Source organism: Lygodium microphyllum, chromosome 26, assembly GCF_053477565.2.
Source record: "Lygodium microphyllum isolate KBCC chromosome 26, Lygodium_microphyllum_v1.1.10, whole genome shotgun sequence".
Classification (NCBI taxonomy): Eukaryota; Viridiplantae; Streptophyta; class Polypodiopsida; order Schizaeales; family Lygodiaceae; genus Lygodium; species Lygodium microphyllum.
In genome coordinates, this window is record NC_141160.1 from 95,099,127 (window position 1) to 95,243,305 (window position 144,179).

Genomic DNA, 144,179 nt, shown 5'->3' on the forward strand with positions numbered 1-144,179 from the left:
TCATTCGTGGGTGGACTCGATGCTTTATTCCTCAGCTCTTCAACACTCTTGGTCTCAATCTTCTTGGCATCTACAACCACTTGCAACTGACGTTGTTGTTTTCATTGTTTTCTCCTCTTTTTCTTAGGCAATTGAGGTGTATCCCTTGAAGACTCAGAAACTTGAACTAGGTCAACCGCCGTTGATGTGCTTGGTTGGGCCTTAGCATTCTCTTTCTCTAGTGTGTCCTCATGGGTCATAGATGCTGCCTGTTGAATAGCCTCGCTAGGTTGTGAGGGTACAACTGCCTCTCTTTTTGGAGAGTCTAGGTCTTCAGCTAATTCCCCTCCATTTAGCTCCTCATCCGATTGCATTGGCAGTTGCTCCTGGTCAGGCATTTGCTCTAGACTCATGTCCTTACCCATTGGAACATGCCTCCATTGCTTCTTATCAGAGCAGGTATTGTGCTTAGAGTTGTTTTTCTCTTGCTTTGGAGGTTCAGGTAGCTCTAGTGTAGAGCCAAGAGATGGTTTAGGGTTCTTGTCATGTAGGCTTGGACAAAACCAGCTGAAGAAGTCAGGGGTGTATTGATGGGAAGCATAGAGATCTAGGATTTCAAGGACTTGAGTGAGACAAAAGACATATTGATGGGTTGTATTGATGGGAAGCATAGAGATCTAGGATTGTAGGGTCTTGAGTGAGGCAAAAGACATATGCACTAACATCAAGAACCATGCTTCCTTCTCCTAGCCTCCTAGCCACGTGTAGATCTTCTTCTAGAAGTAGTTTATCGTACAAGGGATGTTTTTGGATAGTGGCAGAAAGCTGAACCTCATGGACCGCTATCAACACTCGTAATGAGGTTGGAGCAACATAAGTGGGATCATGTATTGATGTCCAAAGGACTTTCCTTTACTCAGTGAGAGTGTCATTAGTCGATGGCCAATTTTGGCTACCAAACTATTATTGGAGTACCATTTCTGCACAAAGTTGCCTTGTCCTTTCCCTTTTCATTTGATTGCTTCGAACTTTTCCTTGTTTGTCTCACATTGAGCAGTATAGAGTGAGGGTATCAAGCACAATTCTCTAGCTATGGCCTTTGGGATGTCCTTTATGACTTCTTTAGCGACAGCTACATAGCAAGAGTAAACATGTTGTTGCTTGTCCCAAGTCAGGGGTTCGACTATGAGCTTTGTGTGCTCTAGTGTTGGGCTTCCGATGTCCACATGGATATATGCATGTGTGATGGTTGTCAACTTGTGATCAAGCTTCATCATGCACTTCATCTTTGGCTCATTGGTCACATGCACCTTCTCCTTGGCCAAATCTTCAAGAGATTTCTCCTCAAGCCTAGGCTTTAGGTGCTTCAGAAGTGTTAGAGGTGTTGTGCTTGGAATACTAGATTCCATGCAACTACCAATGCACTTTAACTATCAATAAAGATAGTGGTGGTAAATTGCTATCCACACCCAAATCCATCAAGAGGCATTCGAGTTAAACACGCTTAACTACAAGTGTGAAAGTTGCCTTGTACTTAGCTTTGCAACTAGAAGTGGCCAAGATGGATTACTTCTTACTCAATCATAATATGCATGAGCTACCAAGCATGAAGCAAAAACCACTTGTGCATACACGAGTATAATCACAACCAACCCAGCGAAAATTAGAAAAAACATGTAAATTTGGTGGTCATGATCCCCCCTTGGAATAAAACACCCAACATGCCAAGTATCATTCAAGTATGAAAGATTCACTTCTTTGGCTACCAATGCTTTTAGTCCTTATGCTATGCATCTGTGAAATTGCAATCTAATTGTCAAGCCTCGTAATGCATATATAAATCAAGCAGCCATGATAGCTTGCTAATAGAGAGAGATATCAAAGTGATATTTGACATAATGAAGGCTTGACTTCAAACCTATTTCCATAGGAGTAGCAATAGACTTGCAATCTTCAAGACCAAATATCTGCAATAATGTCTCAACATGCTTTATTGGACACAAAGCAATACCTTCATCAGATTACTTGAGCTAAATGCCCAAATAATGATGTAATAGCCCCAAATTTTACATGTCAACTGTTGGATTCAAGTCAGCCTTAAAATCAATAATATGTCTCATTAGGATTAGTGAGTACCATGTCATTGATGTAAATGACAATGATCAAAGGCACATCACCCTCATGTCTCACCTAAAAGGTGCTTTTAGCTAGACTATTCTGAAAACCACATCCAATCAAGTATTGCATGTATCTTCTCATGCTAAGTTCCAAGATGCTTACTTCTTCCGACCATTCAAATCCTTTTTCAATCTATACACTTTGTTTTCTTGCCCTTTCTACACAAAACCACAACAAAGCTGAAAAACATACACTTTCTCATGTAAATCACCATTCAAAAATGTAGTTTGGATGTCTAATTGATGTCAATTCCAACCATTGTGAGGTGCTAATGCATGAATGCTATGAATATTTATCATATGGCAAGAGGGACCAATGATCTCATCAAAATCAATGCCATTCTATTGAGATAACCCTTTGCCACAAGTCTAGCTTCATAGTGATCAACATTGCCATTTGGCTTATGCTTTAACTTGTAAACCCACTTGGTACCAATGGCCTTCTTGCTAGGAGGAAAATCACATAAGAACCAAGTAGCATTTTTTGACAAAAGCATCATACTCAAATTGCATACCAACCATCCAATTTTTTGAATGCTTGTGCCCTTTAGAAGACACAAGTTCATCCTCATCACATAGACTAGAAACTATTGATGCATAACAATTATGCATACGGGACACTATGAGAGCCTAAACCAATACGACTAGCCAACAATGCATCTAACTTACTATCTTGTAATGTTTGCACCACCCCTTCTGGCATAGTTCTAAACTAAATCTCTAATCTATCATCAAGAAGTGCATCATTCACATCTACATTAGAAATAGGTTAATCTGCATTCTCATCATAAGAAACCTCCATAGCTCAAAAATTGCCTCTCTTAATACTATGTGTCACTCCACACCACTGCAAAAAGGCAATTGTAGATATCTTGTGAGCATACATATATCTCTTTTATACATGAAAGTAAAGGGTGAATAACATATTTTATAAGGGCAGCATCATGTCATTGCACTTCATCTTGTCAATATTTTTTTTTCAAAAATTGCTTACAATATTTCCCTTTTTATTGCAAAAAGAGCATTTAGTGGAAACAATATGAACCAAGAGTTGATCATGGGCTATTGAAGTCAATGCCTGACTAGTATTCCCTTCCTTTTGATTTCTGTTCTCCTCATCCAAACAAGATTGGATGGTTCTTCCTAAGGTTGGCTCAAGGATATTTGTGAGAGTAGTTACAAGGGTTAGGAATACCTTTTTTACAACTTTGAAAAGAATAGCAAGGGAATCTTCATCATGAATTTGTTGAAAAACACGGATATAGAGCATGGCAAGAGCTATGGAGGATGGAAGATGAATACATGATTCATGATGACATAGACTTAGATAGACTAATTGTTACACAAGTGAATTAGGTTCCAAGATAGAAGCTTGGACTCAAAAACACATTCTTGTGTAAGATGGACAATGACACTAACAATGACTCGAACTGATAGTACTATCACCTTGTAATGAGTGTTAACCAAGTACATGCCTTTATGGTTTTTTTCTGGATAGTACCACTCTCCTCACTGTGCATATGGGATTCTGAACATCTCTTCCTAGAGCATACATTATTTGTTTATCTTCTACCCTCTTTTGGGCATACATCTAGCCTCTATGGGCAAGCATCATTTGCAATTCTCAATAATTGGAGCTTGAACTAAGGATAGTTGTGCCATGAGCCCCTTCATATGAGAGATGAACTTACCCAAGTCTTCTCCTTGCTTATAATCTTGGCTTAAAAAATCGATCTTGCGAAAAATTTTAGAGTTCTTTCCTCTAGCCCCGTAAAGCTTTTCAAGCTCATCCCATTTCTCCTTGGCAATGGAGAGTTGGTCAATGTGATCCAAATGAAGCACAATTATGGCTTGGGCTCTTTCGTCATCTTCTATATTAGTAGGGTTGGATGGGTCAATGACTTTGGTCCCTTTGATAAAGGGCTAGTAACCTTGCTCCATCATTTTGTACTTCACTAACACTTGCCATGGATGAAAGTTTTTTCCATCAAACTTACAGACTTGAGGTTTGACATCGGCATAGAGGCCATGGCCATGGTAGGAAGGTCTTACCGATTACACTAGGCAATGGCACTATGTAATCCTTTACACAAAGGCTAATAAGTGCATAAGCAAATGAAATTATGCTTATATCAATAAGTAGCAAGCTCAAATGTGATGTTCTACAAGATTAGATGTAAGATTATGACAATGGTCTAAGTATTCATAAACTAATACATAGCCTTGCAATGGTCAATGATACTTAAGCACTTACTTAATCATACTCAAGGTTTGAAACTTTTCAAATTTCTAAAAAGTAATTAGCATGCAACAATGATGAAAAAAAATTTATTAGTGCTAAGAAGCACTCATTGCTAAGCATCTCTTAGCACTCATTGCTAAGCATAGGTGAAGCACTTGAAATTAACCTAATTGTACCCAGCTTGAGGAGTCACCTTTAGTTAAAGACGCTCTGGGTTTAGAGCTGTCAAGCCTGCAATAAACTCCACAAAATCTTAATCAATGATTAAAATCACTATTGATGACTTCAATGAATAGAAAACTCAAAAAACCAAGCTTTGGAGCTTTGGCTATGGTTGCCATTAAAAAACATAGTTAGGGTTTTGCTTGGTACAAGCAACAAAGAAGGAATTTCTTTAAACCCTTTCAATTATAGATAGCCCTCTTGGGGGGCTATGAAAGCCCCATAGTAACTACCTCCACTGCGCCATGTACAACAATCCCAATGTTGATATGTGAGGTGACAAGATGCTACGCTTGGACTTGATGAAGAAGTGTCTACGAGAAATCAGGAGCAGATATGGCCTCCTTTGCTCACACTAGCTCGTCCAATGGAGGTAGGTCAAAATTGGCTCAGGTGGAAATGAGGATACGTTGAAGAAATGAATGTCACTTGTGCACTTAAGCCAAGATGTGATTGTGGGAATCTCAATGCATCAGAGATGGCTCTAATACCATGTTAGAATATTGGAGTTGTAGCATGGGGAAGTGTGCACAAGAGGGAGAAGAGAGCTCAAAGTACAAGAACAAAATCTTACTTAGTAAGTTGCTCACAGGTACAACTGGGGTACTCTGGGTACTCTCTCACACATTAAGAGTGACCCTTAGGGCTATTTAAATAGCCATTAGATGGCTAGGGTTAGGGTATCCTCTACCCTCTAGTCCATTCACATTCATCTACCATTATCCACCCTCGAATATAGTGGGTTCACATGCATATCTCAACAAAAAATGTATATTAATCAACAATATCATGCACATGATAGTCTTACATAATATAACATTATCCATTAGTAGATAAAGAGAATGAGGTTCATTTCTCAAGGACTTCAAAAGCACTATTAGGCCTAACAGTGGATAGACTACTACAAATCATACACAAATCTAGTATAACTTTGATGGAATTTTTTTTTCCCATAAAACAAACACATGAACTGACTTAATACAAAAGGCCATTTCACACTATAAACAATGTTTCAATAATGCATTAACACCACAGTTCAATGTGTTTCTAATTAGAGGCAAGCAACATGTTGGAGGTAGGGGGAGAAGAAGAAAACCTTGCATGCCAATACACCCTATCTCAATAAGAAGGTTCCACCTAAAATGGTGGTATATCCTTCCATCAACCACTATCAAACCTAAGCACAAACTTACCACTTCCAATATGATAGAAAGTAACAAAAAGGACGCTACATCATAGTGAGACTCTGACAAGTGTGAGTTTATCTCTTTATACTTATCACTTCCCACTTAAAGTTCATTCATGTAGTAAATACATCTATGCAATACCTTTTGTGGGGTTTGTAGCAAAACAACATCACACCTAGTGATGTGCTTGGAGTATCTAAGGAACTAGCTATAAATCAATGTTTGTAGGTCAACATGCTATTTAACTCTTCCTTGAGTAAGCCAATAATTTCCATGTTGACTTTGACAACACAACAAAATTAGTTGTTTGTTAGAAATGCTTCTTCAAAAATAAGACACGACAACACTTCCTCTATGTCTCCTATTCCTTGATATATGATGTTGCCTTTGGAATTGGATACATAAGACATGAAAGAAGGAAAATTTATTTGAAATTGTGAATATGATTACTATCTCCATCTGCATGAGCTTCATTTGTACACCATCACTCATTGAAAACAAACAAGCAACATGTGAAAAGACAACTCGTCGTTTTGTGATAATCATAACATCATGCATGACTGATTACATACTTACATCTAGGTGATCATTCAATTTGGAGCCTAATATACAAATATATCACAAATCTTAAGTAATAAAGCATGTACTAATATAATCGTTAAGATATACCAGAGATGAAAACATAAAGCTAGTTGATGAGGAATTGAAATATGAAAATACTATGCATTTTGCTAATAAATCTATATTTGTTTAGTTCCAAGTCATAACAACCTTACCTATTACAAATTGAATTTAATGGGCATTATTAAGAGTCCCATCTTCTCAAATTTCCACTTGATATATTCCTAGGTTATCTTCTCAAAGGCCCTTCTCTATGTCGAGTTGCACACATTTCTATCCCATGCTTCTAGCCCATTGCATTCCCATCATGATGTTCAAAACATTTCCATAATGAATATATTTAATTAAACCATATTGCATCCCATTGATGCATATAGGACACTTGATAGCCAAGTTGTCAAATCTTTTGCAAGTTGTTTGTATACAATCCCCAACAATGAAATTTCTCTCTAATATTGTAACATTTTTCATTGATTTTTCTCAAGAATTGGGCTCAAAATCATTTATTCCATAGATTTGACATTTTATGGCTTTGTTCATACATGTTAATCATACGTCTCACACAACCTTGCAAATTTTGCCAAAATTCTTGCACCATCTCAATAGTGATTCCATGAAAGACCAAGAATTTATTATTCTCTAAACTCTTGAGTGCTTGTTTGGTAAGACAACACCTTAACCAACTAGGCATTGTTGTTATTAGTTCTCACTTTTCTTGATGCTTTTAAAAGTATATCTAAATCATGTTTATTCAACTATCCTTCTTGCTTATATATTTGTATATGGTAGCCATTGAAAGTAAAGAGTTATTTTTGAGTTTAAAAGCATTTCCTCTCACAATTGTATCTATCTCCAAAGCAAAAAAGGTAGTTGGCCACATTACAAAATTATGATTTTGAAATCTCACATATGGTGGGAAATGACAATATTATGGCTAATGCATTATCATGCATGTGGGCATGTTCCATCTCTACCATTTCTATCATACATAAGGATTGAATTCATGATATTCAAGAGGAGTATTTGTTAGATAATCAAGTTTCCAACATGAGGAAGAAATTACAATGAGGTGAAGAATTAGAGTATCCAAACTTTAGATGGCACAATGGACTTCTTTGCTTTTTAAAAAGAGTATATTTGACACCTCAAACAACTTTCAAGTATCTGGTCTTACAAGAGATGCATTCTTTGCTATTGGTGGATCATCAAGGGATGTTTAAGACCTTTGAAAAAATTCATAAAGTCTTTATTGGAAGGGGATTTGGAAGGATGTTAAGGAGTATGTTTTCCAATAGTTACCTTATCAACAAAATAAGGATTCCACTCTTTTTCTCAATGGCTTACTTCATGATTTACCTATGCAAAGTTATCTCTATTTTACCACCATCAACCCTATTTTCCACATTTTGCAAGAAATTTATTAATGATATTTGATTTGTACTCCTTCAATGAGTGGTCTTCATCACATTCATTTAGATACTTCTTCACTAGGATCTACTTGTTGTGGAGCTTTTTCTTTGGAGCTTCCATTGTATTTTCTCCAAAATTCAAATTTGAGGACAAAACCATTTCAAGTCAATATGGCTTGTCATGAAGCACATTTACCTTAGCCTTAGTCCTAGGACAATTAACATAGGTCATGAGACTTAGGTGTAAAAGGTAGATATGAGCATTTTACATACCTTTTGTCATTATCAATGTGAAGACCATCTTCTTCAAGATCTACTTGGGACTTGGGCCACCATACGTGAGGTGGGTATTCATGTCTACTAGCATGAGATGTGTTTGATGCTCCTTTCATTATAAAGCTTCATCTTCGTTTGCAAGCATGGCTTCCTTGTGTCATGGTTTATGGTAATAAGTATTATCTGTGTCATGGCTATGATTTGTTGCCTACTTGTGTCTATGAAATTCTAGTTTCTTTGTTGTAGAATTATGTTTCTCTACAAGAACTGATTTAAATGTTGGTTTTTTTGGCATATAAATTAGCATGGGAGGAAATATTAAGCTTGCCAAGGGCTTTCTATGGAAATGTAAAGAGAAAGAACAATTGCACACATTTAGTTGGGAATCGGTTACTATGAGTAAAGAAGATGGAGGATTGAGAGTTTTGAATTTGTTTGCTCATGCTATGTCTTTGCATTAAAAGTGGTATATTACTAATTCTCCACCACAAGCATGGATAATTCTTATTAGATACTACCTACTATTTCTCTTATGGCCATTTAAAGGTGGAGAGAGATTAAATTCTGGGATAGTTAAATGGTCAAGTATGCATTATTACACTCATCCAAGTGACAGACATTTTGTGCATTAGACATGCTAATTCCCACATCTTATTTCTCATGATTCATGGCATCATTAGAAGGATTTTGTTTATTTTGATATACCCACATATAGTCATTAATTGCATCCATCATTTGGTCCCTTTTCTTGTTCTTAGCCATAGGTGTTAAAGTGATATCTATGTGACCCACAATGAGTGTTTCAACTATAAAATTTGATCTCAGTGTCTAAATAACAAGATTTTTTATTTTAAATAAAGGGTGCAATGTCCCCTTCCAATTGATTACTTTCCTTATCCATTAGACTCAACCTGCAAATTTCTATAGCCACATTTGTAGGCTTGTCTTGAATAAGATAACAACCTATTCAATACCTATAATGACCTCTAATCCATGTTTTGCATTTGGAAAATAGTGTAGGCTACCTTGATACCTACTTGAATTGATAGAAACATGTGGGCATCAAAATAATTTTAAAATGCCATACATTAATCCCTATAGTACCTGTAAGCATTTGTAAACACCTATAGGGCTGAAGTACGCTATTTAGAACCTTGTAACTTCATTGTTTAAACCTGTGAAAAACTTATGACTGCTTCAAAATTGCCTTCAACTACTACAGAACTTCAAAAGGTCTTCATTCTCCACCCTACTACCTATGATGAGGGACACATCACCTTATTTGCAATGTTCTAACACTTTGTTAATCTCTATATCCTTATGTTTATTTGGCAAGTCACCTTTCTTGGTACATTTTTTTCATGTAGAAGCATTCTCATGCTCTCGTCTAAAGGTGGTTCCAAAGCTTCATTTGAATGCCAATGTGATCATTAATTCTCAAAAGATGGATATTTTGTACTTTCATGCTATCTCATATACCTCAATACATTGTCTTGTTGGAAAGGATGTGTTGTTTGCAATTTTTGCAAAACCCTCCACTATCCTTTATGGATGAGAATTGTCCTATGGAGAGTTTAAGAAATCTTCATACCTCTAAATGAAATCATAGCTTACTTGCTTGGGTCTTTTTGCCATTATGAATATATATGCTTTTTTAACCCATTTCTAGGATACCATTTAGATTTATGTGTTTATTTTATGTTTTGTGGATAAATTTTATGTGATCTATGTTGTGCGGTATAAGTTTATCTTCTTCAAATGTAGAAATTCTAGAGGATCGATGGTTGAACCCAATTTGTTGCAAGATCACGTCAAGTATTTGTGATTAGCTAGAGTAGTTTATCTCCAAAGATTTGGAGCTAGAAGTGCTTGAGCAAGCTCTCATATCCTTTACTAATTTTCCCATTTCATTCTATTGTTGCATTTATGGCTAAAGATTCACCCCTTGTTTTCCTTTCATATTTGTTTTAGACCAAAATAGTTCCTGCAAATTTGGTAGCATCTATTCAGATTCTATTTGAGTTCAAGTTTGTTTGTGACGATATAGTGAAGATGGGTTACTAGCTAGCTAGAAAGGGTTCTTTATTCCACCTTTTCAAGGGTTGCCAGGACACTTGAAATGACTAATTTTTACCTAATGTTTTGATGTTTTTCTAAGCAAAAAATGTGTTTTTAATATATTTTTTAAATTTGAGTTTATTGGTTGTGGTTGTATAATTTTGACATTGGATTGTGGTTTATTTTATGCTTTTTGATTTGTTTGATATGAGTTTTCTATGAAGGTTTTATTTCTAATGGTTCTATTTGCTTTTGTTAGCTTCTAATACGTATGAGGGTTGGGAAGCTTAGGAGTGTTTTGACCTATTGAAAAGTGGTGGATAAATTATGTCTAGCTAGTTTTAGTTGAAGATGAAGCAATTCAGAATTATAGTACAAGACTCATGTGATAATGACACTAGAGCTTTGAAGGAACATTGTGTTTGAGTGCCTCTTCATGTCTTGCATACCCTCTCCATTGTGCTCGAAACCGCTTTCCCAAGTTACTTAGAGTGCATGAACTCTCATGCTCTCACTCGAGTCCACGACCAACTCGAGTGCAAACCCTCATGTACAATATCCAACACTCGATATCAATCGACCATCGTCAACACATGACAACATCAAACCTTGACTCACCATTAGAATGTTGATACTCAAGTGTGTTACATCGATGACATCAACTTGAGCAACACCACTAGCACTACATGGCCACATGTGTTACCTCGACCTTTGTCAACACATGACAGCACCAAACCTTGACTCACCATTAGAATATTGATAGTCAAGTGTGTTACCTCGATGACATCAACTCGGGCAACACCACTTGATCATCACCACTAATACTACATGGCCACATGTGTTACCTCCATGATATCAACTCAAGTGTGTTACTGCAATCGACCATTGTCAACACATGATAGCACCAAACCTTGACTCACCATTAGAATGTTGATACTCAAGTGTGTTACCTCGATGACATCAACTCGAGCAGCACCACTTGATCATCAGCACTAACACTACATGGCCATGTGTGTTACCTCAATCGACCGTTGTCAACACATGATAGCACCAAACCTTGACTCGCCATTAGAATGTTGATACTCAAGTGTGTTACCTCGATGACATCAACTCGAGCGGCCCCACTTGATCATCACCACTAACACTACATGGCCACATAGCCACTCCCTTCAACTAACCAAGAGTTGGTTAACTCTCGAGTTGTGAATCGGGTCGACTCTCGAGTCATTGGTCTCGAAAGTCAATTAACTCGAATAATCTTAGTGTAGATAATCTTTTTTTTTTTTTTCCTTTTAAAAGCTCAGAACATCAATATTTCAAAAATAATTTGCAGACAATCAAATGTCGACATGGTCAGCAGCTTGCTAATATCGGGTATAAAATTGCGTACCACTGCCGATTGAAGCAGATTACGAAGCGCTACACTAAGCAAGCCGTGGATGAGGCCCTTTGTTAAAGATAGGGTGAAGGGTTGCACGTTGGCACTTCGATGGCATGGGTCGCACCAATTCGGCCTGTTTGAGCATTCAAACTGCGCGGCAAAAGAGAGCGCATGGGTCGAATCCCAGAACTAGAACAAAAACTAGAAGGGTGAAGCTTGTTTTAAAAAACATTGGTGCATTGATCAAGCTTCAAAGTTGAAAATGGAATTCACCTAATGATAGCTTCAACGTAAAGATGAGCTATATGGAGTTCCAAGAATAACTTGAAACATGTAATTCAGACTTCCCTTCGAGTACTTGCCACTATAATGAGGTGTGGAGTCAACTAAGTCTATCCTATACCAACCTCCAGTCGACAAAATCCTCGCAAAAAACGAGTTACATGTTGCTAGTAGGGTGGGCAAGGATAATGTGTTACAACATGTCATTGGATATCTATCATTACTAGCCACCATGCCACAAATTCTTGATACATGTGTTGCATTTCAATACATCCTAAGCTTCTACGAATGGTTTATTTCCATTAAGTGACATTGTACTATAAAGCTTGCTTAACTTGTATACTAACAAACAATGCACTATATTTTTTTGTGTATACATAATCATCTAAACATTTATTTAAAACCCACAACACTGGCCCACTTAACTTGTATACTAACAAACAATGCACTATATTTTCTTGTGTATAAATAATCATCTAAACAATTGTTTAAACCCACAACACGACATGAAACTATGCATGCAACACTCATAAGCATTGCAACATTTGGCATGCAAGAGGAAGCCATCTAAAAACTATCATACAAAAAAGAAATGAAAATCTTAATTTAAAATTTTTCAACTTTTTAAGCTAGTGTTAACCCTAGTGCAAAGAAAGAAAAAAGAAAATTAAAAAGACGTAGGGCGAAGTGAAAAAAGGGGAACCGACTTACTAAAGAAATAGGAGGAAAAAAGGCCAAAAGCACAAGGGTAATTTTAAAAGTTTAGGGCAAACATCAAAGAAAAAGGTGCATTTTAAATATAAAAGCATACTCTAAATCTATGTAAAAGAGCGCCAGGCTCCCTCCTGTATGCAATTTATAAATGTAGACGAGTATGGGTGAAAGAACAATGTAAATAAGAAGGGAATAGAAAAAAACCTAGGCTAAAATGGCCGATCATGCAAAAAAGAGATGAGCACCCAAGGGGATTAGGGCATATAAAAAAGTGTAAAAGTAAATGAAATAGCTCATTCTAGTGTGTCGCCAAAACTAGCTCTCCTCTTCTTCTCCTTGTTATTGTTTTTACTTGCTTAAGCTTGTGCTTGAGAGAGGAAATGTGAGGGAGTGAGGGAGTGAGTGTGTGAGGATGAGGGACCGTGGTGGAGAAGCTCTCCATATTCTTCTCTTCTCTTGCACGCGGCAATGGAGCATGAAGCTTGAAGCTTGAGGATTGAGCTTGCTTGAGCTTACACCTTGGATCGTGGAGCTATCGGAGTGCTTGAGGGAGGTAACTTGATCGAGCATGAAGATAAGCTCACTACACTCGTAGGTGTGGGAGAGTGCATGCCTATGTGAGAGGTAGCGATTGCACTTAGCTTGAAATGCTTAAAACAATAAACGGTCCGTGGGTCTTGGTGATCGAGCAAGAGCTCCCACATTTTGGTTTCGTTTGCTGAGACCAATGAATTCAAGCTTTGAGTACTTACATGCTCTGAATCAAGCGCATTGAAAGAGAGTTTGCCCTGAACCGGTACTTGAGATAGGTAGAAAGGAAGGGAGTTAAAGAGGTATTCGATCTCCTTTGCAAGTAAGTTTTTTGGCCTTTTGGATTTAGGTAAGTAGGTTGGATTAGTGTAAGTGGTTACTTGTGATTTTGATGCATTTAGGTAAGGAGAAAATGGAAATACATTGTAGGGTTTCTACTGTAATAGCAAGCCCAAAACAAGGAAAAAAGAGGAAAAAGAAAGCTTCAAGGCATTAAGTTGGCAAAGAGAGAGAAAGAGGAGGTAAAAGACTAAGCAAAGAGGGGTTTAAGAAGCCAAGAGGACAAGGAGGGAGCTCATCTATCATTTTTGAGTTAAGGAAGAGAACTTGAGAGAGAGAGCTACAAGAAAGCATTTCTTACTTTGCAATCTTCATCACGACGCCTTCGAGCCCTACACGTAAGCTCTAAGTATTTTGTCATTTTGGAACTTTTGGCACCGCACTCAAAAGGACTCCACAGTTGTCTGAGTCCCGCTACCACTCGGACAATCCGAGTCCTCAATCCATTCAGACGAACCATACTGGACTGAGGCCACTCAGACTCCAATGACCACTCGGACTTGGACAAGCCACTCAGACTCGAACAAGCCACTCAAACTTGAACAAGCCACTCAAACAAGACACTCAGACTCGAATAGGCCACTCGAACTCAAACAAGCCACTCAGACACGGACAAGCCACTCGAACTCAGACACTGTCACTCGAACATTATCACTCAGATAGGCTATACAGAATCGAGATTCTGCCAAATTGGACCCACCCCAAGGCAGGTCCAAGCTAATCAAAACCCTAGTAGACCACCAAATACATAGAGCAGCTCATAGAGCCGACTGACTCAAGAACCATGACCTAACGATTCAGGAATGACTTTGGTCACTCACTATTAGTCACTTATCCCTCTAGATACCTAGACTAATTGACCGGACCTGCTACCCCTCAAACCACACGTCTAGAATGTCATAGAGACCAAAACAAACCATCGAGAGTGGTTGTCACCCACACGAAGAAGCTGTAGAGAGTGGCCTCTAGAACCTCAGAAAGAGCTACAACCATTAGTGAAAGATCTAGCTAGAGCACCCAAGACAAGGGAAAGAGTGTCGATCAGATCTAGGAATTAGCGAACGTGAAGCTAGAGTTGGCTAGGCTTCAAAAGATGATGAGAAGGCCCGCATGACCTTACCTGCAAGGCATGCATTGCATAGAAAACCACCTTCCACTCCAGACCCTGTGCCAATTGCAGTAGGTTTGGCCATAATACACTGCATTGCCGACTACTGAGGCAATTCCCATACTCACAGCCATACAATCAATCTCACTACCTAGGGAATAGACTGCAACCTTTCGAAAGGGGAACTCCACTAGCTCTTCCAGCACCCAATGATTCAAAGCTAGCCATTTCTAGGATGGACATCAACCCCACAGGGATACCTAGACCACCTTGACCCATCGTGACCCATCCACTGAGCAATGCTCCAATACAATACGTAGAGGAGCTAAATGAGGACTTATCATATGTAAACCCTTATGTCTCACATGACGAAGAGGACAATCCCATCTTGATGGATTTCAAACCAGTGTTGGTGATGGCATTGGGTAGGGGAAGAGGTAGAGGTCTAGGAGGCAAGAACCAAGAACCCATCGCATACTGGACATGTAGTCACCCAAGACACATCTCATCTTGATGCCCCAAAAAAAAGCAAGCCAATGGAAACAAGGCCAACTTGAGATGCCCTGAGTGTAGGCTCGAGGGGTCCACTAGGGTTTACCGTATAGTACCATGTGAGTGTAAGGGAGGGGGGTTATTTAAGGGAACGAATGTACATTTTGTAAGGTAAGGTCCCATAAATAGGGGGTAGATAAGGGGTATTTTCATATATTTCTTGCACGCATGTGATGTCTCCTTATTACTACTAGTGAATCCCCCATGAGTGTAGGATCACACACTTATATACCGAGTGCCCTATGCGAAAACCTTCCACTAGTTTGGCTATCATGCCATCCATACCCTTGGGACTGAAGAGAAGGATTATAAACACGCTGCGAGGGTAGCGAGTGAGTCCCAAAAAGTCACACCATCTAAGTTGTCAAAGAGTAGGGTTCCACAATCAGTACCACTTTGCATAATGGCCATGAGCTCTAGCAATTGACCAACACCAGTGCACCCACCGCACGAACCTTCAATGTTGAACCTGCCTATAAAAATAAGAGTAGCCACTATCACCGAGATTGAGAGAGAGGATGAGGAAGACATGGCACCTACATATCTGCACATATTGATCACTAGTTATACGACATATGCCTTTGATACACTCATTGACGAGGGAGTTGATTGTAATATCCTTACACACGATCATTGGACCCTCATTGGTCAAACCCACTTGCAACCTACTAATGCAAAACTCGGCTCGTTTGGAAGGCAATCCTACTCACTGTTGGAAAGTACAAAATAGCGGTCCCTTTCAAGATTGAAAGTCTTCCTATGATCTTCCATGTGATGCCTAATACCAAGGCCACCGGTAAGGGATTGCTGCTAGGACACGCATTCAAAAAACAAGCATACTACAATGTCAACTATGACTCGCAGCGCATTCACCTTACCATTGGCAATATTCAAACAATGATGGCTTTCAGCAAGGGTGCAACGTAGCTCTATCTAAGATCGTAGTGTCACTGATAGAGGAACCTAGTACAAGGTCTAAGGAGGGGGGTCATGACTTGTCCCACCCTACCAAGACAAATTGCCCGCAACCCAAAGGAGACACATCCAAGACCACTAAGCAGCAACTCAAATGGGTGGCCAAATGATAACTACAACCACCTAGAAACCAAAACCACATGAACCACAAAACCTCATGTCATAGGCCTAGGAGGCAAAGTTAGTGCTACCGAAGCAAATGAATGGTCAAGCTGCGATGTGTGTCAAAATACCTATTACGCACTCAAGGCTACTATGAAGACAACAACTGGATTTGGTTGCCCAAGACTATAAGTGGCATGGTACTCCTCAATCTAGTCCATCTCCAAAAAAGGGGAAGCCAACTAAGAATGAGAAACATATTGACTTAAAAACCACCAAATCCATAGACCCTCAATGAGTCTATTAACCAAAACCAAAACCGATTGCCCCTAGACCAACTTAACCTAACACTTCTAGTGTCCCAACATCTCCACGAGCAGAAGGCAGCGCATCATTTGAGCCCTAAGACCAACCCATTGATAAAGTGGCCACAAAACACCCTACTAACCAATTCATGACGTAGGCATTAGTTCCTAACTTATCTAGTCCAACCAAACCCCAACCTTCCGCAGGCCTTAAACACTCCTATGAGTGTAGATCTATCCTTGCCTTGGCCTCAAACCTCACCACAAACACGAGGAATGACCTGGTCAGCTACATCAGATGTTTGGACGCCACCTTCACCATACTAACTAGGAGCTATGAACGGTTGGATTTAGGTCTCCTCGATGACACATTAGCGACAGAAGTGTACTCCTTGCCATGCACTTGGAAGGAATATAAGTTCGTATCCATCAAGTTTCCCGAGGTGACCAAAGCCTTGATTGACAACAAGATTTCTAGGGAGCAAGCTCTCACACAGAGGTTGGTCACATCCTATAGCAAGAGCAAAGTCTCTACAACAAGCCAAGAGCTAGAAAAGCTAGAGTGGTTAGCTAGCCGACTCTTCCTTTCTACAAAAATGGTATACTCTACATCTCCAATGGGAACAAGAGGGCTGCCAAATTATAACCAACACCGAGCAGAGATGCGCAATCAAAATCACTAAGTATGACCTTACCTATGTGGCCTCTACCTCGTTCAGAGCCTTGGCCATCACGCGTAAACGACCTTTAGAGGAACATGTCATGGTCCATCCCTATTTGGATTGACTCATGATTGAGGAAGAACTACATGTTGCCAGTAGCAGAATGAACTCCCGAGACTTCCTAGCCAATATCCTGACCTACATTATATAAATAGACATTAGACCTCAAAATATGTATAGTCACTCCCATTTAGACTATAGCCCACAGCTTTATGCCTGGATCATGAAGAAATAAAGTACAACAAGTACTTCACGCCCTTAACCCTTCATCATTCAATCCTAAGAAGGATTCTCATCATTCCCAGGGGGGAAGGGGTAAGGTGAAAAAGAAAACATGATTTGAACTTCAAAACTTCAAACCGAATTTCAAAAGTAAAAAATGTTCAAAAGCAAAAAATGACAAATAAAGGAAACTTCTACTTGAAGAAAATATTTTATGGAATTCCTGCTTGGAATGTGAAAAGTTTTCATTCCTTATTTATTGAAACATCGCACCATCCATAATGTTTAATCTTATAATTTTTTCTTTTTTGCAAAACGTACTCTCAAAGGAGCTAATTGTAAGCTATTGTGCCATAACAGAAACTCAAATGGCAGACCAACTCCCGTTCTCAAAGGAAGAGCACAACAAGTACCAATTGGCCACTAAAACGCAAGTCTACAACCAACTAAAGTACCCAGCATCGGCAATTTGGGAGAGCTAGTGAATAAGGAATGGGCGATAAGACATAGTCAACCAATGCAATCTCCATAGATACATAGAGAAGGTTGGCCAAAAGATGGCCACAACACATGCATGGAATTCCTAAGCACTTTCAACGTCCAAATGAATAGTGGCATGGTGGCCATCAACCAAGGTGAAACCTCTAGAAGAGTGGAAGTTGCCCTTAATCCAAAAATTGTGGAGAAGGCACTAGTATTATCAAAGAAGCCACAAACCAGGCCAAAGAGGGATATGTATGGGATGCTAGGGATGGACAAAAAGAAGGTTTACACTAATGATAGAATTAGCCTAGCCGATATTCCGGACCCCACCATTTGCTGACAAGATAAAATGGTCTGCACCCTTTTCTCAAGCCAGAGATATAATGCTCTCATGACCAGATAGGTGTACCTTTGCTCGAGAGTCTTACAGCCAACACCTTGAACGAGGTAAATTGGAATGCCTATGTTCAGAAGACAATATAGGCATCGACAAAGATACTAGCCACATCACCAAGGGTGGCAAAAGGGGAGTCTCCGGCTACCATAGCAAAGTTCAAGAGGGAACAACCTACCTCCAAGGCTTCAACTGTAGGCTTTGGAGGAGTATTAATTGCCATCATTCAAGAAGCTCTAGAAGAGATGGAAAGAGTAGTAGAGCAAACCCCGGAGCCATCATCAATCTGAGAGGAGTGTCACTCTCCCACCCCCAACAAGCCCAACCATCTCACTTTTAGCACGAGAACAAGGGGAAGACAAAGTCCACAAGAAATAGCAGGACAATATGGAGAGTTGTTAATGAAAAGGAAAATGACAACCATCTCAACAGTAAGAAGCCTCAAGCGAGAGGACAATCAATGAGCAACAAGGCTCAGAATTGTCGAGCCAAGGGGAGAGGAAAAAGATCACTCTCAAAATCCCCATAAGAAAAACTCAATCCATCTCTAAGGAAAATTGAGAACTAGAAATGGTGCAGGAGGAATCGAACAGACTAGAAGAAGAGCGAAGAAAAAGGCAAGAAGAGGAGGAAGAACGACTAAGGCAACAGGAGTAGAATATTGCCCTGGCCATTCGGAGATCCGTAGAACAGCCCTCTCAATCTCAGGAATTCGCAATGATAAGCCCAGCATAAGAGGATGTGCCAAGCATGAGCACAGCATCTGAAGAAGTGCGACCAAGACCGATGCAGGAAGGCAAGTCTAAAGCCCTACTACACCCCATCTCACCTGTCATGGTTGCACCAACAATCACCCCAACACATGAAACTATGAAAGGAGCAGTGAACGAAAGCAACATCATGGCCTGGGAGCAGTACTTAGTTAGCAAAGGCAAGGAGATTGCACCTACATCCAATGAAGGAGTCCCCCCTCATAGGAACAAAGAGGCCAGCAATAGCCGATGCAGAATCACACCAAGGGCCAAAGATACCCCGCTTAGAAGTGTCAACCACTTCGGTGCCTTCAACCATATGCACCAATGAAGATCAAGATGAATTAGTAAAGAAGTTGCAAACCCAACTCAACAAGGTGACAAAGGAGAAAAAGACCGCTTGCGGAGCTCGAGAAAGAAAAGATTGCATTCGCAACCTTCAGGGTGGAGCAAGCAAGAGTGATGACCATCATAAACAGGAAACGCTAAAAGAGGCCTTAAAAGCAAGGGAGGGAGAAGAGGTCTAAAGGGGTTGTACGATGAAGAAAGAGAGAACCGCATCTCCTTAGAAAATATGTGCGCCTTCAACTCTCAAGAAAACAAATGTCTAGAGGTAAAAATAAAGGAGTTGAAGAGGCAAAGAGAAGAGGCAAGGACACGGCTGTAGGTAGTAAGGAACCGAAGAGATGAGGAGGCCATGAAGAAGCTGATGGAATTGCACAACTAGCTACAGTTAGCCCTCCACAAGCAAGCCATATTGAAAGACCTGGTGGAACGTAAAAACCAAGACCAAGAACAAATATACACACTGTGGCAAGAGCAGGAGCAAGTGATTGCCACACTAGGCCGATATTGAAATCAAGGGCTAAAGAAGATGAAGGAGAAAGCAGAGGAATGGGTAACTAGGAGCAAAAACAAAATCAAAGACTTAGTCTACAAGCTAACCCGTTCCGAGAGCGAATGCCTCCTGGCAGAAAGCAAAGTTGCGACTCTTGAGACAGGAAAGCTGGAGCAACAATGCACATTCTTGAGCACAGTATTGAATGTTACGTAGCCGAGAAAAGAAGAGACGTTGGAACAACTTAGAAGAAAGCTAGAGCTAACAAGGAGGGCGCTACAACATGGACTCCATGCCATGGCACCCAAGCCTAGCTCCAGCTTGGGAGTAGAGGAGAACGTGCTCACCTAATCTCAATTGGCTTAACCACATTAAAATTGTCCTTGCTAGAGCTTGGGAAGCGAAAACAGCAAATGCAGGCACCTCAACAAGAGCCATTGGAGCTGATCGAGGAAGAAGGGCCTTATTTTGAATAAGATCAACAAGAGAAAAAGCGAGTGTAGAAACCAAGCTCCCCTCGATAGCCACAAGTACAATCGAAAGAGTAAAGGGCTACATATAAAGCCATGCATTCCTTAGCAAATCCCTTAGGCCCCCTTGAAATATAACTACTGAAGAGTATCAGGATGAGGTATGTGTACTCCCTTCCACTGTATCTCAAAAAAAAAAAAAAAAAGAATAGAGAAAACGAAGAAACGACCCACGCGAAGAAAAATGAAAGAAATAACGGGCTTTCCCATGTAATATTAGTCTGGCATAAACACTACATCTAGGGGTTCTCAAGTTGGATGCGTTTGGTGGCCTCGTTCAATGTCTACTCCGTACCTAACCCCCTAGCCCTCCCTATCCCCCTACTTCACACTTAGTGCACATCAAGGGTAAGACACACCTAGGGAGTTTGCACTCGTTAGACCTGTCTCCCTTAGTCACACCCACAACAGCTCCCTTGTACACAAACTAGGTTCTCAAGTGTGGGACAACACCACAAGCTTCTCTAACTTTTGACCTAACTCCTAGTTTCACCAGCACAAATATCCCACACTGCACGGTGAGGTAGGCATACCCCCCAAGTAGTACACTTCCTTTTCCTTTTTAGATATATTCGACAATCCGCAACCGACTACCGATTTCAGAGGCCCCCATCACCCATTCAATCTACTCTCGCCTCCACAACCTCACATTCATTTTGTGCTACTTCTTCTCCACGGCCAATCTCCACAAAGCCCCATCATCGATCCACATGGCAACCCTTCAATCACCCTGGCCCTCATCACAAATGCCAACAAGTACCATGAGACTGGCACTCAACTAAAAGGGGGGTAATATTAACCCCAGTGCAAAGAAAGCAAAAAGAACATTAAAAAGGCGTAAGGCAAAGCAGAAAAAGGTAACTCGACCAACTGAATAAATAAGAGGGAAAAATGCCAAAAGCACAAGGGCAACCTTAAAATTTAAAGGCAAGCGCAAAAGAGGAAATGCGCATTTTAAATATCAAAGCGCACTCTAAATCTTTGTAAAAGAGTGCCAAGCTCTCTCCCATGCAATTTGTAAATGTAGACAAGCATGGGTAAAGGAACAATGTAAATAGGAAGGGGATGGGAAAAGAGGACCTAGGCTAAACTGATCGATCATGCAAAAAAGTGATGGGCACGCCCAAGGACAGTAGGACATGTATAAAAAGGTAAAAGTGAATGAAAAATCTCATTTTTGTGTGTGGCCAAAACTAGCTCTCCTCTTCTTCTCCTTGTTCTTGCTTGATTGAGCTTGTGCTTGAGAGAGGGAGTGAGGGTGAGGGACCATGGTGGAGAAGCTCTCCATCTTCTCCTCTCTTCTTCCACTGCACACTGCAGGTGGCGAGCGCCCATCACTGTCACTTTATTCTTTATTCTTTTAGTAACAGTTTGAATAAAGGAAGGCCAGATCACACATTGTGTTGTTGGAGTTCCTATTTTGTGTCTCTCTCTTTCTTGCTCTTGCTCTCCTGCCGTAGCTTTTCCAAGCAAGCTTTGATCCTTCTCACCTTTCAATTGGTATCAGAGCATGGTTACTTGAGCATTCCTACTTGGTTGGTGACTCCTTTAGCTTCCTATTGATTACCTACACTCATTGGGTCTCCTTTCCGGCAACCATAACCGACTCTCTCGAACTCCCATCGCTCCCCGATTTCCCAAGCACCTACCCAGCCCCCTTTGGGCACCCTCAGGGCATTCCAACAAAGGTATTTATTCATCTTCTTCAAGATTTCATGCTGGTTACAGGTCTACAAGTTTGAGAAGAAGAAGGGGACAGCACCATTATATCTTGTTGGCTCCATATCTTGACATAGGTCTTTGTGGGGTACCTTAGGCTTGTTTTGTGCCTTCTTTGGCACCCCCTTGAGCTTCCTACCACCTAACCAGCACAAAAACGTAAGCAACAACCCCATACATTCAACGTGAATGTGCGGACTGACGTGGAATTTTCATGCTAAATCATCATGATTTGATGTATTACTGATGGTACTTGGTGGGCAACATCATTAGCTATCAATTCGTGGTCATTTTGCCTTGTTTTTTGTGGTATTTTTGGCTATTCACAAGAGTTTACATCAAGTAGTTTTGAACTGTCTACATTGTTTCAGCTTGCAGTATGGCATCTTCTTCCACTGACAGTGCTATCTTCAGCATCACCAAGCTTGGTGGTATGAATTAGCCTACTGAAACATCTAAGTTTGGCAAGTATTGGTGCAAAAATCGCAGATAAAACCACTAAGGTTGCATGGAGAGCAGCCTGAAACTATGATTGATGACGAATGGATGGAGCTTGAAGAGTTATGCAAGTCCACCCTCATCTTGTCTCTCATTGAACAGGTTCATTACAATGTGGTTGAGGAAGCACATAGTGCTTGGCAACTTTGGGATAAAATCAAAAACCTCTATGACAAGAAAAGTCCAGCAAGTCAAATGTATTGGCTAAAGCAACTTATGGACATGCGCATGAATGAGAACATGACGATGTTTGCTCATTTGAGCCAAATCCATGCTATTCTCAAGAACTTGACTTCGTAGGGTATTATCTTCAATGATAAGGTTACTCCATTGTTTTTGCTTGGGACTCTAAGTGAGTCATGGGATGTATTCCGCACTGCCTTATGTGCTCCTACTACTACTTTGAACTTGCCTAATATAGAGAGTGCTCTTCTGTAGGAAGAGATTAATCGTAAGAACTTGGATGCCTCTCGTGTGTCACATGCTTTGACTGTTAGAGACAGAGATGGTAATGGAAAGAATGACTGTGGGAGTGGCCATGGCAGAGACTCACAGAAGTCTAGGTCTAAGTCGCATGGTAAGTCGCGCAGCAAGTCTCGCGGAAGAAATGCTAATGTGATATGTCATCATTGCGGCAAGAAGGGTCATATACGCCCACAATGTCATGAGTTGCACGATGAGAAGCGCAAAGAGAAAGGGAAAGATAGTACAGGAAAAGTCCTCTGATTGCACCATTCTGCCTACAAAATCCAATGTGAAAATCTAGGAGATAAATGTTATGCAGATTGATGGCTCCGATGGGGAGTACATACTTGAAGCTACTTCTTGTGATGCTACACCGTTGAATGAGGTTTACTCTATGTATGCACAGTGCTAGCTTTTGGATTCCAATGCTTCATTTCATGTTACACCATGCCGTGAGTGGTTCCACTCCAACCGCACTGCCTCTAGTACAATTCGCTTAGGTGATGACAGGTCACTTGCTATTGTTGGCATTAGGGATGTACGGCTATAATTCTCTACTGGCAATACTTTTCTGTTATAGGATGTATGTCATGTACATGCGCTTACACGCAATCTTATGTCTACAAGGCAGCTTGATGATGCTAGGTTTCATGTCTCTTTTGGGGATTCTACTTGGAAGATCACACGTGGCAGCCTTGTGCTTGCTAAAGGTGCCAAGGCTGGCAGCCTCTATCCTCTTATAGTTGATGGACCCTCTATTGATCATGTTTTGTCAGTGGGTCCCATCCCACATGTATCTCTTTGGCATACCCGTTTCGACCATATGTCCTTGAAAGGAATGAAAATGCTTTCTCGTTTGCAGTACTTATCGCCCCTTGGCTATGCATGTTTTGATTCATGTGAGCATTTTCTTTATGGTAGATAGACTAGGAATACACATAAGAAATCTGGTAGGACACGCATGAGTGAGCCCTTGGTATTGGCACATTCACATGTCTGTGGGCCCATGCCCTGTCAATGTATGGGTGGTGCAAAGTATTTTGTGACGTTTATTGATGATTTTTCGCGTAAAGTCTGGGCTTATCTAATTAAGCTTAATTCAAATGTCTTACTTGTGTTTCAAGGATGGCTTACATTGATTGAGAACCAAATTGGGCATAGGCTGAAATGCCTTAGGATTGACAATGAGGAAGAATATGTGTCACGTGCCTTTGAGCAACTATGTGACAAGAGGGATATTAAGCATCAGTTGACTGCCCCCTATATCCCACCCTAGAATGGTTTGGCTTAGCAAATGAATAGAACCATCCAAGATCGTATGCACAGTATGCTTAGCCATGCAGACCTACCACAGAGCTTTTGGACTGAGGTAGTCAGTACAGTTGTGCATATTATAAATAGATCATCTTCTAGTGGTTTGGATTTCCAAGTTGCAAAGGAGGTATGGACTAGGAAACCTTCGTCTTATACGCATCTACATGTCTTTGGAAATGAGACATATTGCCATGTGCCAAAGGACAAGTGTAGTAAGTTGGATCCTTAAAGTATCGAATGCATGTTCCTTGGCAATGGAGATGCAAGCGAGATAGGTTACTGCCTCTGAGATCCATAGGCGCGGAAATTCATCCGCAGCCATGATGTAGTTTTCCATGAAGACAAGATGTACATGCAGCTTAAGAAGGTAGTAGAGATACACGGTTATATTCCACGAGGAGCCCCGTGCTCCTATAAAGCTAGTTGAATAGCCTACATCAACAGTTGGTACACATGGCCAGGGTGTTGGACAAGACGTTGGACATGCAATAGAGCCTACAATGAGACGGTCTACTAGAGATAGTTATCCCCTTGATAGATTTGAGCCCTCAATGCATTATGTCTTAGTTACAAATGCAAGAGAGCCTCTCACCTATGATGAGGCTATGCGTAGGGGTCATAGTCACTTCTGGAAGAGGGCCATGAAATCTGAGATAGACTCCCTACATAAGAATATGACTTGGGATTTAGTTGCATTACCTAAGGGCAAGAAGGCTTTACTGTGCAAATGGGTGTACAAACTGAAAACTATCCCTCGAAATCCCAAGCCGGCTTATAAGGCAAGATTTGTTGCTAAGGGTTTTAAATAGGAGCATAGAGTTGACTTTGATGAAGTCTTTTCTCATGTGTTTAAGATAACCACCCTACACTTGGTTTTGGCTTTAGTCGTGCAGCTTGACTTGGACATATATCAGATGGATGTCAAGATTGCATTCTTGCATGGAGATTTGCATTATGAGATATACATGGAACAGTCTAAGGGCTTTGCAGAACCTAACATGGAGCACCTAGTGTGCAAGTTAAAGAAAAGACTTTATGGCTTAAAGCAAGCACATAGAGAATGGTATCATAAGTTCGATGCCTTTATGCAATCGCAAGGCTACAACAAGAGTGTTATGGATCCATGTCTTTACACAAACAAAGCCCGTGATGGCTCATTGCTTATTTCAATACTTTATGTGGATGATATGTTGATAGTAGGGAAAGCTCATGATGAGCCGAATGCTCTTAAATCTCAACTTAAGAAGAGCTTTCAGATCAAGGATTTGGGACAAGTCTCTCACATTCTTGGTATGTGCATTAAGCGCGACAAACATCGGGGACTACTCTACCTCTCACAGAGAGAGTACATTCATAAAGTCCTTGAGTGTTTCCGCATGCAAGATCTAAAGCCTATTGGTTATCCATTTCCTTCTTATGTGAAGGTATCACAAGTTGATTGTTTGCAGACAGATAAGTAGAGGGTCGAGATGGCCAAGATCCCTTATGCATCAGCTGTGGGCAGTTTGATGTATGCCATGATAGCCGCTCGTCTAGATATTGCCTTTGCAGTTGGTGTTTTGGCATGCTATATGGCTATACCTGGCAAGAAGCATTGGGATGTCGTGAAGGGTATCATGAGATATCTGAAGGGCACAGCAAATATGTGTATTTGATATGGCAACTAAGATACAAGAATTGGGTATACATACTCCGATTATACAAGACATGCAGATAGTAAAAAGTTCACTTTTGGCTATGTATCCACCTATGCTAGAGGTAATGACTCTTGGATGTCCAAGGTTCAGAAGTCTACAGCTCTCTCTACCACACTGAGGCTTGCAAGGATGCCATATGGTTGGGCCGTTTGGTTCATGACCTTGGGATTAATTCTATACCTACACTGCATTCAGATTCTATGAGTGCTATTTAGCTAGCCAAGAATATGGTCTTCCATGCGAAGACGAAATACATTGAGGTGAAGTATCACTTCATATGTGGGGTCGTGGAGGACAAGTATGTTGACCTTGTCAAGATCTCCATTGACAAAAATCCTGCAGATTTGCTTCACTACTAAGCGCTTTGCCTTCCTCAAGAGATTGATGGGCGTTGGATAAGATGATGTTTTTCCTCATTATATTGTACATGTGTACATTGTGCTGTATTTTCTTTTTCTTTTCACTCCTCAATGGAACAAATTCACCTTTAAGTGGGAGGCTATTGGGGATAAAGGTGCCTCCGCCTAGCCGCCCCTGTATTACTACATTAACAGTACCAACCATTGCCCATTGCAAGTGACGAGCGCCCATCACCGTCACTTTATTATTTATTCTTTTAGTGATAGTTTGAATAAAGAAAGGCCCGATCACACATTGTAACTGTTGGAGTTTCCATTTTGTGTCTCTCTCTTTCTTGCTCTTACTCTCCCGTCATAGCTCTTCCAAGCAAGCTTTGATCATTCTCACCTTTCACAATGGAGCATAGAGCTTGAAGCTTGGAGCTTGAGGATCGAGCTTGCTTGAGCTTGCACCTTGGATCGTGGAGCTACTGGAGTCCTTCAAGGAGACAACTTGATCCAGCATGGAAGTAAACTCACTACATTCGTAGGTGTTGAAGAGTGCACAGCTATGTGAGAGGTAGCCATTGCACTTGGCTTCAAACACTTGAAACAATAAGTGGCCTGTGAGTCCTGACAATCGAGCAAGAGCTCTCACAACAAGAACCAATTGCATGTTGTTCTCATGTTTTATTTGCTCTCATGTTTCATCAAGTGAATGCAAAACAAAAACAAGTGAAAGGTATTGAAAACCCAAGAAGCTTAAGAAAACTTTAGCAAGCAAACAAATCCCTTAGAAGAGCTTAAAAGTGTAGAAGCATTGAAGGCACAAGAGACTTAAGAGCCTCAGCTATCCTCATAGACAAGCAAGTATCAACATTGAGACCTAACTTATTCATGTAAGATATACCTTGACTACTACATTATCAACTTCCTTAGAAGAATGTACGAATTGCTACTCCAAAAAAACTATAATCCTCGTTAAGAATCCTCTTCAAGCACCTTTCCTCAAGCAACAACATTTCTTCCCTTTCTCAATCAACAAGTTTCCTTGCTTCATCAAATTTATCAATAAAAACTAGTCAAGTTGTCTTCTAAGTAAGGATACATGTGTACTCACATTGTGTTTGTACACTCGCTTGTACACACTTTGGGTCCTCAAGTGTAGGACAACGCTCTTACAATTCAACCCATCTCCCAAACCGACAATGTGTGTCCTTGCACAAAAAAGAAAATTGGCACTCCCTTAGGAAGTATAAGTATGTGAGGTTTCCATTGCAACTACAAAAGTTTAGAAAAATTATTGCACCATCACCTACCCTTCAACCTCAACTCTTCCATCTTCTTCAACCTACAATCCCATCCCACTACACATTAAAGATAATCCACCAACGTGAACTCTCACTCAATTGTACCATCATAATCTTCAACCACCAATACCAAGCAATATTCTTTGTCAATAAATATCATTACTTTTTCAAGAACATCCTAACGTCCTAAGCATCCCACATCTTTGATGCAAGTTGAAGCATACTACCTACAACAATGAGTACCAAATGACTAGCACTCATCCAGGAAGGGAATAATGTTAACCTCACAAGTGAAGAAAGATGCAAATTCAAGTTGAAGCATGCATATACAAAGTGTTAAAATCGTTTTAGAAGGGATTATTTTTTAGATTGAATTATATTAATTTAGACACAATCATCAACAATCTACAACTATAATGACTCCAATTATTTATGGTGGTGGTATTAATTTTTTTGTAATATCACATGAGAACTAAACTCACTCCTATACAAGTTATAAAATATAAAAAATATCTAGAAAGACTCGCAACTATGTGGGATCATGGACATGAACTTTCTATTCATTTTTTTAGTTAAGTGGTCCAATTGACATAAGATGTATACATACATTAAAACGGACCAATCAAGAGCCTAAAAAGTGGATAGAATGCTCAACTTACTCGAGCAAACTCTAACCCCAATTCTATATATAAGCCAAAAAGTGAATAAGAAAGCCCATTCTTTTGCATGCAACTTTGAGAGCACCCTTCACACTTTCATCTTATATAATTGTACACCTTGTTGAGAGAGTAAGAATGTGACTATGAGTGAAGAACTTAAAAAGTGAAGGCGAACTTCTTGTCTTTCCCCTCTTTATCCCCTCCTTCTCTCATAGCTTGGAGGATGAGTGTGTGTGAAGATGAGGTTGGTACTTCTCTTTCAACTCTACACTTCCTCTTTTTGGAGCACTTGTGAATCGCATCAATTGCAATATACTAGTAGAAACGGATCAAAGGGCAACACTTGAAGGTAATAAGGTGAGCCTACTATGAACTCTTAGTTGTTAGTTCTCTTGCTTGCTTGAAAAGTGAGAGAGCAAATAGCTTTGAGATCAAAATGTGAGCTAACTATGTGACAGATGGCCATATCAATGAGCACATGAAATTTTTGATAGAATAAGAGTCTATTCAATGTTCCGTTGTTGAGTATCAACATCAATAAATTTGCATACAAAGCTTCAAGAGTCTTGATTTGTGGCATTTATGTTTTAGATATGTAAAAGCTTTGGCATGTTCATAGATAAGAATCTACCTCAATGAGCCCTGTAAGCTTTATCATAAACATGCAATGCTTTGATCAAAGCATAGTGAGTACCAAGGATAGGGAGTGCTTTAAGGCCATTTGGCCTTTCTATATCTCCCTAAATAAGACCATACATGCAAGCTTGCTACGCAAGCACTTGTACCACCCAAGGTAGCTCACTTGAATCACATGATGTTAATTATTGATCAATGCAATCACACAAATGCAAGCAAAGTATTAAGCCTTTGTTAAAGCTATGGAGTTTCAAATGCCAGAGTGGAGTGGTGAATACAATATAACAAAGGAAAAGCCAAATAGATAGGTCGTAAGGAAGAAAAATGTATAATCTAATGTAAAATGAGTCCAAAAATACCAAAACATCCTAGTACCTACTCACTAGGAGAAGTTCAAGCATGAGCTTCTCTAGCAACGAACATAGATACTCCACAAACCATGAAAATAGTAAATTTGGCCAACAACAAGAGAAAGCAAGCTCCACTTGCTCAAAGGACTCAAAGACCATCATTGGGACACAAAGATAGGTCTAACAAGAATCCTTAAGTTGTTTGCATCTTTGGAGATGCACATGAGCGGATCTAAGTAAAAAGCATGGTTCAACTACCCCCATGACTGTCTTTAAGACCTTCCTCGCAACTGAAGAAAGCAATATAATGATAGAATCAAATGAAATTCTAAAGCAACTACTACTCTAAAACATAAGGTCAACTGCCCGATAACTAAGCTCAAATATTTCAATCAGCAAGGTAGAATGAGTAAAGACTTCCTCTGTGCTCAACTCTAAAAGCAAGTGAAAGCACACAAGCACCTTATGAACATTCAAGTTAGGTTAAAAGAAACTCTTAAGGTCATTTGAGCAAAACCCAATACAAGCTCTTGGCTGAACATTGAGGCTAGCTTGAAAGACCTTTAAGATCATTTAAGCAGAATCAAGCGTGTAGCTAGACTCACGTGCCAATAACCTCATCCCTACCATGCTGATGAACTGTTTGGCCTGGCCATGTGCCAGATGCAAGTTTCAAGCAGTGGTTATGTGCGAGATTTGCGACATTTACCGGCCCGCCACCTTGATTTGACTCTAGATATGGTGGATGACTGCCGCTTGTGGATACATGCTCGCGAGCTTCCTTGTGCACTTGTAAAAGAAGGATGATCTCAGTCACATTTCGACCTTGCGATGTCTGGCGAATGGATTTTCTCTGTTGCGCCTGCAAATTTATAATAGCGAAGAGCCTTTGAGAAAACTTGGAGGGGGCGCCTGAACGTGCTTTGCTATCTTCTTAAATTGTGGAAGTCATGTAACAAGCAAATGTCCGCTTACCCTATGGGTCTCAAGCAGAACAACTTGCAGAGTTAAACGTTACATCCACGCATTCATATGACTGAGATTCCATTTCGGGGTCCAGTTATCCTCTACGGGCATGCAGCAGGCAGGCTAGCTATCCTGACAGGCACATGCGAACAATTCTCAACCGACCAATCAATCAAAATTGTAGAAACTTGCCCGTGCAAACTGAGCTTAATATCGGCACAAAACCAAGCCGTCTTGACACTGACGACAGCTCGTTTCCATCGTCAAGCTATCGGTATGGCCTTCATGGTCATGCTCTTGCCAAACATCTTCCAGTACATCTCACACCAGCCACCAGCAGGAATGTTCAGGGCCCAGTTAGTAGGTTGTTTTTGAACTGGAAAGGGCAGTAGTAGGAGAAATGGATCTACAAGACAATTGTGCAGTTGAAGCGCTGCACGATGGCATATGTACAACCTGCTAGATTTATCTGGTGATGACTTGAGAAATCGACATCATTCGCAGTGTACACCCTGATTTAAGACCCCTGCATCTGGCGGTGCAATAGATTTTCTCATCTGAGGACCCTTACGTACTCAAATATTACCGATATGCTGAACTAATACTTAGCAGACATAGCCCATCTAGGATGGTTGAAGAAAATGCTAGGCACATGTATCCCCATGAGAATTGCAATGGTACCATAAGCTTGCTCCTTAGCCTCCGCCTTGATTCTCAGCATAATACCAGCATGCCAAACTATCATTCAGTAACCTTTCAACATTAAAGATTGCCCCATCAGACAGAATCCTAGAGTGCTGAAGGAGCATCCCAGTTTCACTTCTTCCCCTCGTTCTCTGATTCCGCATTCATCCATTTCCTCCAATGTTGCAAGGATTCAAGCACGACTCCTTTCGCAAATCCCTTTGTTGCTTACAACTACTTTCACAAGAAGTTTATGACATTTTCCCATGCAAGGAAAAGGGGCTCTTTATCCTTATTTTAACATCATGAGCTCCTTTGTTTTCCCCATAGTATTTAACATCATGAACTCCTTTTATTTTTCCCATAGTGTTTAACCTCATGAGCTTCTGCTCAGAAGGCACCAACACCTAGCCAGGTGTGGCTGTGGGAAGAGGACTGCTTGCCAGTCCCCCTGCCCCCAACCACACCTAGCTATTTATGCAGTCCCTCCCTCATAGAAGCCCATAATCTTGTCATAATCCACAATATGGGAACTATAGTGGGAGTTTTGTCTAAAATTTCTTGTGTATCATTTGACAAAGCAAGGTGTCCCTTAAATTTACGTGGTTAGAGATACTATAATGGCTTTCTAGCCTCACTCTGAGGTTCGCTCTCTTTGTTCACATGGTTTCGCATGCAGGCTAGAAAGTGTACATCACATTTGAGTAATGTCTAATACTCCAAACATTTCAAGAATCATTAAATTTTGATAGAGCTTAGATGAACGCTATAGAACTTGTTCAATCCATTGTTGCATTTACAATTGGATATTGCCTGCACACAGATTCTAATAAAAGGCATGCTACAGATGATCTTATTGTATATAAATATTGTTATCATGCTACATTGGCAGCCTTGTTATGTGGTACCTAAACTCACATCAACAGGCCATGTATTGAAATGAATGTATAAAAATGACAACCGAATGAGGTGGATTTCTTGCTTACAAATTTATCTGGCTTTGCCAGATGACCGCAAAACGATATCATTTGTGGTAAATGCTCTCTCAAGGAGCACAGAGACGGGCATTTTAAGATCAAACGTGAGCCTCTGTAACACACCAGCTAACATGTGCACATCTGCCATTGCCCTATGTGCCCGTCCTGCAAAGGGAAGTGCATAATACTCATGGAGCGCTGAGAGCCTCAAAGCTGAAGCCTTTAGTCCTGCGATTAAACCAGTTAATGGTTGTAACCAATTCATCTCTCTTTTCTAACGGCCCAATAATCACTACGTCACGAACAAACAGTGTCACACTGTCAAAGAATCTTAAACAAGAAATAACTGTAAAGACACTCCTAGTTCTAACATCAAGGAGTTTGGCTACTGTTATTAGCTGATAGACATTGAATCTCCCACAAACAGTTTCTTTGGAAGCAGTTTTTAGAGCCTCAAAGTTTCTTGCATAAACAGAGATATTAGAGCCTCAAGGTTTCATGCATAAACAGAAGATAATTATCCACTCTTCTGTAAGAAAATTCCAAAGTTCTCCTCTGTAACTCATTGGGAACAGAAATGAGAATCGCCCATTGACAACCGAATCAATGTGGATTCTCAGCACCTATAGAAACCAGTATCCTAATATGACAATTGGCACAAATGTGACTACAATATTTTCTCTGTGGTGTGTGAGTTTGATAGAATATTATAAAAATCCAGAATGAGTGGATACTTTGAGATTATCTTCATTACAACTCTGCTTTGCTTTTCATAAGAGGTCATTGGTTGCATAACATTCAACAAGATTTCTCACTTCAATTGCAAAATATGGGGAGCTCTAGAGCTCCTCATATGTCTGTAAGCTTCTCCTACTATTGACTCTTTGATCGATCATGATACATTCGCACATTGGAATGAAAATGAATCAATTCTTACTACAGATCAGTCCATATACATCAGGAGTCCATTGATGAAAAGGGACCAGTGATAAGTTGAAACCAATTCTCATTATGGAAAACATAGAGGCATATATCACTGCAAAAATAGTGATATATGGAGAATAAGCTAACTTATTATCTTGTCAGTAAATCCCTCCACCAGATAACCCATATTCAAGGCTCAACGGATAGCCTAAAGTGGATGGCAGTAAGTGTCATTCTATTGGGCCCCTTTACCCTAACACGTGACAAATCCCTGATCGGAAGAATTTTGGAGGGAATGGGTCATCCAAGTTCTTTCTACAGTTGAGAAAACAGGGCTTCAATTTTTAATTATCTCCTCCAATAGGAATGCAAATTTGCTACTTGTTATCGAGATTTCTTTACAGGAATGTTAAAGGCTGTCTAAATCACACAATCAATCAGGATCTAGATTCCGAACCTTTCTTTATGTTCCGGTTCCAAACCTTTCTCTATGTTCCAATGTCACGCAATCTTTCAGGATCTAGATTCCAAACCTTTCTCTATGTTCCGATCCCAATCTTTGCAATTGGGATACTACTCATTCGCGTGATTACTGATTGTGATCTCTACATATCGCAATTGATTATAAAACCTTTTAAATTGCAATTTGATCGTAATGAGCAAAACACTTAGTCCACTGCCCATGCAGTTCTTAAAGATAGAATTAATTAAGTTTTTGCATTCACACAAAGGGGTAGTTATAATGAACAGCAAACTGCAGACTTGCTCCATTTGCATTGCACAGTTTGTAAACTTTTGCCCCAAAGAGGTAGTTATCATGCATGGTGAACTGCAGGCTTGCTAGTGGTCAAATGTCTTTCTTGAACCTTTTTTAAGGGTCGGACAAGCCTTCTGAATGCCCTCGTTAAGGTACCCCCTCCTGATTTATTGAAAAACAATATCTGCAAAGCCCATGTTACTTACACAGTGACCTAATGCCTAACATTCCCTTGTCTAAATTTTGCTTTCAAAACTTTTTTCAAGCTAATTAGAGAGAGAGCGAGAGAGAGTATTAAAGCATAAATTACCCTTGGATTTCATTGCTTCCCGTGCTAATGGTACTGTATCAAGAAACTGCCACCATGGTGGTACCTGCATTGAGCATCTTTGAAATTCCTTGATGAGAAAAGGAACATCAAACCTTTTCCCATTATGTGCCACAAGAATAACAGGTCCATCTTCCTGTCGTCGACTCGCAACAAATTGCACCAGAACTGGTGCTACATCTTTCCACCTATTCAACCAGGCAGACATCTAAAGAGACTGAGTCCTTTAACTTGGCACCAGCACTTTCAACAACAGTGAAATAAGACACTGCAGACAAAACAAACCACAAATCTTGCATCAATCAAAACCACCTCCAACTATATTAATGGCTTTAAATGGCTGAAGATCATTACTCATAGGGGTAGAACTGACAGGCAGGACACCTTAGTGGAGATATGGAAGACTGCTCCTTACAAGGACTAGGAACTGGGCAGCAGTAAACATGAGTAAACACAGTAGAGAGAGTAGCCCTAGAAACCAATTTTGAGTGTCCAGTACAGAAATACAAGGCGGTGGCCCACAAGCGAAGAGAAGAATAGGCTGAGATAGGAGGATAAGTACAATATGTATGAAAATCAGGTAGGTTATTAAGTCCCCATGCTTCCTATGGGACACCTTTAAAACAAGGGAAGGTGGATGCTTTTGAGGCCAGGGCTGGTGGACCAGCAGCCCCAACATGTCAGCTTGCAGCCTCGTAGCTCATCGGCTTGCCGCATAAACTCGAGCCCACCCATCAGCTTGTCTGCCCATGCCATCATCATGCCGTTTGACTCCATCCAGCTCTGTCCACCCTGTCCAGCTTTGTACATGTCCTCATAGACAGGTGATGACACACATGGTTTGTCATCCTTCACTTCAGCACACAGCTTCCATTAAATCATGGACATGTGTCATGCCCACTTTGGTCACATTGTCCCATCAGAATCGCAGCTGTCCTAAGTATTGGCATGTACTTTGAAAGCACCAACTGAACTTCACAGCCACAAGGCAGCATGATGAACATTCACTGAACCACACACCATTATCTTCGGTCAGAATTGCAGTCCCAGGTAACTGTCACTGTCATGAAGCTACTGATAGCCACTGTCATGAAGCTACTGATAGCTGTTCTACCATCCATTCCTGGCACTAAAGAGGTCACCAAAACACCCATCTCATCTGCAAATCACTCCCACCTCCGATCCCTGTGCAAGCAAAATTTACTATAGAAAAATCCAACATGGCACCATGCAGGGTGCCCTATGACAGCACTCTAAAAGCAAGTGAAATGGGTAAGAAACGGCACACAAGACACCATCACTATGATGTGCCAATGAGCCTCACGAAGACCAATAGCTCTTAAAGCACACACAACCACCAAGCCATCAACAAGTGATGCACCTCCACATCCTGATAGTGCCTAGTCTGGACACAACCACTAAGCCATCAACAAGAGATGCACCTTCATATCCTGATAGAGTCTACTCTGGATAGAGGCCTGTGCCTCATGATACTTGACACCAGTTCATAGCAACATCAATTGACTACTAAACTCCCCCATTACGGCTAGGCTCACTGTCTCAATCCCCATCCCCTGCCCCCCAGGCCCCGGGCCCCCGGGCCCCCGGGCCCCCGGACCAGTCCTATAACCTTTGACTTTCACATATGTTTGCTTAAAGGTGTACTTCAATCACAATGATCATTCCTCCGCCCCTCCTCCTTGCACTGCTTGCTCCTGCCATCCTTCAGCTTCTTTCTCACGCCTTCCCCCTTCTCTCCTCTCATTGCTGCTCCCATGGCTCATAGTAGCTCTCTTCGTGTTTGAACTTTGGGCGCACAGTTTCTTGGGTGCAATGTCTCGTTTACCATGGTTCGTGCCTGCAATGGAAACACATGGTTGGTATAGTGGCTGAAATTCAGAGCAATTCAACCTGCACCACAGTATTCCCCTTTTTCCAGCCACTCGTCTTCCCAAGCTTAATGGTGGAGTACCCATCTAGTGGTGGACTTTGAGTGCCTCTTCAGCATCGTCCTTCCCACATCATTTGCAGATGTCGTAACAAAGTTCAAGGGCCATGGAGTTGAAGGTTCAAATAGCAACAACGGACCTTTGCAAGATTCCCCCTGCCCACAAGATTGTCACAACTCATAGGTGACACCTCGGTTGTCAACAGGTCATAGTGACACCTCGGTTGTCAACAGGTCATAGTCACTTGGCAACATAATGAATGCCTCCTAAGTCACAAGTTTGGCAATCATGCAGCTTATCAAAGCTTGGGTAGAAGGCGTCACGATATGAGACCACACCTGTAGCACAGCCTACCCCCATGATTAATGCTGAGAAATTTTGCATAGTCTGATGGTGTCATGTCCAGGCAAGGCAAAAGAAAAACTTCACTAGGTAAACAGCAACCTATGCCCTTGAGCAACCCCTCACCATGCACCTTGTTCTAGCAAACTATCTCTTTGTCATAGTTGGTGGATTCAGATGCATGGGTATATAGGAAAAAGAGTTTCAGAGGTTTATACTATAAAATTTTCGACAAACTTCACCAACCCCATGCTTACTACCTAATACTACCTTGAGGTGTTGTTTCAACGGACTACTCATTACTTCACATGTTGAAGCTTGATGTTTTATGAAAGTGCATGGTGGAAAGGAAAGTGAACATAGAGTGAATAAAGAAGAGAGAGACAAAAGGAAAGTGGAGAACTGAAGGAACAAACTGACTGTAAACTGAATGATACAAGGCTGCAATAGTCAGCCCCAATACACAGCTCGACCATCAATGTGGGCACTAGACGGAGGCAAGAGAATGCGACAAAATAATGTGGAAGGCTGGCTATATGATGGATTCGATGCAGTGGAGTGGAGCAGAGCAGCCATAAATAAGGCAAGATCATGAAACTGGCTGCAGTTTGGACCTGCATAAAGTGCAATAAATGCTAGATGAAATGCACTAAATGCTGCCCAGCTGCCCGAAAATGTCCGCCCTACATGCAGCAGTGGATGCCTGCTCAGAAATGAAAAAGATAGGCTGCTTGATGACAAATGCAGAAGCGGACCTCGAACTAAAATGTCTCGAAAAATGAAATGACAAACAAAGACTCTGTCAAGGCTCCTGGTATCCTCATCTGGCTCAAAATGAGGCTCACAAGCAGAAGACAACCATACATGACACACATGAGTGCTACCACACCTCTCAAATCAAGACCACATATCTTGTTTCAATGAGGAAGCCACCAAAGCATCCTAAGCCTGGTGCTTGGGACCATCCATCACAAAATGAGGAAAAGTTTCCTGCACTAAATGCTCGCAGGTAATGAAGTCACCCATCACAAACTTGGACAGGCTATAGAAAAACAGTACAGGTCTGCCGAAAGTCGATCATCCTGAGGTAATTGGGTGCATACACTACCACCAACCATGAAGTCTCGCCCTCGTAATCTTCAATGTTCATATCAAAAATTTGCCTTGAACATCCTAACATAGTAATGATGGCTGCAATGAAGAGCAAACTGCCAACATAACACCAGATCTATGAGAACCATGAACACTGAAGAAAATAGTATTACTCTTATATACATAGACAGCACCAGCCATGGAATTTGGCTTGTATTCCACTGTAGGGAATTCAACCCAAAATACCAGCAAAAACAGTCCTCCACGTCTTATATTGTTTTAGTACTAAATGAAACCCCCTTAACATTCTATAATGCTAGCTTCATAATATGTAAGCGAGTGAAAACTATTCACAATGATTCATTAAAAGAAGGTTGTTAATAATTCGTAGGAATTTGCAAGACATGGAAATGGTTCTTGAGCTGCATGAAGTAGATCAAACTCTAGTCAATTGGCTTAAATCTCAATCAACTACGTAAATAGTTACGAAAGATTGTGTAATGCTCATTCAGCGTACGAATATCTCATTTAGAAAAGAAATTAGAAAACGGCTGCATGGTTCACATAAAACCCTAAAGCTTAGTAGCATGAATCTTGATTGCATGTTATAAAAGGATCAATAGGAATTATGCCATAACCTAACATACGCTTTGATCTTAACCAGAAAAGTTAGGGATTGTAAATCTAATCATACGTAGGCAAATGAATCATGTGATTACGAGAAAGGTATCGTAAATATCTTCAAGAATAGACAAGTAAATTGGTTAACCTAAACACCTAAAACGCAAGGGACTCACTTAGGCATGGTTAAATCGATGCAAAACATCCCAAAGTGCTAACTAGGGTAGCACGTTGAGGACGTGGCCTAGTCGCACTTATTGCCAAGTTGAAACTTTCATACCCTAAAAGACCTGCCCACATTCACGGAATGTAGAGACAATAGGACATACTTGCGAGAAACGATCTAGGGTTTTTTTCCCTACGGATCGCTCGCTAAAAAGAGGAAACTCGGTTTGAATTGGAACCCTAGGACCGATAATGTCGGCCTAGTGTAATTAGGAACGGATTGGTTATGACGACACCCTAACCTTGTTTCCTATCTAATCATGATTCCGTGATTAGAAGACACCATTCGATGGGTAAAATAGTCCCATAATTTTTTATGCAACACTTGTTCAACAAGTTGCAGAGCTGCATGATCTTGTGATTTGATCACAAAGGAATGGCCAATTCCTCTAAATGAGATTGGCAGATTCTTACGCAAGTTTATCTTGCAAGAGGATGAGTAGTCGTCCTGATATAGCACCTTTCTTGGGGAAAGTGACCAAGATAAGGGAATTAGATATTTGCTTGGAAGCAAAGGACAAATCAATAATTTGGAGCAACATACTTACTGTTAATAGAACTTAAGATATTGGTTAAGTTGGGTTAACAGGGTACGGCCCTAACCCAAGGGCGTAAGGGTTAACAAACAAACCCTTGGGGATCTTGCCAAGTCGAAACTGATCCCGGATCGAGTGCTGGATGCATTCGGAAAGAAGGATTCGCTCCTTAGCAGTTGGCCAAAAATAACGACCAATGGAAATGATTGTGCTTGTAACAGTTTAAAGAGCACTGTTTTGCTTTGTTTGCTCAAGGAATTAAAGGATGAAAAGATATCTAATGCTTTAGGTTGAAGGCCTGAAGGGAGAGGCAGCCTCAGTTACCCCCGACTGCTTGTCTGACCCTAACCAAGGGGGTTGTTAACTGAGCCAGGAAGGTGGACCAAACCACCGCGAGAGGTCTCTCCATTGAACGCTACTTGAAGCAGGAGGACGCTTGGGTGCCAAGGGGAGCTCTTGCTGTAAATCCCTCGCTTTCCGAGCCCTGCACAAGAGGCTAACGTGACTCGGGATTGAATCTCGAGGCCTGCATACTAGTCTACGAGCGGAATCTTGGATTAGTAATCCCTATGGATTGCTGGATAGCCTTCGGGCGGATTATGGATAAGCCTACAAGCTAGACTTTATGAATGTATTCCAAAGATAAATATGATAACCTGTTACGAAGAAACTTGTTTGACACTTTTTTTATGTCAAGTGCTAAGATTACGTCAAGGAATCGATGCCTAACGAGCTAATTAAGGAAGCTGCTTGATGCATGTCCAACTAAATGTGGTAGGTAATTAGATAACTAAAACAATCTGAGGAAAGTGCGGTGGATGTGACCATGGGTCCGTTCTACGGATGGGTGGTTCCGGTTGGCCGAGAACTTTTCTCAATCATGATGGACAGCAAGAAGATCATTTCAAAGGACACGAACAGCAAGGGCGCTGACCTAGAGTCTAAGTTATAATAATCCCGATTTACGTCATTTTAGGGGAACGGAATGGGGCTATGCTTTATGGCAGAGAGGTTGAGCTTTGCATCCCTCTCGTTTTCCATTCTCCTTGAGCCAAGTGCAGCGAGAATCCGCCTCGGCCCTAGCATTTCTGCGTAAAATAGTTCGCTTGGGGTTCGACACTAGTTGCCGTTTAGGAAATGGCCATTAGGGAAAACCCTGATTCAGGTCGGTCCTAAGTGGGAACGGCCAGAATACTTCCGCTACGTGGCAGACACAGAAAGTCCTAGATCGCAAACCCCGTGACATTCCATGGGAGTGCCGGGCGGAGCTTTCTAGATATCCTTTCCGATGGACTGCTAAGACGTGTCCTAAAGATAACAGGTGGACACGTTACACTTGGTATCAGAGCGAACCAACGAAGGATTTGTTTTAAAAAATCTTAGTAAAAGGAAGTAAAGCAAATGTTGTTGTTCCAAACATTTCCTTACTTTCGATGTTGTCTTGCAGAATTATGAAGCATGGAACAGGTTCTTAGTATTCCGAGTCATGTTTATGACCGTGATGGATTCCCCTGATTATCAACAAAGGGTTGAGATGATGAACATCCTAGATCGTATCTATAATCCATTGCCTTTGTACGTGGAACGAATATGGACGGGTCCCTCAGGAACCTACTATATAGCTGCCCATCGGTTTGCATACCTTCAAACCAACCTAAAGAGGATCAAGTGGTTGAAAGACCTGAAAATCGTGAAGCTATTCATTTTCGTGGAGGCTCACGTAAACTCAACTTTACATATTCGAGGTCGGAGGATTGAGCTGAATTCATATGTATATGAGGAAGTGACCCGTGTAATCCCCGCCAACAGGATCAAGGTGTTGGGGCGCTATGAGAAGAATGGGTTCCAAAGGAAAGGATACCCTGATCTTCCGATGACTTACCGATTCCTGAAGATCCATGACCCAAAACCATACTATTATCCAATTTCCGTAGATAAATGTAATACAACATTATTCTCCTCAAACTAAATGTAAACAGTTGCCCTATCATCCCAAGAAATGTTGTATTCCGAAAAAACAGTTGCCCTATCATCCCAAGAAATGTTGTATTCCGAAAAGGCTATGCCCATATAAATGAAATAAGACTTCTTTTTATCAATGTCTGTTTTTGTCTATAAGAATTGATAAAAAGTTAAATGGCTAGATTGCTTTGTTGATAGCTGAAATAGAGATGAAATATAAATCATAACGATTGACGAATAATAACGTTAAGAAACCTTTATCCAAGCACAGCCCCAGATACAAATTCCCAGTTCGCCTCCTACATCAAGTACTGCTGTAATCCAAGAGAAGAAGTTTCTTCTCAAGCAGATTAAGCCACCTGAATTTGACGGAAAAGGTAGGATTGTCCAAGAGGATGCTGAAATTTGGATAGAGTCTATGGAGGATTACTTTGAAGCAGTCGGTACTGCACCCACCAACCAGGCTATGCTCCCCAAGCTAAAGCTCACCGGCGAAGCCAGGCTTTGGTGGAAACAATGGTGCAGAGATCAAGGGATCGCGGAAGGATCTGTTACCTGGGAAAAGCTGAAGAAAGCCGTACAGGGAAGATACTTACCACCTGCGTATCGCACGCAGAAAATGAATGAGTTCTACGAGCTGAAACAGCTGGGACTCACTCTTGACGCATACTACTCTAAATTCGTCTCACTTCTTAAGTATGCGCCACAGATGGACATGACACAGCAGGTTGCAAAATTTTGTGCTGGTTTAAATCCACCAGTGAATATATGTCTCGAGTCTATGAGCCCATCAGATCTTCAGGATGCACTCATTCGAGCTGCGCCTATAATTCAAGAGGTGCAGGCTAGGCCAAGAGGTAACAAAACTTGGTCTTATAATGACCCGAACAAAAGAGCATATAAGCCTCAAATGAAGAGAATTCAAGGTCAGAATCAAGGACAAAGAAAGAAGGCAAGGACTAATAATGTCAACAACTTTGTCCCTACCCCAAGCAATGGCCAGAACTTCCGTTGTTTCCACTGCAACGAGCCCGGTCATTTCAAGAGGCAATGTCCCAAGCTTGGAGGAGGACATCGCCAGGCGCCTTTCCAAGGAACGGGACGTGGACAAGGAGCCACTACCCGAGGCAGAGGAAGAACCGCCTACGTTGCCAACAGGGAAATGTACGAAGAAGAAGACCCACCATGGAAGCAAAGTTTGAAAGGGCGACAGTCCATGCCGCTCTACACAAGAAAGGCCCGAATCGCCAGTTCTCGATGATTCAGACACCATCGGACTATCAAGATAAAGGTTTCAAGACCTTGATTGATTGTGGCAATACACATTCCTTTATCTCACCAGCTTGTGTAAGAAGATTAGGAATAGCCACAGTAGAAGCACCTACCTTGCTTGTGGAATTAGCAAATGGTCGTGAAGTCACTTGTACTAGGCAAACTGCTAAGGTGGAATTCTTTTTGGGAGGAAAGACGACTTTGGTCAAATTTAGAGTCATGAACCTAGGCATCCATGAGTGTCTACTCGGAATGGATTGGCTTAAACCTAATGACGCCCACATTCATTGTGGAAAGGGCCAAGTTTCCTTTCGAAACCCATAAGGGAAATTGGTCACAACTCAAGGTGAGGTTGGAAATCCAAAAATTCAATTGGCCAAAGCATCTCGGATTATAAAGGGAGTCAAAAAGAGACTACATGTTTACTTAATTAAGCTCAATAAGTTAGATCAGAAACAGGAGTCTAGTGAAGAACCTTCATGGCTAAAGGAATACGCGGACGTATTTCCTAAAGAGTTGACTGAACTCCCGCCTCAAAGAGAAGTGGATCATGAGATCAAGCTAGTGCCAAGAGCTGCGCCAATTGCAAAGAGACCTTATAGAATGTCCATCCCGAAAGCAATTGAACTAAAGAAACAACTCAAGCAACTGCTAGATCAGGGCTACATCCATCCAAGCAGTTCACCATGGGAAGCTCCAGTACTGTTCCAGAAAAAGAAAGATGAAACGCTTCGACTGTGTATTGATTACAAAGGGTTGAATCAATCAACTCTCAAGAACAAGTACCCTATTTCTAGAATAGATGAGCTTCTTGATCGTCTTCAGGGTGCGAAGATATTCTCCAAGATTGATCTCAAGTCTGGTTACTATCAGATAAGAATCAAGGAAGAAGATATCCCAAAGACGGCCTTCAACACAAGATATGGACACTTTGAATTTCTAGTTATGTCATTCGGGCTTACAAATGCGCCTGCCACCTTCAACAGGTTAATGCAGTATATTTTTAGGCCATATCTTGATGACTTCGTATCGTCTTCTTCGACGATACCTTAGTCTATTCCAAATAGGAAGAAGATCATGAACCCCAACTTCGAATTGTCCTTGAGACAATGAGAGCACATAAGCTCTATGCAAAGATGAAGAAATGTGCATTCTTCAAACGTCTGATTGAATATCCGGGATTCATTGTATCAGTGGAAGGAATCTCAGTGGATCCGGCCAAAGTCAGAGACGTGCTAGAATGGCCAATACCAACAACTGTCAAAGAAATACGCAGTTTTCTTGGATTGACAGGATGGTATAGGGTCTTCATCAAAAACTATGCTTTGATAGCAGCACCTTTGACGGATTTACTAAAGAAGCAAATATCTATTGCATGGTCAACTGCCAAACAAACTAGCTTTGATAAATTGAAGCAAAGTTTGGTATCAGTACCTATCCTAAAACTTCCAGACCTCAAGTAAGGAGTTTGAGGTAGTAACTGATGCTAGCACACTTGCCTTAGGATGTGTACTCATGCAGGAAGGTCATCCCGAAGCATACTCTTCAAGGAAACTGAAGAGCCATGAGAAGAATTATGCTACCCATGATCTAGAACTGTTAGCTGTCATCCATGCTCTAAAGCTTTGGAGACACTACCTATTGGGTAACAAGTTTACACTAGTGACTGATCATAAAAGTCTCAAGTGGATCTTTACCCAGAACGAGCTCAACATGAGGCAATGTCGGTGGATTGAAGTGCTAGAGGAGTATGACTTTGAAATCAAGTATTGACCAAGAAAGAAGAATGTAGTTGCCGATGCACTCAGTCGCAAGGCATTCCTTAATTCTCTAATCTTGCAAAACCCATCAACAGCTAGATCCCTAGCCACTAAGGTGTCCATGCCAAACAACCCAATACTTGAGCTAGCTAGAGAAGAAGCATATCATGATCCATCCTATCAAAAGATACTAAGGGAGATCTCTATCAAGGACCAAGACCAAAAGCTACAGGCTAAGTATCATGAATTCTCTATCAATAGTGGACTTATCTACTATAGAACGAGGCTATGTATACCGGCAAGCCAGTCACTTAAGCAGAAGATATTGTAGGAAGCTCATGATTCCCCTTTCTCAGGACATCCTGGCTATGCCAAGACTCTCGAATACAGTTAGGAAGAGCTACTATTGGGAGAGGCTTAAAGGTGACGTTCTCAAATATGTCACTGAGCATTTGTCTTGTCAACGTATCAAAGCCGAACATGTCAAAATGCCAAGAAAGTTACAACCACTTGACATCCCTCAAATGAAATGAGAATTCATCAGTATGGACTTTGTTGTTGGCCTACCCCAAGTTCAGGGAGAATACAACTCCATCATGGTTGTGGTTGACATACTTACTAAGGTTGCACACCTTATTCCAGTAAAGACAAACTATAAAGCCTCTAATATTGCAAGGTTGTTTATCAAGAAGATATTCAAGCTACATGGGCTACCCAGAAGAATCATTAGTGATCATGATTCTCTCTTCACATCATACTTCTGAAGAGCCATCTTTGAAGCCATTGGAACTAAACTCTGTTTTAGCATAGCTTACCATCCCCAAACTGATGGTCAAATGGAGCAAGTCAATCAAGTCATCGAGGATATGCTTAGGGCACACTGCTGTCATGAGCCAAAAAGGTGGATTCAATACTTGCCTTTGGTTGAGTCCGCCTACAATGCTTCTTACCAACAAAGCATTCAGATGACCCCTTTTCAAGCATTGTATGGTCATGACTGTCGAAGTCCCCTAAACTTCTCAGATCCAACCTTGAGGGTTGAAGCTTCAAGGCAAATGTTGGAAGAGATGGATGACCAAATAAAGTCAATAAGACAGGACATCCAAGCCGCCAAGGATAGATAGAAGGCATACGCAGATTTGAAGCGTCAAGATAAAACCTTCGAGGAAGGAGACATGGTCTTCATTCGTGTACACCCAAAGAAGAGTTCCCTATAGGCATTGGATACAGAGAAGCTTCAAAAGTTTCGAAGCTTACTTGGAGTCGCAGAGATGCAGTTGAGCTTGAGGGGGAGTGTTGAGATGACAAGCTCAACACTTGCGGACATAAAATCTTAGTTTTTTTGAATTTTGAAGTTGTACGTGGAATATTTTTATAGATTCTAAAACTTAATGAAATTTTCAATATTCTCTTAATTATTAGTATTTTTGGATGTTTTTCTTATTTTTATTTTTTCCATTTATTTTATAGAAACCGCACAACGATTTTGTGGTTTTCATTAGATAACCATGATTTAGGGATGTTTAAGATGCTAATCAGCATGGAATGCATTTCTTAGCTCAACACCTAGTTCCATCTCTCTCTTTTTTTTTTCCGTAAAAGTTCCATCTCTCTCTCTCTCTCTCTCTCTCTCTCTCTCTCTCTCTCTCTCTCTCTCTCTCTCTCATGATAGGTATTGTATTAATTACGAAAAAGTACATGTTTACTACCAAACAAGTGTCAATGTTGACACTAGGAACTAGGCATTAATTAGTTAAGTAATGCTAGTTCAAGGGCTAATTAATACTCGGGATCACTTAGGAGTTAAAATGGCCAGGCCAATTTAATTGTGGATGGGCATGCTAATTTCCTAAGGAAAGGCAAAGGGCTAAATTAATTTTCAGCATTACTTGATTTTGAAAATTAATATAAATAACTGAAATTTCCATTAAGAAGGTTGCCATTCAACAAAAACTTGACCATCAAGTGAGGGAAAGGTTGTTAGAGGCTAGCTAAGCCTCATTCCAGTATTGTGGAGGTGTAGAGAGGATGAGAGAGTTGCTGCTGCAATTTCCTAGGCATTACTTATTGATCAGCCTAGACATTGGAGACTGTCAAAGAGCTACCGCCACATGATTAGGAGTCCCTTTGAGGCAGGTAACAACCCTTGTAGGTTGTCTACAGGCAGGCAACAGCAATTTTGGGATCCACAAGGGTAGACGACTGCATGTAGGGTTCATGTTGAGGATGGACTGCAGTCATTAAGACATTTTCAGCAAGGCAACAACAAATTTGAGCAATTCTCACAATAGAAATCAGAGATTTGTCTCTCCTTCGCTTTCTCTAATTTACCATAGTAATTAGGGTTAAGAAACCACATTGGGTCCCATGCTCAAAAAATAAAAGGCCTAGCACTTGAAATCAGCAACTGGAATTTGGGGAATTTCAAAGAATGCAAGAGGCCATCTAGGCACAATTGAATTTGGGGCTAGATTAGACTAACGAAAGGTCAATTCGAGGCGAATCCCTTATTAGATCAAGGGGCAAATTGATAAAAAGGCTTGCTGGTCATTTATCACAGCAAGAAGCATTGGATTTTGAAGAAGATTGGAGTGAATCTCAGTCCACTTCTTCCAATTTCAATAAAGAGGAATTTGATGACTAATTTAAGGATCAGCTAAGGAAAACATCTGAAATGTTTGTGCAAAAGCAAATGACCCTAGTGGGGCAAGCTATGCATATGCAAGGCCAACTTGGAAGTGCCAATCCAATGCTTTTTGGACAGCAAGGTATGCATGCTAATGTAGGTCACCCGGCCTACTTTGGGGGTGGTCCAGTTTTCCAAGCAATGGCCATGGAGGAGGCTGCCCTAGCAGATCATTCTCGATGATGCACTTTACCTTGGTATGTTTCAATTAGAACCAATTTTGAATCAGATTCAACAAAGCAAGAGGGTCTAGAGCATTGTCTGATGCTCAGGGGGGAGGTTGCATCTCCACTCCCTTAGTGATGGACAACTGTCTTGTAGTGGATCTCGAATGTAACACTACAAGTTGGTATGCAAATCTGTATGGTTTGCATCCAATCTCTGCAACTATACATTTGCAAGGCTACTGGCATGTATTGAGTACATAGAATACATGGAATGTACATTTCAATGTGATATACATTTGCACGTATAGGCTCTTTATAAGCAAGTGACACCAATTTTGGGGTCCATAAGGGCATGCAGCTGCATGTGGGGCTCTCATTTGTCAAGAAACAACACAGTCCGTGGGAAGAAACATAGAGTGTACAGTGAGCACTAAGACAAAGAAACTCAGAAACACTAAAGAAGATGATGAATGAAGAATGTTGAACAATGAATCATGCTGAATGAATTGTGTTGATACAATGGGGCAAAGCTCAAAGATGATTGCACTATCTTGCCTAATCAAGCAGCAGAATTTGGAAGGAATTTGCGCCGTGAAGGGAGCAAATCACAATCCTTTGGGCAGAGGTGTCGATAACAAGGAAAGGAACTACTCTATAGAGGGAGCAAACCACAATTCTCCATGCTGTTGGGAATAAAGGGCCATCGTGCCTTTTATATGTGCACGGGTGTGAACACACCCTTAGCACATTGTACTTTCATACATATATCTATCTAAAAAACCTAAAGTGGTACACTCGTCATTGTACCCACAAGTCGTGCTCACTCTTCTCACTACTTACACTCTCTCTGTCTCTGTTGTTGTATGTAAACACTCCGTGTCTTGATTCTCGCGCCACCGAGCGCAACAAACTAGTATCAAAGCGTAAGGTGCTGCAGACGGTCATCAGGCTCAGGCAAAAGACCAGCGTGGTGATGAGAGCTCAAAGGCCAGCAGGAGAGTCATAGGTGTAAGCTGCATGTAGTGACAGTCGACAGCAACAGACGACTGCAACAGGCGTGGACCAAGCGTGCGACAGGCAACAACTGCACGGCGACACGCTGTGTCTAGCGGGGCAACCAACACGTAATGGCGAACAGGTGGTGTCAGCGTCACAATGCATGACTGACAGGTCAACGGACCCATCAGAATTTTTCCAAAAATTCAATCTTTTTTGAAATTTCTTTTACCCACTGATAGGGTTTCGCACGCGTAAGCACAAAATCTCAGATCTGTGCAAAATCGGCTCAGAAATTTGGAGCTTTTCTCGAATCTGGGGATCTCAACACAGAATTGGACAATCTGACTCAGAAATTGCAAAGTCGATGCACATTTGCCCAGGAATTTTGGGGCTTTTCACATTTTAGTGAAATTCTTTCGATTTCACTGAAATTAGTGCACGCAGGACTTGGAAAATTTGGGGATTTTTCCAGATTTGGTGCGAGCAAGATGCAACAGTGATATTTATCTCAGAAATTGCAGAAATTTGTGACATTTTGTCCCCAACATTTGGGGCTTTTCATGTACATGCACAAATTGGGCTGAAATTAACCCAATTTCTCGACATTGAGGCACATTGGACCCCATGCAATTTGGGGCTTTTGCAATTCGGGCAAAATGTGTGCAGCATTTGGTCATTTTATGTACATGCAGGTTGAATTCCGCACAATTTGGACATCAACACTTGGTAAAATTTGGGGGTTTTGCTGAAATTGCTTTATTTTGGCAAAATTGGACAGTCCTATGCATGACAGAGGAATTGCATATGTGTGTTTGACGCTTTGAGCACAAAATTTTGGGGCTTTTTGTTAGAGATCATAGCCTGCTTTGGAGGGCAGCTGCACAGTCAGTCGGACTGTGCAGTCGGACTGCCTGCAGCCCAGTCGGCTGCATTTAATGCAGCCGATTTATTCCAGGCTGCGCCCTATTTTCTGGCGCCCCAGTTCATGGCAGTTTTCGACTATTTATAGTCGACATTTCCAGCAGTCTGGACACTCTTCTCTGTCGCAGATTACAGACCGGTGCCGTGCAGTTTTCTGTCTCTGTTCACAGATTTCAGACAGCAGACAGTGCAGACTGCAGCAGACTTCAAGGTGGACAGCAGGTCGCATCGTCGAGGTGGACAGCAGGTCGCATCGTCGAGGTGGAGACACGCAGTCCAGCGCACTGCGCCCGTGTATATCTTTGTATTCAGCATTCTTTATACAGCAGATCTTCATTGTCCACTGTCTCTTTCTCTCCCTTCTCTCTCTGCGTTCTCTCTCTCTCAGTCCTACGCTTCCGCACACTGCACTCTGACATGGTATCAGAGCAGTGTTTGAGGGCTGCTTGAGCGCAGAATCAACCTGAAGAGGAGTTTCCATCGCGACACAAATTTGCGTTTTTTGCGTTTAAGGGCAGACAGGAGGGCTGCGCCTTGGAACAAGGCTAAAATGAGTGTGGGCGCACAGGAGAGGAGTACAGGTGGTGGATTTGCTGCTGTTTACTGCTGTTTGACGCGGAGGAAGTTTGAGTTTTCAGCCTACAAGTGCAGGTTTTGCTTTTTCATCGCCTCCGGCGGGTGAAGAAGCTCCAGGACGCGGAAGAGCCTTAGCAGGCTGAGTTTTCCCAGTCAGAGGGGGCTGCTTTTGCGTTTGAGAAGGCATTGCAATTAAAGATGTCTACAGAGATGGACTTGGAGTTCCAGGCGATTATGGACCGGAAGGTGCCTGTCTTACCGGCTCTTCCTACAGATCAGAAGCTCGATGGCCACAACTACCGCATTTGGCGCGTTATGATGTTGGCCATCCTTGAGTCCTATGATTTGGCGGAATTGGTACAGGAGGATATTGACCGGCCTTCGGTAAGAGATGAGTCCAAACTCTCTTCCGATGCTCGTACGGAGTTGGCCAGGGCCCAGTCTCATTGGGACAAACTGAATGCCAGGATTCGATCCTTTCTCTTTCTATCATGCACTACAGCCGTGATCGCTCACATCGAGCACTTAACGGTGGCTCGTGAGATATGGCTGGAGCTTGATCAAATGTACAATCGGATGACCCTGATGAAGAGGGTTTCTTTGGAGGTACAGATGCGGACCTTGTCCGTCAATAAGTCTTCTTCACTAAGGGAACACATTAACAAGCTAAGGCAGCTACAGATGCAGGTTCAGAATGCGAGGAAGCCGATTTCCTCCGAAGACATGGAGATCACACTATTGTCCCAGTTGCCGCCACGATTCGGTACATTTTACTCTGCCCTTATTGCTTCGGGGCGAGAGTCTACTCTTCACTGGGAAGAGTTAGTTCCTATGGTCTTGGACCAAGAGGAACAGTTAAAGGGACAGAATGCTTCCAAGTCGGAAGCGTTGACAGGTCAAGCCTCTCGCAAGAAGGGGAAGGACCAAAAGCAGAAGAAGGGGGATAACAAGTCCAAGAAGAACAAGGACAAGGACAAGGACAAAGACTCCACATGTCATATTTGTGGAAAGACTGGCCATTGAAAGAAGGATTGCCCTGACAAAGACACGAAGGACACCAAGAAGAAGGATACCAAGGATTCTGGAGCGGTGGCTGCACCCTCATCAGCTGCATTTCTACATCTAGTTGTCATTGAGGACGCTTCACCGAATGCTTCTGATGCTGCGATGACGGCTCCCCAAGCTCGAGAGTGGATTGTTAATAGTGGTGCCTCACGGCACATGACTCCTTCATCAGATGGTGTTGCCCAGCTGCGACCTTCGCGTGGGCAGGTTCTCATTGGCGACAGCTCTTCAGTTTCTGTTGTAGGTCAGGGTAAGATGTAGCTTATTCCGGATGGACGAGGTGGCATCCATACCTCAGAGGTTTTGCATGTACTAGGATTAGGGTACCATCTCCTTTCAGTTCATAAGATTTGCTCCCTTGGTCTTTTGGTGGAGTTTGACAGTTCTACTGTGCGAGTCCTTGATCGTGGATATAGTGGTGAGCCAGCAGCCATGTGTCTCCTGCATACGGGGGAAGCAGCATAGAGATGCCATTCCCCACACCGCTTCGCGGCGGTCTACTTCACCGATGGAGCTAGTATCTACGGATCTATGTGGCCCTATGAGGAATGAGTCCCTGCGTGGGAGCTCGTACTTCATGTTGATTGTGGATGACTACAGCAGGATGACATGGGCCTACTTTTTGGCACTAAAGTCAGAAGCTTTCTCGCACTTCAAGGATTGGCTTCTCTTTGAGGAGAACCGATCAGGCCGGAAGTTGAAGACCTTGCGATCCGACAAGGGAGGTGAATTTGTGTCTAATGAATTTGCTCGGTTTTGTGCAGATAGAGGAATTCACCAGGAGTTTGCCAATACCAATACTCCTCAAGAAAATGGTATTCTAGAACGGAAGAACCGCAGTGTGATTGAGATGGCGCGCACCATGATGGAGCACCGACAGACCCCTCAGGTTCTGTGGGCCAAGGTTGTGGCTACTGCAGTCCACATTCTTAATCGATCCCCTACTTCGGCCGTGGAAGGGATGACTCCATTTGAGGCTTATTTTGGGACGAAGCCAAATGTTTCTTACTTTCGAGTCTTTGGGTGTGATGCCTATGTTCACATTCCCAAGGCTCACCGTGATAAATTTGACGCGGCTTCCCGAAAACAGGTATTTGTTGGCTACAGCTCCCAGTCCCAAGGCTACCGACTGTATGATCCCGTCAAGCGGGATGTGTACACTAGCCGTGATATGCGGTTTGTCGAGGTTCCGGCTTCTTCAACGGGTGAGGAGCACCCCGTTCTTGGAGATCCAGGGGAGAGTTGGGCTCCTTCTACAGTTCCACTGGAGCCCGTGCCTTTTGATTATGATTCTGTTTCTGACACAGAGTCTACTGTTCCACCGGACACCTCTGAGGAGTTACCACCGGTGGATATTCCAGAGTCTTCTGCTGATGGAGAACGACGAGGGGAGGTTCGGCCTCCTCCTCGCTGGGCCCGTGACACACTCCGTGATTCAGGGATCGAAGGGGTTCCTGAGGAGTGGGGACCACAGGATGGTCTGCGGCGGTCACGGAGGCACCAGGCGCATTCTTCGGAGCTTGTTTGCTCCAATTATTGTTTGATGTCCCGTGTTATGCAGGATCGAGAGCCCACCTCCGTGAAGGAGGCTTTACAGTCCGCCCTATGGAAGAAAGCTATGGAAGCTGAGTTGGAGGCTATTGAGAGGAATGGCACTTGGTCACTTGTGCCACGCCCCCCGAAGAAGAAGGTGATTGGGGTCAAGTGGGTCTTCAAGACCAAATATCTCAGTGATGGTACTTTGGATAAGCACAAGGCTCGCCTTGTTGCTAAGGGTTTTGCTCAGCGCCCAGGGATTGACTGTCATGACACCTTTGCCCCCACAGCTCGTATGGCAACCATTAGAGCTGTTCTTCCTTTGGCTGGCCATAGGAGATGGCCTGTTTATCAGCTGGATGTGAAGTCAGCCTTCCTGAATGGTGATTTGAAGGAGGAGATCTACGTTGAGCAGCCTCCTGGCTTTGGTTCTTCAGATGGGAAAGTCTACAGGTTGAAGAAGGCCCTGTATGGCCTCAAGCAGGCCCCGCGTGCTTGGAACGAGAAGATTAATTCGTTCCTCCAGTCTCAGTTGGGATATCAGCGGTCCAAGGCCGATCCGCAGCTGTATGTTCACACTTCCGAGGATGGTTGTGTGTTGTTTGTATTATATGTTGATGATTTGATTGTCACAGGTGATGATGCACAGCAGGTCCAGGAGACAAAGTCAGCTTTACATCGAACGTTCGAGATGACGGATTTGGGGCTACTCCATTTCTTTTTAGGCCATGAGATTTATCAGTCTTAGAGGGGGATTTTTCTCTCCCAACAGAGATATGTACAGGAGCTCTTGGTGTCTTTTGAGATGGAAGATTGTCGGGCCCTCTCTACTCCTATGGATCCGAACTGGAAGGCCACTTCCCATTCAGCTTCTCCTTTGGTTGATGCGTCCCGCTATCGACAGTTGATAGGATCCTTGATTTGGCTTCTCAACACCAGGGTTGATCTATGTTTTGCTGTTGGGCTCTTGGCAGGGTTCATGAGTGAACCTAAGACGGTGCATTGGCAGGCTGCTCAAAGGATACTTCAGTATCTGAGGGGGACGTCTGATTTGGGAATTCATTACCCCGCAGGGACAGATGGGTCAGATCTTGTACTTGCCGGTTGGAGCGACTCGGATTGGGCCGGTGACGTGGACCACAGGCGGTCTACTACAGGTTACTGCTTTACTTTGGGTGCAGGTGTTATTTCATGGAGTAGCAAGAAGCAGCCCACGGTAGCCCTTTCGTCTACTGAGGCGGAGTATCGGGCCGCGTCTTCCACCACATGCGAGGTTGTGTGGCTTCGGAGATTGTTGGAGGAGCTTGGGTGCCCCCAGACTCGTCCTACATTGCTGCGATGTGTGACAATGAGAGTTGCATTGCCTTGGCAAGGAACCCTGTTTTTCATGCCCGGACGAAGCACATTGAGATTCAGTACCACTTCATCCGAGAAAAGCTTCTGGATGAGACCATCACTGTGGAGTATTGCAAGACGGAGGACAATCTTGCGGATTTGTTTACAAAGGCGCTTCCTCAGGCTCTACTTCGGCAACATTCCAGATCCCTCAGGCTTCTGCCCTATCCAGGCTCTGAGAGGGGGTGTTAGAGATCATAGCCTGCTTTGGAGGGCAACTGCACAGTCAGTCGGACTGTGCAGTCGGACTGCCACGTGGCAGTCCAACTGCCTGCAGCCCAGTCGGCTGCATTTAATGCAGCCGACTTATTCCAGGCTGCGCCCTATTTTCTGGCGCCCCAGTTCATGGCAGTTTTCGACTATTTATAGTCGACATTTCCAGCAGTCTGGACACTCTTCTCTGTCGCAGATTACAGACCGGCGCCGTGCAGTTTTCTGTCTCTGTTCACAGATTTCAGACAGCAGACAGTGCAGACTGCAGCAGACTTCGAGGTGGACAGCAGGTCGCATCGTCGAGGTGGAGACACGCAGTCCAGCGCACTGCGCCCGTGTATATCTTTGTATTCAGCATTCTTTATACAGCAGATCTTCATTGACCACTGTCTCTTTCTCTCCCTTCTCTCTCTGCGTTCTCTCTCTCTCAGTCCTACACTTCCGCACCGCTGCACTCTGACACTTTTGGCCGTTCGTGTCAAATTTTATGCCTGTGGGTACATGTACAACAGAAATTGCAGCTGAAATTTTGGGATTTCTCATGTAATGTGATGCACATGACCTTTGGAACATCTGTATCAGTTGGATAATGCTGTAGCACTTGGTTTGGTGCTTCTGAAAACTTAATTACAGATCTGAAATCTGTACTTCTGCGTGGTCTTTTATTGCTGATTGGTACTTGTTTGTACCTTGGTCACTTGGGTGACAGTTTGGGCCTGCATTTGCTGGTTTTTTTGTCACATTTGGGCTGAAAACCATAGCTGGCAGCAATGACAGCAGTAATTTGATGCATATAAAGAAGCTTGAAGGCGCACATAATTTTGCAGTGTGGCAAAAACAGTGCTACAATATCCTGTTACAAAAGAAGCAGGCAAAGCCGATCAAAACCAAAGGGGCAAAGCCCGCGGACATGGATCAGGATGATTGGGATGAGTTGAATGAGCTTGCAAGCTCAACCATAGAGCTATCAATTTCTGATGCCTTGCTGTTCAACATTGAAGGTTTGGATTCTGCATATGCTATATGGACTAGACTGGAAGAACTGTATGCACAAAAGAGTGCTGCAAGCAAGGTGTATTGGCTGAAAAAGCTTATGGATTTGCGTATGAAAGAAGGTATAGCAATGTCTACTCACTTCAGTGAGTTTAACTCCATTTTCAGCCAGCTAGTTGCCTTGAAGTTCATGATTGATGAGGAATTTATGGCTACTTTCTTGCTTTGCACTCTACCAGAGAGTTGGGATACATTCAAGACTGCTATGAGCAATTCTAATGTGATCCTTTTGTATGCTAATGTAGAGAGTGCTCTACTTATAAAAGAGATGAATCGGCAGAACAATGCATCCAGTAAGCCTTCCAATGCTTTGCATATTAGGGGCAAATCACAGCAAAAGGGCAAATATGATGGCAAGGGATGCAGTAAATCATGTGGCAAAGATGTCGAATGCCATCATTGTGGCAAGAAGGGTCACTTTAAATGTGACTACTACAAATGGAAGAAAGAGAAAGGAAAAGGCAAGAAGACAAATGATTGCAAGAAAGAGAAGAAGAACAATCAACCTAAGAAGAGCAATGTAAAAATTGAAGAGGTGAATGTAGTCACTCATGACAGTGACAGTGGGAGTGATGTACTCTGTCTCTTCACATTTTGGTACACATGCTCTACTTGCAAATACAGATGATGACATACATACCTCGATTCTTGATTCAGGTGCTTCCTTTCATGTCACCCCTCATCGTGAGTGGTTTTCCACCTATACAGGAGGTCGACACGGTGTTGTCCATCTTGGGGACAACTATGCATGTGAGATTGCAGGTATTGGCAGTGTGCAGTTACAGTTTCAGCATGGCTCTGTCTTTACACTTCAGCATGTATGGCATGTATCTCAGCTCAAGAAGAGCTTGATTAGCACAGGGCAGCTAGTTGATGATGGTTTTCATACCACCTTTGGTGATGGAAAATAGAAGATCTGTAAGGGATCTAGGGTTATTGCCAGAGGTTGCAAGAGTGATACTTTGTATCCACTTCATGTATCTAGCGTGTGTGACCATGTTGTTGCCGTGACCGAGCAGCCAAGAGTTTCTTTGTGGCATGGCCGGTTGGGACACATGAGTCAAACAAGAATGAAAGTGCTTTCTTGTTTGGGTTACTTGCCTTGTCTTCGTTGTGCTGATTTTGAGCACTGTGATTATTGTATTTATGGCAAACATACACAAACTTCTCACAAAAAGTCTCTTTCTTTGAAATCTTCTCCTCTAGAGTTAGTACATTCGAATGTATATCAAATGCCAGGATTATCTTTAGGGGGAAAGAAATATTTTCTTACATTTGTCGATGATGCTACATGGAAGGTATGGGTTTACCCCATTCGTAGCAAGGATGAAGTGCTTGATAAGTTTAAAAAATTATTGGCATTGACTGAAAATCAAACAGATAAGACACGTAAGTGTCTTCGCTCTGACAATGGTGGAAAATATGTGCCCAAAGCCTTTCAAGCATTTTGTGACAGCAAAGGGATAAAGAGGGAGCTCACTGCCCCTCATAACCCACCCCAAAATGGAGTTGTAGAGCATATGAATCGAACCATACAGGATAAGGTCCGTATGATGTTGTCTCATGCTGCATTATCCCATGGTTTTTGGGCAAAGGCTGTTATGACAATCGTTCACTTGATTAATCGGTCACCAAACAGGTCTTGGGGGGGGAGCGTGGTCGGGCAAGCCACCTTCATATGCTCATCTGAAAGTGTTTGGCTATGAGGTTTTTGTGCACATTCATAAAGAAAAACGCAGCAAACTTGAGCCAAAGTCTTATAAATGCATTTTCTTAGGATATGGTGACGGGGGTGAAATGGGGTATAAATTATGGGATCCCGAGAAAAGGAAAATAGTACGCAGCAATGACGTTATCTTCCGGGAAGATTGCATGCACAAACAGCCTGAAAAGACTGAGGAGGTCCATAGGGTTGTATTCCGGAAAGAAATACCTTTTGGACAGCAAAATATGCCCGTTGTACAGCAGCAAATACCTGCTGTTAATGAACCTGTAAATGCAGGAAATGATGCTGGAAATGATCAGCTAGCTATTGCCCATGAAAATGAGCCATTACATGTGCAAGAACAGCCAGGACAGCAAGCTTTTAATGCTGATTTGCAGACTGAAATGCTAGGAATGCATGCTGAAAATGGAAATTTGCAAGAACAGCCAGCAAACAATGACCATTGGGTTAGGAGATCGTCTAGGGCTACTAGACAACCTGACAGATTTGTTCCTGGTGCAATTAATGTGGCTGAGTATGTCATGTTGACAGACTGTGGTGAACCGTCTTGCTTCAAGGAAGCAATGGACAGACAAGACAGCAAGAAATGGTATAAAGCCATGCTGTCAGAGATGGAATCTCTTGAAAAAAATGGCACTTGGGACTTGGTGCAGTTGCCTAAAGGGCAGAAAATCCTTCCATGCAAATGGGTTTACAAAATGAAGGTCACTTCTGGTTCCTCACCAAAGTACAAAGCAAGATTGGTTGCAAAAGGATACAAGCAGGAGCATGGAATTGATTTTGATGAGATTTTCTCTCCTATAGTCAAGATGACTACATGGAGAACCATTTTGGGCTTGGTTGCAGTTGAAGATATGGAACTCATACAAATGGATGTAAAGACTGTGTTTTTACATGGTGATTTGCATGAAGACATTTATATGCAGTAGCCTGAAGGGTTGTTGAACAAGGGAAAGAAAAAATTGTATGTAAACTCAAAAGGAGTTTGTATGGGCTGAAACAAGCACCAAGAGAATGGTATCATAAGTTTGATACATTCATGCAGTTCCAAGGCTTTCATAGAAGTCAAGTGAATCACTGCTTGTACACCAAGAAAGCAGCAGATGGCAACCTGATTATCTTGGTTTTGTATGTAGATGGCATGCTGATTGCTAGCAAGGATACTCATGCCTTGGATTCACTGAAGCAAAGTCTTCATGGCAGCTTTGACATGAAGGATCTTGGTGATGCAAATCACATTCTTGGCATGCGAATACTCAAAGATAGATCGAAAGGCTTACTCTATCTATCTCAGCAGGAGTATATCTCCAAAGTTTTGCAACGTTTCAATATGGAAGGGGGAAAAACAATTGGGGTTCCATTGCCTCCATATATGAAACTTGGTGTAGAGGATAGCCCTACATCTGATAATGAGAAGGCTGAAATGGCCAAGATACCATATGCTTCAGCTGTTGGTAGTTTGATGTATGCTATGGTTGCTACTGACATTGCTTTTGCAGTGGGAGTGGTTAGCAGATACATGGCAACCCTTAGCAAGAAGCATTGGGATGTAGTGAAAGGTATTATGAGATACCTCAAAGGCACAAAGGAGTTATGCATCTGCTTTGGAAAGCAGAAGGCATCTGTTGTTGACTTTACGGATGCAGACTATACTAGTCGTGCGGACTACAGGAAGTCCACTTCTGGGTATGTGTTTACTTTCACAGGAGGAGCAATCTCTTGGATCTCCAGGCTACAAAAGTGTGTTTCATTGTCTACTACAGAGGCAGAGTATGTAGCTGCCATTGAGGCATGCAAGGAAGCTTTATGGCTTTCACATCTGGTGGGAGGGCTTGGCATCACAAAGTTACCTATTCTCCATTGTGATAGTCAGAGTACTATCATGCTAGCACGGAATCCTGTCTTTCATGCAAAGACAAAGCACATACAGGTCAAGTACCACTTCATTAGAGATGTACTTGACAGCAAGAGCATTGAGCTTCTCAAAGTGCATACAGATGATAACCCTGTAGACCTTCTCACGAAGGGTCTTCCAGCAGAGCGGTTTACTCATTGCTGACAGATGATGGCAGTTGGATAGATATTTATTTCAGATTTGTACATACTTAGACTTAGCTGATTCTTTTCTCCTCTTAAGGCACATTGCCTTTAGGTGGGAGGTTGTTAGGAATAAAGGGCCATCATGCCTTTTATATGTGCACGGGTGTGAACACACCCTTAGCACATTGTACTTTCATACATATATCTATCTAAAAAACCTAAAGTGGTACACTCGTCATTATACCCACAAGTCGTGCTCACTCTTCTCACTACTCTGCACTCTCTCTCTGTCTCTGTTGTTGTATGTAAACATTGTGTGTCTTGATCCTCGCGCCACCAGGCGCAACACAGGCAACGGGATGTCAGAGTAGTCATTGCAAGATGAAGGACAGTAATAGAGGGAGCGAAACGCGGTCCTCAAAAGCTCTCGAAGATTAAGAATATGATGAAATCTCTCCAAGATGATGGTTGGTGTCAAGATAACTACTAAGCAGCCCATTCGAGAAGAAAATGCAAGAATATCGATAAAGATCTCCCCATCTAAGTGCCTGTAAACAAGTGACTATTGGGCACCTCTTCAAGAGTGAACAAAACCCAACAACAAAGGTATCTGATATAGGATTAATTAAGAGGATATAACTTGCTATAGACAACCTAAGTCTGCCTCAAAAGCATCCTCCATAAAGTGGAGGATAGCTAGGACATGGCACACATGACGATATGCTAGGGTTTGCACTGAGAAAACACATCATGTACAACCAAGACTAAAACACAAAGACTCAAACACAGACAAGAAAAACTCAAACCCTAAACGAAAAATGCGAAAGGCAAAAACTCAAAACTCAAACACAGAGATAAACACAGAGAGAAGAAACTTTGAAGTGAATGAAGGCTGTAAATAAATGTAAGAGTGTACAAAATGCCCAAGAGCAAAGAAATGCAATGTCGAAGAATGACACCCACCGAAGATGGATCCCAAGTGCAATAACCACCAGTCGGAGATAAGAGAGTGCTGAATAATGAATGGCAACAGGCTGGTCACTAGAACACACCCAATGGAGGCTGAAATCTAGTAAATGCAGCAGTGTACCACCAAAAGAAGGCTGAAAACTGATCACCCAAGGCACAAAACTATCAGGCAACAACAAGAGAGGTCTTTGTTGATGTAGATAGCCTGCTGGACATCAACAACGTAGATACTGCAGCAGTTGCTTGGTGGGAGAGATGGCAATAGCTTGTTGCCTGGATGATTTAGACGGCCTGTTGGATAGCAACAACACAAGTACTGCAACAGTCGCCTGGTGGGAGAGATGGCAACAGCCTCTCGCCTGGCACTAGATGCTGAAAACGTAAGCTGATCAGGTGCTATGATGACGCAGCAGATGGAAACCTCCAAACAGCAAGGCGATGACTAAAAACAAGTCACCTAGGGCTAGATAGTGATGGGCTGCAATTGGTGATGTTGGACAGCAGATGGTAGGTGGCTAATGGCTGAAATCTGCACTGTAGAGTGAGAAATCTGCACAAAAGAATCAAGCTGCATGGTGGGTAGCCTGTCTATTTATGGATGTTAAAGGGTGTCCCAAAATTTAGGGTTTGGGGGAAACACTGAAACTCTCTCGAACCGCACACCAAATTTGTTTTTTTATTAATTAAGCATGTTGTGGGATTGTTTAAAAATGCTAATCAGCTATAAAGCGTGTTTAAACTCAACACTCCCTCTCAAGCCCAAAATTGAGCCTAAAAGGGAAGGCCGACAATGTTTACCCCAAGGCATTCCACGTCAAAGCAACCAGGGCTTCGAACAAAGTGTGCACATCAACTACCCAGTGGCCTACTAGGTTGTGTTTTTTATTAATTAAGCGTGTTTTGGGATTGTTTAAAAATGCTAATCAGTTATAAAGCATGTTTAAACTCAACACTCCCTCTCAAGCCCAAAATTGAGCTTAAAAGGGAAGGCCAGCAATGTTAACCCCAAGGCATCCCACGTCAAAGCGACCAGGGCATCGAACAAAGGGTGCACATCGACTGCCTAGTGGCCTATCAAGACTACAAAGGCGATGGTTATCTTACCAAGGGAGTCCAAGTAGTCACCCTAAAGAGAATAGGACATCGAACAAAGGGTGCTTCTTCGACTGCCTAGTGGCCTACCAAGCCCTACGAAGGCGGATGGAACCACATTGAGCTTCTTCTTCTTTTTCTTTTTTTTGGGCCCGGCGTGACCCACAGATAACAAGTTTTTTTTGGAAAGGATTGTTTGAGAACATGGGCACAACACTGAAATTCTCTTCATCCTTCCATCCACAAACTAATGGTCAGTCTAAGGAGGCAAATTCCACAAGGTTAGATCTTTTGAAGTACTATGTATCAGACATAGAAACATGAAACAGGGAATAGGAATGGGGATAATGACGGGGATGCCAAACCGAGGGAACGGAGACGTGGGAACGGGAACAGCATTTAAAAATTTAAATTTCATGAAAAAAATGTAATATTTCACTCATAATCCATGTGGACTCTAGAGTGTTAAAACCAAGGTATATAATCCACAATGACAAATCATTTTAAGTTTTAACTTTAAGATATCATGCATCATTCTAAAACTACTCATTAGAAATTGAATTGGAACTTACAAGGCTCAAGAGGTAAGTTATTCAATTATAAAATGCATAATACATATGCCATAAATGATAAAACAATGAACAATAAACTAAACTTTAAAGTCTAAGTTGAAAGAACATGCCTATGGTCCCATTGCCAAAAAACTTAAAAGATTACAAATATAAAGTGTAATCTTTAAAAGAGTATGCTCATTGCCCTAAAAAAGACTACAAATATAAAGCCTAATATCTAGACTGAAGCAAAATGCGGCATGCCAAAATAGTCCAAAGAGCAATTGCAAGTCTCCAAGTACAAATATAATATCGATATGGCACAACAGCCCAAGTGTCACACTGTGATCAATGATCATAATATCATATACAATGTACATGTGTCATGTATCATGAGACTCGTGATAAGTAAGCTAGCCTCATCATCATGTGTACCATGAATTGTTGCATCTCCCTCAGCATCAACATGTGTCTCCTCTTCTTGCTACATCTCCCACTCTATGAATGGATTGGGCTTTGTTGTCATACTGTTACATAACATCCTCAAATTAGCACTAACAAATACTAGATCGTTTGCCCTCTCCACACCAAGACGGTTTCTCTTCTTTGAAGCAATGTGAGCGTATGTACTCCACAATTGCTCCAAACAAGAAAAGCTAACTGACTCACTCAAAATACGGATGGCTAGTTGCTGCAACTCAGAACCATCCGAACCATAGTCCTCCCACCACAAAGCTGCCCCAATCTTACAGTGATCCTCTTGCGCATCCCCACAACCAAAAGAACCCCGAAAGGTTCTATAACATGAAAGCTGATCTCTGATCTTTCGTCTAGTGCCATGATCAAGCACTAGACGAGACAATATAAGTCTCCATGCATCCATAACCTCAGTGTCATTCTCCTGACCCTTGCCCTAGAACTCAGTGTCTACAACAAATGCAGCTGCATACAAGGGTGAGCTATAGAAATTCCACCTCGTCACAACTAAGTGGCATATCTCCTCATACGCCTCATCATTTGGTGCCAACTGCAACTTTTCATTCAGCCTATCCATAGCCTCCCTTGCCAATACAAGGTTGCATAGCATCCATAACCCTCAATAAATGCACAATAGGTGATACCATAGCATCTATCTGCTTTACATCATCCCAAAAAGTGGAGTTATTTGCTTTCTCCAAGCATAAGATACCTGTAGGAGTATCTGTCAATGTTGATGAGGTAAACTCATCACTAAGAAATAACTCCCTCAAGGCACCACTGCATTCTCTTAATCTGTCTAGCATCAAGAAGTTAAAGGTAAATCTAGTATTAGAGTATTTTAAAAGTGTCTTCTTCAACCGCAAAGAGAAGTGATGGCGAAGAAATTAGTGATTCAAAACAAAGCTAACCATTTGAGCTCCTTGCTCTATGACAGGTGCAATCCATGACAAGTTGCCAATATCCTTTAGTAGGTTGTTCAAGCAATGAGCCACACAATATGAAACTATGAAATGCGGATAATATCGTTGGATAATAGCACCTGCTGCCCTATTTACGGACTCTCCATCTGCAACAAATCCCACAACATGCTCTGGGCCAATAAGCTCAATACCTGTAACCCACTCCGCTACAAGTACATCTATTGACTTTCATGTCCTCGATACATAATGTAAAGATATGAAATACATTTCCCTACGAGAATAAGCAACTATACCATGAAAGGATCGCTTGCGTGTATCACTCCAACCATCAGCAATCAAGAAAACTCCATTTTTAGCCCACGAGCTTTTTCTAGTCACTGTTGCTTGCTCAACAAGGCGCTTTTCCTTGTCGAGCAAAGTGGTACGTAAGGTCTCTGATGATAGAGGTACATATAAAGGACTATACTCACCAATCTTCTTGCATATCAATTTAAAATACTCTGACCTGGCTGCACGAAATTGAATGTGGTCATGATAAAAAAAAACGTGCCACTGATGTATCTACCTCTTCCTTCTTCTTGGGATCCCAACTAGCATCAAGTGTGCTCTGTCTACGCACAACATGTGGCATTGTTGATGCCATGGCCAATGCAATGCCTGCAGTAGGTGTGCAGGTAGCACTTCCTGATATTGACCCTGCTCTAAACACATCTAATAGGGATGGTGTCACAAAAGTTGCAAGGTTAACTGCAACATATCGTGGTCTAGAGGCAAAATAAGCTTGTTGACCTGCTACACGGTCACAAAGCTCCCTTTGCTTCTCCAAGGTCACATTTGGACAAGACTGTACCTCTGAATTTGGCTCATATAGAAGATGAGCTCGGACCTGATTATGCATAAAATGGAACAAGTGGCAATTGCTATTTCATATTCTAATATTTAAGTAACTTTGAAAAATTAAAATCAATAAAAAATCAAAATACAAATGCTCGGCTCAATGGATTACCTTGTTTGCTCCACTAGTTAGCTTGTATAAGCAAAGCTTGCAAGTCCATGGTCGAGATTCTCCACAAATCAATGGGCGGTCAGCATTTACTTCTTCCCACCATGACCAATCATCGGACCTTCTTCCTCAACCACCAGCCTGACGAGCGGGGCGAAAAGATGAAGCCATTTCAAGCTGAAAATTAAAATAAAAATGGCTTGAGAGAAGTGAGAACTTGAGTCTCAAGAGAAGAGAGAAGGCTCAAGAGTCAAGAGAGAAGGGAAAAGGAGAGAAGAAAGAAGAAAGAAGAGAAAAGGAGAAGAATGGAGAACTTGAAACTTGAAGAAGAAGAAAGACTCAAGAGAAGAGGAGAAGAAGAAAGAGAAGGGAGAAGGTCCAAGAAAGAAGAAAGAAGAGAAGGGAGAAGTGAAGAGAAGGAAGAAGGAAAAAGGAAGAAGAAAGGAAGAGAAGGAAGAAGAAAGAAAAGAGGTTGGAGACAAGGTGGGAGGAGATGGGGCCGGGGGGATTGGCGGCTGGTAGGCGCCATGCGGACTAGTCATGGGGGCGGAAATGGGATCGAATGGGAGCAACAGGCAAGAAATGCGCGGCAGACAATCGAGCGCAGAGTCGCAAACGATCGCGGGCGAGAGTAGTGGCCAACCGAAGATAACTGGGTGCCACGTGGCAATCCTTGTCTGAAACGAGACAGGGAACGTTCTGTTGACTTGCAACATGTCCCATGACGGCTTTGTGTCGAGGACGGCGATTCTACATGCCGGGGGACCGTTTCGGCCATTTCATGTTTCTATGGTATCATACCACAAAGCATAGTGGGAACAATATTTGCCGTTGGTTGAGTTTGCATATAACACCACAATGCATAGTTCCACTGGTAAGGCTCCTTTTGAGGTGATAGAGGGTGATAAGAAAGTACCCTCTATTTTGCACACAAAGATGAGATCTTTGAGGCTGATCACTATGTAGAAAGCATGGATGTAGCTTATCAGAAGGTTAAGTATGCGCTTTAAAAATCACAGGATAAGCAAAAGAGAGCAACTGATCATCATAGGCATGCTTTGCACTTTGCAGAGGGAAATTATGTATTGCTGCAATTTAAAAAGGCACGACTGAAAAAGATGAAGGGCAAAGAGCGATTGCATCCAAAGTTGTCTATGAGATACTATGGGCTATTTGAAGTGTTGGAGAGGATCAGTGATGCATGCTATAGGCTGAAATTGGCTCCACACTAGCGGATACACGATGCCTTTCATGTGAGCTTGCTTAAACCTTTTCATGGAGATATGCCAGAGGATGTATCTACTAAAATTCAGCCGAAGGTTGAAGAGCTCGATGAAATACTAGTACCAACACAGATTTTGGCACACAAAGAGAGGAAGATCAAGGGTAACGGTTCCAGAAGGTACTTGGTGAAGTCTCAAAATTATTTAGCAATGGGTGCCAAATGGATAGAGGAGGATGACTTGGCAAACCATCCTCAGTTGTTGCAGCTTTACCTTGATGCTTTCTAGTTAGAGCCGATCAGGCTCAATCAAGTTCAACAAAGCAGAGGTCCAGAGTATTACCTAATGCTTAAGAGGAAGCTAGCATCTCCACTCCTCAGTAATGGACAGCTCTAGAAATAGTGGATCTCGAATGTATTTAGCATACATTCAGGGTACTGTACCTGAAGAGTATGTTTGCCAAATCACTATTCAGTGTACTAGTCACTATGTTTGGTATACAGATCGGTATGGTTTTCACTACAGCTCTGAAACTGTACATTTGCATCCGTTATGCTCAATGTGTAATCAGTTATGCTTGGTATGGGATTGGTTATGCTTGATGTAGCATCAGTTAATGATCATCAAGGGCTGATTATCGAATCTTGGTTTTCAGCGTATGATCATTAATATTTAGTACTATTCAGCTAGTTTTGAGGACAACATGTCTTATGATGCTATTGATGTTACAGCCATGGTTTATGCTTGGTTTTCGCTATACTATGGTTTAGTTTTGCCAGATCAGTTGAGCTAATGGACATGTCACATGATAATTTGGCAATGTTTTGGAGATTCTTTGTGAGTCTTATGTTATGTTATGTTGGCTGGTAATTTTCAGTATATGTTGGGCATATGAAATGGTTGAACAGCAGTGTGCAATGTTGTGTTGACTATGATACCCTATGGAAATTCCAACGTAGTACTTTGCTTTTGATGCATTTGGCAATGCAATCGAGGACGATTGCAAGGATTTCAAGGGAAAGGGCTATCATGAGGACATGTATTTTTGAAACCTCACTTAACATGTGGATTAATTTTTAATCACGTGATAAAGTAAATGTTGCATATGTGAGGTGCAACTAGGGTTAGAGTAAATTTATGAGCCCGCGACTTGAGAAAACCACGAGATGTCAAAAGCAAAAGTTGCTATAAGTTATGCCGCACAGGTACTTGGTGGTATCTGGTGTCAATTGTTGGCCTAAGTCATTCGTTTGGCCATAAGTTTCAGTTGGTGACACTAGAGATGTGGCGTTTAATGGTACCTAATGCCGATCTAATTGTCAAATATGGCATAGAGAGACTTGGGAGTGAAAGATGCCTAGCCAATTTAATTATTGGATAGTCAGAATTTTTTTTTGGGCACCGAAATAATTATTAGATTAATTTTCAATAATTAAAGGCTAAAATTAATATTTAATAATGGATCATGCTGGAAAAACCATTTGGGAAGGCTGCCACTTGGCAAACTTGTCCATACAAGCTGGTAAAAGGCTAAAGAAGAGAAAAAAGGAGATCATTCTTGCTGTAGCAAATGTGAGAGAGCTATGAGCAGCCATTGCAGCCAACCACGAGTGAGTTTTGAGGAGGCAGTTGCAAATTCGAACCCTCCATAGCTGGGCGATTGCATCCAGATACAAAGTGACAGTTGATTTGGATATCTTAGCTGTCGGCGACATCATTTAATGCTGTTGCTGCAAGGCAGTAGCTGCATTTGACTGATTTTCAATCATTCTTCGCGACAAAACTCTAAATTTTCTCTCTCTATAGCTTTCTCTCTCATCTCCCAACCATTTCACAACCTTGCTCCGAAGATCTCAACATTTGGACCCTTGGAGGCTGAAAATTTACAAATTTCTCTAATGTTAACCCTGATTTAGGGCAAAAATTAGGGTTTAGCAACAGCCACGAGAAGCGTGCCAAAAATTGGAAGCTCCAAGACTTGGAGTTTTTAGGGCTGAATGTAAATTTCAGCTAAATTCAGGTGGAGGACTAGCCAACCATTGAATTTGGGACATTTCCATCGTCTATGAAGTGAGTGAAGAGCAATTAAGTGCCCAAATCAAGGGGCAAATCATATTGAAGACTTGCTAGTCACTTTAGACAGCAAGGGGAGTTTGGATTGCGAAGGGGATCGGGAGAATCCCATTGTAAATCAACTTCTTCTTCAATAAAGCTAAATAAATACCGAAAGGGACGCCAATTTTAGGGCCAATCGAGTGTGCATTGTCCAAGATCCATAGGTAAATTTGTATTTTCAGATTTGCATTTACTATTTACTGCTGTAATTAAGTTGTAATCAGGGACTTACCACCCATGCATGGAAGGAAGACTGGTTTCAATAGTAGTGCTAGGAGATAGAAAAGGAGTGTAATGGCGATAGGGTGAATAGGGGAGACAGGATAGGGAAGTGGAGTACACTTCGAAAAGAATCTCAAAGTGCCCACCATGTATACAAGAAGTGTGCATAGCAGATCCAAGTGTTTAAATGTGGACAAGGGCGAATTGGGTACGCACATGGTAATCCCATGGAACCCAAGGTGGAGGGATAAGGAGACGGGGAGCAGAGGATGGAAATCCCTACGTAGGAGTAACCCAAGGAATGTGTGACAACAATTCATAAGCAGATGATGAATATCCCTACATCTAAAAGCTCATGTGGAGGGTCTTGTGAGTGCCTAGCGGTGGTAAGGGGGATGCCTATCACAACCGTCCCAGAGTGGAAGGAGATGGTAAAGTGGGGGTATGTGGAAGGTACAGTGTTAAAGGGTGGCTTTGCCCCTAACAATGCACCAAGAGGTGGAGGGAATGGAGGGTAGATAGATGGTGGGATGGGGAATGAGAAAGTGCTAGGAGCGGAGATGGAAGATCCAACCCCTAGTGTGCTTTGAGTGGAAGTGAAATGTAATCCAAGATTTTGGAATGAGAATGTGAGTAGATCAAAATGTGAAGAAGATAATGGTGGGATGGCAAGGAGTTGAGAAATATGATTTACTTGCTCAAATGAAACAAATAGTAAAGATATACTTGATGGAGTGAACCATCTGGATCTTGCACACCAAAAGAAGAAACAGAAGATAATTATGGCTCATACGACTCAAAAGGGTTATACAAACTTAACACAAAGTCTGGCTATGATGAAGGAGATGGATCACTAGATGTGTCGAATATCTTGGTCCTTCCAAGATCAAGGAGATGACCAATCTCACCGATCGATTCGAGCGAAATAGTAGCACTCGTTGGAGACGTGTAAACCAAATTGCACGTGATGCGGAAGTGCTCCTGAAGCTCTTCATCTGTAAGATGACCAAAACGAGAGGAAGAAGATAGTAAAGGTGAAGGTGTTGTCAAAAGATGGCATACCAGCAAGACAATAGAGTTGGCGAGGAGGAACACGGAGTGAACTCGACAAACATGGAGAAGAAAAGAGAAAAGAGAAGAAACTCTGATAAATGGAATGATGAAGTTCCGAATCATGGAGTGAATGTGATACAAGGGACCAAGGGTACCGTAGCAAGGAAGATGATGAAGACAGCCACGAACCACGAACCGCAATGTCCTCTTGAAGGGGTGTGAGGGTAGTAGAGAGGCTGGAGAGAAGAGGTGACGGACTGAATGAATCAACCGTAAGGAATGAATGGGAGTGGCCTATAAATAGGCACAGTCAGTCTAGGATGGCGCCCCTTTTTGGGACTGCAAACCCTAAACGCAAAATGCAGAAATGCAAAAACACAAACCGCGGGTGAAGGGTGAAAGGTTTCTCAACACCCCCTCTCAAGCCCAAAAAAGGGAACAAGAGAAGAGTGAGGTGGAGATGCAATGCTACATGCTAAAGAATGCTCATGCAGTAGGTGCCACTTCGAGAGTGTCCCTCGTGGGAAAATTATTCACTTGCCCAAGCGCCCTAGTACAATGATGAAAACATGCAATGCATAGGAGGAATTTCAGACTTTGTGTAGTGTTGAGAACCATAAGGATATGCCCGTACTCGATCTCGAGAGGTGGCTCCATGCTAACCAAGGGACGAAGGCAAGAAGAAGAGGAGGAAGGAGATGTAGAGGATCCCGAAGATCCAAGATTTCCACCTAAAAGGTAACCTACAATAAAGAACAGTAGACAGAGTGAACTGGAGAATCCAAAACTCAACCTCGGGAGAGAAGCCACTAGCTCCGTGCATCCCTGCTGGAAGGAATACGAAGGCCTCGTCACCAAGTCATGGCTGAACCTCCAAGGTCCCAATCTAGGTGGTATCTGAAGATCCTGGGTATCAATAGAAGAGATGACTAGTCGAAGACAGCCACCCCAAGAAAGTAGGGTCAAATCCGAAGCTCTCTCCCTCAAGCAATGGGCACTACATTCATGCCTTCCATAATGTTGAGACCATGCATAAGTAGGAGTTGGAGAGCAAACACAGGCCTGCCTAGCCCGTGCCCTTTGAGCGAGACTACCTCCCACAACAAATCCAACTTGGCGTAATCTACTTGAAGAAGCTCACTACCAAGCTCATCTTCCACAACACCCCGCAACTGCCCCTGTGGACCCACATGGACCTTTGGCTCCAACAACACCACCTCTAGTACAACCCTCTCCCTCCATTGTAACAACAACTACCCTGTCCAACAGCACCCTGGCATTGGCCCCCACCAAACCCCAATCCGCCCCACCCATTCCTTCGGGTCCAATTCCTGTTGCTCCACTTCTGAACCAAGACCAAATCCAACAGAACGATGTCCCCAACACTGAGGATGAAGGTGACGTCAACGAGTACCATTGTGGATCGGAGTCCATTGTGCGTGCTAGTGTTAAAGGTAGCAATGGCATTAAACACAAGGGCCACCAATACCACATTGAAGAGCCAATGGGAGCAAAGGAGTAAAGGCGACCCAGCACGGCACATGGGCAAAGAGAAAGTCTCGTCCTAGGCAATGGCCTATGTAATGGTAAGAAGCGAGGCATGGTTTTTCGAGCATAGCAATAGCCTATGTAATGGTAAGGAGCGAGGCATGGTTGTTTTTCAAGCATACTCACCAAGCACCAAGAACTTCTCTTGCTCTATGCCATATCCTTCCTATGTCTTTCTTCAAGTCATCCTGACTAGCATCCTGCATGCTCTCTCATAGTAGAGCTTATATTGTATTGTCCTCAATCATTGTGTTCGACAGCAGTATTGCCTTGGTCATTGTATCTATTAGTTGTCTAGTCCTTGTTCTCTCAGAGAATTGTGCTATGACCACTAAAATTGCAATACTTTCCTGGAGAGTGTTTGTGACCTATAAGCCAACCCTAATTTGGGAGGATCCACACATCTATAAATAGAAGGCTTCCCAACCACTCAGCCCCTTGTTTTGCAAATATCTCCATCAGCTAGCACTATCATCCATTGCTGTCTACACCCTTCCATTGGTGGATACTTCAGTTTATGGTGCAGCCAGACATAGCGGAACTCCTGTCTACCAACCCTAACACCTGTGTATGCTGCATTTACAGTAGGCGACCTACTTCCAGCCCGTATGGAGCAGTCTACAGCAGTGGCCAGCCTCTACAGGCTGTGTTTTGCAGTGCAGGTTACTCCCAAGCAGCTGACATCAGCGGTTCTCCAATCACCATCAGTTATAGTGTGGACAGCAGCCTGCATTTTCAGCATACTGCTGCCACCTGCATCATTCTGCCCCTCTTCTCCCTGCTGCCCATCTTCCAGAGCTGCCTACTGTGTTACAAGACCCATTCAGAGTACAACACACTCTCCACTCACTCTGCCCCAGTCCTTTAAGGACTCTGATGGAATACAATCTCTGAAAGGACTGAGCCAAATTCTAAATACCTCTCCAACTCGAGTATTTCTTCACACCAAATACCTGCATTTGGTAGTCCTGCCTCTCTTCCTGCTTATGGCTTACATCAGAGTTGTTGCACCTGCTGTTTTGGACTCCTATCTCTGAAGGGCTGCTGTGTTTGCCGATGCACTGCACACTCTCATCCTTGGAGACATCATCCCTTACTCTTGGCATCAAGAGTCAGTTGTCTACAGCACTCAAGATCCATTCAAATAACAACACTTTTCTCAGCATCCTTCCATCAGCTCCCAAATATAATGGTTGTTGGACAGCCTTCTGCACCTTGAGCTCGCCGATTGTACTGCATTCATCCTTAGCATCGATTTGTTCTGTGAGTTCTTCTGTTCTTCTTCATTCTCAACCCTATTCTCTCAAGTTCATTTGTTTGTCACATGTTGTCATACATTGTGCTTTCTCTATTAACCCTAGTGCTTATTCACATAGTATCAAAGGTTGTTTTTTTTCTTTAATCGTTCTAAACCCTAACGCTTATTCACATGGTATCAAAGCTAGATGCCTAAAGACACCTGACTCATTGTGGGTGCTAGGTTTGCTGGAACAACTGCACACTAACTCATGATGCCTCAGCCTGAATCACCCAAGATCTCACCTTCCGAGCCATTGACATCATACCCCTCTTCCGTTGTCGCTCTTTCAGATTGCCCACATCTTTAACACTGACAACCTCTCCTTACCATAATCCTTCATCTTCTACCCCAGCTTTCCAGTGACAACTGGTAGGCAACGAGCGAAAAGGGCTGTCTATCATGACTCACACCTGCACGTCAGCTTTTCAACCAGTAAAGGGTGTCGTCAAGTAATGATGAACAGATGACAAAGGCCTGAAAAAGCAAACACAAATGTTGTCTTGGATTAAAGGGATGAGGGTTTTCCCACAAAGACTCCTTTTCAAAAGCTTTGAGAGCCTTTTGTCCTACCAAACTCATGCCTCATCTTTTTAAAATAATTGTTTATGGACAATTTTTTGGGCTGTTTTGAGAGCCAAAAAATATTAACAAAATATACAGCTAATTATGTAGTGTAACAGGTACAAGGCCAACAAGCATTGTACAGTCTGAAGCAAGCTCCCCATGATTGCTTCCCTCTTTATTTCACAAGGTTTCGCCAAAAGTAGGTTGAATATTATTTTACTGATTTGCTTAATTGTTTCATGATCTTATATGATGATAATTTGATTATCACTAGCCCTCACACAAGCAAGGTTTCTAGTATCATGCATCAATCGCAGCTTTTGAGATGACTAATTCAGAGCTGCTTCTTTATTTTGATAATTTGGCTACCACTAGCTTTAACATAGTCAAGGTTACCAGTATCATGCTCAGTTGCAACTTTTGAGATGACTAATTTGAAGCCGCTTCGTTATATTCCTGGTAAGCAGAGTATTCAGTATAATCATGGCAGCTTTCTTTCCCAGCAGAAGTGCTGTGTAGAATTATTTTAAAGGTTTATCCTATGAATCGCACGACAAATTTAATCCAGATGATATAGGCTAATTAATTTATAGAGTAGCTAGATGAAAATTTTTATATATTACATTTGTCCTTGTGGTCTAGCTTAAAGACTTATTGGACATGGTAGTGGACTATAAAGCATTAGAATTTACATGGACTATTCTTTCATACCAATGAATATTTCTCTTGTATAGAATATTATTTCATATAAAAGAATGGCTCTATTGATAATCATATTCTTATTCCCATATAGTAATCCATGTATTTGATGATGTGTTCTTGTATTATGTCTTGTAATTTTTTAGGGTCAGTACATAATAGGCCTATATTTTCCATATAATACAAATCCCATATTTTGTATTATGCAACCTAGGTTTATGGACTCCACTACTTTTCCACAAAAGTAACACCTCCTTTGCTTATTATTTATGTTATGGTATGCAGAACTTCATATATCTCTTTACATTTTCACCTCTTTATCAAGACACTTGCTTTAACTCGTGGGCTTTTTGGTGGAGCCCTTGCCTTTTCTTAACATCCATGTCCATAAGATAGCTTTCTAGCTCCCATCAAAATCATTGATTTTCTCCATGAAAATGAACGATGCTTCTTCTACTCATCATCATCCTTTGGAATTCATTGATGTTCTCACCTAATCTAGCAAAGGAGGTTTGGAGTTGACTGATGTATCACATCCTGCAGGCCCTTTGCTCTGTTTGGCCAAAGCACATCCACTTGTGGCATATCAAGTGAACATACCTGGTCGATTCTGTTCAGCACCTCACCATACTCATTTGGCAACAAGCATTAATGAGATTACAATGATATCTTCAAGGTACTCATTAGCTGTGGATCCATTACAGGGAAAAATGGTAATCAGTTGCCAAAGATATTGCATGAGGGCTGAAGGAAAATGCAGCTGATGATGATGGCAATGATGGCAATGGCAATGAAAAACTCGCACCATTTGGGGCTTTTGGGGGTAAGAGGCAAATGAAGTTAATCAGAACTGTCAAGATGTCTTTTCTCGTGAAGTATTGATTCCTGAGTAGGATAGCGCATGGCTGATTAGGTTAGAAAGAACCTTTCAAGAGAGCATTTGCATTTGCACTTCAGTATTCTTCAAGGATATCTACAGTTGAAACTCTTCCAAAAGACAGCCCTGAGGCTCATGGTTTCAAAAGGCAAATAATCAAAGTTATATGGCCCAAATGGCATAGGAAAGTACTGTACAAATCAAAATCAGACTCCAGAGAATAATCATCCAACTAAGCAGTTGCAAGGACTTGCATCAAGAGTGGTATTTTCAAAATGGTGAATTGATAAACTTAAATATGTCATTCAAGTGTTCAAGTTCTTCCTACTTTATAAGAACAAGAAGATCATGTAGCTAAATCTCACACATAAAATCCCAAGTCTACATTTGTAGGCACCTTGTCAATCCTAAGTCTGATAGCTACAGAACAGCCTGCCACAAGACCAGATGTTCAATTGGTTGAAACATGATAAACTTTTAACTGGCCTATTTCACTTATAGCAAGCCCTGAAAATTACTGCTTATACACGTTTATATGACAACCTTGAACAGATAACTAAGATGAGTCCTTCCAGTTAAAAGTAGCCTTGACAAGTGCAACACCTTGAGAAAAAAGTTGTACCTTGGTATGTCTGGTCTGTTGACCATCTCTGTACTGATCCCATGGACATTCGTCGCATGCAGGGGTACTGGCATGTCTGGATTGACCAAAGTTTGCATTGTACTACAACTGCCACCAGCTAGATCACGGGCAGCAAACTCAACAATTCTATCACTAGAAATCCTGAAGCCCGTTGTCTCAATGTCAAACACAATGACTACAGCATTTGAGACAGTCTTCTGTTCAAGTAAGGTCAAGTCTGCAGCATCAGATGACCTTACTGCTTGCTCTGATATATTCTCTTGACAGGTAATGTCTCCTGCCTGATTGACCCTTTCAACATATGCAGAGCTAATCACACTTAGTTTGTTAGCACTTTCCATCTGCTTTGGCATACTTCTTTCAGTGAACATTGTTGCACTTTCAAGAAGTTGTTCTGGAAGTTTTCTATCTGCTTGAACACATCTTAGCTTCTCAGTTTTAAAATTACATGCTGAATTCCTTGGCTCTCTGCCCAGTAAGAACATGACCTGGGGAAATGAACACCTTCTATCACTTTGTCCTCCGAAGAAAGTCAATGCAGCTCCAAACATTAGATACCTTTTCAACCATTTTACCCCCTTGCAGTCTGTGGGAACCATAGGCTGTAGGCCACGAGTTTCATGCCAGAAGCCCCTGAATTGGCAACCAATGCATGATGAGTTCAAGATGTACAATGCATATCAGTGAACATGAACACCAATGCATTTATCCATGTGTTTGCAAAACATAGAATATGTCGAATCAAAATTGTTGGCACAACCCAGCACACACATAGCCTAAAGTCAATAAACCACGATCTATTGTGTAACTTGTTACATGATGGGTTTAGATCCTGGTAAATAGCTTTTAAAGTTGATTATGGATTCATGAAATAATTTTGACCATGAGCACAAACTCACTTTGAGTCCAATGAGAGCATTCCTGATTGATGGTATCTATAATCCAAAAAGTGTCTTCCTTACTATCAAATACTTGCTTCCAATATCCTTGAGTTAAGGATAGTCTTCTTCAATGTCACTAATTAAGCCTGTAATTGGAAAGCGCAGTACACAACTGCATCACAAGCAGAGGCAATGAGTCAAAATGCTTGCAAACAGGCTGATCACACTGTACACAATTCGTACGGATGTGAAAGCTAGCTCAAAGGCTGAAGCATGACAAAGATGATTCAGAAATGGAATAGCTGCAACAGTGACGTAGATATTCCCACAATCCAGACTGTACAGCTGCAGCAAGCTCTACGATGAAATGCCAAACACCAAAATGCAGCAGTTAGATGCATAGCTTGTCAAGATGGCTGCTCACAAGATTTGCTCCAGAGGTTAGCGCGACCTGATGGAAGGCTGAAACAGGATTGACTATGCTGCCTATTGATAAATAGGGCTTAGATAGGGTTGACTCCAGACTGTGGTGAGGTTTATTCACAAAATGCAGCAGTTAGATACACTGCCTATGCTCAGAAAGGCAGAAAACAACTGTGTTGAGGCCAAAAGCAAATTAAGCCAGAACAAGGGATGATTGAACAGCAATGCAAGTGACACAAAGAACTAATTAAGAAGACAGCTACAATTAGTGCTAAGAATGTGATAACATTCAGCCTTTATGTTGTGTGATATGCCATCCTGGGGTGTACACGTGCTAGTGTGAAGTATCCCTTGGGCCTTCCTAAACAATTAAGGGTCAGTCTCTGTTACACTTACAGAAAACCTTGATGATCATTCTTCTCAGCAACACCATTTGCAAAAGAAATTGATTTCATTATTTGAATAAGTGCAAGCATATTAGCATTGCCTTGATGGCAATGTGCAAAAAAAGATTGAATCCACTTGGAAAATAATAGAGACTTGTCTTAAGATAAGAAAGGTGTAAGAAAATATTCAAGAGTACAACTTTAAGAAATTACTAGCCCTAGAGTTAATGACACCACACTAGACTACTGGAACAAGGTCATGCTTACAAAGAAGAGCACGGACTTTCATTACTACCAAAGTCCATCTGATTCTCGACCACCATAAGGAATGAACATTTCTCACATGTTTGACCTCTCATCTAGGTGGCAGTCTGCACTCTAGACGATTATAAACCGGCCAAGTGTAAGCTGTGATGGTAAAACCTTGAAGTGAGTCTATATCGGCTATGGTACTGTCTCTTGCGGCAAATCCACATTGACCATAGTGCTACCTCCTATGGAAAATCTGTACTACATCTTCATATCCTATCTACTTAACTTTTGACATACATTATTTCAAACACATCCAAAATCAACAACATTTCATCCATAACCAAAAATGGCTTTACCTACACTAAAACATCTTTATCAAGCAACAGTTCCACTATTTGCTTTCATTCCAGCTAAGATACTTCCATTGGACACTAAATCTATATTAATCAACCAATAACCAACAAATCCTTCTTAAGCAAAATTTATATGACAGCACTTTTCTAATCCAAGCGATCGTATCAAATCAAGTAGAAACCTGACTATGTAGTCCTTTGATAATTGAACCACACGACGCTAGCTAGAATTACATATTTTTTTAATGTGTGACTAAGTGTAACCATTCTATTTTAATCTCTAGAGTGCTAGAATAATTCATATGTATTATTTAATATATCCTTTTATCTTTTGAAATTTATTTCCTCGACCACAAGAGGAATAATCTATAATTCGTTTATGTCAAATTAGATGCCTTAACAAGATTTTCTAACGAATAATAACAATTTAAGATATGTATTAAGACTTTAATGAATTATTTATGCATTATTCTACTAAGCTCATGTTTCGTACAAGAACGTTAGCATCTTGATTTTTCTTAAATTATTGATGTGTTTGCATGAATGGATTTAAATTTTTAAAAAGTGATTAAAAATACACCCTAATTTTGAGTAAATTTTATGGATTTTAAGAATATATTTGTAAATAAATATCAAATAAAATATATATTAATTTATTAGTTGTAAGTTGTCTTTATGGTTTTTTTAGAGACTTGAAATCTAATCGATTAAATAGACAGATATTCTATTATTTTCTAGGAATAAAAAGTCTTTCAAAATTTATGTACAAAAACCTAAGCAAAAGATACCTAATTTTTCAAGTGGAATAGATGGTGTCGTTGGCCACCATTTCCTCTATACTAAGTGTCACTAATGACGGATCTACTATGTTAGAGAGCCCTACCTTGTTTGATACATTAACCTTCTTGCGCAAGGGCATGATGGATGGGATAAAGAAAGTGAATAGGACAAAAAAAAAAAGGCAAATAGATTGAAATAAAGATGATGGATGAGGATAAAAGAGAGCGGGTAGGAATTATGGCATGTTAGAAAATTAAGTCTTCACCTTATCACTCTCTATCACATATTGCATCTCTCTCCTTAGCATCGCTCTACTCTCAATTGTTTCTTACTTTCATTACTCACAAATGGTCGCCCTTTTATAGGTGAGGGAAGGGGTGCTGGAATTTTGTTGATGTCACAAGATCTTGACGTATCAACATGTGGCATGAAAAGATAAAAGATCTATTGGTCTTTAATGCAAAAATCCACATGTCAACTAAGAGAGGATTAAGATAATATATCCTTACAAATAGGAGGGTGGGATTTTGTTTATGTCATGGAATCTTTGACACGTCATCTTGTGGCAAGAGGAGAGTAAAAAACTTAATTCTCATAAAGTCAAAAATCCATGTATACATGTCTTTATTGCAATTATCCATGTGTCAATTTAGGGGGAGGGGAGTATGTTCATAAATAAGAGGGAGAAGAGTATTATCATTAAATCCAATAACTGGGTGGGGTGTACCTTTATTCAATGAAAGGTCATTCAATGAATTTAAAGGAGAGGAGGGAATATCTTTTATTAGAGAGACCACTGAGAATGAATTTTTGGGAAAGGGTGAAGGGGAGAGTGCGCAATGAGAGTGTGAGACAGAAGCGAGAGCAGCAATGTTGAGAGTGAGAGAGAGTGAATGCAAAGATAGGTGTACCAGATTGTAATGGTACGCAAAGAATAAAAGAATGTATTTATATGTTAGAGTACAATAAGGATAGTATTTATATGTTAGAGTACAATAAGGGTGTGTTCACACCGTATATCTTTATACACAGAGACGAAGGGAATTTACACCCAACAACTCAGTGCCACAATTTTCTACAATTTTGAACACCAAGCGATAGCCCCACCAGCCAATGTGAACCATTGCTTTCTCCACTAGACTGTCTTCTAATCTCCTCATTGAGAATAGAGCCCCTAACACCATCAAAGGTTAAAGCAAGGTTGTTGCTAAGTGAAACAACCAAAGACTCCCACCTATCAAGTAAAGTCATCAACAAGAAAATAGCCTTCAATTTATCATCGAAGGCCAGCAAACCAGAGTCATGTAACTGACTCAAAATCCCTGTGAAAGTACTCAAATGCTCAGCTGTTGGCTTAGACTCATCCAACTCCATGTTCACAAGCTTGTGCGTAAGGTGTACTTGATTCACTGGAGTTGTATTTTCATAAGTGTTCTCTAACTTTTTCCATATAGCATAACCCGTATCAAGACGCTTAATATCTGTAAGTATATCATCAAACACGCCCATCCTAATATATGCAATGGCCTTCTTGTTGAATCTATCCCAATTGACATCTGGCATAGCTGCAAGCTTAGTTTCCAAGAGAGCATCTTCACAGTCCTTGGGAAACAGAATACCCTGCATCCTAATCAAAACCAGTGCCATCAAACCTTTTGATTTCAAAGAGGGATTTAGTGTCGCTGCCGCTAGAAGCATTTGCAGCCATTTTTCAGCAATGTACCAAAAATCAATGCTGCAATTTATGACAGCAAACAAAGAGCTGAATATTCAGCTGATTTAAACCCAGATTTTCAGAAAATAAGAGCAAAATTCAGTCCAAGTACATGTACAGCAGTAGAATGGATGACTTTCAGCAGTATAACTGAAATTTCAGCATACATTGCATGCATACATCACTGCCACAATATCAACGAAAATACATCTACAACAATCCTAGATCTGCAAATGATCACTAAGACTGCTGCAACATGAATGTTCAGCAAGCAATACATCAACTCAATGGAAGTTGCCCAACATGTGTACTACATACATATGTGACCGCGTCAACTTTTGATACACAAAAAACACCAAAATTCACTACAATTTCTCCAAAATCTCACAAGTGGGAGATAAGTCTCACTACTTACAGCACGAAGATTGCTTCAACAATGTTCCCAAAGTGCATTTGTCACATCAATTTTGCCAAAATCCACAGATTTCGACAAAAGGCCCAAAATTTCACTAATCGATCTACCATGATTGCATTAATACATGTTCTCGAAAACATAAAACGGGCAAGATTAGCAAAATTTTACAAAATTTTGCAAAAGCCCCAAATTTCTCGGGTCCAATTGTGCACCAATGTCAATAAATCTGACTCAGCTGAGCAAAATTTCACTTATACATGAAAAGCCCCAAAATTTTCAGAGCCAATGTGCACATTTTTTGCAATTTCTTGGTCAAATGTCACTGTTATGTATGAATAGCATCAAATCTAGGAAAAGCCCCAAATTTTCAGGCACGAATCTGAGAACTGTGCTTACACGCGTGAACCCCCATCAATGAGCAAGGGAGCTGCTTGCAGGAGAAGCAAGGGGGCTGCTTGAAAAAAAAAAGGTAATAAAAATTGATGAAAATTTATCAAAAAACGTGATGAATCAACTGCTTGCCTGCTCATTGACTGCTGCGTGACCTGCCAAATTGTCGCCTGCAAGGTGTCGCCTACTGTCGCATGCCTGTCCCTGCTGCCTGGGAGCTGCCATCTAGCTGTCGCCTGCCTGCGCAGGCCTGTAAACTGACGACCTGACCTGTCTGAGCAGAAAATGACCTGCGCTTGGGTGTCGAGTGACTGTTTGAGTAAAAACAAGCCTGAAACACCGTCGCCTCGATGCACATGCAGCCACTTGCTGGAAAACAGCCTGCTGTTTTCTTCGAGCGCACGAGCTGAAAACTGACTCGCCTTGACTTTGGGAAGAGAGTGCGAGACAGAAGCGAGAGCAGCGCCTCTCTATGTCTATCAACAATGCATCAAAGTAGCATACATGACCATCCTATCAACAATGCCTCTAAACATACATGACCATGGATTCCCCGACTTCACCAAACCACCAAAGTGCCCCATCATGTGAGCTTGGACTAGGAGAAAATCCCACTCTATCAAGAAACAGCTCATCATGAACCTAGATGTCAATCCCAACTCCAGGATTTCTAATTGCCAAACTACGGAAACCCCTCTCTAGATCCTATGCTCCTACATAAAACTATAGATGACGATAGATGACGACTATCTGCCCCACCTCACCACCCTCTTACACTCCCTCTCTAGCACCGAAGAGTTGTGAGAGATGACCTATGAGAGAACGCAATAGAAGAGAATCACGAACATGGAGAAAAGGGGGGAGAGAGAGAGAGAGAGAGAGCAAGAGATAAAGAAAGAAATCTGCAAGCACTGACTGAAAAGAATGCTAAATGCTAAGGATAGAACCAATTAGTCCATGTACGTAGCCTGTGACGTCAGTGAGGGCACCGAATCAAGCTAAAATGATGACCGACAATGACGGAGAATATCCAACCTCCTATCCACACCAAAGACGAAGAGACTATAGTAGCCAATGGAGCACTTGTCAAAGGAGAAAACATAATCTACCAACTTCCTTTTTTTTTTTTTGGGCGGGTGGCGTGTGGCGGTGCTATAGCACAAACCCCCCAAAAACTTGTCCACCAACATGAGAGTGGCAAAAAATTAGACTGACTACATTTAACAGCAAATCATGCCAAAAATGTTGATGTGATATCAATAATAGTAACATGGCAATTTGGAGCACTCACAAATGTGGCAAGGGCAACAAAATGACTAGAAACTGACTCACAAACACTTCTAAAATGACTGAAAGAAGAAATGCAAACACTAGTATGAGCTACCTCCTCCATCAAAGCACATGACAAACAAGTCAGCTCCTAATGTCCCTGCTTAACTCAAATTGAGGCTCACAAGAAAGAGATGACAGTGTATGACATACATGATTGCTAACACCCTCTCTCAGATCCAGGGTGTAGTTGAAGGTCAAAGAAGATGCAGATCCGAGGGTGATAGAAAAAGTGCCAACGCTGATAAAGTCCATCAATGTAGACCACCGATGAAGAAGCTCCTCAAGATCCTAGGAATCCCCCTTTGAAACACTAGGGACCAAGAAATTCACAACTACATCACTGAGATCGTCCCCCTTTGAAAGGGATGGGTGGTATGAGGGAACCACTAGAGGAGAGGGTGGGGGATGGAAAAGAACCTGTAGAAGAGATGGTGCACAGGCAGGAACGGACACAGCAATGGACAATTGCCTCAAAGGACCCTGCATAGTAGAAGGGGAATGGAGCCTATAGAGCCTGCTCTCCTACCAACCTGTTGCTAAAACAGCTCCTGAAGAAGAATCCTCAATAAACACGAGGTGCTCTGTGAAGACAACCCGAGTACCAAGTCTAGTTAGGCCATAAAGGAAGAGAAGTACAAACCACAAGTCTGAAAAATGTAGGACTTCCAAAATGGAGCTAGAGGAACGGTCTGGCAATAACGGCAAAGTGCCAACGCCACTAATAGGCACCAAAAAAATTTTGCCAACAATGACAAGACCCTCAAATGAACAAAGATCCTGTAGCATATCTTCCCCTGGAGCCGTATGGCTCGAAGAACCACTATCAATAAGCGGCCCTCACAAGACGAGTCAACCACTAAAGAACGCTCCTTCAACACATGGATATGAAGGAACAATGACTCATGGATAACAGCTATATCGATCCCACCCTCCGTGGGACGGGGAATAGGGTGGATAACAAACTCCCAAAGATCAAAGGTGTCAAGATATATTCCACCTTACAAGACCAAGGCGAATAATTCGATCCATCCAAACAATCTTCTTTGGGAAGAGAAGGAAGAACAAGCATCGGCACTAAGGGTGCCATCATAGGCATTTTAGGGCTAGAAGAACGAGCCCTATGGGAGACATGGAGAGAGGAGGGAGGAGATGGCTGCTCTAATCTGTGTAACTGCTCAAGAGAGTTCTCGTTTAAAACGGGGTTGGGACCTTTGATCGTGCCTAAATCAAGTGCCCATAGGATAATGTGCCTAGCCCACAAAACCCAACATAGACTCGCACATGAACTAACTAATCTGCTAACACCTACAAAGCCAGCTCTTGTAGATCAGTCTACAGAAGCTCTCATGTAGCCTCATCCTCATTACTAGATATTGGGTGCACTCACCAGCTCCTTGCCCACAAACGGCTTCTCATTGCACCACTACTCTTCAGCTTGTCCATGCACTATCTTTAGCAAGGCCATTTACCTCACGTTGCTTGTTAATAATAATTTCCTTAGTTTTCTGGGGAATTCTTTTTGAAGGCCAAGTCAAAGATGTTTCAACACTTCTTTGATTGAGGGAGTATGGTCGAGAGACCCAAATATATACAACCATAATCAAAGGCCTTGGTTTAAAGGTATTGAAGAAGCAAAGGGTAAATGCAACGTGGTAATTGCTCAAGATTGTTAAGCTAAAAAAGATGCATTACACATTAAATGAAGACTAGCTCATTAAACAGCCCCAAAACTCAAACTCTACCAAAATTTATGTGTCCCATAAGCAAATACCCAAACTTTGGGAGGATCCGCATCTATAAACATGAGGCTGCCCACTCCACTCAATATATCCTTGTCTTGCCGGTGTTCAACCATCAGCCCTCTTCCACTCGTTGTCTAGCCCCAAGCGATTGCTATTACATCATCTACAACCACTTGCACCTATCCGCTGCTACCACCCATTGCTTCCTACTACTGGCAACCACTTCTCCAACCTCCAAACAGCTGCATTTACAGTTTATGCAAGCCGCCTTGCTGATCAACCTCCTCCGAAGTATCTTCCAAGTAGCATTTTCTGCAATGCAGCTATTTGCATCATCTTCACCTTCCTTTGCTGTCGCCCAACCTTCCACAGCTCCAATGATCAGCTGCCATCACATTCAAGTGGTTACATCGATATGTTTACCAATTCCACCCTAGAGACTACTACATTTTGGTTTCCAGCATGCTGCCCTTCCACTTTCAACATCATCTCAACTCCGATTAGTGGTTACAAACCTCGAGATCTGTCTGTGGCAGACATCACTCTCTGATTACTCCCATTGCTCTGTCTTTGAACATCTTATACGCTCTTTATTCATTTAAGCTCATTCTTGTGTGTGGCCAAAACTAGCTCTCTTCTTCTCTTCTTCTTCTTGTTCTTGCTTGCTTGAGCTTGTGCATGTCCCAAAAAAATTATATGTTGTTAACTTCAATTAAGTGGTCCACTTAGCCTTCAAATGTGTGGATATCTTGCTTTTTGAGAAGAAGAGTTTATTTTAGAAAATTAAAGAAGTATTCTCTCTCTCTCTCTCTCTCTCATGCAAAAAAAGGGGCAATGCTCTTGCATGCAATAGCGCGCCTTGTTTTTCTTCTTAAGCAGCAAGACTCCTTCCCCTTAGGATCCTACATGTCTTTTTCAAGCTTCTCCATCACTAGAGGTGAGGAGACATTATGAAGTAAATGAAGAGGACAACGAATGTCACGGGGACGTGTATTTTTAATGCTTAGCTTTGGCATCATTAAGTTATGCACATGTGAAGTGCAAGTCAATTAAGTCATGATGACAGGCTACCCCCAAGTGCGCAATGGGTGACATTCGTAAAGGTTGTATATAGTTATGTTGGACAAGTACTTGTTGGTGCTTGGTGCCAGTCTGGGTCTAGGCTATGACATTGGAGGACTAGGTATTAATTAATTACTTAATGCTAGTCCAAGGCCAATTAATATTGGGATAATTAAATGTCTGTCCAATGACAATTAGCACATTTATTGTAAATGGATACTGGCCAATTCCTCTACAAGGACAAAGGAATGATTAATAAATTTTCACAAAATAAATTCTGAAAAATAATTGATTAATGCTGAAAATGCAATTGGAAGGCTGCCAAGAGGCAAAACAAGCTGCCACTATCAAATTACCCATGCAAGGCTCAAAGAGGGCTGTTGGGGCTGGCTAACGGTCATCCCAACCATTCAAAGGCTTGTGGATGTTGAGAGAGTCAAAGGAGAGGCTAAGACAGCGGGCACCAGCAGTTCCAAGAGGGTAACAAGAGGTGATAGCCCCCAGGGGTTAGCCAACAACAAGTGACTACTTCCTAGATCAAGTAACAGCCATCCGAGGCTTCCAAGCTGCCAAGCAATTACATTTAATGCTGGATTACAGCAGGCAACTGCTGGTTCAGGCATTTTTTGGTGATAAAAACAAAATGTTCTTTCTCCTCAGCTTTTTCTCTCATATATTTATAAACCCTCAACAGTTCTCATCCATTTCCAAGCAATTGAAGGCAAGAAATTAGGGTTTCCACAACCACCTCAAGATCCATGCCCAATTACTGAAGACCTCATACTCAGTGTAGCAACTGAAGGCTAGAAATTTGTAGCCAATCCGAGAGGTAGCCCATTCCCAATTTATTGGCCAATTGATTTTATGAATTGTTGGTCACTCTTCACTACAATTATATTGAAGATTGAAGGAGATCAGCCCGTGTCTCAATGTACTTCAACATTCTAGTAATATAAGAAAAAGAAATGCCACAAGGGGCATTAGTTATTGAGGCCAATCCGATGTGTCCAAGGTTAAGTGATAAAGTTTGCATTATCAGATTTGTATATTTAATGCTTGTTGAAATTTGTGGTAAATCAAGTCATCTAGCACACTTTCCAAGAAGGAAGGCTGGTTTCAACAAATCATCTCTTTCTTCTTCTTGGCCAAATGTAGGGCTCACGATGGAAGAGTTGTTTAGTGAATTCTTGCATATCAAATATTCCCACTACACATTTGGGAGCCTTGTACATCAATCAGGATCAATTGGTGAGACTGGCCACCTCTCCACTCAAGCAAGACATGCTAGATTCTAGATGATTGGTGACCCATCTTCTTCATCACAGATAGGCCTGGTGTTAGGTTCATATAATCCTTTTGAGTCGTATGAAACAAAACCCTCCCCTGTCTCTTCTTTGGTGTGTAGGATCCAAATCATGAAAGGTTTATTATGCTACCTTCAATAGAGAAGGCTCTAAACACAAACATACATCCACAAGCATACCTAACATTGTATTCTCTATTTCTTTTGAGCATGGAGTTGGCCTTATTGGTTCACAATTCCCTCCCATCCTGGCCTTTTCTACAAATTCTCTTCCATTTGCTTTCAATAGCTTAGGATTAAATTCCACATCTGCATTAAGCACATATTGGGACTAGGATCATCTATTTCTAGTCCTAATACTTTTTCTTTTCAACCACATGTTAGCTACCAACAAGTGAATGACATTTTGCACTCTGGTACATCATTAGCAGGAATCCCGCCCATTAACATTGTGCCTTACATACACCCACAAGTGAGCACATCTGTCTATCCTAGGACATCTATGTTGGGTATTCCACTCACTCCCCTTGGGCACACACCACCCATTCTGTTGGCCTCTCAAACGCAAGGAAATCTATCCTCTACTTATGACGTTGTCACACACTCCATAGGTCATTTCCATGCAAGGGTTTCTATCCTTTGCCTGCACTGTCCCTATCTCCCCTCCTTGGGCTACTCATGTGATTATGATCCCCATGCCCAATCAATCCCCACCCACTTAGCAAGCCGCTATGCACACATCATGCATGCATGGTGGGCACTTTGGGGTTCATTCCCAAGTGTGCTCCACTCACCCACCTGACCCACCCTACCCATAATATTCCTCCCTCAACACTACCACTCCTCTTGCTACAACCAAGAACGCCTTTATAGACAAGACTCGTTTCAAGAAGTTGAATTTCATCACTTGGTCTAATCTAATGCAACAAGTGCTTGGAGTCTCAAAAGTCTTTGGGACCTGGTAGGTTGTGTACAACCTATCTCAAACCCTTGTTTGGCCCACCTTGACCATATCTATCAATGGAGAGCTTGTGATGCTACAACAAATGTTGAGATAATGCAAGGGTCAATTCCGAATCTCCACTCCTAGTTATAGGATCTTCCTCTAGCATTTGATTGTTGGAGCCGTCTCCTTTGCCGTTATGCAGCAAGACATTGAACCCAACTTATCAATATCCATTATGAGCTGCAAAATTTGTATAGTAAGAAAGGGGATGATCCGAATGTGAGCCTACACCTCTTGCTACTATCCCATCTGCTCCTAGCACACATAACACTAGACATGTGGCACATGGACAAACTCATCCATCCCTCTCTCATAAAACTCCTAAAGGTTTGGGTGATCGGTTTGATAACCCCACTCCAATAGTACTTTTTGCTTCCATTCTTGGGTCTCCTCTTGCACCCCCACCTCAGATCCCTTCCCCACCCTTGCCATGAGTTTCATTGGCAAAGACTTGGTGCATTGCATTGCATTCACACATTCCCACATTCATTACTCTTTCTCTCTCATTTTAGCTTTATTTTTTATTTCGAAGCATCTTACCATGAACCTTTGTTTTTGCAAATTCTACTCTTTTGTAGGGTTTTGTAGTTGAGTCTAGGACTAACATGCAGGTTTGCTCTGGTCCTTCCTAGATTGGAGACATGTGAAGCTCCCTATTTCTTTGTGGTTTCATCTTCCTTGGAGACTTGCTCTTGTCAAAAACACGGATCTAGAGCATGGCAAAAGCTATGGAGGATGGAAGATGAATATACAACTCATGATGACATAGACTTAAATAGACTAACTGTTACACAAGTGAATTAGGTTCCAAGATAGATATAGATTGGACTCATAAACACATTCTTATGTAAGATGAACAATGACACTGGCAGTGACTCAAACTAATAGTTCCATTACCTTGTTATGAGTGTCAACCAAGTACATGCTTTTATAGCTTTTTGGATAATACCACTCTCCTCACTGTGCATAGGGGATTCTGAACGTCTCTTCCTAGAGCATACATCATTTGTCTATCTTCTAGCCTCTTCACGACATACATCTAGCCTCTATAGGCAAGCATCATTTGCTATTCTCAACAGCTCTTTCTACCAACATGGAGACTTTCCCTCTCGAGATGGATCTTGCGCCATCTCTCGATGCTATCACTACAGATGCTTCTTCTTGGCTCCTCCAATTGGGGTGCTATCACTGCAGTTGCTTCTCCCTAGCTTCTCCAATTAGGGGGCTTAGTCTTCCTTCTTCCTCATGGTTCTTGACACCACATGAAGCTCAAAATTAGGTTCCTCTTGCTTCTTCCGTATCGACATCCATGGTTGAGAGGGGTTTCTATCCTTCACTTGGTAGCTACAAGTTTCAGCATTTGTATTTGATATTGGCCTCCCTTCCCTATTCTACCTATGTTTTACATTGCATGATGAACATCATCTTTGTAAATGGACGCTTGGACAAGTGAACAATTTTTCCACAAGGAATATATACTTCTTCATCCCTTTACTTCATTACCAACACTCTAGACAAGTGATAAGCATAGTCTCCTGTTTTGTGATGTTGGATCAGACCATTCCTTTATTTTTCATCATTGGCACAATTATGAAAAAAATAAAAATAAAAAAACAAAACAAAAGTTCAAAGTGGTTCTATTGCCTTTACAGGTCTTGGTAGGCTAGTAGGCAATTAACGAGCACCCTTTGTCCAATGCCTTGGCTTCTTTGGGGTAACCCTTAGGGCTCCCAAGGTAAGTCGACCATTGCCTCTGTAGTCTTGGTAGATCCTTTGGCAATATCAATAGTAGCTCTTAGATTTGTGTTTATCGTTACTACTAGTCTAAGTTAGTTGTCCAACTCGCCAACCGTTTTCTATAGAACACAAGACAAAAGAGAAAGAAAGAGAGAACAATGCAAAGAAAAGAACTCAAAAGAATGCTCCAGAAATGGAATCCATATACCAAACATGAGACAATCGAGTATAACCGTGAGTCATTGGCTACATGGGCACTAGCATTGGCTCCTCTCTCCAACAAAAAGTGGAGCCCCACTATAAATATGCACAAAATAGGCCATAAATAGTAGCTGGTTGGCTAGCATTAGATGTTGGCCGACTAGCATAAAATGCCTAAAATGCCATAAATAAATCGCAATAGTAATGCCTAAAATAAGGCCAATGTGCCCAGCCCCAACAAGCATGCACAGACTCACACATGAGCTGAGAATCCTACTAACACCCTTTCTTAAATCATGGGTGATCTGATACTATACAATGATACAATGATAATGACCAATCATAGTCCATATAACATAGAACCACTAGAGTAGATATATTATATGTTATATGTCAAATGAGGTCTATGTGACCGGACGGTAAAAAGGTGACCTTTGTGGATCTAGCCTTTTGGGTTAGATAGAATAGTTACGTTGATAACAACTTGAGACTCACTGCATCAAGTTACAGGGTGTCCGAGTTATCAAGGACCCCTATTTTGGTATTTGAGGGTCACAAACACGGCCCTTGGCTAGGGGGTGTCGGAGTGCAACGATGCGGAAGCGTAGGACAAAGGCAGAGAGAGTGAACACAGAGAGGGGGGAGAGAGAGAGAGAGAGAAGCAGACAGTGTAAACGCAGAAAATTTGCAGTGTAGTATGCTATATAATAGTGCAGAAATACACAAGGGGACAGAGGAAATATCTACGTATGTCTCCGACTTGATGACCTCGATCTCCGTCAACCTGAGCACAGTCAGTCTCAGTCAACAAATCTTCAAGATCAGAATCTGAATAATGAATGCTGGAGTGAGCTACCAAACAAACTATAAATAGCCAAAAAAATAAGAAATAATTGGAGCAGGTCAACTGCATTAAATGCAGCTGAATGCATTAAATCTGGCCGACTGTACCAGCAAATCTGGCCGACTGCTAACGTGGACTGCGTGGACTACCGTACTGCTCTGACTGTCCAGGAAATGACTGGCTAACACCCCCTCTCAGATCCTGGACGGGTGAAAAGACTGAGGGATCTGGAATGCTGCCAAAGAAGAGCTTGGAGAAGCACCTTCGTAAACAAATCTGCAAGATTATCCTCCGTCTTGCAATACTCCACATCAATGGTCCCATCCAGAAGCTTCTCCCGAATGAAGTGATACTAGATCTCGATGTGCTTTGTCCGGGCATGGAATACTAGATTCTGTACCAAGGCAATGCAACTCTCATTGTCGCACTGCAAAAGAGTAGGACGAGTCTGGGGGAGGCCAAGCTCCAACAATCTCTGAAGCCACACAACCTCACATGTGGTGGAAGATGCAGTCCGATACTCCGCCTCAGTAGAAGAAAGGGCTACCATGGGCTCCTTCTTGCTACTCCAAGAGATAACACCTATCCAAGAAATGATTGGCTAACAAGGGGTCCCGTGACAAGGGTTCAAGGTCAACACCCTCGACCTAACAGTAAAGGGAATATTCCCTATCTAACTAAGGAAGGTTCATAATATGGTCAGACATGCCAACCAGACCACCTTCTTGAGTTATAAAAAAAAGATCCCTCCAAAGCCATCATCAACCTATCTTTCACACCCAATCAAAGTTCTTCCACCTAGCCTGAAACATATGGTTAGACAGAGCCATCTTTGTATCAATTTAATTAAAGAAGTTTCTATTCTTCTCATATTTGTTGTGTATTCTCTAATCCTTGCTTAGATTCTAATTGTTGTGTTGTGTAATATTTACAAGAGCATCCTCATCCACAAGTGTTGCTGCCTAATTAGCTAGGGTAGTGCAATCATCTCTAAGCTCAGATTGACATCATTATCCTGACTTTGCTCACTTCAGTACCAATCCCACAAACACCAAACTTTAAGGCTCACTTCATTGTATCAACATTATACATAATTAATGAGTTTTACTTTCCGTGTTTCCCAAACTTGTGTCTCAATGTTGACAATACGTACTCTATGTTCCTCTCCATAAACCCTATTGATTCTTTATATACTATCAAAGCAAAGGTGCTTCAGAAGCTAAAAATTCTCATCCTCTATGCAAGCATGTAAAGGTTATTGAAAGTAGCGACACTTTTAGATTTCTTGTTTATTGCATTGTAGCCATGGAGATATCATCGTCCTCTATGTAGACAAATAAAGGTAGTCGATGATGAGAAAAACACCTATAATCCAAGAAAGGAAACTAACACCACCAAAAAGAAAAACCTATGAGAAAGAATAGTGAACAAGGTGATAGCCAAGGGTACTCAATACTCAACCTCAAGAGAGAAGCCACTAGTATCATAGAAGATACTATACTCTTGGCAACAGTAGAACAAACAAAAACCTAAAATCTAACAGTATTGCCACTTTCAACAACCTTTATTTATCTGCATAGAGGATGAGGATCTTTAGCTCTTGGAGCACTTGTGCTTTGATACCAAGTAAAGATTCAAAAAACGATAGGATTTTCAAGAAGGAACTCAAAGTATGTACTACCAACACTAGACAAGTTTTGAAAACACAGAAAGTGAATAAAATGAAACTCATGAATCATGTACAATGATGATACAATGAAGTGAGCCTCAAGGTTTCGTGTCTGTGGGACTGATACTAAAGCAAGCAAAGTCAAGAAAATGATGCTAATTCGAGCTTAGAGATTATTACATTATCCTAGCTAATCAACGACAACACTTGTGGATGAGGATGCTCTATGGAGAAAGTAAAGCACCATCCTCTAGACACGAGATGTCAATGAAGGCATTGGAAGATGATGGAAAAACAAACGAAGAAGTGGAAACACAGTACTTGATGGCTATTAATAATCAAGATGATGGCATAATCTTTCTAAAATAATGATTGTTGTCAAGAAGATTGTTGGGCAATCAACTAGGGGAGAAAGTGCAAAAGTGGTAGCAAGACCAACCCTCTAAATTGTGAAATGAAAGATATTGGATGGTGGATGGTAGGTGGTAGGTGGCTGCTGTAGAAAAGGGTTGGCAAGTTGGATAGCTGTCTCAAACCAACAATAGTAATAAACATAAATTTGGGAGCTACTATTGATATCATCTATTGGCTAGAAACCTCTCACCAGAATGAGAAATGGGCTTAATGATTTAATTAAGCCCATCTCTAATTTTGGTAACCCTAGCTCTTAGCACAATGACCATTGCACCAACCATATTGACACCTGGGCATACACTGCACAAGTGTATAGGCTATATCATATGAGAACAAGACAAAAGAAACAAGGTGTAGAGTGAAACTTCATTAATTAAAAGTTTGTACCTTAGGTTAAATGATCATTTGAAAGTTTCACCCAATAAACAACTTAAGTTATAAAGCAAGTCTTGAGCTTAAGTTTGGTCCAATAAGCAATTCACTTATGATCAATGACCAAGTCATTAATTAGACCTTGATCAAAAACGAGATTGGATTAAGGAGCAATTGATCACTCATTCAGAAAGTTGATCTTGGCTATTTGGGGTCATCTTCTCTCTCATTTTGAGAAGCACACATTTGAGTTATTTGAATTCTCTCATCTTCTATTAAGTTGTGCAAATAGGACTTTGTGCATTACATAACCATATACTCAACCTCTATCCATGACCCAAGCTTTTGCCTCCTAAGTCACTATCCTGGAATTAACTATAACACCCAAAACCATTCTAAGGGCTTTTCTTCATCCTGATCATAGGGGCAATCCCATAAACCATAGTTATCAAGTACAAAAGATACAATACCATACGATATAAGAAATTGTGGTACTAAATGTTATCTTAAGATTTTATAAGGTACAATACAATATTAGTATTCCAAAAAAAAAAAAATTAGCTTGATCATTTTGGAGTAAAGATAATAGAACAAATGTTTAATGTCTAAATAGCAATGCTATTAGAGTATATAAGGTGCATACTTGAGGGTAACAAGCCAAAACCTCTATGGCATATGCCACATATACAACATGTAATACAACTTACAAGTACATAGATGGGAGTGGATACATTATACATAAATGATTATACACATAAGAGAAATGAAGGCTTGAGAGAGAGAGAGAGAGAGAGAGAGAGAGTGTGTGTGTGTGTGTGTGAGAGAGAGAGAGAAAGAGAACACCAGTGCCGATGAGGTGCACACATCGTTAAGCAATAATTGCCTCAAGGCACCTTTACATTCTCTTAATTGGCCCAGCACCAATAAGTTAAAGAAAAACCTTATGTCAGAGCATTTCAATAGCATTTATTGTGATCTTTGAGAAAACTCGTGCCAAAGGAATTGGTGATTCAAGACAATGGTCACCATTTGCTAGCTCAATGATGGGTACAATCCAAAACACGAGGAAGGAGGGTGTGGCCAAACAGTCCTTGTTTTTCATTCAAAAACATACTGTACAATACCATACGGATTGGTTCATACTGTGTACCACAATGCATTGTGCCTCCTCTATCTTCTCCTCATCTTGTCATAGGCTATAGCCAAGCCATGTGTCAATTATCAAGCTCCCGTGTGCTATGAATCATAGGAAGAGTGACTAGAATCCAAGCTTGGATCTTCCTCCTATGTGCTACTATCAGTATGAAGAATAACTAGAATACAAACTTTCATCTTTTTCTTTTCAAACAGGACTTGTTGTAGGTCTCGATAACTTTGAGCTGTGAGTAAATTAAATGTCATCAAGCTTATGAGCATTCGAACAAAGAGAGTGTTTTTCAAACACAGGTTGCAGAATTTGCCCGAACCACTGGTCTATGCCTTCAAAGGTAGGATATGAGTTTAGAGATAGTCCTCGCCTCAAAAACATACCCAGAGCATCAACTTATTCTACACAGCATAGACTCGGTGCTGGGACTTGAGCATCGTCGCTATCTTATGAACGCGAAGCTCTCCAAGAACGAGCTGAGAAACGTTAACTTCTGAAAGTGACAGGCTTTGAGAACCAAAATTGGATATCATTGGCAGCCAACGCGTCTACAAGGCTTGATAAGCACAATTATGAGCTTGAGAGGCATCTTTGCAAGTACAGAACTCAGAGCAGACGCTAGCTTAACTCCAAAGACTTGCGTGTGAAAATGGGCGAGGAACGCTTACATGGATCTTGAGAACAAGGAGTGAATTCTTCTCCTTGCGCGTGTGAGGCGGGGGACGGGGGCGATAACGCTGCGCTTCCGAGGGATGATAGGGTTGTCTATCCGACTGGCCACGACCCAGCGCTCCCTCTCCACATCTCTTCTTCTGTCTTGTTGTGCACATGCCGGGTTTGCTTCCGAGGTTAGTCGGGCGCTTCTTCCTGTCTTGCTGCAATTCCGTAGTGATGGAGGCACTCCCGCCAAGAACTGGATTGACGAATCTTTTCCTCCCACCTCACTCATACGTCACTAGGAAATGTTTTTTCGACAACGAGCCACCCGCTATAGCCTCTCTGCTGGTACCGTCGGGCTGCTTATCTCGGGTGCATTCTTTTCACAGCAAGTTTTAGAGAATGTCCTACTATCCTAGCATAATCCCCGCATTGTGAATTCCAATAACATCATGAGCTTCTGTGCAGCTAAGGGATCGCACACCTTGGCAGGTGTGGCTGGGTGCAGGGGACTCTCAGCCCAGAATGGGGGCTCACAAGTTACAAGCCCCTGCCCCCAACCACACTGAGCTAGGTATGTGGTGCCTCCCAAGTAGAAGCTCATGATGTTGAAGGCTACATGGAAAAAAAAGGGAAATGGACTCCATTTTTCCACATGGGGAACTATATAAAACTTCTTGTGTTTGTTGGAGGCAACATATTCTTTGTTAGGACATGTCCACATTGCGCGAGGTATCATTGTCTTTAGGTAAACTAACAAGCAAGATTAGTCTCAAAGTAAGGGTGATGTGAGTATTGGCCATATGTGATTCAAGGTTTGAAGATGGAGCAATATGGGGTTATTAGCATTATCGCACAAGGCGATGACATGTTGGGATCAAGTAACATATCTAGTTATCTGATGTTGTAATCACTCGCAAGAGGACAAGTGGTCTCCTTGTGCTAATTATTGTTTTAGAATAGCAAAATTTTTACTTTTTATTGAGGAAAGCATGACTTTTGCTTAGCCCTTTTCTAAGGCATGTATGTTCTATGCTTTTATGTGAGAACTTTTGTACTTTCCTTATGTTATATATATATATATATATATATATATATAGAGAGAGAGAGAGAGAGAGAGTGTGTGTGTGTGTGTGTGTGTGCATGCTTTTAACAGATAGTATTTTCTTCTAGGCCACTATGTGAGAGGTGTTGTCTCACATCTCCCCCTGCCACCCCAAAATGTATTTTTTTGCTAGCTTTATAAGTTAAAACTCAAATATGATCTTAAAGTTGGTCTCTATCCAATGCTTCTCAATTTTCTTCATCTACCAAGATGTGATCTAACAGAATTCTGAGGCCACAACACAATGCACTTTAGTCCATGGAAATAGTGTTGATGGGAGGCTACAAGCATGCCTTTGACAAGATGAGGGTTTCCAAATTCCACTTAAATTTCAAAACCTACCAATAAGAAAAAGGATCAACATGCATTAGTTTGTACAACATCCTAACCATGGTTAGATGTATTTTGGCACATTAATGTTGTTTCCTCATGTTCATCACAACTACTAACTACTCCATCTAGGCTTCACATACCAATCCGAATATTTGGTGAATTCAATATGTTTTGGTTGTTTCAAGTTCTATATGCCTTTCATGGCTCCAAATGTTACTTGTGCAAATATATTCTTTCCCAAGAAAGCCAAGCAATTGGTGTACACTAACTTGTTTCAAATTTCAATGGCAACAATAAAACTAAGTAATGAATCTGCACATCATCATAATAAGCCCATAAATAAAATCTATTCGATACAAATGCGAAAAAATGTAAGCAAATAAAAATCACAAGCAACAAACCACGTGTAAGGCTCCATCTCAACAAGATTGAGAACCACATCCAATCTCTATCGAGGATTGCAAAGTCTTAGAAGATGGGAGGGAGAGAGGGAGGCCAAAGAGATAAAATGAGAATGGCATGGTATGCAATATACCTTAGGGGATAAACTTGTCTATAGTGATGACTCTCTGGTTAGTCTCTCTGTGGTCTCTCTCAAGTCATTTTTCACACAAGAAGAGGAAATGGGAAAATAAAAAAACTTCTGAACAAACAAACAAACAAACAAACAAGTGGTAGTGAGATGGTGTGTTAAAACAAAGGTCGAGGGTTCCATTCTCACAAGAAGCAATGAAGGCACCATGTATATTGTAAAAACATGATTATGGCTCCACTAAATTGGTAACCAAGGTGGATGTTATATCTTAGGGGATAAACTTGTCTACAGTGATGACTCTCAGGTTAGTCTCTCTCAAGTCATTTTCACACAAGAAGAGGAAATGGGAACACAAAAAAACTTCTAGACAAACAAACAAACAAGTGGTAGTGAGATGGTGTGTTAAAACAAAGGTCAAGGGTTCCATTCTCACAAAAAGCAATGAAGGCACTATGTATATTGTAAAAACATGATTATGGCTCCACTTAATTGGTATTCAAGGTGGATGTTATAATGGGGCCACATTTTGAGTTGGCAATTGAGGGTTTGGGCATCCCTTTATTACAAATATCAATGCAAGCCCAATATTTAGTCGATTCCAAATCTTTTCACATATGAGATTAGTCCAAAGCAAGAGTACACACATGATCATTGTTCATATGTGATCCAAGGTTTAAAGGTGTAGCAAAGGTGTGTTTTCTTAGCATTATTAGATGGGGCAATACATAGTAAAATGTTGACATGTTGGGGTCAAAAAGCAACCTATTTTCACTACATCTAGTTATTTGATCTTGTAATCACTTGCAAGTGGACAAGTGGTCTCCTTATGCTAGTTGCTAGTTTTGAATAGTAAAATTTTTACTTGTTTTTTAGGGAAGCATTTTTTTTACTTAGCCCTTTGTCTAAGGCATGTATATTTTGTGCTTCTACACCTCCCTAATGTTTGGGGGGGGGGGAGAGAGAGAGAGAGAGAGAGAGAGAGAGAGAGAGAATGTGTGTCTATGTGCACCTATGCTTCTAAGATAGAGTATTCTTCTTGGGCCATTATGTGAGAGAGATTGTTTCACATCCCGCCACCCCAAACATATCCTTGGCTAGCTCTAAAACCCTTTCAAGTTGAAGGTCAAATATGATTTTCAAGTTGGTCTCTATCCAATTCTTCTCTAATTTCTTCATTTATCAAGACATTATCTGAGACAATTCTAAGGCCACATAGTTGCAACACAAGGAAATCATGAAAATGGGAGGCTACAAGCACACCTTTTACAAGGTAGAGATCCCAAACTCCACCCAAAGCTCACTAGTAAGAATAAATATAAGCATATGTAAGTTTCTACAAGGTCTAGATGTATTTTTTGCAATTTAATGTTATTTACTCAGGTTCATCACATTTGTTAACCACTCCATTTGGGCTTCGCATACTAATCCACATCTTTGTCGAACTCAATATGTTCTAATTACTTCAAGTTATGTGCCTTTCATAGCTCCAAATGTTGCTCGTGCAATGTGAAGTAAGTTGCTTGGTATTGACTTTGAAAGCCTTCATCTATTACATAACCAAAAATATCATCCATCAATCCAAATGCATTTCAATATTTCTTAAGCAAGAAAACATTCCTAGTTAACCATATGGAATTGCACAAAACTTATCTCAAAATGTCCCATATCTTCCAAGTTTCTTCATCCATGTCACCTATGTTCCCCAATAATCCCTGCGTCTAGTTAATTGCATGTTGTATATTGATATTTTCCATTCAATCGTGCATTTTCCTCCCACAACTATTGCTCTCTTGGTAATCCAAAAACAATGATTAACTGTTTCATCCCGCCTCATACCATCTATGGGCATAAAGGTGAAACTGCCACTTTCTTGACTTTGTCCTTCATTGGCAATTTCTTTGCCACAATTCTCCACATCATCAAGTTCAACTTGAATGATTGCATAGTCCTCTATGCATTCTTGGGTCTTCTTTTCCAAGTAAGCATAATCTAAGGTCTTCTTTTTGCCATCTATTAATTATCTTGAGCATCCATGAACCATCATAAATATAAAAGTCCTTCCCTTTCTTCAAGCGTATTTCCATTTAGTGATGTCCATCATCTCAAAGAATCCATGGTAACTAATGAGATTATCATAGGTCAATTGCTTTTTCTTTGTGCATTCTTAGGTCTTATTTTCCAAGTAAGCATCTACAAAGGTCTTCTTTTTGTGAGTATCCAATGAGCCATCATAAGTATAGAAGTCTTTGCTTTTCTTCAAGCAAGGTCTTTCCATTTAGTTCTACTTAGTGTCTCAAAGGATCCCTTGTAACTGCTGAGATTGTTGTAGGCCATTTTCTTTTCCTTTACGCAACACTATACTTAGCCGCTCTTCTTCCAAGTTTAATTAACACCAGTCCTTAAGAACTTCAATGGACTTTAAATCCAACTTGCCTGAATCCCATATCTCTCTCCATCTAGTTGACCCTTTTTCATTAATCCATTCGAAAATACCTAGTTTGATTGAAGCAAGACAATAATTGTATTCAAAAGCCACACTATGTCACCACAAGTATTTATTGATGGAGCCATCTCTCCTATCCAATGCATTTGGAAATGAATTCTTTTCACGAGTCTACAATTATTTGGGCTATATCAAATTGTTTCACTTTAATTTTCACATCCCTACAAAATATGGCATCCCATACATCCCATTCCTTCCAAGCACCTCATGCAACTTTGACTTCAAAAATCTAATTCCTCATCATAACTATCCAAGGCTATCAAAGTGAACTCTTTTGAGTGGTGGAAACATGTGACCTTGATTTCTATTTGCGGTCCTCTATGAACATTTGGAACATAAATCATTGACCATGAAAAAAAGGTAGCCCCTTTATAACCCTTACTTGAACTTTGTAATCAATGTGGTCCAATAGATTGAAAGACACCATAGAAATAGCCATTGATGCAGACCATCGCTGAGACATTGGGAAATAAAGCATTGACTAGCTTGCTGAAATTTCCCCCAAAACCACATCGGTGAAATATAAAACTAATAAAACCCCAACTAATATAATCATAAGTCTTATGTAAGTCCATATTAATAAGGCAAACTCCCCTCAAATTGCATTACAAGATTGATACCTAATGGAAGATTAAGATTATTGGTGCCAAAGTCTTGGACACACTTTTGTAAAGCACATTCATCATAGTGTTATAAAATGGCTCGACTTACCGATTTGCTCCCTCTTGGGGAATAATTTGATCAACCCTCCATTTTGATCCTTAGAAATTTTGCCAATAAGCTTGATGTGATTTGCCATGGTACAAACCTCAAGGGCACAAGCATCCCTGAATGAAACCAACACCTTAGGTGGGATATTGTGAAGTCTTAAGGCCTTCCATTACTTCATTCTACCCACAACAAACCTAATTTTATCCTCACTAAAGGGTCTATCCAATAGGGTTATAGCTTCCATGCTAAGATGTGCCTTCATTGGACCCAATAAGGTAGCTAGTCTTGTATCATAGACTTCCACTATCTGGGCCCATAATGACTAATAAGTGCTTCACAAACACATATTGATATCTTATTCATCTTTAACCAACATTCCAACTTCATCTTCTATTGCAACAATGGTATCCCTTTACTTCTCGTTTCTTTGAGTCCTAAGAAAGTATCAATGGTTTCATTCACCCAAAGGCAATAACTTGTGCCCTCAATTGTATCTTAAGAGCTAAAATTCTATTAGCTTGCCAAACTTAAGGTTACTTTCAATGTTTTGCAATAGGAAACATAGATAACAATCACCAAGGCAATTAGCAAGACAATTAGCACCATTATCCTTGAGCCTAACGACCACCTCTAAAACTTTATTAGCCTGCCAAACCTTAAGGTTATTTTCAACATTTTGTAGTAGGAAACATATATAACAATCACCAAGGCCATCAACAAGACAATTAGCAACATTGCCTTTGAACCTAAGGACCACCTCTAAAACTCTATTAGCATGCCAAGCCTTAAGGTTATTTTCAACATTTTACAATAGGAAACATAGATAGCAATCACCAAGGCCAAGCAAGGACTCTATTAGCTTGCCAAACCTTAAAGCTATTTTCAACATTTTGCAATAAGAAATGTAGATAACAATCACCACGGCCATCAGCAAGAGAATTAACACCACTATCTTTGAACTTAAGGACCACCTCAAAAAGCTCTTAATCCCTAGTTGCCTTGGCTCTTTGTAATATTCCAGCCACAATGCTTCATATCAAGAAACGAATTCCGGCTTGAGGCATTTTAAAAAATTTACTTGTCGAGCTATCACATAAGTGATTGCACGTAATTTTCTTAATATCGAATCTTGCATTAAATCAATCCCGCAATCCGACACGAGAAGATGCCTCAATGTTCCTAGCCAACAAAAAGCAAAGATGCCTCGTAAATAATATTACGACGGCTTGATCATAAATTTTCTCACATTATATTTGATTTAGTATTCCCAATTCCATTTGATGTGTCAAAGATCACATTGATTTCATAACCGTAAGACAAATCGCAAAAGCCTTAATTGATAGACGAAGCATGCGCAAGAACGAGCATGATATTGAGTAAGTTAAGTATCACAAAGAGTATGGCATGACTTTATAAACTAGATAAGTCATGAGGTAACTTAGCCAAAAATCACTAGATGAAGTTGTTTTGAAGAAAAAAATACATTTTTGAAAAAATAGGTCAAAATTCATGACCTTTTTTACGCCTAGAGGGAGAGGAAACATAAAACAATCATCCCCATGCCACCATCCAACATGTAGGCAATCAAAATGCATTTTTAATAAAGCTCACTTGGCTCTTGACAAGTAGCCAAAAGAATGAGTCGACTGCATGCTCCTGCTCATGCCTATAAATACATCCCCTCTCTTTCACAAAGAAAGCAAGAAGGAAGACTTCCCATGATGGAAAATTTTATCTACTTCTCTTATCCATTGAAGCTTTGAGCTTGAAAGAGGAAAATCTCCCACTCCAACTTCATTTCCATTCTCTCCATCCCCTATTACGCCTTTGTTTCATACAGCCATATCGCCAGGCGAAACATTGGTGAAAATTTTCTAGACAACTCTCGTTGAACTACCACGTCAATTTCACCTGACATCCATGGCTCCGCATGGTTGCAAAAATTCAAAAAGCCCATTTGAAGCAAGGGAAACAAAAAACACGGTCAATGGAGAAAATGACGCGATTGGAATTGGCGAAACCTTCGTTACAACAAACTTAAGAGAGGTAACATCTCGTCCGTTTGGAAAAAAATAAAGTTTTATAAGCTTATTGCTATATTTGGCTTTAAACATTATAAACACATTCTAAATTAAATACATATGAACTGTCGCTTAGAAAAATAACTTAAGTAATATAATAATTAACTATTTAGTGAAAAGACTCTTTCACTTGGAAAATGATTATATTTTCATTAAGAAAATATCGTAATTATGGTTTATTTCATGATATTTATTATTATTTCATTAATGACACATGTGATCATTAATAATTAAAAAATTAGATGGTGTTGAGAAAGGGAATATTTTATAATTTTTCCTTGAAAGTGACTATCTCTATTTTATTTTGTTAATGATAAACAAAAGCATATGATTTTTATAATAATTTATAGAAAATCATTTGGATAATATCATGAAATAATTAATGCATTAAATCAATAAAAATTTATATAGAAAAATATATGCTAGATGCGTATAAATTAGGTGTGTAGTAATATTATTCGATGCCCGAAAGATGAAAGAAAAATTGCACTTATGATTTTTTTCATTGCCTAGAATAAAAGTTTTTTTAAATGAAAATTGTTCCTTCTAGAAAACGTTGAAAGCTCGACAAATGGTCGGGCGTCGCTAATTAAACCATAGAATACGAGTATAATAAAATAAAAATTATTTTCTTACTAAAAACACATGCAATGTTAATATTAATGATTAGATTAGCGAGAGAGTCAATATCATGAGTTGACCCACGCATGAATCAATGAGAAAACCTAACCTAAAATATCGAGAATGTTGAAGCAAAAAACTATGAAATACTCAACAACCCTGAAACTATCGGTATCAAGAAATTAAATAAATATCGAAAGTTTGTAGGACTTACTGGACATTGATAAGAATTTGTCAATACAAATTCTAAAGTCTAAATAGACTTGGAAAAGCATTTGAAATCCTGCTAATTAGGGCAGGGCAGTGCATGAATTGCCTGCCATAGGTATAAATGCCCATATTATCTTTTAGGATGGAAATACCAAATTTTTCATAAGGATAAAATAGACTTTAAATTTGCAAAATAACTTGTGGATCCCAAAAAAGAGTTGCAAGTAGAAAGCAAAACCCTAAGAATAAGGTGGGACCTTAAAAGAGAAACCCTAGATTTGGGTGGGGCTACTTCCTATGCTACAAACACTTGCTGTTATTTATTTTGATTTGTGCATACATGGATGGTTGCACAGGAAAGATTGATTGTGCTTGTAGTAATCTGATTGTAAATATATAATCACGATAATAAGAGGAAAGATCACACTATGCCTTCCCCACGACTAGACGCAGAACCCTACTCCAAGGGGGATTGTTTTGTATCGCCGCAAGGAGCTTTGGACTGGCCCCAATGGCAAGAGGTCGCTCAATGAGAGGAATCCGTTAGGAAGGAGGAGGTGGGAGTGCCAAGGAACTTTGGTTGTAAACCTCTCAATCGCTCCTAAAAACTGCCTAACCCTCACACGAATCAGGATGGGATCCTAGAGGAGTCCTTGGTACTAGTGAAGGGATGGAAATCTTGGAGGGTTTGTTTTCTTCAACATAGACTGAAGGGATTTTCTAATGAACGAAGGTTTATCTTCTGTGTAGGCAAAAGGGGAAAATCATTGTAAATAACTTTATGAAATATGTTTTACCAAAATATTATTTTCTTTGTCTTTGTCTTGTGCCCTAAAAATTACACAAAGGAACCTGTGATAACGGGTTAATTAGCAAAACTACTTTCATATGTCATAACTGAATGTGTTAGGTAATTAGAAAACTAAAGAAAACCATTTGTGAGAAGCGGGTGGGTGAGATCTCTGACGGATCCGTCCTACGGATGGGTGGTCCTGGTAAGCTAGGAGCTTCTCTCAAGAGATTAAACCAAACGTTAATTAGGAAAATTTAGGTAGAGTTGAGCGTTAACTTACCTAGGGTTAGGTCTTAAAACCTTGATTAATAATTATCTTCGAGAAAAGGTGCGGCGGCTGTGCTAGAACTTCGTTAAGGTTCCCTGAATCCTAACCAATTACTGGAAAAAAGTGTTGCACTCCATGAACCAAGGGTAACTATGATCACTCTAGTCGAACGAGAAGCCCTTATGGGACACCTTTGATGAACCTAGTTGATGCATCGAGATCTCAGTTGTCAAATTAGGACCCCGAGCTTGCAGGTTGATCCTCATGGGGATGGCCGGTACCTTCCATTATGGGGTGGACTCTGGGAAACCTAGACGATAGACCCTATGCATTCTCGCAAGTGCCAGGCAAAGCCATCTAGGATACTTCCTCGATGGACCACTAAAACGTGTTGCCAAGGAATTGTTAGGTAGGCATGTGACACTCTCCCATGGTCCTTGAGATGTTAGCAATGGCCTTAACACAATGTTGCTACCTTACTTTAGGCTTGCCACCTAGTTCAACAAATTCACGCCATGTGGATGTGTCCCACGAATTGCAAATTTGGAGGAAAATAAGTATCAAATTGAAAGGTGGGGGAACCTTGAAAGTTCTTTAGACCATACATGCCATCATAATAAGGTAGTGATCAAAGTTTGTTTACCTGGTAAGGACTATATATTTAACAACTGGTAATAGCTACTTGTCCTTGTTGCCAAAATAAACTCTATCCAAATGGGCTTCTTACCACATGTCACCCACAGATTCCGATGTCAAGTAATCTCCCTTTTGGGTAATTTTAGAAAATCAATCTCATAAATTAATTGTAAATCATCATGCAGAATTGTCCAACTACCTCTTCTTTGATCATGCATCCACTACCATGTGACCTATTAGCCAAGTTGGTGGTCATGTTCCAAAACCCATTGATAATTGTAGCTTGCCCCTCCAAATACACAAAAATAAGATTGAACTCTTCTCCATCAAGGGAAATGCAGGCAACCACGCCATAGAATCCTCCTCATCCGCTAAGGTTTTCCCCATCTATTTGGAATCCTATAGCACAAGCAATTCCTATGAGGGCTCAACTCTCCTCCTCTCTTTGTAACCTTCACAAATATATTCAACCAAGAATTCGGTGTACATAAACTCCATTCAATCTTCAACATTAGTAAACTAAGCATTAATCTGCATGTCATCATAACAAGCTTGTAAATAAAATATATTCGATATAAATGTGAAAAATGGTACATAAGAAAAATTCATAAGTAATAAACTACATGTAGAGCTCCATCTTAGCAAGGGTGAGATTTGCAAGAAGTCTCTATGAAGGAGTGGAGAATCTTAGAATATGAGAGAGAGGGAGGAAGGAAGACCAACAAGAATAAAAGGAAAATGATATAATGTGCAATACACCTAAAGGGATAAACTTGACTGCATTGATGACTCTTGTGCCATCTCTCTTAAGTGATTTTTCACACAAGAAGAGAGAATGGGATAAGGAAAAAGGTTATTGCCATGGAAATCCAAGACAAAACTAGCTATTGTGCCCCTATGCAGAGGGAGGTAGGGGCAGGGGGATGTTCATGTGACATATATAAGTACACAAAATATATACAAAGATAGAGAAACTACATCTAAATCCTTTTGGGTATGTAACTAGAGAAAGAAAAAATGGGTCTTGAAAATAACAATAGAATTAGTAAAATGAAAAGTTTGTCTTGTTTCAGATTGAATTTAAATGTTTTTACACATGGCACATTGATCTTGGAAGTTTCCGATAACTCATCAATAAAACATCAACTCACAAACTAGCAATAAGCACAAAAGCACAAACACAAAGCAAAACAAAATACAATGCCTTTATCATCAAGCACAAGAAAAGCATTACAAAGTAATAATACCTATCTAAGAAGGGAATGTTCATGTAATATCCCCATTACTTAGTTTATTTTAATAAACAATGTGCGTATACATTCCAAAAATTACTTTATGTTGAAAACAAAATGGTAAAGATTGCACATTTTTAAAGCTAGCTCTAACGATGAAGATAATTGTTATTATTAATGAGGTATCATATGCCAGTTCATAGAAGGAAGGCTTGGGAAACCCTCCCAAGACAAGCTTATTAAAACTATGTTTGTAGTATAGAACAACAAAAAGAACTAGTCTAGTAGATAATCACTTGGCAGTTAAGTACACTTGGGTGATGACACTGTCGGGATGGGTAAACTTTCGGGAAGCTTTTCCTACAAGCTAGTGGGAGCTTCTCTCGTATAGCCAATGGTGTCAACAAAGCCTTTGTAGCTCGTTGCCAAGTATGCCAAGGCCAAGATCATAAGGTCTATGCCTTGGTCGTGAGCCTTGAAGTGATGCCCACCCGATGATGCAACGCGCAGTGCTCGCCATATCTTTATCTCCACGCTACATTCCAAAAATGGAGCCCCTCTTTGACATCATCGATGATGTCATAAAAAATGCTAAAAGAAACCATTCTCTCTTTACCCCCTCCCCCTCGATTCACTATATAAATAGGGACAGAGTGTCACGTCAAAACATCAACCCATGCAGAAGTCTCTCTATTGTTGACGTGACGAAGCTCTGTTGTGATTAGCCGAGCCTCTCTCTCTCCACACCTACGCGGGAGCGCTACTCGAGTCCATCAAGCTTCTTCCATGGCTCCCAAGAGACGCCAAGATGCTGAGGGAGGTCATGCTCGGAGAGCTCCCCAACGCAAGGAAGTAGTCGCTACTAAGAGAACTCAACACGAAGCTGAAGTTACCCTCGAATCCATTCAACTTGAATGACCGATTATTCCACAACAAATCGAGGTTGCGGTCATAACCCATAATCACAATGGATGGCCAAACAGAGATAATCAGGTTTAGTACATAAGAAAAGGATTACTTTTTAGCGATCTACAACTTTCTAATTTCTCTATTGTTTTTTTGCACCTTACGATAAAATGAGGGATAAGTTAATAATGTTAGAAAAGCCCATAGGATAAGTCTATTACATAGATAATGATTAGTTAGAATGTACTTAAACTTACAAAAACATGTTAGTATTATCAATTACTTTTTAGGAAAGAACGCGGGGATTGATGAGGGGGATAGATTTTGTGCATTGCATACATTAACAAGTGTGTTAAAAATGTTTTATGATTATGTCTGCTTTTGGATCTGTGAATGATGAATTATGTCTCTTATGATTCTGTGCTTGTATCAGTTGGACAAGTTGTGGATTGTGGTGGTTCGAGACGTTGGGGTTCCCAACCTAATGCTCCCTAACACTTTGCGCAGTGTGGAAAAACTCGCCTGTGGTGGGTAGGGATCCTGTGCTCCTGAGGGAGGTAGGTGTTTTTGGTTTTTTATCACTCTAGCACCTGAGTGATAAGTGCCCCTATATGTAGAACAGCTCCTGAGGCTCAGGGAAGCTTAGAGGGGCTCTAAGCTAGTAAATTCCCTACTGTTTTCGAACGGAGTGTGATCACATATATCCCAATCCTGAGGGATTGGAAGGTCCTATCCTAGGCTGGATAGTGTCTTTCTGCAGAAATGTGGTTTTGTACTACTTTGCGGAGTGATGGTTTTGCTTGTTATTATGAAATAAAATATTTGATTTGCGAATTGTTTGTTATGTGTTAAAGATTGAGTTTAAGGAACACAATTTAATTGAGCAATAAAAGGAAGCTATTTTTTATATATCCAAACAGTGTGGCAAACCCAATAGAGAAAAGTGGGAGGCTTCGATCATCCTGACGATCGAACACCTATGGCTGAGTGGACCTGATAAGTCGGGTAACTTTTCAACACTAGATAGAGCTAATTAAATAGTGACCCTCCCAATATCGGTAGGATTAGTTACCAGGTTTAATACCATTTTAGGGGGTCGGAGCTGAGATTTTACCTTATGGGTAAGGGGATCGAGTTACACTCTCCCCCATCTCTCACTCTATTTGAAGAAAGTATGGTGTTAACCTCACTCCCGCATTTGATTGATTAGAAAATAGTCTTTCTTAGGTGGTTATTAGATTGTTGTTAGGGGTGAGTTGTCTGTAATTCCCCTTGAAGTAGAATTGAGATTCCCATGTTCAACTAAGTCCTAGGTTTTCCATGGGGAGATTGGATGGTGATGTGCATATATATGAATTTCGGTCAACTATTAAGAGGACTCCTTTGGGTCTATTGGAGGAGGCACCTCATAGTTCATGTACAATAGTGCACACTGGTTTTTATTTAGTAGTGAAAATATCATTGGTGGCCTCAAAAATTTCTTTAATGGTGAGCATTTCCCTAACATGATTTAAATTTGGGCATAGTAGAATGGGTCTATTTTATGTCTACCCTATTAAGATGGTAAGCTTGACACATACTGATATTGATGATGGACTGCCTAGTTAGATAGGTTCGCACATCTACACATAGCATGTTAATGGTCATTATACATAGCCACTAACTTATTATATTTGGTTAATTACACCTACCCACAATTGGCATAGTTATAGCACCAATCAATTAATATAGTCAATTATGCACTATTTGACTTAATATGCCACTTTTCTTTATATTGTATCTTATTTATAATTTGTATACATTGCATTGTGTGAGGAAGAAGGAAGGAAAACCATCAAGAAAATGATTTAGCCTTCGTCTCTCTTATTGTGCTCTTGAGTGAGCTTCCTCTTATATGTGCCTTATGCAATAGCTCAAGAAAGTCCCCCCGCTACACAATTCGTAACATGGTATCTGAGTAGTGCCACAGAGAGAGGTTGGTTTTGAAGGTTGAAGCAAAGGAGAAGGAGCAAGGATTCAAGTAAGCAAGCAATCGGTAAGAATATCTTCTATTCTTCCTCTCTTATCTTTGATAATATCTGAGGAGACACTAAAAGTAGAGCAAAGAAAATATCTCAAATTGATGTGAGATTTAGTGAGCAAGCAAAATAGTGTACTTTTTATAAATATCCTATGGAGGATTGCCACTACGTTTTTTGCCATCTAAGGTCATTTCGAGTCCCATTTTAGCTTTGTAGGGTCACTGACAATAGTTTCAAGGCATACTGTAATTTTGGTTGTGTCAGCTATTCTTTGGTGCGTAGGTTATAGATTTCAAATTTATCATTTCTGAGGTATTTGTTAAGACGAATACATAATTTTTATCTACAAATAGATTATAGTTTGTATGTACTATTGAACAATTTGTGAAAAAGAATGATTGGTTTAATATCGTGCACATTTTGTGAAGAGTTGCAAATGTTTTGCTTGCTATTTGGTACTCAATTATATCATAATGACTGAGAACAATGGAAATCCAATTCTTGAGAAGCTAAATAAGAACAACTACTCATCATGGAAGCCACTATGAGAACAACTTCCTTATTGAAAAAGGCCTCTATGAGTTTGTTTTAGGTGAAGAAAATAAACCAAAGCTAAGTGATCATGTGGGCGACTATAGAAGAATCAAAGGCATGAAAAGAATGGAATGTAAAAGCCAAAAAGATATTGTATTGGCTATTTGTGGCCATTGATAACACTGTGCTGGGTTATATTAAAAATGCAAAAAGTTCACATGTAGGGATAACCTTGGAGAATAAGTTTTTAGTAAATATAAAGGCACAAAATATTCAACTCATGCAAGGGTTGACTACTTTGAAAAAAGAAAATATATATGTAAATGTGTACATGAGTGGTCTCTCTCATAATATCTTGTCAACATTGGCTTTTATGTTTCAAATGTAGATCACTCACTTTATATGAGGAAGTGTGATGGAGGTTTGGTTGTCATAGTCATCCATGTGGATGACTTGATTATTACATGAGATAGTGACAGTGGGATTGCTAATATCAAGGGTTTTTTGAAGCAAAAGTTTGAGGTGAATGATTTGGGTGAGCTAAGGTACTTTCTTAGTGTTGAGGTGATTAGATGTGCATATGGTATATGATTGTCCCAAAGGCAGTATGGCTTGGATATGTTATCCAAGTATGGTATGACGACATGTAAGCCTCTTCTAGTTGCATCGGAGCAAAATGTAAAGTTAAGTGCTAATGTTGATGATGAGATAGAAGACCTTACTATGTTCAAGAATATAGTAGGGAGCTTGATCTATATGATAACCACAAGACTAAACCTTAGTTATGCTATTGGGCTTGTAAGATAGTTTATGTAGGTACCTATGAAACCTTGTTAGGATGCAGTCAAATGCATATTGATGCATGTGAAGTCCAACTTGCACTATAGATTTTTTTTTGAGGTAGGTAAAGATGTAAATATGTTTAGGTACACAAATGTAGATTGGACTGGTAGTAAGCTCGATAGAAGATCTACTAATAAATTCATGTTTTCCCTTGGTAGTCTAGCAGTTACTTGGAGCAACAAAAAGCAACTGATGGTTGCTTTGTCGAGTGTATAAAGGTGTTGCTATGGCAGCATGTGAGGTGTTATGGTTGCAAAAATTATTAGGTGATTTGGATGTGCAGGGAGATGGTCCAGTTATCATTCACCACGATAACATGACCACTATACAGCTAGCTAGGAAACCAATGTTCCATGTTAGGACAAAACACATTGAGGTGCATTATTATTTTGTGAGAGAGAATGTACTTGCAAGAGAGATCGATTTCGTATATGTCAGTATATATGATCAGATAGTTGACATTTTCACAAAGGCATTAGATGTAGAGAAGCTTTGAAAAATTCGAAGCTTAATTGGAGTTGCAAGGATGCACTTGAGCTTGAGAAGTGTTGAGATGGCAAGCTTAACACATGCATACATTGATGATGGATCACTTAGCTAGATAGGTTTGCATACCTACACTTGGCATGGGGATGGCCATTATGATCCTCACATGGCTAATAACTTATTATATTTGGTTAGTTATACATACCCAGATCTAGCATAGTTACAATGCTAGTCAATTTGTATAGTGAGTTATGCACTATTTGACTTAGTAGGCCACTTTCCTTGATGTTGTGTCTTATCTATACTTTGTGTACATTGCATTGTGTGAGGAAAAAGAAAGAAAAATGAGGAAGAAAATGTTTTGGCCTTCATCTCTCTCTTCTTATGTTCTTGAGTGAGCTTCCTCTTGTGTGTATTGTGTATATTTAGTACAATAACTCAAGTCTCCCCACCAAACAATTCGTGACATACATACATTGCCTCATGGGGACAACTATGCATTCAACTTAAGGGAGGTTTATTTTGGCTTCTCAAGATATATTTCTTCATTTATTTGTTTGCTAACATTTTTATTGTTGTTTGGTCTATATGAGAGGAGATATTGCATTTTTAAATTTTAAGATAATGTTTCTTATTCATTGAACTTTTTCTAAAATTTTGTTGAATATTTATGTGCTTTCATGTTTAGAAAAGACTTCTTGAATAGGGTCTCATCATTGTTATTTGTAGGAGTGGATTGCAAAGAGTATGAACGCTTAAAGGATCAGTGCAAATTTTCACTTTTTCTTTTTTGTGTTAAATTTCAAGATAAATCCTTTTCTTTAGCTTCCAAACATCCAATTGCTAATATGACACGATTTGGAAGAAGTGCTTCAAAGTTAAAAAGTTTGTGGGTCTTGTTTGTTATATTCTATATGTTTACATGTTTATTTATGATTAGTTGCTTTTAAACTTGTTTTTTACCTCAACATTAGACCTATAATTATTCCCCTATTTTAAAGAGTATACAATAAGAAAAATCGACACTTTGCTATATGTACTACTATATGTATTTGAACCCATGTTTTCTTGTCTTATTACCTCTCATGGTTGGTTGAAATAGTTCCCTTATCTTATGGACTAATTTGATTGTGAAGCTCCCACAATTTGAGGCTAGAAATTATACAAATTTGTCTTGTGTAGTGGGTTGCATATCTCTAACCTTCAAAGATAAGGCATGATTAAGTTTGAAGATGTATTTATTTAATTTGCTTGAATCCAAAATGTCTTTAACATATATGGGAAGATTAAAAAATAAGATGGAATAATCTCTAATTGATAGGCCCTTTTGTTAGAGTCCATACCACTGGCTTTCTACCTTCTCCTTCTCCATCAGTGAAACGATCAACCACAGCTCTTTTAAATACCTGTTGGAAAAGCTGTCCAATCTTGCTAATGTACCTCCACCACGTATTTTGTATGAGGGTACAAGGTGAAGTACATTTCTAACTTGTTGATCTGCTCCTCCAACTCTATAGTGGATGGGTTGTCACCCTTGAAGTTCAAGATATCGATTTTCTCTTTGTACTCATCAAAGTAATATAGTTGTTCGATACCATTTTGTTGTCCATAAGAGGATTGCCTATGTGGTTCTTGACTCCATGAATTTTGCCTATCCATTTTTTTCCCAAATGATTTATGACAATTTCCATGGGTTAATGGTTGTTGAAAAGAGTGGTACTCCATATTTTCTTGGCCATAAAATGATCATATCTCATCATGCTTGTCTTCATGAGTGGGCTTTTTTTTCACTTCAACTCTCTTAAGCATGCTTGTGGGTAGTGGATAAAAAGACTTGTACAATGGATCACATCCATGAAAATCATAATTCCTTGGAGTGAATTGAGCTCTTGCCTTGTAGTTAGCTTGTATTTGAGATGGTTGATAAGAATCTACCAATCTTGATGACTCACCTATCTCAAAATTAGGCCCATGATACTAATTTGTTTGTCTTGGCAATGTAGGCTTAGTTGGGGCTAAATTTGAAATATTAGGGATTGATGTAGGAGTAAACTTGCCACTAAGGAAAGTGAATGCGACAATTAGCTTGTCAAGCTTTGAATCCATACTCTTTTTAAGTTGATGAACCCCTTCATTCATGTATTTTATCTCATTGGATAGTTGTTGGGTGGTCATTATTAGTCCATTAGTGAAACATGCTCGACCCTAAATCATAGGGAGAGTAGTTTAGTAGTCATTTAAGGATTTGATCCTAGCCATCACTATTGGTGCTACTTGCGAGTGTGCGAATTTGAGTGACTAGGTATTGCCTAGGTCTACTTTGCAAAGCATAAGGTCTCATCCCATGAGGATTGACTTATGGGTTCCTAAGTGACACAAGTAAAGTGTCTAACAATAGACTAGTATTGAGTTAAGATGGTCACTATTGCACAAGCCGTCAGAGACTCAAGGTTTCCAAGCATCACAATGAGAGTGAGAAACAAGAGGGAGTTGAGCATCAACTCCCATCCTATCGATAAGGCATAGTCTCACACTGGTCCCCTAAAAGAAGACTTAGTTGGTTCTAAAACATGACCCTTGGAACAATCATGTTTGTCGGCCCTTTTTTAAACTTGAAAAAAGCCATCTAGCTAACCGGGTCCACCCAACCATAGGAGACTTTTGTCAAGAAGACCCTCCACTTGCTTCCCCATTAATAATGTGACATATTTTAGTTATCTAAGTAAGTATACTATTCATGCTATGAAACATATAAAAACATATTAATAATGTGGCATATTATAGTTATCTAAGTATACTACTCATGCTATGAAACATATAAAAACATCTTTCTCGATTAATCTTTATATCAAGTTCGTTTATATGTTCTTAACTACAAACACAAGAACAATCCTTTTAGAAAACTGGTGCGCAGATCGGATGCTGTATGCTTGCGTAGTGAATGCTGGAAGGTCCCCAAGAACAATGAACTCTACTTTTTGCACAAGTTACAAGGTAAAAAGCATAAACGACAAGAGCAAGAGACCAATTGGTTGCAATCTCCCCCCATGCCTTGTGTGTGCGCTTCACAAAGCATGTATTTTATGTATATTTCATCTTCATGCTCAATAATAGCCCAATTTACAAAAAATATGTCAAGCTTTTAGCTTTTGAGTTTGCTTTTACAAAAATAGGAATAAAGCTAATGGACGGTGCCCATAGAGTTTGGCACGCCCAATACAATGTCCAAATAGAAATAACATAACCGTGCGCAAGGGCACATACAAAATAATAATAAATAATCGATGCCTCAATAGACATGTCAAAATATAGGCGTGGCACCTATCAAAATATAATCCATAGATCAAATACTCGCTATCCTCTAATGCTTTCCTCCGCCAGTGCTGCTATCTCTGCACATCAACTGAAGCATTCACAATTGTTAGTAAAATAATACAATTAAACCGACAAAAGTGAATAGCTAGCAGTCTTCAGCTACATAAATAAATCAACTGGTTAGAAATAAATCCTAACCTTAATTTATTACGAGTGCGCACTCTAAAACTCATAAATGTTTATTAATTTAATATGTATTTTGCGGAATCACCCGCTATGGAATCACCCATGTACATACTAAATTAATGAAACGCCCGAAAAGGACAGGCGTCCCCATCAACTTCTTGCACAAAGAATCCACTTAGTGTATGAGCCCCGGTCATCAAAGTTTAGGAATCCACCGTAAAACCTCACGGAATCCACCGTGGAATATGCCTCCTGGCATCATACCCCCGGGTGGGATAGCAATTGACCTCAATTGCTATTAGCTCAATGTGGAGCTAACAGAGTGGGGAAAGCATTTAAATCTCTAGCGTGCATCCATTGTGCTTCCTATATATATATATATATATATATATATATATCTACCTACCTACCTACAGTACTAGACAGACCTACAGACAGACCTACCTACCTACCTACCTACAATACCTACAATAACAGCTACCTACAGGCTAGCTAGCTAGCTACCTACCTACCTACCTACCTACAGTACTACCTACAATACCTACCTACAATACCTACCTACCTACCTACCTACCTACCTACAGGCTACCTACAGCTACCTACCTACCTACAGCTACCTACCTACAATACCTACAGATACATACATACCTACCTACAGCTACCTACCTACCTACCTACAGTCACCAATACCAGAGATGCCTACCAGCAACCACCCACACACACACACACACACACGATCGTAGCTTGTCTTTTCTTGTTGGCTTGTTTGGTATATGATTGCTGGGCTTTAGCAATCATATCTTTAACCTCATCAAAAATACTGTTATGCATACTAGCAATATCATCAGCACTCTGAATTCTATTTGACAAAGATGCAACATGTGTAGATAATCTATATCCATAAATGACTTCAAACGGTGCTTTCTTTGTAGATGTGTGTGGTGTATTGTTATATGCAAACTGTAATAAATGCAAATGTGTGTCCCATGTCTGTGGTTTAGAGATAGTATATGCACGTAAAATATCTAGAATTGTGCTGTTAGTGGCTTCTGTTTGTCCATTAGTTTTTGGATGAAATGTAGATGATAAATCAATCTTTGTGCCTAGGTTAGCAAACAGAGTAATCCAAAAGTTGTTACAAAATCTAGAATCACGATCTGAAATAATAAATTTTATCAATCCATGGTTAGTAAAAACAGTTTTCAAAAACAATTGTGCTGCTGTTAAAGTTTTCTTACATGGAATGAAATATGCTTGTTTACTAAATCTATCTACAACTGTCCAAATCATATCATGGTTAGATTTAGTATTAGGTAAACCAGTAATGAAATCCATAGAAATTTTTTTCCAAGGTTTAGATGGAATAGACAAAGGCATAAGTAATCCATACTGTTTTCCACGATGTCTCTTAACTCTTTGACAAATCAAACATTCAGAAACAAAGTTAGATACATCAATATCCATATGCGGCCAATAAAAATCTTCAGTTAACATACGTAAGGTAGATATGATACCTCTATGACCTTGATATGGGGGACAATGAATTTCATTCAAAACAAAAGATCGGAATGGAATTGTAACACACAATCTCTTTTCATAAAACATAAATCCATCATTATATGACAATGAATCAATAGGAATGAAATTATTTTGAACTAATTTATTCCAATCATTATGAAAAGTAATATCCTGATGATATGTATCTTTCATAGCAATCAAAGAATCAAAAGATATGACAGAAATATTATGAATGGCAGGTCTTCTACTCAATGCATCAGCCACTACATTTTCTTTTCCGGGTTGGTATTGAATGATAGGATGAAAACTTTGAATAAAGGAGGCCCATTTGATATGACGGTCAGAGATTTGGGGTTGGCTAAGTAAATGTCTAATACTTTGCTAATCGGTCTTAATCATAAATTCTGAACCCATTAAGTAGTGTTTTCATTGTCTTAATGCTTGTACAACTGCTAATAGTTCTTTGTCATATGTGGAATATTTCAGCTCAGAAGGTTTCAACATACAACTAGAATAGGCTATAGGATGATTGTCTTGCATAAGTACAGCTCCTATTCCTGATCCACTAGCATCGGTCACTACTAGAAAGAATGGTCTATTAAAATCAGGCAACTGTAGAACAGGGGCATGGGTTAATGCATGTTTCAGTTGGTCAAAGTATTTCTGTTGATTTTCGGACCATTGATAAACAATTCCTTTCTTCAAAAGTTTGGTTAATGGTAAAGCAAGTAATGAAAAATTACGTACAAACTTCCTATAGAAACTAGCAAGATCAAGGAATGAGCGTAACTCATGCACGTTTTTAGGTACAGGCCAATTCAATATTGCATCAATTTTCTTAGGATCAACTTTAATTCCATCAGATGATACAATATGACCTAAATACTCAATTTCTGTTTTAAAGAATTCACTCTTTTCAGGATTTGTATACAGTTGATTTTCTTTCAATAACTGAAAAACCAATGACAAATGCTCATAATGTTCTTTCTCATTTTGACTAAACACCAAAATATCATCAAAGAAGACAATTACACAATACTGATATTTCAAAAATATACGGTTCATCATTCTACTAAAGGTAGCAGGTGCATTAGTCAATCCAAATGGCATGACTAAAAATTCGTAATGATCAAACTGTGTTCTAAATGCAGTCTTGAATATGTCAGACTTATCTAGTCTCACATGATGATAACCAGACTTAAGGTCGATTTTACTAAATATAACAGATCCTTGCAGTTTGTCCATAATGTCATCAACTCTAGGAATGGGATACCTATTCTTTACAGTGATCTTATTTAAAGCTCGATAGTCAATGCACATACGATAGGTATTATTCTTTTTCTTGACTAACAGAACAGGTGCACCGAATGGAGAACTGCTAGGTCTAATCAATCCTCTATTTAGTAATTCCTCAACTTGACTCTGAATTTCTTTTTGCTCTATCTGGTTGTGCCTATATGGTGCTTTGCAAGGTGGTTGTGTGCCAGGGATCAAATCTATCTTATGGTCTTCTGGACGTGAAGGAGGTAAACCAGGTGGTAGGTCTTCTGCAAAACAGTCCTTAAAATATGCAAGAAATTCTTTATGCCTAGGGTGCATATGACTTTCTTTTACTTGCAATTCATTCACCCAAATGAGATAAGATTTACTACTCTTGCGTAATGCACGTTTAGCTTGAGTATGCGAAAGCAATGGAAATACATTAGATGCATGCATACCATATAATGTAATAGATTTTCCTTGAAAATTAATATTCATTGTGTGTGTGGAATAGTCTATATCTGGGTTATGCTGGTGACGCCAAGGCATACCTAAGATAATGTCACTCGACTGTAATGGAACAACTAAGAAATTTCTTCTTTCAGTATATTGACCAATTTGAATCTCTAAGTCTTGCACTTCCTGTGTACCATTATACCTAGTGCCTAAAAATGCAGCTTTTATGCGATAATGCGTAGGTACAGTCTGTAATTTCAATTCTTTTACCAATTTTACTAAAATAAAATCATGAGTACTACCGTCATCATGCAAAATAGTCTTTTCCTTTCCATGCACCAAACATTTCATAGTCAATAAAGAATGTGGAGTAGGCATACCTGGTAAAGTATCGGAAGTAGTAGTAGTGTCGTCCTCATCTTCAGTGAAATTAGGCATATCTTCATGTTCGTCTTCATCCATTGCTCCAAGGTAGTTGATATGAGCTGGTGGCTTCTTTGAATGACAATTTGTTGCTAGATGTCCAGGCTGGTGGCATTTATAGCATACTATTGGCTTGGCTTTGGTTACATTGTTTGCAATGGCGGAAAGTCTAGGTACATTAGGATTTGGCTGTGGAATAGGCTTAGGGTTTTGATTGACATTGGATGGTAATGCAGGTGGTTTTGCCCAATTCTTGCGGAAAGATGATGAAGAGTAACGACCTGGATTAAATCTTCTAAAATTGGAATTGAATTGTTTAGATCCATAGTTACCATTGGCTTGGAATTGCTGTGGACGTCTGTCTCTACCTCGTAGCTTATCTTCAGTGTCGTGAGCTAGTGAAATGGCATCTTCAAGAGTAGCAAGCTCGAACATGTTAACTTCAGCGTAGTAATGCCCAAGGAGTCCAGACATATACTTGCGCTTATGTGTCGCTTCTGGTACATCTTCAAGCATGCGTAACTGGAGTAATGCATTCCAAAAACGCTCTGTATACTGAGGAATAGGCTCACGATCCCGTTGTTGGAGAAGATCCCATTGCTTAATAGCTTTCTCATGAAATTGTGGTGGAATAAAATTTTGCATGAACTTCTTCTTGAAATCTTTCCAAGTAGCAGGACAATCTATGCTCTTGCGTACTACAGTCTACCAAAGTGATGCTCTGTCTACTAAATGATTAGTTACACACTTGATTTTATCTTTTCCTGCATAGGTTTCCTCATGGAAATAGTCATCAAACTGACTAATGAATGCTAGAACAGTTTTTCCTTCTCGTATGCCATTGAAAGTACGAAATTTGAAACTTCTTTTACTTATCTTTGATTTCTTGAGCTTCAAGAGTTGCGTCGATGTACGTCGAATAAGATCTTCAGCTTGAGGTTCTTCTTTGTCGGTAGACGCTCTTTGTAAATTTGCCAGTTGAGCTTGCAATGCTTGCCTAGCCCTTCGTTCTTCTTCCAATTGCATCATGATTAAGTCCAACTTTTGCTCCATTGTAGGCTCAGGTAGGTCGCCTTCAGCCATAGGATCGTCCATATGTGGTTCCATCATCCTGCAAAACTAAAAAGACATTTCTCACTCAAAATCAGGTTAGGGGGATGAGCGTAGCTCAAGTTCGGGGTTACAAGGCTTATGTGTTTTTGGGTATAGCTTTCTCAATCTTCGGAAAATCTGCGATTTATCCTTCTTCCTATGCTGAAAATGCTTCAACAAACCTGCGTATGGGTAGAGTACCTTCCAATGAATAACTTTGCAGTTCGGAGTTTCTGCGCAGGAACAGTCCTTCTAGGAGTTTTGAGCACAAGTCAGTTCTGACTCCAGTTGACTAGTCTGACTTGCAGAGTTGCAGACTTATGTGACTTGCAGAGCTGCGGACTTACATAACTTATTCAATTTATGGAACTTGCAGAACTTGATCAGAAAATACTTGCAGAACTTGACTTTGTTGGTGTGACCTGGAGTTTATGACTTGCAAGGTTGATAACTTAGGTAGCTAAGCTTAATGAATTAAGCTTAAGGCTTAATAATAATGAAAACGGCGCAGATCGTGGGGGGGGGGGGGGGGGGGCGGGGGGCGTTTTTCAGCCGTCGCTCAAATCTCGGAGGTCTTTCGATACCTCGTGATTAAATTCTAAAGCTTAAAGCTTCTTCTAAAGTCTCTAAGCTTTAAAGCTTAAAGCTTGAAAGATGGGAAATTGATGACTTATCTCTGGTTGTCCACGACTTGATGAAGGAGATGAAGGAGTGGTCCTCCGCCTCTGTAGCCCAGTCCTTCGCGATCCAATGACAGAAACATGGGTTCTTGATCGCCAGAAGTCTGCCTGTATCGACGGTTCGCGACGAGATTGATCGTAGAGCCCGATCGTTCCAAGAGCTCCGCCTTCGCACAAGATAGGTAGCGATTGGAAGCTCTTGATCTCAGCTTCGCTCTGATACCACTGGTGCGCAGATCGGACGTTGTATGCTCGCGTAGTGAATGCCGAAAGGTCCCCAAGAACAATGAACTCTACTTTTTGCACAAGTTACAAGGTAAAAAGCATGAACGACAAGAGCAAGAGACCAATTGGGTGCAATCTCCCCCCATGCCTTGTGTGTGCGCTTCACAAAGCATGTATTTTATGTATATTTCATCTTCATGCTCAATAATAGCCCAATTTACAAAAAATATGTCAAGCTTTTAGCTTTTGAGTTTGCTTTTACAAAAATAGGAATAAAGCTAATGGACGGTGCCCATAGAGTTTGGCACGCCCAATACAATGTCCAAATAGAAATAACATAACCGTGCGCAAGGGCACATACAAAATAATAATAAATAATCGATGCCTCAATAGACATGTCAAAATATAGGCGTGGCACCTATCAAAATATAATCCATAGATCAAATACTCGCTATCCTCTAATGCTTTCCTCCGCCAGTGCTGCTATCTCTGCACATCAACTGAAGCATTCACAATTGTTAGTAAAATAATACAATTAAACCGACAAAAGTGAATACCTAGCAGTCTTCAGCTACATAAATAAATCAACTGGTTAGAAATAAATCCTAACCTTAATTTATTACGAGTGCGCACTCTAAAACTCATAAACGTTTATTAATTTAATATGTATTTTGCGAAATCACCCGCTATGGAATCACCCATGTACACACTAAATTAATGAAACGCCCGAAAAGGACAGGCGTCCCCATCAACTTCTTGCACAAAGAATCCACTTAGTGTATGAGCCCCGGTCATCAAAGTTTACGGAATCCACCATAAAACCTCACGGAATCCACTGTGGCACGGAATCCACCGTGGAATATGCCTCCTGGCATCAAAAACATGATAATTTATATTATTATCATAATTACAACCACTCTAAAGAGCCAACCAACCCAAAAATCGAGTTGCCACCTTGCCTTGTTTTCCTTGGGCCTTCCAATGCTAAATCATGTTGGGCTTGTATGAGTTTCCTTCCATATATTAGTATTGTTATCAAGATTATAACCTTGGATAAGAGCCCTACTGGTTCTTGCCTGTCATAAGGGAGAACCTTCCTATATATGAACATCCATACATACCTAAGCAGTGGTCGGCTGCCTTAGGCAATTTATATACCTTTTGGTGAGGAATATCTTAGGTGCAGCCCTAGGGATGGCATCACACTCAATCCCATCTAGTTGTTAAAGGCACAAATATCATTAGAATCTTTTCCAAGAATTTTATGCAACCAAAATTAATCCAACAAGATAATCAAACAACCAATTCTTTCTAAACAAGGATCAAGCTAAACTTTCAAATATAAAATTTTTAGTATTTTTCATTCAACCAATAAAAATCCAACTCATAATTTGAGCTTAACTTTATGCATGTGAATGCATATTAATAGAATTAAGGTATTTAGATTAACTTTTTAATCAACCTAAAAAATACGAAAATAACAACTTACGATTTATTATATATCGTTTTGCTAACTATGTAAAATAGAAGTGTGACATGTGCAATCTATTAGAAAAGTAAATTTTTAAATATGATTTCTAGGCTTTCTTAAAAAATACTAAATCATCGACCATTTAATGATATTGTTTAAAAAATCCCACCTACAAGTTTATTTATTTTTAAATGATTTTTTATTGTTTGATAATTTATAAGCTTCAAAAACATTATCCTATTTAAGAATATATATTTTAAATAATTTAATTAATTTCTAAATTAAATTTAATTTTTAAATACTAATCTAATTTCTTTTATAAGTTATTCCATTAATCTAAGTCTCTTTTATTTTTTCTTAATTAACTATAATTTGACTTTGCTTATATAAGTAAAATTATATACTTCAAATTTAAACATTTAATTTTAAATAAGTTTTAGTATAATTTTTGCTATATTTTGTAATTTAAGAAGTTTACGATAATTTTGAACATAACGGAGATAAGATAAGCTATAATTCTAATCTAAGAGAACTACAATTAAAACTTTGACAAGATGAGTTATTTAGGGATCTTTAAAAATAAAATAGTAAGCATGCACTTGCGCCATGGCCATAGTAGCGCAGAAAGGGCGTTAGAGAGAAGGGAAACATATGTAGGGTTTCAATATATGAACGACATTATCTCCTTATTGTGAAAATTATATTGCCTATTGTTAATCTCACTTTTGACTATCACTTTGACTGTGAAGAGTAGCCTCCTTTGAAGTGTGAGATAAATTGTGAGGAGTGGGTTATCCTTTAAATAGTCTTTCTAGGGGGTGGGGGGGAGGAGCGGGGCCGGTTTTGTTTCTTTGGAACTTAAGGGGAAATTTTTGTTTGTTCATAAGGTTTAGGAAAGAAGAAAAAATATTGAGAACAAGTCAACATTTTTTTCTTTTTTAAAATATTAAGCTGCTTATAAGGGCTTTATTAAGTTCCCCCTCTTTTTTTCCTGTTTCTTTTCTTTTTTTTATATAGTATTTTTGAACAAAAATTGTAAAATTAAATAATCAAAAAATAAGATTCGAGAATATCTATGCATTAACAAATTTATAATTTTTTTATAAAACAATAAAAATAAATTGTAATAAATTAATAATAAAATAAAATAAGTTAGAAAATGTCAATAATTCAAATATGTAAAGAAAATATATTAAAAAGTTAAATTTTTATAAATAATAAAAATAAATTGGAATAATAATAATCAATTGAAAGAAGTATCTAAAGCATCCATATAAGCTAGAGTACTTCTTTCTCTTTCTTTTACTTTTGATGTCCCATATTCAATACATTCAATATTTTAATGCTTATAAATTTTCAAGGGTGGAACTTAGGTCATTACACACTATGACATGATTCTTGTAATCTGTTATGCCATTTGGTTAAGCTATGTGTACCACACTTTTTACCAAAGCATGTCACTGTTATTAAAAATCAAAAATTTTAAATAATTAATTAAAATAAATTAGAGTAATAGTAATAAATTATTATAATTGAACAAAAATTAAAATAAATATAGATAAAGTATAATAAATAGAAATAATTTAGTAAAACTAGAAAAATAATAATTTATTTGTAATAAAATATTTTTTGCTAATCAATTCAAAAGTACATTTATCTAAACTTTTATGAGGGTTTATAAACATAAAAACTGATTGACAAGCATGCGATGTTGTGAAAATGGAGGTAGTTAGCTGCAATTGATTGAAAAAAGTTGGGTATATTACAAGTAGAAACAATTGAAACGATATTGAATTCTTTGTTGTATAATTTGGAATCAATACAATTGAACAGTTTCCTAATCAAGGGTGATGTTTTCGCTCAAGCAACTGATATGGTTGTTTTAATATATAAACAACAAATCTATGTACATATTCTCTCGTAAGACTACCCTAAGATTGCACACATAAAGGAGTTAGAAGATGGGGGAATCTAGAATCACAAAACCATTGACAACTAATGAAGAAATCTAGGGAAATTATGCATTGCTTGAAGATGAGATCCAATATGTTAGAAGAATTAGGTAAGGATGAAAGCGGAGTTGCCCGTCTCTCTAGAGTTACCATAAAAGAAAAGCTAGCATGGTGTATTAAAGATCTATCATTTTAATAAGCTTCATTTGGAAAAGTAAGCTTAAGATAGTTTAGTGGATTTTGAAAGTAAAGGAATATTTAAAGACTCATGGTGTTAACATCAAGTCATAGTCAATTGCTACATAGGTTATGCAAGTTTGTATTGCAACCTTATTTTCTAAATTGAACTTTTTGCTTTGGAAAGAGCTTATTTTCAAAGTACATCTCTCAGAAACAGTTCTCCTAATGGATGCAATGTGCAACATGTGTATTTTGTGTTATGCAGAGAAGGAAGTTGTATTTCTTGTATTTTGGAGTTGTATATATACTAGGATCCATTGGAGGAAATTTCAAAGTGGGCTTTTTAAAGCAAGAGCTTAGGATAAGAATACTTAGAAGTAAGATATTTTGGGGAGTTGAAGGCAAGACGAGCCTTGGACTTTTGCTATTTTGGAATACTATTTGAATTTTGGTACTATGAATCAAATGGTGTTCAAGAGTGCTTCTTGGCCTTTAGTTATTTTGAATCTAGGTTTGAAAAGATATCTCAATGGATCTTTAATTTTTGGCCAAAGTGTTAGAGATTGATGCTTCACTAGTAGATAATTGTTGAATCTATCTTTGTGAGTCCCCCATATGAAGAGAAGGCATTTATGAGTAGTGAATTCACATATTATATTAGAACAAAATATTTTCTAAGGTAATAGGAAATATCTTAGATTGGTGGAGTGCGCTTGCACCTTGCACCATATAAAGAACCATGATGGATAATACATGTATTTAATGGTGGGTTCATTATAATAGATTCTAATATTGTTCATAATTTGAACATTGATTCTCTTAATGCCTTAATGTTACTCATTATGTTTGACAACAAACTCATAGCTAACCTAGATGATTGCATTGATTGTAGCTTGGCTACATGCATGTGTAGAGTCACTGTTACACTATGACCTTATTTGAAGGGCCTGCCATGGCATGGATTTTCCCACTAAAATCCTTGGGTAGAGCTGCAAAGGGGGACGGGGTTCCTCTATATGGCTTCCCCCCCCCCTAGTGGTAGCCTAAAAGATTGTTACACTAAATACCATGTGGAATAATGGACCTACCAATTATGTATTTGAAATTTCAATGGTTCATTTTGATCACATGCTTGAAAAAGCATGCATGTAAGACTCTATTTAGTGGACTAGTTTGTGGCTAACTTTACAAGTTTTAGCCACACTTTATATATACAACCTTCAATCTCTCTTATTTCTTTATGCTATTGAAGCTTCCTAATAGAAGCACATCATTGGGAGTTATTAGCTATCTATTCTCATCACTTCAATATTTAAAGGCTTTGATATTCTCCACATTTTTTGTTACTTGCTTACAAAATTTTGATACTCTATTGCATTCTCTTTACTTACATGATATCAATGCATATGGTCTAAGCATGTAGACTCATGGGAGACTCTATGGAGTCGAATAGATGGCTCAACGTGAGCCTACTGCAAACATGGCTTCTTGCATTTGACTTCGTGCATGTGGAAGAGAAGGGAAGCTTAATAGTACAAATTCTATGCTATGGAAACTTAACATTAAGTGTTTATGAGCTATGGGATATGGTAGAAGATCGAGATTTGAAGCTCATCCATATTCCAATAATCCAAATGTTACAATTCAACCCAACTTGGATGAAATGATGGCATCTAGTAGAAGGGATGTAGATGGCCTATATGAAATTGTGACTAGAGTCAAAAAGTTGATCTTGGTGTTAATACAACATGTTGATACTATTGCAAAAGTGCATGGAATTCTCAAAGTTCAATATAGAAAATCAAACGGCTCTTGAGAAGATTTTCAAGACTAAAGCTACTGAAAAGCTCATTAGCTATATCGGGACTTGAGGGATGAGATGGTGGCTATTCAAATATCAATTCCAAATGAAGATGTTACACAAAGATACCTTGAATTGCTACTTCCAAAATTTGATATTTTGGTTGCTTCTCTAAATACATAGGTCAAAATTCCTCCACTCAACTTTGAGGATTTCTATTCAATCTTGCAAGGAAGAACTATGAAAAAGGCCAAGGCAATAGTTACAAGGAGAGTATTTTGCTTTTCTTGCAAATAGAAAGAAATGTACATATAAAGAATTTGGTTAGCCATCCTCATCTTCTCCAAGAGAAAATAAGAAAAATAAGTTGAAGTGCTTCTATTGCAAGAAGATTGGACATATTCAGAGTGAATGTAGAAAGAAATCTCTAGATGAGAAGAATGGTATGGTCAAACCCACTGAAATAACCAATAAAGAGTCTAACAACAATGGTATGGTCCTATTGAAGAGATTTTTGCAAAAGTAGTCCACTCTTCAAAAGTAGATGATCATTGGATCATTGATAGTGGTGCCACATCCAACAAAATACTAAAATACTATTCTTCCTTGTCAATTAATGGAGTTACTAAAAAGTTGGTCATGTACTATTATGTACAAGATATAATGAGAAACTTGATTTCTATTGCAACAATCGTTGATCATGACATGAAGGCTCACTTTGATAAGAATGGTGTAGAAATCTCAAATGTCCCTATCGGCTATAACAAATGTCATGATCACAAATGTCCCTACCGACTATCTATTAGCAATGGTGATTGATCTTGTATCAGACTATGTAGTAACAAAAAAGTCAAGAACAATCCTCTGTCTAGGTGGAGCTGGCTGTTGGGGGCCTTTATATCATAGAATAGCTACTCTACACGTTTGAAATTCTAAGAGAGAATGCCAAACACTTTTCATCCTAAAACTAGATCACCTATACTGTAGGGCCAAAACCCTCTTGAAAGAAATATTGGTATTTGCCTCAAATGTCATAGGATACCATATGTTGACTTATGTACTGCTCCTCAGTTTTTGGCTCTCTCTTGCAAGGTTGGCACATGCAATCTTCTATCTCCATACCTTCCCATCTTCCTATCTCAATCCTTAGAAGATGTGTTGAGGTATATATATGCCCAATAGCTATACATATTCCATGTGGTAGCTAGGTATCCATATAGCTCTCTTAGATAGTGAACCCATCTTCAAAGAGCTACAAGAAGTGACTCTGGTAGTGTGCCATCCTCATGCCATGTGGAGAAAAGGGTTTAATCCAAGTCCTCTCAATTTCTTGTCTCAATACGTCACATGGTTTAGCTTTGATTAACTGAGTTCAAGTGTAGGGAAATCCAAGTCACAGGGACAGTAGTCTATTAATTTGCAAACCATGCAAACTCATCCATGTATCCATTTGAGTGCACTAACAATGTCTATCACCTCTATTGCTAATTGTCTAGATGAAGGCAATGTTAGCGATGGGTATTTATCTTCAAAAGGCTTCCATAATTTACACATAAAATTCTTATTACTTGGAGCATGGCCTCAACCACCATAGGTATTCTCACCATCTCTACTTTGATGATCTCATGTGGGTTGTGCTCTTTTCTCTTATCATAATTGATATCATCATGACCAATGGCCGGTACACATGTGCCCATCCATCATAAAACTCCTTCCTTGGTCCATCATGATTTATGAGTGGCTATCTCCTATTGTGATAAAGGCTTGGGCCCCAAATGGCTACCCCATAGATTAGTGTGGTTGTAACCAGTGGATCAAAGTGCCATAGTTTTTTGCATGGTTCATGGAACTGTATATGTGCGCACTGTCTCTCTAGTGCACCTAATGCTGCATATGATCATGCTAGTTGAACCTTTGATGTCTCTCTTTAAGAAAATTGTGGTCCTTTGAAAGTGACTCCTAAGTAAACATATTGTTAGATAATCTCCACTAATTCTCCATCAAATGTGAACTGATGCTTAGATCTCCTTACCCAAGTAGCTAAGGTATTGAATATCATAACCTTGGTTTTCTGAAGATTCACCCTAAGGTCTCTATCTTTGTAGAAAGTTGATAGTGCATCCAAGTGTCTTTGTAGTCCCTTAGGTGAGTTAGATATAAGCACAATGCCATTTGCAAAAAGTAGTATCGAAATCAACATCCTAGCTATGTGGCTGTAGCTCCTCCCTCTCGATTAATAAAATATGAAACTTCATCTATGTAGCCTAAACAAAGTGGGTGAGAGTGGGCATCCTTATTTCACTCCAATAGTGCTACCAATTGAGGCTAAGATACATTGAGGGGCCCGTATTCTACCTATCACTGTCTCATATATAGGGCATATGTACTCCACTGTATCTCCTCAAGGACACTGATATCTTCTTGCCTCCTCATGAGTCTAATACATGACACTATATCAAATACCTTATAATGATCTACAAAATAACAACACATATTTTTATTGCATGCTTGACCTTCCTCAATAATTACCTCAGTGTGAAAATATGGTCCAATGTGGTATATCCTTGTCTAAAACAATCACGACCTCTTGATCTTATGCCATGCCTCTTAGCCATAACGAGCTAGCTAAAAATTTTTCATAAACTACCATGTTGAAAATATGTGCAAGCACTATTGCTAGAATGTCACAAGCATGTGCAAAGTGCTCTTCCACTAAGCCATCATGATCATGCCATGTTTCACTCTATTCTATGTGAAAGAACTACATTGTGTCAGTCTAGAGACTGAGGAGGGGAGAAATATAAGGTTCTGATCTAGAATATACATCTTACAAGAAAATCCATGCCAGCCATTAGGTCTAGTAATCTGTATTAGGGGGCTATCTCTCACAAAGTATTCTCCATGGCCATTTACTATCTTGTCTCCATGACATAGAATACATCTTGGTTTCCAATTTAGCTAATCATTCCTATTTCTTTTTTTGCACTAGGCATGAGCATGCCCACGTGTTCATACACTAAGTGATATTTTTCGTTGGATTCGTGCCCATTTTTCTCTACATTCATCATTTGACCAACCATTATGTGGAGTTGAGCCTTGTGGTGGTGTAGTAAATGGCATAGTGTGTACAAATGCATGTGCTACTAAAATATGTAACATTTCAACTAGATCTCATAAATGCATCTAGTTTTATTAATTGGAGAGAGGGATCTCTAGTACTAGGGGTAGAGGTATATAGGAAGGAGAGAGCAAACAAGAGATAGACTATATGATATGCTTCCCCCTTTACAATAACTTTAGCAATTTGTTGACTTTGGAGGCTTTCTACTGTTCAAAGGTCTACTAGTCTATGGGGAGAAATAAGTCAATGTAAGCATCCAAGATGAGGTACATAGAAGCAACACTGAGGGCTAAGAGGATGATCCAACACAAGCTTGGAGTGATCGGTGTCCACCATCACTAATAACGATTGTAATAGACTATCTCCAAGCCATGGTTCTAGGTGCTATCTAATGTATTATTTTTCATGATATTATTTGGATCCTCAATTATCATAAATAAAGTAGATACTCTTATTCAAAGAAGGTAACAATGTGCATGGAGTGATCAGTGTCCACCATCACTAATAACAATTGTTATAGACCATATCCAAGCCATGGTTCTAGGAGCTATCTCTCACGCATTATTTTTCATGATATTATCCAGATCCTCAATTATCATAACTGAATTAGATAGTCTTATTAAAATAAGGTAACAATGTGTTTCATTGCAAAATTCTTTAAGGTATTGAGATGAAAGGAGTCGACATCTCTAGGAGGAATTAGAGAGAAATAAGTACATTAAATATTTTAGTGGATTGATAGATCAAGTTAGCTCCTTGTAAGTTAATAGAGTTCTTTCCTAGGGAAGAATAATAGCACCTACCTATAATACAATGAGTAGATTAAAATATCCATTTATATATAGATGGGGAACTTAGAAGGTAGTTGACAGGTCTTCTAGGTCATCTTAGTAGAATTACCATGGAATATGAATATGTAAATCAACAAGAATATTTTTAGCATTGTACCCCCCCAATCTTTTCCATGTTTGGCTTTATCACTAGAGCTAGAATTATTATTGCCACCGAGAGTGTGAAGTCTTGCATTTAGGACAATGAGGTTGGTTGTTAGAGGGAATTCCCTCATTTGGGGGTGTGGGCCAAGCGGGCTTTCATCATGCTAACATTAAACCCATGCCAGTCCTAGAGAAACTTTTAGTGAGCATGGTGTACAAGCATTGCAAGACCTTCACTTGTAAGAGCCCTTTAGTTGCTCATTTCAAAATTTTTGGAAGTGAATGTTTTGTGCATTTGTTAGATGCTTCAAGGACCAAGTGGGGCACAAAGGGTCAAAAGTATTTTTATTGGATATAACCCTTACTAAAACAAATGTCATCATAAGTCATAGGGTGGTGGTTTTTGAGTAGCCATATCAAGTGGAGAATGAAGATCCTTCTTTGAAAACCAGCAATGAGATCTAGCTCAACCTACCCCTATGGTACTGAAGAGGCATAAATAACTCCAACATGGCAATAATGATGAGTCTAAGAAGCTTGTCAAATGGAAATGTCTTTAATTGCATTGATGGTAGAGTTGAAGAATTTACAAGAGCTTGGTAGCCTAGAAGAGGTTATGAAGGATCCAAAGTAGATGGAAGCTATGCAAGTTGAATATGATTCCATCATACATAATCATAGTTGGAACCTTGTAGATCGTTCAAAGAATTGCAAGGTGATTGGATCATTGGAAAAGTGTAAGGCATGACTTGTAGCAAAGTTTGCATCAATAGAGGGTTTGGTTACAAAGATACTTTTGATCCTACAGCTAAACTAACTACCATTTGTAGCATTCTAGCCCTTGTTACATAACATGGATGGCCAATAATAAAAATGGATGTCAACTCAAACTTGTTGAATTGATATTTCAAGGAGAAAGTGAATTTGAGATGATATGTCTTGGAATTATACAATTACAATCCAGGGATTGTTTTGGCAAAGAACCAAATATATTTGGTATGGTTGACTATAAGTTAGTAGTTAACCCATCGAAAGTTAACTTGAAGCTTTCAAAAGATGATGATGAAGATACATCTACATTTGTTGATAATTAGGTTTTCAAAAAAATTATGGGAGGTCTTCTTTTCTTGTGTAATACATACCCATACATATGTGAAGCTATATGTGTTTTAAGCATGTTCTCTAATTAGTCAAAAGAAAGCCATTGGAGGCAAGGAAAGTGTATTGTAAGGTACATTGCAAGTATTTTGGAGTATAACATTTCATACGTTAGAGGTGGTGAGAGCGCTTTGATTGGCTATCATAACTTGGATTGCCAAGAGACATAGATGGCACAAGATCATTGATAGGTTATTGCTTCTCACTAGGATTTGGAGTTGCTCTTTCTTTGATTGAAGTAAAAAGTAGCTTGTTTTTCCACATGTGAGGCCTTATGGTTAAGATGGATTTTGTCAAATATGGGGGGCCATGAAGAAGGAACATGCAAAATCGCTATAAGACAATTAGAGTTACACGATGATTGCAAGAACCCTATGTTTAATGCTCATATAAAATATATTGAAGTTCAATATCATTTTTGTGAGAGACCTTACTATGGATGGAGAGGTGGATTTGTAGTATGATTATACCAAAGATGATTGCAGAGACATTTTCTCCAAAGCTCTGGGAGAAGCACCTTGGAGTTGCATCTTCCTTAGCTTGGCAACAAACCAAAGGAGTAGTTTATATTTGGGATGGAGATTGAGGGGGTGTTCGGTATCAATACTCCACCCTTGATGTAAATATGGAGGTAAGTTTGAATCCCCCATATGTGGACATGGCAATTATGAGCAACACATTCACATAGGAGACCCTAATCTTAACATTGAATGGTGGCCTAGTGTGGCCAAATAGCTGGAGACTAGCCTTAGAGGGTGTTGGTACATTGCCAACCTGGTTATATGCATGTGTTGAGTCATTACTACACTAGGTCCTTGTTTGGAAGGGCTATTGTGGTATGCCTTTTCCCACCATATTTCTTAGGGGAGGATGTGGAGGTGGCAGAGCCCCTATTTGTGAGGTGTCTTAAGTGGGTGGGGGGATGGGCCCCTCCCCATTTTATGAGCTCAAAGGGCCATTACATTAAATACCACATGGAATTCATATACCTACTAAATATATGCTCGGTGGTCGATTTTAGTCATATGCTAAAAAAAGCATGTATGCAATACTCTATTTAGCATCTAAGTTTGTGGGTTATCTTAAAAGCTTTAGTTGCATGTTTATATATATACAGAGTTTTGTCTCCCCCATTTTTAATGTGCTATTGAAGCTTCACAATAGCAGTAGATGTTATGAGGCATCAGCTTCATATTGTAATCATCTACACTTAAAGTTTTCTGATTCTTCATATTCTTTATTTCTATTTTGATGCATTCTCTTTTCTTACATAGAGTTTTTTATAAATATTGTCTAAGATCCTTGCATTTAAAGCTTAGTCAATTTGAGATGCTTGTATGTTTTCAACATATAAATGTTTATCAACCTTTTAATACAAGGAGCTTGCTTTAGGAAAAAGAAGAATCTCAAATGTAGAGCTAGTACCTTCTTGTCACATGAAACTTTTTTCAAAAAATAACTTTTGGGCATCTATTTTTCTATTTACTTGAATTGCCTTTGTATGTCACTAATTATATGGTATCTACTTGTGCCTCCTTTCATTTATTTATTTTGTGAATTTTTGTTCACTCTCTCTTTGTCTTCTCATTCACCTCCCTTAGGTTCATGTACCACACAAAGGTTGTGGGAAATGCACATTGAAAAAGTATAATATAGCTTATGCTTCTTGCTTAATGGTGTCCTACTACTAATGAATTTTTGGTAAGCTATGATGAATGAATATATGACTTTTTAGTTTCAATGAATGAATATATGGCATCTGTGTGTTTTTAGAGATCATCTTTCTATCGCGATATATTTTAAAAATGGATTTACCATGTCTTTTTTAAAGAGAACAACTTCTCAAACTGTACTCTTAACTTGTGGTCCATGCAACCACCTTAAGGAGAGTTCATTAAATTGCCTTGGGCCTCAACCTTAAGATTGACTTCCACACAAAAGCGCGTGTCTTTTTAGACCTTAGAAATAGAAAATCACTTCTCTACTCACTTCCAGAGGATCACGTCTCTTCCAGAGGATTGCATTGGGCCTCAACCTTAAGATTGACTTCCACACAAAAGCTCGTGTCTTTTTAGACCTTAGAAAGAGAAAATCACTGCTCTACTTACTTCCAGAGGATCACGTCTCTTGTCTTTCTTAGTGAAAGAATTACCTCTCTTGTCTTTCTTAATGAAAAGAAAAACCTTAAACCTTGACTTGTAAGGGAGAGGATGACCCCAAATGAATGCAATGCTTATTACGCACAAGTAAACGTTCCCAGGTGTCCCCAGATGCACACATAAATACATATACACAATGCTAATGCACTTCCTCTTCTTAGAACTTAATCCATCTTCATTTATGTGTAACCCCTTGGTTCTTGTGTACACTCTCACACTTGTCAGACACTTCTTTCCCCCTTCCTAACTTGTATTGCATGTACTAGATATCCCCGTTGCAGTGCTCTGATCACCCCATTAAGTGATGCACTAGGAATATTGGTCTCTAAATGGTCTCATGGCCATGCTAGATCATCATCAACACTTAAAGAAAAGTGAGTCATTAATTTATTGACATAAATTTATTAAATAGAGAATGCGTAATAAGCAATCAATTCAATGACACAAATGCATGAAAATAAACCACCAATTGCTACTATTATAGGTAACTTTCCTTGAATGTTCACTAATTTCTTTTATGCAATACCAAAGATAGGTTTAAGGTCTTCATTACTTGGTCTCCACCTTCTTGCTCCTTTTTTATGAGAAAGCTTTGAAATTTACTCAGAAGTGTAGGTTGTTAAAGCCATGACTAGTAGCATTGGAAGAATGACCATGAAAGCCTCTACATGGATTGGCAAGGGTCTCTTCACGAGGATCGTGCCATAAACACCATATAAGGGGGAGGTGGAGGAGGAATTAATGTAGGATGATCTAAAGGGCTTGAAGTATGTGCAAAGCTAATTATGAGTCTATATTTCTTCTTTCCCTCTCTAACAACCCCTTAACATTAAGATCTCAATGATGATATTGAAAAGACTCCTCAATGCTAAAACTCAGAGAAAGAAAAGTAAATCATAGAAGGCATATATAGAAGCTTTGACATTGCATATACTTGTAAGAATATACAAGAAAAGAATCATTAATGAAGATACATGACAAAAGTCACAACAATTTTAATATTGGAATGAATAGTCACACAAGTAACTCTTTTAAATCTTGACACCCATTAACTATCAATAGTTTGAGTATATCTAGTGATAGTTTTAGTATGTTAATAATCCATCTAGATTATTTGATGGAAAATACACATAACTAGATTTTTATACATGATTATAGTCCTTACAAAGAGAAAGAGTGTACCATACTACTTGAGATTTGAGAAAGCATTCGATTTGACTTAAATTAGGTAGAACGCAACCGATTTGACTTAAAAAGTGTATGCCGCTACTTCACATTAGTAACATATACAGAAATAGGCATTAGGATTGCAATAACATAGCTATGGCACAAGACTTGCAAAGCTTAATCCGTTGAAGAAAGATGACTACTTAGAGAGCTATTGTTGTAGATGAGATCTTCTTACGAATTAGCTCATATCAATTGCTTGAGTCTTATTGATAAAAAAGAATTGCTAGAGGTAGAACTATGTCTATCTTGAGATGTTTGCTAACTTGCTACCAAATTACAAATATGTCATAGTTTTCATGTTTCAAAAGCTTTTCTACAAGCTAAATGGCTCATTGTGAAATATATCCAAAAGTTCATGAATATCTATTAGTTGACAACAATTAGACTATATGTTCAGTTGTGTACATGATGTGTTTGATATGCATAGAATATTAGAGATAAGAGTTAAGTTTAGGGGGGTATGTGCAAAGAGAGAGAGGGGGGGGGGAGCTCCCAACATAGTGGGTAGGGTGGGGGCATAGGCCTTGGGCATTAATTGAAGTGAGGAGGAGAGATGTCTCTTCACATCCAGCACATCCCTCCTACCTCTTGCAATGGATGCTTGTGCACTTTTGACAAGTGGATCCACAACACATAGTTCACTACCTAGTGTGATGAGATCTTTGAGGTCTTCTTGAAGGTCTTCAACTTGAAGCACATTCTCTTAGTAGAAGATCTCAATCTATAGGTCATGGAAAACTTTTTGAGTATCTTCATTTCTCACTCATACTCTATCGATGGATCATGCTTATCATGGGTTCCTTTCGACCACCTAATGGGCATACAATGTGGAGAGAACGAGCAAAAAGTGGTTAATAAGTGGTTGGTCCATGTGGCTTTGTGGCGTAGAGCGTGCATTGTACCTATGGGCAATGCTCTAGGTGCATCACCCTTCGAGCTTGCAGAGCATAATACTACCTTGATTGTCTACTTACTTGCCCTAGACCTACCCACAGAGGAGGGAAGCAATGATGAAGATGTAGGTTCAATGGTTTTTGATATTGCCTAAAAGGAAGAAGAGCCTATTCAAGAGCCCATTGACCTTGAGGAGGACTATCATATAGTGTGAGAGCAAGGCTTGGCTCTCACAGTGCCTTCATTTTCAAAAGAGCCAATCTCAAACACAGACCCAATCTTGCCGCCTTGATGCTTATAGAGATAGAGGGAACATATTACTTGGTATTGTTTGATATGTTGGAGTATTTTGAGATGAAGGAGGGAGAGATCTTTTTGAATCTCATTAAAGATTTGATGGATGACATCATTGATTACAATTAAGTGGATGTGAATCCAACAATGGTAGAGGTTGGAAGGTATGATGGCACTAGGGATCCCTTTAGTGGCTAATGTTTGTTGATTGACTAAAATTTTATATATCTTTGATTTTTAAAAAAAGTTGAGTAGGTTAAGTTATAGCTTTCATATTATTTATTCGCCTATATTTCTAAGGTATATCAAAATTATGAGGGTTCCTTTGCCATTCATGTGAAATAAATATTCAAAGAATACATTAATTTTGTCCCAATGTATATAAGTTTTATATAAAAAGATTTGCTACATTTTGTTATACTTAAGGTTTATATAAATATTGAGCAATTGATTATGTATGAGTAGAAATATTCTAACATTTTAAGAGAATGTATTACCAAATGTTAAGATAAGGCTAGTCTAATATTCTTATAGTGAGCATCTTGAGAGTAAGTGTCCAAATTGGAAAGAAGACAAATGGTTGGGGTTTGTAGGGGTATTATTGACCTCGTAGAAAAGGCATCCTCAAATTGAGCTCACATTCTAAATAGATGTCTAGCTAAGGTGACAACTGATAATACATATGTTGGCCATCATTGCTCAAGTAAGGAATTTTGAGATATTTGTGTTTCAACTACATTACATGATTAATTATTGTATTCCCTTATACCAAAATTTAGTTCACATATCATTGCAAGTTAGTCCATAACATATACATGCACACATTCTCTCTCACTCACTCTCACTCTCTCTCTCTCCCTCTCTCTCTCTCTCTCTCTCTCTCTCTCTCTCTCTCTCTCTCTCTCTCTCTCTCTCTCTCTCTCTCTCTCTCTCTCTCTCTCTCTACACACACACACACACACACACACACACATATGTAGATAAATTAAATGTATAGTATATAGTAGTTAAATTTTATTGTTGCTAACATTTTTAACTTTAGATATGATATAAACATAACTAAATTCTATAAATTATGTATAAATTAGTTTGATGATTTCAATCACTTAAGTATGGTGCATATGTGTAAGTGTTTGTGTAAACATTGCTATGCATGTAATCACACGAATTAATATAATCATATTGGTATTACTTTCCATCATCATGTAAGTGTAATTTAGCATTATTAACAATATTAAATGTAGACATGGTAAAAAACATATGTAATCAAGTCCAAGTCCGGATCATGGTTTCGTGGGGTGCAATCAGATTGCACCCTCTTTGTGAGATTGTAGAGCCTTAATGTACTTGGACTTGACACAAAGATATGATATCATTGTAGATGCATTACTCACAGCATATCAAATAGAACATACCTAAATAGGCAACTAGACAAAATGAAAATTAAGCAATAGACCCATATATTTCATAAGTTCAATTTAGAAGTTCCATACAATGTAGCATAGTCTCCCTAGGAGACAATTTTTAAAAAAAGGGCAAGACTTAGACCAATGAATACATACAAGGATTGACCATAAGGACCATATAGAGTACTACTAAGAAATACAAGGCTCAAACTAGATAATAGTGGCTACAATAGCAGTGTGACAATACCAAGACTAAGTGTCTTTGGGTGTCTTCATTGTGTAATGCGCTAAGTGTATGTCTCTATGAAAAACTATGTGACCCTAATCTTTTCCTCTTTGCCCCTCATATAGCCTTTTTCCCGTGGTGCCTTGAAGTCATACCACTAATTCTCTAGTCTCACCAGTGCAAGCTCTTGCTCGAGATGTTCAATGTGGTCATTTTGACAGGTAGCAATGTCCTCAAGAGAGTAAATGTGCATGACACACTCAAAAGATAGAGCCTCTGCCTATGTTAGTTTGCTTGTTAATTTTTCCACCTCGGAGTGTGGCTTGATGTTGGGATCAGGCACCATTTCCTTATGCTACTACTTATCTTTGAGATCTGTAGTGGGCTTTTTTTGCACAATGCCTTTAGTAGAGGGTACTTGGGCTCTAGTGCAAGGACTTGTTGGTGTAGGAGTCAACAGATGAAGAAATGACACCATGCTACATCATCCACCATTGGTCCAAGGTCTTCCAAATAGATGGCAAGATGCGGTCCCACAAATACTTTGCTTCTACTCTACATTTGCCAAAAGTTGGTGATGATCATTTTGGAGCATGTCAACTCACTCTAGGGCAGCATTTCATTATTGCCCAAGAGCTTGACCATGTTCCATGGCAGAAGACACTTGGAATTCTTAGAGTAAATGTCAATTGAGAAATCAAAGAAGTCTTGGGCAAGGGGTTTTTGTGGTTCTTCATCATCACATTGAGGGGGATGGGCTCCTCTTTGAACACTTCCTTTCATTTATCTCTACAGATGAGGTTGATGTTGGGGTTATTCCGTCTTATACATTGTGTGTTTTCATTTTCTATTGAGTCCGATCTCCATGGAATTGAGATAGGCTTTAGGTCCACCACCCTACCATGAGCTGCAACATCTATGATAATTGGAATGGGTATTTGGAGGGGGGGGGGGGGCGCTATTAACTTGCCATGTGTCGTGGGCAAGTACCTACCTTGGAAGTAGAAGCCAGTTGGGAAGGGGAAATGAGCGGTAGCTGGGTTGACGGCTAGAGCTGTACATCTGCATTCGGATCATCATCATGAGGTGGTAGTTAGAAACAAGGATCTATCAATGCAACTTAGAATCGTTGCACTCCTGCAAGGTGTTGGGAGAGATGAGCACGGATCCATCGGCATTAGTGGCTACTGCCACTTATCCTCACAGGAAGAAGGAGTTCGTTTATGCCTACTAGAGATGCTCCTAGGGCAGAGTTAATAAAGCCCATTTGAGACCTCGTGACAAGCCAGAAGGTGCTACCATTGCACTTTAAGTTCTGCTTGCTGCTGCTGCTGAACCAGAGGACCGAATTCACTTGATGCACCTGCTCCATTTCCATTCGGAGTGTATAAACCTATTGGTGAACTTGCTGGCGCTAGCGGATTACTACTGCCACATAAGCAAGGCAATTCTGTGTAAATTTCAAGTAGAATTCCGTTAGGATGTGAACATCAATGGCAAAGGTAAGAGGTGTGTGTGTTGGTGAGACAATGAGAGTGGTAGCCCAAGTGATAGTTGCAATAGTCTCACTAGCCATCTAGGAAGCTTCCTCTTGACTATGTTTTTGGTCATGGGAGATCTGCAGTAGTAGAGAATAGTGGGAATTGAAGTCATGCTTGCTCTAGTTGGAGTGAGAGGCTTCTAGCATAGAGGTGGGCTCAGGGGGGATTGGAATTTCTTGCAAGGTTGTAGGTGTTCTTCACACTGACTTTATTTTTGGGGTGTCTAATAGATTGAGCCATGTCTGGATGCTCTAGTAATGCATTTACTGGGCTTGTTTAGTATCATGTAGAGGAGAAGGGTGAAGGATGACAAAATCAATGATGGGAATAGGGCAGGGAGGATCCATAGTGGTAGCAAAGGGGGGAAAAGGAAAGTGAAATATTGGCCACACATGATCCTCAAGGATTTTATGTCTAGAGGGTAGGTTGCCACTCACTTGCACTCCACATGCACTCTTTCTAGAAGGACTCCTACTTAAGCTATGGCTAAATTGTTGGGCAAGAAGAATGTAGATGCGACTCTGCAGGAGATATTGAAGGCCTTGTCCTACAAGTACAATGCTTTCGAGAAAAATGATAGTGCCTCTTGCTTTGGTTTGTGGTTGCTCGCTATGCTATTGAGGTAATACTCGTTTTTGTTGGTAGGCTGAAAGATAGCTTCCATGTCAGGACCGGGGAGTTGAGAAGGGGCCTTTAATGCACTTTTAGTGGGGATGGATAGCTGCTCTTACACACATTGGGGTGAGGTCCTATCAACATGCTACTACTTCGACCTATGACATGTGATGCAGTTACTGTTGGAGGATTGATTCATTTGTGGGGTAGACAGGGGTGCTCTCCCAAGGCAAAGTGAGAAAAATATCAAGGTGCAAGTCACGCACCCAAAGGTTTAACATCCTCCTTGTGCTCAAGGAGTAATGGTGTTATATTATTGAGGCAAGGATAGGAGGTAAGCATACTAATAGAGTAGTGAGAAGCCATCAATGAAGAAATGGAAAATAAGCAAAGTGCATCAAGAGAACAAATTGGTGGTGATAAGAATAGAAGACACAATAGGGTGAAAGGTATTAAGCAAGTTGCTTTTGAGGGGCGTTGATGCGTGGAGGTTCAGGTGTTTGAATGTGACCAATGCATGTGTGCCATGTTGACAATTGTGACCATGGGAAACCATGAGTGCTATGTACCTCTTGATACATCGTACCACCATTGATGAGAGTTGTTGGGTTGGAACATGAGGAAAAACATTTAAGGGGTGCCACATCACTATAAGTTGTGGATTTTGGATCAAATTCAATTTGGACTCTAGCAATCATCAAAGTTTTAGAAGAAGACTAGAATTAATCAAAATTGAGTGTGTAAGGGTCCACTTTTGAGCTTTGAGGGCACTCTAGAGTGATAAAAAAAGAACACACCAATCCATCCTCATAGTAGTGCCGCAATTGGAATCCATTGATCGGATGTGGAATGAGATTTCCTTGTAAATCAATAAGATAAAAAGAATTAGATGAAGTTGCATGAAAAATCCAAAAAGAGCTACTCCATCACATCTTCAGTTTGTTGGGAAGCTTATCGATTAGAGTCTTGAAGACCAGCATTGCTTGTCCTTACTTGAAGAGTTACTTCTTGGAGAGGCGATCCGCTTGGTGTTTTTGTCAAAACTAGACTTCTACCAATAGATAGAAACTCCAAATTGGGTCTTCGTTGAGTTCTACTAGTTTCTTACTCCGAAATAGGAGGGACTCCTACGGAAGAAGACAATCTTTGATAGCAATCCAGAGATTGGAAACAATGAATTCCAAAAGTGTGATTGCCTAAATGCCAAAAAACAAGCTTGTAAGGGGTAAAGCCTAGTGCCACCTTGAAGAATGTGCGATAAGCCCATAATATTGTTGGGAGCTTTGTATCCCAATCTTTTCTATGTTGCTCAACTAGCTTGGTAAGGATTTTGCTTAGGGTCTTGTTAGTTTATTCAGCGAGACCATTTGCTTTGTGGGTAGCATGGAGAGGATTTCTTATGAATGACCATGAAGAAAGTAGTCATATACTTATTGACCTTATTGATAAAGTGACTATTCGTGATCACTTCCAAACTCCATTGGGTAACCGTAGCAGGTGAAAATATCCTTGAATATGCACTTAGCCACTGTTTGGACTAAATTGTTCAAAAGTGTCCAAGCTTCTACCCACTTAGTGTAGTAAACCATTATAGTGAGGATATATCTATTCCTAGTGTAAGATGCTGTTGGTTTGATGGAACACACAAAATCCAATCCCCAATTTTGAAAGGGTTCAAATCTATAACATGTCCACTTGTTCCCTTCAGGACACGTCTTAGCAGTCCATCGGAAAGGAGATCTAGAAAGCTCCGCCCGGTACTCCCATGGAATGTTACGGGGTTTCCGATCTAGGACTTTCCATGTCTACCACGTAGCAGAAGTATTCTGGCTGTTCCCACTTAGGACCGACCTGAATCAGGGTTTTTTCCTAATGGTCATTTCCTAAACAACAACTAGCGTTGAACCCCGAGCGAACTACTTTACGCAGAAACGCCAGGGCCGAAGCGGATTCACGCTGCACTTGGTTCAAGGAGAATGGGAAACGAGAGGGATGCAAAGCTTGACCTCTCTGCCATAAGGCATAGTCCCATTCCGTTCCCCTAAAATAGCGTAAATCGGGATTATTATAACCTAGACTTTAGGTTAGCGCCCTTGCTATTCATTTCCTTTGAAATGATCTCCTTGCTATCCATTATGATTAAGAAAAGTTCTCGGCCAACCGGGACCACCTATCTGTAGGACGGACCCATGCCCACATCCACCACACTTTCCTCAGTTGTTTTAGTTGTCTAATTACCTACTGCATTTAGTTGGACATGCATCAAGAAGCTTCCTTAATTAGCCCGTTAGGCACCGATTCCTTCACGTAATCTTAACACTTGACATAGAAAAGCAGTGTCAAACAAGTTCCTTTTCAACAGGTTGTCATATTTATATTTGGAATACATTCATAAAGTCCAACCCATAGGCTTATCCATAATCCGACTGAAGGCTATCCAACAATCCACAGGGATTACTAATCCAAGATTCCGCCTGTAGACTAGTATGCGGGCCTCGAGATCCAATCCTGAGTCACGTTGGCCTCTTGTGCAGGACTCGAAAGGCGAGGGATTTACGGCCAGAGCCCCCCCTGGCACCCAAGCGTCCTCCTGCTCCAAGTAGTGCTCAACGGAGAGACCTCATGCGGTGGGTTCGGTCCACCTTCCCGGCGCAGCTAACAACCCCCTTGGTTAGGGTCAGGCAGACAGTCGGGGGTAACTGAGGCTGCCTCTCCCTTCAGGCCTTCAACCTGAAGCATTAGATATCTTTTCAATCTTTAGTTCATTGAGCAAACAAAGCAAACAATGCTATTTAAACTATTACAAGCATAATCATTTCCAGTGGTTGTTTATTTGGCCAACTGCTAAGGAGTGAATCCTTCTCTCCGAATGCATCCAACATTCGATCTGGGATCAATTGCAACTTGGCAAGATTCCCAAGGATTTATTTGTTAACCCTTATGTCCTTGGGTTAGGGCCGTTACCTTATTAACCCAACTTAACCAATACCTTAAGTTCTATTAATATGTTGCTCCAATTTATTGGTTGGTCTTTTGCTTCCAAGCAAATATCTAATCCCCTTATCTTGGTCACTTTTCCCAAGAAAGGTACTATATCAGGACAAGTATTCATCCTCTTGCAAGATAAACTTGCGCAAGAATCTGCCAATCTCATTCCGAGGAATTGGCCATTCTCTTGTGATCAAAGCACAAGATCATACGATGTTGCAACTTGTTGCACAAGTGTTGCATCTAATCCATGGGACTATTTTACCCATCGAACGGTGTCTTCTAATCATCACGGAATCATGATTAGATGGGAAACAGGGTTTAGGGTGCCTTTATATCCAATCCAATTCCGATTGCACTAGGCCGACATCGTCGGTCCTAGGGTTCCAACTCAATTCGAGTTTCAACTTTGTAACGAGTGATCCTTAGGATAGAAACCCTAATTCGTTTCTTGCAAGTACGTCCTATTGTCCCTACATTCCGTGAATGTGGGCAGGAATTAGGGTATGAGAGTTTCGACTTGGCAATAAGTGCGTCTAGGCCAAGTCCTTAATGTGCTAAACCCTAGCTAGCACTTGGAGTATATTGCATTGATTTAACCATCCTAAGCGAATCCTTTGCGGTTTAGGTGTTTAGGGTAAACCAATTTACTTGTCTATTCCTAAAGATATTGTCTTGATCAAAGAGGGGAAAAAACCTAGTTGCATTATGATACAATTCTCGTAAGCACACGAGTCATTGCTCTACGTATGATTAGATTTACAAACCCTAGCTTTTCTAGTTAAGCTCAAAGCGCATGCTAAGTTATGACACAATTTCCGTTGATCCTACTAGGACATGCATTCACGATTTATGCCACTAAGCTTTTAGGGTTTTATGTTAAAACAAACCATGCAACCTTTCCCTAACTTCATTTCTGAATGAAATATTCGTACGCAACTTTTCCTAACTACAATATAGTTGAATGAGATTTATGCCAATTGACTAGAGTTAACCTACTTCATGCAGCCTTAGAATCATTTCCATGCCTTGCAAATTCCTACGGTTGTTAGCAACCTTCTTAATGAATCATTGCGAAGAAAGAGATGTCTAATAATGCGACATGCGATGTAATCTTTCCATGCATAATCGAAGTGTACTACAATAATTTCGACTTTGTAATGATGGTCATTAGTTGATCTAGATTCGTTACTTTGCAATGCATAAAAACAACTTGCTAAGAATGCATAGACATCTTATGTTCTTTTTTTCGTTCATCTCATTAAAAAATACAAATGACGGATCTTCAATCGCGAGTTACTTCCTTTAAAATAGCCAATGTATTTCAATCGCAAAAGTGCATCATACTTCCGTGAATTAACCATGCATAATTGCAATATTTCGATGTAAATCAAAAATAGGAAGAAAACCTGGACTTGTGGGTTTGGTGAAATGTCCCCATGAATGTTAGGAGATGATCCTCCTGCGGTTGCGCCTTGTGCCTTTTTAGGGGCCATCGTGAATTCGACCTTCTTGCCTTGGCCACAGTCTTATGATCTTGGCCCGTCTCCCTTGTACACGCAATTCCCTTTGAGGTATGGCTTCCTTGTCCGAAGTACTGACTTGCGGAATTGGGCTTTGGAAGGCTTTAGGGTTCGGAGCTTGGGCCTTCTTTCTTTAATAATCTTGGGAGTTTAAGGAAATCCTCTCCAATGGCCTTATGGGAGAAATCGAGTGGAAAGGCTTTGTAGCTCCTCTCCTTCAAAGCCCGAAAAGACGTATTTAGGGAACTAATGGGAAGGCCTTATAGGCTTCCACTTCGAAGCTTAAGAGGGAAAAGAAATTTGGGCTTTCGGAGGGTTCAAAAGGGAAGGACCTTTAAACCGGCTAGAAAAATGGGCTTGTGGGTGGATCCAATAGGAAGGGGACTTAAAATTTCTGGGATTGGAATGATCTTACGGAGATCCAATATGAAGGCTTTAAATTCCAAGAATAAAATGGCCTTCACGGAAAGGGGGCTTAAGAAAAACCCGGGGTAAAATGGCTTGTGGGAGTTTCAATGGGAAGGAGGGCTTTGAATCCGAAGGATAGAGTGGACTTAAAGGAGATTCAATGGGAAAAGGGGGGTTAAAACCCGGCTAATATAGCTTTATGTGAATCCATGGGAGGGGCTTAAAAACCCGGGGTAAGGTGGCTTTTGGGGGATTCAAGGGGGGAAAGGGGCTTAAATCCAAGGGGGTAAAAACCACTTGTGTAGGAATGCAATGGAAAAGGGGCTTAGAGAGCCCCCTTAGAAGCTTCTAGGCTGCAGCACATGGTGCAAGGAGACGACTCTTGGCGATGGCAGCGGGCAGCCTCAGGCTTCAAGCGGCGGCGATTCTATCAGCTGGCGGCTCCACGGACTATAGCAGCTCTTTCCTCCACGCAACACAACGACAGCAGCAACACCTCTAGAGGCTGGTGTCGTCCTTCCTCCCTCTTCTCACGGTTTGTCAGCCTATTCTCTTCCCTTACGCTTCCTTACTGAGCTCCCTTCTTCTCCACCCCTTAGAGGGGGGGGTATTTATAGGAAAGGGGGGGGGGGGGGGGGGTAAGGGCTCCCTCCCACATGTTGCCTCGCATGGCTATCCTCCCTACCACCTCCTCAGATTCCCGTTATAGCCCATCCTTCCCTCAGCCACACTTTGACTGGGGGAAGATAATTAAAAAAATTACAATAAACCTATTATTATCCTCTTGACCTCCTCCTAAGAGGATGTTCACCTGCGATTATGCGGGTTTTTTAAACTTTGGTCCCGTTTTGCTAGTGGAGAGTCATGATACTTCGCGTACAGCTTAAAGATTGCACCGTCGGTAACTTCAATGTCGGAATTGTCATTTGCATGAGTCTCACGTGGCCTACTAATATTTTTCAACATTAATATTTTTCAACAGAAATATTACATTCTCTCCCCCTTGGAGGAATCGAGATGTCCTCATCTCGAGATAAACTGGGGATATTGATGGTTGAGAGTGCTTTCATCCATCCAAATGGTATCTTCCTCAAGATAATCTTTCCACTGGACAAGGCATTCTCTCAAGGTTATGGATCTAAGTTGTCTCTCCCTAACATCTAAGATCCTGTCAGGCCGTAGCTCAAGGACTCCTTGGCTAGGCATTACAATTTGTTGGTCACCAAGTACATGGCTGGGATTAGGTACATACTTCTTCAATAGGCTGATATGGAATACATTATGAACCTTTAGGTTCTCAGGGAGCTGCAGTCTATAAGCATTAGGTCCTAGGCACTTGAGGATCTTGTATGGTCCACAATACCTTGGACTTAGCTTCTTGCAATCTCCTAAGGATAGGGAACTCTTCTTTGGGCATACGAGAATGAAGACCATGTCTCCTTCCTCGAAGATTCTATCTTGAAGCTTCAAATCTGCGTATGCCTTCTGTCTATCCTTGGCGGCTTGGATGTCTTGTCTTATTGACTTTACTTGGTCATCCATCTCTTCCAGCATCTGCCTTGAAGCTTCAACCCTCAAGGTTGGATCTGAGAAGTTTAGGGGACTTCGATAGTCATGACCATACAATGCTTGAAAAGGGGTATCTGAATGCTTTGTTGGTAAGAAGCATTGTAGGCAAACTCAACCAAGGGCAAGTATTGAATCCACCTTTTTGGTTCACGACAGTAGTGTGCCCTTAGCATATCCTCGATAACTTGATTGACTCGCTCCGTTTGGCCATTAGTTTGGGGATGGTAAGCTGTACTAAAACAGAGTTGAGTCCCAATGGCTTCAAAGATAGCTCTCCAGAAGTGTGATGTGAAGAGAGAATCACGATCACTAATGATTCTTCTGTGTAACCCATGTAGCTTGAATATCTCCTTGATAAACAACCTTGCAATGTCTGAGGATTTATAGTTTGTCTTTACTGGAATAAGATGTGCAACCTTAGTAAGCATGTCAACCACAACCATGATGGAGTTATATCCTCCTTGAACTTGGGGTAGGCCAACAACAAAGTCCATATTGATGAGTTCCCATTTCATTTGGGGAATGCCAAGTGATTGTAACTTTCCTGGCATTTTGACATGTTCGGCTTTGATACGTTGACAAGACAAACACTTAGTGACATATTTGAGAATGTCACATTTAAGCCTCTCCCAATAGTAGCTCTTTCTAACTGCATTGAGAGACTTGGCATAGCTAGGATGTCCTGAGAAAGGGGAATCATGAGCTTCCCACAGTATCTTTTGCTTAAGTGACTGGCTTGTCGGTATACATAATCTCGTTCTATAGTAGACAAGTCCACTATTGATAGGGAATTCATGATACTTAGCCTGTAGCTTTTGGTCCTGGTCCTTAATAGGGATCTCCCTTAGCATCTTTTGATAGGCTGGATCATGGCATGCTTCTTCTCTAGCTAGCTCCAAGTATTGGGTTGTTTGGCTTGGATACCTTTGTGGCTAGTGATCTAGCTGTTGATGGATTTTGCAAGATTAGAGAATTAAGGAATGCCTTGCAATTGAGTGCATTGGCAACTACATTCTCCTTTTCCGGTCAGTACTTGATTTCAAAATCATACTCCTCTAGCACTTCAATCCACCGATGTTGCCTCATGTTGAGCTTGTTCTGGGTAAAGATCCACTTAAGACTTTTATGATCAGTCACTAGAGTAAACTTGTTACCCAACATGTAGTGTCTCCAAAGCTTTAAAGCATGGATGACAGCTAACAGTCCTAGATCATGGGTAGCATAATTCTTCTCATGG

The 144,179-nt window shown here is 40.2% G+C and overlaps 1 protein-coding gene across 2 annotated transcripts; it reads right to left on the reverse strand.

The window, feature by feature from the left end:
• Positions 1–31,794: 31,794 nt before the first annotated feature.
• On the reverse strand, positions 31,795–93,099 carry DPD1 (Polynucleotidyl transferase, ribonuclease H-like superfamily protein). 2 transcript variants are annotated; one of them, XM_087668374.1, is made up of 4 exons: positions 92,510–93,098; positions 73,398–74,051; positions 34,006–34,211; positions 31,795–32,242 (listed from the first exon to the last, which is right to left on the reverse strand). In XM_087668374.1, exons 1-4 carry the CDS (start codon positions 92,788–92,790, stop codon positions 32,028–32,030), a joined length of 1,356 nt encoding a protein of 451 aa, XP_087524500.1. In that variant the 5' UTR covers positions 92,791–93,098; the 3' UTR covers positions 31,795–32,027. The 2 variants fall into 2 exon arrangements, with proteins under 2 accessions (XP_087524500.1, XP_087524501.1); XM_087668375.1 differs by lacking the exon at positions 31,795–32,242 and adding an exon at positions 32,249–33,879 and having other exon boundaries at positions 92,510–93,099.
• Between the last annotated feature and the right edge of the window lie 51,080 nt (positions 93,100–144,179).

What these genes read in the sequence shown, in the direction of transcription:
- DPD1 (XM_087668374.1), bottom strand. Translation starts at nt 92,790, where the DNA reads ATGAGTGAGGTGGGAGGAAAAGATTCGTCAATCCAGTTCTTGGCGGGA. An exon ending in TCCTTGTTCTCAAGATCCAT is followed by an intron (nt 74,052 to 92,509) that starts GTAAGCGTTCCT and finishes TTGCCAATTCAG; the next exon opens with GGGCTTCTGGCATGAAACTC. An exon ending in GGAAGCAATGAAATCCAAGG is followed by an intron (nt 32,243 to 34,005) that starts GTAATTTATGCT and finishes GTTTAATCGCAG; the next exon opens with GACTAAAGGCTTCAGCTTTG.